The sequence below is a fragment of the Scylla paramamosain genome, chromosome 21 (genome assembly GCF_035594125.1).
Source record: "Scylla paramamosain isolate STU-SP2022 chromosome 21, ASM3559412v1, whole genome shotgun sequence".
In the NCBI taxonomy this organism is placed as follows: domain Eukaryota; kingdom Metazoa; phylum Arthropoda; class Malacostraca; order Decapoda; family Portunidae; genus Scylla; species Scylla paramamosain.
This window is the reverse complement of record NC_087171.1, coordinates 3,361,964-3,506,142: the sequence shown is the minus strand read 5'-3', so window position 1 is coordinate 3,506,142 and position 144,179 is coordinate 3,361,964. Positions and strand designations below refer to the sequence as shown.

Genomic DNA, 144,179 nt, shown 5'->3' with positions numbered 1-144,179 from the left:
GTCTGGCACAGGCGTATCAGTAGGTTGGTGTAGTCCAGTGATGGTGTTGTCTTATATGGAGATGAACCACCATCATCACACTTCATACATCCCAGAAAACGGACTACATGACCTTTGTAGGCGAGGTCGTGACCCTGGCCTTCTTTGTGGTGGGAGAGGAAGCATGCTTCCGCTGCTTAGAGTGCTGTTTAGTCCCAAGCTAGTAGTGATAGACCCAGGAATTGCCCATGGTGAGGCATGAAGCTATGAACTTTCCAGGATTAGCTTCAAAGAGTACCGAATTGTTGGTGGACAAGGTGTGCCTTGTGCGGTCCTGCTCTGAAATCAGGGGACATGGCTCCCAGCGAGCACGCACCCTCCACAGTATAAGATCGTTCTTCAGAATGTTTCTGGCTTGCTCCAGGAAAGTTCCCGAGTAGCGTGGTGTTTGATAAGATGGTGATCGTTGATACACCATATCCATCCTTATATATATATATATATATATATATATATATATATATATATATATATATATATATATATATATATATATATATATATATATATATATATATATATATATATATATATATATATATATATATATATATATATATATATATATATATATATATTTGCTTCTCTAGTGTGGCAACTAGAACATATGAACATAAGAACATAAGAAATAAGGGAAGCTGCAAAAAGCGACCAGGCTTACACGTGGCAGTCCCTGTATGAAATATACCTACCTGTTTCCATCTTTTATCCCCATCCATAAACCCGTCTAATCTTCTTTTAAAGCTCCCTAATGTTTAACACTAATAACATGATTCCTGAGTCCGTTCCACTCATCTACCCCTCTATTTGAGAACTAATTTCTTCCTATCTCCTTAAACTTAAATTTTTCAAGCTTGAACCCGTTATTTCTTGTTCTATCCTGGTTGCTGATCCTAAGAATTTTGCTTACATCCCCCTTGTTATAACCCTTATACCACTTAAAGACTTCTATCAGGTCCCCTCTTAAACTACATCTCTCTAAAGAATGTAAATTTAACAGTCTCAATCTCGCCTCGTAAGGAATACTCCTCATTCCCTGTATCGTTTTACTCATTCTCCTCTGTACTGATTCTAATAGACTTATATCTTTTCTATAATGTGGGGACCAGAACTGCACAGCGTAGTCTAGATGAGGTCTGACCAGCGCCAAGTATGACTTTAATATTACTTCCGGCATTCTACTTTTAACACTCCTGAAAATGAATCCTAGTACCCTATTTGCCCTGTTTCTGGCCTCTATGCGTTGTTTTCCTAGACGGAGTTCAGAGCTAACTATAACTCCTAAATCTTTCTCGTATCCTGTACCTACCAGAGTTTCGTTGTTTAATGTGTACCTACTGTGTGGGTTTCCTCTACCTACGCCAATTACTTTGCATTTGTTGATGTTAAACTGCATTTACCATCTATCTGTCCATTCATTCATCCTATCTAAATCTGCCTGCAAGACGATGGCATCCGATTCTGACCTAATTAATCTACCTATCTTTGTGTCATCCGCAAATTTACTAACATCACTACTAATTCCACTATCCAAGTCATTGATATATATTAGAAATAACAATGGCCCTAATACTGATCCTTGTGGCACCCCACTAATTACATGACCCCACTCGGCTTTAGAGATGTTTATTACAACTCTTTGTCGCCTGTCGCTAAGCCATGACCCTATCCAGCCTAACACCTTCCCATCTATCCCGTGTGCCCTAACCTTTCTAAGGAGCCTTTGATGGGGTACCTTGTCAAATGCTTTACTAAAGTCCAGATATAAGATATCATAACTATCACCATTATCTACTGCCTCTTACACTTTGCTGTAAAAGCTTAACAGGTTTGTCAGGCAAGACTTCCCCTTCGTGAAGCCATGCTGTGACTGATTTATCAAGTTATGTTTGTCTAAATCTTCCCTAATGTTCCTCGCTATTATTGACTCCAATATTTTACCTACAACTGAAGTTAAGCTGACAGGTCTGTAGTTAGACGCTAAAATTTTATTTCCTTTCTTAAAGATGGATACTACATTAGCCTGCTTCCACATTACTGGTACCTCACCTGACTCAAGTGATTTCCTAAAGACAGAAACTAACGGCTCACTAATAACCTCTTTGCATTCATTTAGTACTCTGGGATATATTTCATCTGGTCCTGGTGTCTTGAACTTTTTAGCCTATCTATCTCCTGTTCCACTATCTCCTTAGTTATGGAAATATCTGTCAGCTTCTCATTCTCATCTGATCTAAATATCTGTTCACTATTTGGCCTATCCTGCATGTTTTCCTGGGTGAAGACAGTTAAAAGATACCCATTCAGAATTTTACTAATCTCCTCCCCAGATCTAACCAGCTCTCCATCTGCTGTCTTAAATGGACATATAGTATCCTTATTTTTCGTTCTGTATACCTCATAAAACCTGTGGACGGGCTTCCTGACTTCGGATCATCTTCGAGGATTTCACTGCCACCCTTGAATTTTCTGACCTAACGTTTGACTGTAGCATACAAAGGAATATATTTCCCTAGTGTGTTCAGCATTGATCTCAGAGGGAGTCATGCCTTTCAGGTAAAGATACTAATCACAGACCGATATTCAAGTTCCATCCTTTCACGACACTTGTCACATGCGTTCACTTCCAAACGCTGCCAAGGGGAAACAAGAAGTATTATGGTCGACAAACTTCTTTAGCATGATATTTTATTATAAATTAGGTAGATTAAATTTATTTTGTTGTTATTGCTATTTACTTTGTTCTTTTTGAAGCTCAAAACTTGAAAGTCAACCTTCGCATACTCGTATATGTATATTTTGTCTGCTTTTCTTTTTTTTTTTCTGCAACAATAGTAACTTAATTTCACACACACACACACACACACACACTCTCTCTCTCTCTCTCTCTCTCTCTCTCTCTCTCTCTCTCTCTCTCTCTCTCTCTCTCTCTCTCTCTCTCTCTCTCTCTTTTAAAAGGAGATGATATGTTAAGTACAATTTCCTCACGCTTGCTCATCAAGAACGATACAAACGTCCTTGTCTTACTTCGTTAAAATGTGTTTTCAGGCGAGACTCGGCAGCTCTCTCTTTCCTCGGGTATATAAGGTCACCTGATTGTCGGCACTGCACACATTTGCTTCACTGGTCGGTGACCAACAAGCCTCTCCACGCTTCTTAGCCAGGTATGACGCAGCCGCGCCTTGCAGACTCTTGGTCGATGGTTCATAAAGCAGTGAAAAACAGACTAGATATCAGATTAACACCATTACCTTGCCTTGTCCTAAGATATGTATGGTCTTGTTTTGCAGCGAAACGCTCCCTCAAGCCGTTCAAGGATGAACTTCGTACGCTTGCTGTCAGTCCTCATGGTGGTGGTGGTCCTGATGTCCACCGTCTCTGAGGCGGGGCCTCTCCTTCGCAATAGAAGAAGAGGTAGATTTGGCAGAGGGCGCGGCGTGGCCAACGGCATCAGCCCCATATACGGGGACACGTACGCCAACTTCGCCACCGGTAACTCCCTCGTTCCCGGAGTCTTCAACCAGCTGGGCTTCGTCAACTTTTGAGGATGAAGTGCGGCCGTACGACAACATACAAAGTCAATCAGGGGCGCGTGCCGCCCCCGCCGAAATTGACGCTCGACGGCTGGAAAGCCTGACTTCTGGCCCAGCGGGACCCAACGTGCTCCGCGTCCAGTCGCGAACTACTACATACCTCGTCGCCGTGACGAGCGTCACGGGACCCAACGTGCTCCGCGTCCAGTCGCGAACTACTACATACCTCGTCGCCGTGACGAGCGTCAGTGGTGGCCACATCAACATGGTCTATAATAATTCGCAACACAGACAAGAAGTGTTACAGAGTCGGGAGAAAATTCCACAGGTTGTCTCCCGCCTGGTGACGTGACGAGGCCTAGAGTGTGAGGCTGTTTGTGTGTTTTATGGTAGAGTCAGAGAAGTCGCTCATAGCGAGTCTTGCTTCGCTCATCCAATTGTTTCCGGTGACAGTGTAGAGCTGTGGTCACATCAGCTGACATTGTGATGTACATACTGCATCAGTTAGTCCACGCCCACCAGTTGGGCTCCAGTCCATACGATCAACAGCTTATTTTGTCTTTAAATACACATGTACTTTTTTTGTTAATATTTATTTAACGCTCTGTCCAGTTTTATTGCAATAATATATATTGTCAAAGTTCCATATCTCAATAATATTTAACACTGTTACATTGTACTTATCATGTATTTTCTGTTTCATTAACATGTCTCCCTGATAATCAAAAGAACAACATGCAACAGTTCAACATTTCGGAATTTTTACTTTCCCTTTAAGTGTGAGGCATGCCACAAACTTTATTCCTGTGGTGCCTCATCTTGTTGCGATTAGCTGTTTATTGTCACCGTATTCCTGCACAGTCAAGATCGGAAGTCCTGTAACCTTCTACACTCACTCGCACTGTCTCGTGTCTATCATCAGTCTTTAGTCGTCTGATATGTTGAGAATCCATGAGTTATCAGCTTTTGTAAGGAAACTCAACAAGTCAAAGGACTTAAGTCCAAAAGGGAAAGACAAAGAACAGTGGAAGTGGGACGTAGTCATTATATTTCTGACCTCGAGTGTACACTCTTGTTTTATGTATCATTTGTAATGTAAGGAAGTAACTAGTGATTCCGGAAAATAAGAAAAAAAAAAAAAATGGCCACTACTTTTTTTCAGAAATATCGTATCGAAATTATAGATAAACAATGGTTTAGGGCAGATTCACACTGCTCCATCACGCCTCCGTTGTATCACGTCACGTCACCGTTCCGTCAACTGTGCCATATATTCACACTGTTCATCACGTTTCGTCAGTGTTCTGTCATCAGCCGCTCACTCTAGTTTCTGCTCACCACTCGAGTGGGTATGACGCACAGGTTTGGGTTGAAGTTTGCAATAACTGCATTTTTATTGGATGAAGAAGAAAAGTTGAACCCTAAAAAAGAAGCGATTGTAGGATACACAAATTTTGAGGAAGAGAAAAGTTGAAGGTGAATACTGAACTCTACGTATAAGGAATTGCAAGATGATGAAATTAACTTTTTTTTTCAGTACTTCACATGTCAAGATTCAAGTTCAACTATATGTTAAATAAGACAGAGATAGATCTTTTCAAGAAAAACACTACTTTTCGGAAGGCAATTGCCCCAAAGAAAGAATAACCATTGACGGGTGTCGTTCACACTATCAGTAGCGTCCCGGCAACGGTTCGCCACGGCACCGTCACGTCATGTCAAAATATTCTTGGAAAGAATCTGTGACGTGACGGTTCTGTGATGTGATGGTCACGTAACGGTGACGAACAGTTCAGTATGAACAGGTCCATTTCACAACACGGAAAAAATCCTGATGGAACGCCCACGTGACGGGATGAGACGGAGACGTGATGAATAGTGTGAATGGGCCTTTAGCTGGTATACACGTGACGGTACTATCAATTTATTTAGTAAAGATATAATAGACAAGTGATGGACTGGCCTTGGCCCTCGCGCGAGCTGCACGACCGATATTTTGAAACGTCGGACTGTTGTCAAAGGTTATAATGATGGAAGCATGGGTGCTTTCCCAGTGATAACCCAGAATTCTTGTTGAACTATCAGTACAACTATGAAAACACTCAAAAACGTCAATGACTTCCAGTAGAGTATAATGTCAGTAGTCGAGATAATACGCCGAGGTACTGAAGTGGTGTTGTCCCTTCGCCTCCCGAAGAAAAAATGTCCATACAGTGAATCCTATTACAGATTTTCGTCTCAGTTTTTAAGTATGAAAGGAGAACATGAAAAGATGGAAATGCAGGAAGCTTTGGGTAAGTACCGTAAATACTATCAGAAGAGCAGCACTTGATCTAACCTCGAGTCTTCATGATAGATTGAGCAGCGGACGTTTGATTCCCACTTTTTTTTTATGAATCTACTAAATTCTCAACTTTGACAGAGCAATATGCATAATAAATACAAGAGACATGCATCTTTTAAATGATCTCTTTTTCAACATATCCTGTCCTTAAGTCAACATAGTCCTTCAACCTGTGGTGGAGTGTCTGGATCCATTAGTTCGGGCCCTGAGGTAAGTGTCCACAGCCTTCGTGACTTCATCCATGATGTAGCTTTCCCGGCCAGATCGTTTTTCTATGTTCAGGAACAGGTGGACGTCAGAGGATGAAAGGTCTGATGAGCGTGGCAGGTGAGGGACGAGCTGGAAGCCACAATCACTGGTTCTTGCCTTCGCCACCAACGATGCGTGAGCCAGAGCATTGTCCTGATAGATCAAGCCTCCAGTGACCAGTATTCCTGGCCTCTTTTTGATTGTCTGGCACAGGCGTATCAGTAGGTTGGTGTAGTCCAGTGATGGTGTTGTCTTATATGGAGATAAACCACCATCATCACACTTCATACATCCCAGAAAACGGACTACATGACCTTTGTAGGCGAGGTCGTGACCCTGGCCTTCTTTGTGGTGGGAGAGGAAGCATGCTTCCGCTGCTTAGAGTGCTGTTTAGTCCCAAGCTAGTAGTGATAGACCCAGGAATTGCCCATGGTGAGGCATGAAGCTATGAACTTTCCAGGATTAGCTTCAAAGAGTACCGAATTGTTGGTGGACAAGGTGTGCCTTGTGTGGTCCTGCTCTGAAATCAGGGGACATGGCACCCAGCGAGCACGCACTCTCTACAGTATATGATCGTTCTTCAGAATGTTTCTGGCTTGCTCCAGGAAAGTTCTCGTGTAGTGTGCTGTTTGACGAGATGGTGATCGTTGATGCACCATAACCATCCTTATATCTATATCTATATCTATATCTATATCTATATATATATATATATATATATATATATATATATATATATATATATATATATATATATATATATATATATATATATATATATATATATATATATATATATATATATATATATATATATATATATATATATATATATATATATATATATATATATATATATATATATATATATATATATATATATATATATATATATATATATATATATATATATATATATATATATATATATATATATATATGGTTCTCTAGTGTAGCAACTGTGGATGGGCTTACTGACCTAGGATCATCTTCGAGGCTTTTCCTACCACTCTTGAATTTTCTGACATAACGTTTGACTGTAGCACACAAAGGAATATATTTCCCTAGTGTGTTCAGCATTGATCTCAGAGGGAGTCATGCCTTTCAGAAAGATACTAATCACGGACCGATATTCAAGTTCCATCGTTTTCACGACACTTGTCACGTGCGTTCACTTCCAAACACTGCCAGAAGGAAACAAGAAGTATTCAGGTTAACAAATTTCTTTAGCATGATGTTTTATTACAAATTACATTGATTAAATTTATTTTGTTGTTATTGCTATTTACTTTGTTCTTTTTGAAGCTTAACACTTGAAAGGCAACCTTCGCATACTCGTATATGTATACTTTGTCTGCTTTTCTTTTTCTTTTTTCTGCAACGATAGTAACTAAATTTCACACACACACACACACACACACACACACACACACACACACACACACACACACACACACACACACATTCTCTCTCTCTCTCTCTCTCTCTCTCTCTCTCTCTCTCTCTCTCTCTCTCTCTCTCTCTCTCTCTCTCTCTCTCTCTCTCTCTCTCTTAAAAGGAGATGATATGTTAAGTACAATTTCCTCACGCTTGCTCATCAGGAAGGATACAAACGTCCTTGTCTTACTTCGTTAAGATGTGTTTCAGGTGAGACTCGGCAGCTCTCTCTTTCCTCGGGTATATAAGGTCACCTGATTGTCGGCACTGCACACACATTCACTCCACTGGTCGGTGACCAACAAGCCTCTCCACGCTTCTTAGCCAAGTATGACGCAGCCGCGCCTTGCAGACTCTTGGTCGATGGTTCATAAACCAGTGAAAAACAGACTAGATATCAGATTAACACCATTACCTTGCCTTGTCCTAAGATTTGTATGGTCTTGTTTTGCAGCGAAACGCTCCCTCAAGCCGTTCAAGGATGAACTTCGTACGCGTGCTGTCAGTCCTGATGGTGGTGGTGGTCCTGATGTCCACCGTCTCTGAGGCGGGGCCTCTCCTCCGCAACAGAGGAAGAGGTAGCTTCGGCAGAGGACGCGGCGTGGCCAACGGCATCAGCCCCATATACGGGGACACGTACGCCAACTTCGCCACCGGTAACTCCCTCGTTCCCGGAGTCTTCAACCAGCTGGGCTTCGTCAACTTTTGAGGATGAAGTGCGGCCGTAAGACGACTTACAAAGTCAATCAGGGGCGCGTGCCGCCGCCGCCGAAGTTGACGCTCGGCGGCTGGAAAGCCTGACTTCTGGTCCAGCGGGACCCAACGTGCTCCGCGTCCAGTCGCGAACTACTACATACCTCGTCGCCGTGACGAGCGTCAGTGGTGGTCACATCAACAGGGCCTATAATAATTCGCAACACAGACAAGAAGTGTTACAGAGTCGGGAGAAAAGTCCACAGGTTGTCTCCCGCCTGGTGACGTGACGAGGCCTAGAGTGTGAGCCTGTTTGTGTGTTTTATGGTAGAGTCAGAGAAGTCGCTCATAGCGAGTCTTGCTTCGCTCATCCAATTGTTTCCGGTGACAGTGTAGAGCTGTGGTCACATCAGCTGACATTGTGATGTACATACTGCATCAGTTAGTCCACGCCCACCAGTTGGGCTCCAGTCCATACGATCAACAGCTTATTTTGTCTTTAAATACACATGTACTTTTTTTGTTAATATTTATTTAACGCTCTGTCCAGTTTTATTGCAATAATATATATTGTCAAAGCTCCATATCTCAATAATGTTTAACATTGTTATATTGTATTTATCATGTAATTTCTGTTTCATTAACATGTCTCCCTGATAATCAAAAGAACAACATGCAACAGTTCAACATTTCGGAATTTTTACTTTCCCTTTAAGTGTGAGGTATGCCACAAACTTTATTCCTGTGGTGCCTCATCTTGTCGCGATTAGCTGTTTATTGTCACCGTATTCCTGCACAGTCAAGATCGGAAGTCCTGTAACCTTCTACACTCACTCGCACTGTCTCGTGTCTCATCAGTCTTTAATCGTCTGATATGTTGAGAATCCATGAGTTATCAACTTTTGTAAGGAAACTCAACAAGTCAAAGGACTTAAGTCCAAAAGGAAAGACAAAGTACAGTGGAAGTGGGACGTAGTCATTATATTTCTGACCTCGAGCGTACAATCTTGTTTTATGTATCATTTGTAATGTAAGGAAGTAACTAGTGATTCCGGAAAATATGAAAAAAATACAAATAAAAATTACGTCGTTCTTAACTACAGAGGAAATGGCCACGACTTTTTTTTTTCAGAAATATCGTACCGAAATTATAGATAAACAATGGTTTAGGGCTCCATCACGCCTCCGTTGTATCACGTCACGTCACCGTTCCGTCAACTGTGCCATATATTCACACTGTTCATCACGTTTCGTCAGTATTCTGTCATCAGCCGCTCACTCTAGTTTCTGCTCACCACTCGAGTGGGTATGACGCACAGGTTTGGGTTGAAGTTTGCAATAACTGCATTTTTGTTGGATGAAGAAGAAAAGTTGAACCCTAAAAAAGAAGCGATTGTAGGATACACAAATTTTGAGGAAGAGAAAAGTTGAAGGTGAATACTGAACTCTACGTACAAGAAATTGCTAAATGATGAAATTAACTTTTTTTTTTCAGTACTTCACATGTCAAGATTCAAGTTCAACTATTTGTTAAATAAGACAGAGATAGGTTTTTTCAAGAAAAACACTACTTTTCGGAAGGCAATTGCCCCAAAGAAAGAATAACCATTGACGGGTGTCGTTCACCCTATCAGTAGCGTCCCTGCAACGGTTCGCCACGGCACCGTCATGTTACGTCAAAATATTCTTGGAAAGAATCTGTGACGTGACGGTTCCGTGATGTGATGGTCACGTGACGGTGACGAACCGTTCAGTATGAACAGGTCCATATCACCACACGGAAAAATTCCTGACGGAACGGTCACATGACGTAATGAGACGGAGATGTGATGAATAGTGTGAATGGGCCTTTAGCTGGCACACACGTGACGGCACTATTAATTTATTTAGTAAAGATATAATAGACAAGTGATGGACTGGCCGTTGCCCTCGCGCTAGCAGCACGACCGATATTTTGAAACGTCGGGCTGTTGGAAAACCTATAGTCAAAGGTTACAATGATAGGAGTATGGGTGCTTTCCCAGTGATAACGCAGAATTCTCGTTGGACTATCAGTATAACTATGAAAACACCCTCAAAAACTTCAATAAGTTCCAGCAGAGTATAATGTCAGTAGTCGGGATAATACGCCGAGATACTGAAGAACGCAGTTCCGGGAATAATGAAGTGGTGTTGTCCCTTCGCCTCCCCAAGAAAAAATGTCCATACAGTGAATCCTATTACAGATTTTCGTCTCAGTTTATAAGTATGAAAGGAGAACATGAAAAGATGGAAATGCCGGAAGCTTTGGGAAAGTACAGTAAATACTGTCAGAAGAGCAGCACTTGATCTAACCTGGAGTCTTCATGATAGATTGAATAGCGGGTGTTTGATTCCCACTGTTTTTTTTTTTTCTTTTTTTTATGAGTCTACTAAGCTGTCAACTTTGACGGAGCAAAATGCATAATAAATACAAGAGACATGCATCTTTTAAATGGTCTCTTTTTCAACATATCCTGTCCTTAAGTCAACATAATCCTTCAACCTGTGGTGTGTCTCGATCCCTTAGTTCGGGCCCTGAGGTAAGTGTCCACAGCCTTCGTGACTTCATCCATGGTGTAGCTTTGCTCGGCCAGATCATTTTTCCGTGTTCAGGAACAGGTGGACGTCATAGAATGAAATGTCTGAGGAGCGCGGCAGGTGAGTGACGAGCTGGAATCCACAGTCACTGGTTCTTGCCTTCACCACCGAGGCATGAGCCAGAGCATTGTCCTGATAGATCAAGCCTCCAGTGACCACTATTCCTGGCCTCTTCTTGATTGTCTGGCAAAAGCATATCAGCAGATTGGTGTAGTTGCGGAGCAAGGGAACTCATCTACCACCACCGTTGTGCCTACAGTTGCTGAGATAATCTCCATGGAACTACCAAACTCCAACCTATCATGTGAAATGTTATCTCTGATAAACATCATCAGCAAAGTTATTCAGACACAATTTGACATGCACTTCAGCAAACTTAACAGTCTTAATAATATAAAAGATCAACAAATTGCTAGCTTGAAATCAAAAGTAGCTTTCCTTTTAAGATAAAATTACAAATTTTGAGGATACCATTGATGACGTTGGCCAGTATGACCGGCGTGACACTGTGACAATTAGCGGCCCTTCTCTGCCAGATGAAGCAACTCATGAGAATGCCGCAAACATCATAGTTAACACCATCAAACACAACCTTCATGTCAACATGGTACATTCAGACATCAACATAGCACACTGTCTAGGCCAAAAAGCACAGGGTAAAAAAAAGACCAATAATTGTAAAACTACAAAACCGTGCAAAGAAGGCAGAACTAGTTCAAGCTTGCATCACAGTAAGACCACAACTCAGCATCAATGAATCTCTGACCCCTAAACAACGTGCATTATACTCAACCATTTGCAAAATTAGGTCACAACACACACATCTTTTCCAACAGTGTTGCACGGTTGATGGCAAAATCATAGTCAAACTGAAAAACTCCACAGTCAAATATACCATAACATCTGAACAAACCCTGGCAACCTTCCTAGATAAGCACCCATTGTTCAGAGATACAACACAGGCCACAAATAGGACATAGGTAAGCAGGAGGAGGCAGTAGACACCTGCCGAAACGATAATTACTCCCAGTGAGGTCTAAAGCACTGTTCAGGGAGTGCTGTGAACTTATCATTAAACCCAGCTGTGACCTCACTGAACGTTTCCCTTTGCGTCTCACAACACAGGGGGGCAGTCACAACCTGCCCTCTAAAGACAACTCTCTTCCTCCACACAAAACTACAAGCACCTAATAAAACACACACCCTTCACTCAAAAAGTTTAAAATCATCATGGCGACTCCTACACCAGCCTCGGAGTCCCCATCTGGGAAGGGGACCATAAATGTCCCCAGGTCGGACTGCCTTTCTGTCGACGACCCTAAGTGTCTTGACACCCCCCTCAACTTTTTCTTCATTAACTTCTGCAACATTCGCGGTCTAAGATCTAATTTTCAATCTGTAGAACACCACCTCTCCTCTTCTAAACCTCATCTTCTTTTCCTCACTGAAACTCAGGTGTCTGAGGCAACTGAAAGTAGCCCCTTTTCTGTTCCCTCCTACTTTCTCTATCCTCATTTTCGATCCAAAGCTGGATGTTGCGTTTATGTGCGCAATGACTTAACTTGCTCTCGTCCCCACGCTCTTGAATCTTCCGAGTTTTCCACCATCTGGCTATGACTACAGAGTCATTCTCATACTAAATTTATCTGTGCTGTATACCTCTCTCCTAACTCCTCTGACTATAAGAAATTCTTTTACTACCTAACTTCCAAAGTGGAGCACATTCTGACCCTCTTCCCTTTTGCAGAGATCTCCATTCTTGGAGATTTCAATGTTCACCACCAGCTTTGGCTTTCCTCTCCCTTCACTGACCATCCTGGTGAACTAGCCTACAACTTTGCTATCCTCCATGACCTAGAGCAATTGGTGCAACACCCTACTCGTATTCCTGACCGTCTTGGAGATATGCCCAACATTCTTGACCTTTTCCTGACCTCTAATCCTTCTGCTTATGCTGTCACCCCTTCTTCTCCGTTGGGCTCCTCCGATCACAATCTCATATCTTTATTTTGTCCTATCACTCCAATCCCTCCTCAGGATCCCCCTAAGCGAAGGTGCCTCTGGCGTTTTGCCTCTGCTAGTTGGGGGGACCTAAGGAGGTATTTTGCTGATTTTCCTTGGAATGACCACTGCTTCCGTGTCAGAGACCCATCTTTGTGTACTGAGCGCATAACAGAGGTGATAGTGTCTGGCATGGAGGCATACATTGCTCACTCTTTTTCTCGTCCTAAACCTTCTAAACCTTGATTTAACACAGCTTGTTCTCGTGCTATACATGATAGAGAGGTGGCCCACAAAAGGTACTTAAATACACCTTCCATCACCAGAATCTCATGCACTTTATATTTCTGCCCGGAATCATGCCAAGTCTGTTCTCCAACTAGCCAAAAACTCCTTCATTAATAGAAAATGTCAAAACCTTTCAAGATCTAACTCCCCTCATGATTTCTGGCATCTAGCCAAAAATATCTCCAATAACTTTGCTTTTTCTTCTTTCCCTCCTCTATTTCAACCAGATGGCACCATTGCTATCACATCTATTTCTAAAGCTGAACTCTTTGCTCAAACCTTTGCTAAAAACTCTACCTTGGACGATTCTGGGCTTGTTCCTCCCTCTCCTCCACCCTCTGACTACTTCATGCTACCTATTAAAATTCTTCGCAATGATGTTTTCCATGCCCTCGCTGGCCTAAACCCTCGGAAGGCTTATGGACCTGATGGGGTCCCTCCTATTGTTCTCCGAAACTGTGCCTCCGTGCTTGCACCTTGCCTAGTCAAACTCTTTCAGCTCTGTCTGTCAACATCTACCTTTCCTTCTTGCTGGAAGTTTGCCTACATTCAACCTGTTCCTAAAAAGGGTGATCATTCTAATCCCTCAAACTACCGTCCTATTGCTTTAATTTCCTGCCTATCTAAAGTTTTTGAATCTATCCTCAACAGGAAGATTCTTAAACATCTATCACTTCACAATCTTCTATCTGATCGCCAGTATGGGTTCCGTCAAGGCCGCTCTACTGGTGATCTTCTGGCTTTCCTTACTGAGTCTTGGTCATCCTCTTTTAGAGATTTTGGTGAAACTTTTGCTGTTGCCTTGGACATATCAAAAGCTTTTGATAGAGTCTGGCACAAAGCTTTGATTTCCAAACTACCCTCCTATGGTTTCTATCCTTCTCTCTGTAACTTCATCTCAAGTTTCCTTTCTGACCGTTCTATTGCTGCTGTGGTAGACGGTCACTGTTCTTCTCCTAAATCTATTAACAGTGGTGTTCCTCAGGGTTCTGTCCTGTCACCCACTCTCTTCTTATTATTCATTAATGATCTTCTAAACCAAACTTCTTGTCCTATCCACTCCTACGCTGATGATACCACCCTGCACTTTTCCACGTCTTTTCATAGACGTCCAACCCTTCAGGAGGTAAACATATCACGCAGGGAAGCCACAGAACGCCTGACTTCTGATCTTTCTAAAATTTCTGATTGGGGCAGAGCAAACTTGGTATTGTTCAGTGCCTCAAAAACTCAATTCCTCCATCTATCAATTCGACACAACTTTCCAGACAACTATCCCCTCTTCTTCAATGACACTCAACTGTCCCCCTCTTCTACACTGAACATCCTCAGTCTGTCCTTTACTTATAATCTGAACTGGAAACTTCACATCTCATCTCTAGCTAAAACAGCTTCTATGAAGTTAGGTGTTCTGAGACGTCTCCGCCAGTTTTTCTCACCCCCCCCAGCTGCTAACTCTGTACAAGGGCCTTATCTGTCCATGTATGGAGTATGCTTCACATGTCTGGGGGGGTTCCACTCATACTGCTCTTCTAGACAGGGTGGAATCAAAAGCTTTTCATCTCATCAACTCCTCTCCTCTAACTGACTGTCTTCAGCCTCTCTCTCACCGCCACAATGTTGCATATTTAGCTGTCTTCTACCGCTATTTTCATGCTAACTGCTCTTCTGATCTTGCTAACTGCATGCCTCCCTTCCTTCCGCGGCCTCGCTGCACAAGACTTACTTCTTTCTCTCACCCCTATTCTGTCCACCTCTCTAATGCAAGAGTTAACCAGTATTCTCAGTCATTCATCCCTTTCTCTGGTAAACTCTGAAACTCCCTGCCTGCTTCTGTATTTCCACCTTCCTATGACTTGAATTCCTTCAAGAGGGAGGTTTCAAGACACTTATCCACCAATTTTTTACCACTGCTTTGACCCTTTTGTGGGACTGGCATTTTAGTGGGCATTTTTTTTTTTATTGGATTTTTGTTGCCCTTGGCCGGTGTCCTTCCTGCATAAAAAAAAAAAAAAAGAACCACTCAACCTAATATACAAACACCACCATTTAATAATTAACCTATACTGTATACGTATTGTGTACTTTATGCCATATGTATTACAGTGCTAATTTATCTTTATTCACACATTCTGTACCTCACTTCACATTACACATCTCAAATAATATGAAATCTACATAAATCTACATAGATCTGAATTATAACGTATATATGCATTCCTGTAGCGGGCTATGAAACACTCACATTCTTTTTTTTTTTTGGCTTCACATACCCACGTATCTGTCCCTCATCCTCCTCGCTTCAACTCATTCTTCAACATACATACCCTTCATTCTCTTCAACACTCTTGACTTCTATCTCCATCTGCTCGCATACTCTCTAACACTTCAAAACAGCCCAAACTATGAATCTCCCAGACATAAATCTATATGATACATTCCTTGATAACAACATAGGAAGATATGATGCAAACAATGTAGTGCTGGAAATAATTAATTCTATGTATAATTCAACAAACAGTGATAATATTTGCAAATATCATAACATCACCTCATACAAATCATCACTTCCTATTAACTGGACTGATTATGTGAATATGTGAATACTCAATCTTTAGCCAAAAATTATGATAATCTAATTTCCTTTCTGAAATCCCTGCCAAAGCTGCCTGATATACTGTGTCTTAGTGAAACCTGGCTTAAACCAAACACTATATCACTAAATGAAATCAAAGGTTTTAAATCTTACCATACACTCAGACCACATGGTTATGGTGGTGTCGCAATATGTCAATAACACTTTCCCCAGTGTCCTCATTAGCGAATACCGTTTATGTGAGGAGTATATTGAACTCTGTACTGTTAAGGTTTCAGTTGGTAGCTCCAGTTATATTATTTTTTCCCTGTACTGCCCCCATACTAAGCACCACAGAGTAAATGAGTTCAACAAACTTATGGACAACCTTTTGTCACAAAGTATTTTTAGTGACAATAAAGCCATAATTTCCGGGGACTTCAACATAAACTTGCTAGAACATAATGATCACCCACCAACAAATAACTTCTTAAGCACAATGCAATCGCTCAACTATTTTCATCATATATCCCGCCCCACAAGATTCCCTGACAACAACTCTGCAGCTTCTTCCCTCCTAGACCATATCTGGACTAACTTCACAATTCCTTCCTCTCCTGGTATCCTCTCTCCCTTAAGTGATGACCTTCCAGTATTTCTAAACCTCCCAACCCTAGAAAAGCTTAACAAGAACCATAAAATATTCTTCAGGTTAAGAAAAAGAGAAAATTGTGAGAAATTTAAATCCAGACTATCAGAAACCCACTGGAATTCCTTATTAACACACCAAGATACAAACATAAACTGCAACATATTTCTGGACACAGTGTACAATATTTACTACTCTTCCTTCCCTAAGGTAACTAAACTCATATCAACAAAAAGATTACAGAAGCCATGGATCACCCAAGGGATCATCAAATCTCTCCAACATATATTCACCCTATATAAAAGCATATAAATTAGGAATTATTAACTTTTCTTATTATAAAAACTACAGAAACTACCTAACTAACATAATTAAACTCACTAAAGAAAACTACTACCTACAAAGATTCTCAGATTTTCGTTTAAGTACTAGGAAGTTATGGAATACAATAAATGAACTCTCAAACTCTAATACCAAAATCAACTCAACAGTCAACTCAGTTGTACATAACAATCAAATTAAGAACACCCCACATGAAATATCAGAAGCATTTAATGACTATTTTTCAAATATTGCCCCTGAGCTCGTGCACAAATTGCCACCCACAGAAACCCACTATAACTCTTTTCTCCATGGAAACTACCCACACTCCATGGTGATGCCCCCAATTACAAATCATGATACAACAAAAGTTATATGTTCTTCAAAATAAAAAAAGGACACTTAGATGAGATACCAGTTGATATCATTAAAGAAAACAAAGACATACTGGCCATACCTCTTACTATTCTTTTCAACCATTCAATCAATACAGGTGTCTTCCCTAATAGATTAAAACTTGGTAAAATAATCCCAATTCATAAAAAAGGTTGCAAGAAAGATGTATCAAATTACAAACCTATCTCCATATTACCAATCTTCTCAAAAATATTTGAATCATTAATGGAAAAAACAACTACTACTATTTTTAAACAAAATGGAAATTTTAGATAGTAGACAATTTGGTTTTAGACCAGGATTAAGCATTTTTGATGCATTAAACATCTTTACATCTGATCTTTACACAGCTCTTAATAATAACAAATCCATTGTTTCCATCTTCATCGACTTCCGCAAGGCCTTTGACACAGTCCAACACAAAATTCTCCAAAATGAAATGTATCACTACAGTATTTGTGGATGCTTCTATGACTGGTTTGTCTTATTTAAATAACAGAGAACAGTATACTGCTATCAACAGTACATCAATTAATTTACTCAATGAAAACTGTAAACCTAGGAGTACCACAAGGAAGTATACTGGGCCCTATACTCTTTCTCCTATACATTAATGATATCTCCAATGTATGTGATATACTTCATACTATATTATTTGCAGATGATTCAACACTTTATATGACAAGAGGAAAAGCAACTGAGCTAATTAATAAGGCAAATATAGAACTTTGAAAAATTTCAAACTGGTGCTTATCTAATAAACTTACTGTTAATACCTTTAAAACTTACTACATGCTATTTACCAAAAGTATTACCTACTATCAACCTTTACCCAATCTAACTATACTAAATGATGACATCTCACAAGTAGAGAAAATTAAATTCCTTGGAATAACTTGTGACAAAATCTAACTTTTAAGTACCACTTACCCAACCTATGTCTAAAATTATCAAGAATTTTTCCACTCCACAAAATAAAACATCTTGCCCCCAAATAATGTTCTTAAATGTTTGTATTACGCCCACATATATCCTCATCTCAATTATTGTAATCCTATTTGGTTCCAAACTCACCTTTGTCATCTGTACAGTCTTAATGTTCTACATGAAGAAATTATCAGAATAATAACAAACAGTGATTAGTGAACATACACCCCCACTATTTAAACAACTAAATACCTTAAACCTTGCTGACTTATCAAAACTCAGTATTGCATCTTACATGTACCAAAGAATAAATTCTAATAACTACAATGCACAACCTGTGCACAATTACCTAACCAGGAACCAGTACTCACTAAATATACCCAGACCCAATTTAACATTATACAAACATTCACTAATGTATCTAGGACCTATAAAATATGGAATAATATACTATGTCATACCAAACACTCACCCAGCCTATCGTCTTTTAAAGACAAATTTAAGAGACACATGTTGTCCTCTTACTAGTCACACGTTGCTATCTACAGATAATAAATACGGATACATTTCTACACTACTATCATAGATATTATAGTATTATTATATTACATTCCCAGAGTTACCATCATTGTACTGTATTATTAGTATGATTTATATTAATAAGTAGTTCCTATTAGCCTGTATTACCTCTTTTATTATTTATAAAATATGTTATTAGCTTGTATTACCTATTCTACTATTTTATAAAATATGTTATTCACAAAATCAAAATTTTTACTTGCTATTGCCAATAAAGCTCCCGCTTGTAAAAGGCTGTCTGACCTATTGAAAATTGTATGTAATGATATATTTATACCTGTCAAGCATAATAAAGTGTTTAAAGTCCAGTGACGGTGTGGTCTTAGATGGAGATAAACCACCATCATCACACTTCATACATCTCAGAAAACGACTCCATGACCTTTGTAGGCGAGGTCATGACCCTGGCCTTCTTTGTGGTGGGAGAGGAAGCATGCTTCCACTGCTTAAAGTGTTGTTTGGTCTCAAGCTGATAATGATACACCCAGGAATTGCCCATGGTGAGGCATGAAGCCATGAACTTTACAGGATTAGCTTCAATGGGTACCAAATTGTTGGTGCGCTACTGCTCTGAAATAAGAGGACGGCGAGAACGCACCCTCCACAGAATAAGTTCTTCAGAATGTTTCTGGCTTGCTTCAGGAACGTTCCCAAGTAGTGTGCTGTTTGACGAGATGGTGATCGTTGAACCAGCATAGCCATCCTTATATATATATATATATATATATATATATATATATATATATATATATATATATATATATATATATATATATATATATATATATATATATATATATATATATATATATATAAGGTTCTCTGGTGTGGCAACTGTGGATGACCTCGGATCATCTTCGAGGCTTTCCGTGTCACGCTTGAATTTTCTGACCTAATGTTTGTCTGTAGCATATGAAGGGATATATTTCCCTAATGTATTCAGAGGGAGTCATGCCTTTCAGATGAAGATACTAATCACGGACCGATACTCAAGTTCTACCGTTTTCACGACACTAGTCACGTGCGTTCACTTCCAAACGCTGCCAGAAGGAAAAAGGATTAGGGTCAACAAACTTCTTTAGCATGATGTTTTATTATAAATTACATGGATTAAATATAATTTGCTGTTATTGCTATTTACTTTGTTCTTTTTGAAGCTTAACACTTGAAAGTCAACCTTTGCATACTCGTGTATATATATATATATATATATATATATATATATATATATATATATATATATATATATATATATATATATATATATATATATATATATTTTTTTTTTTTTTGTCTTTTTTCTACAATGATAACAATTTCACAGACACACAGACTCTCTCTCTCTCTCTCTCTCTCTCTCTCTCTCTCTCTCTTTTAAATGGAGATGATATGTTAAGTACAATTTCCGTAATAGACTTAGGAAGTCAACCAGGGGCGCGCGCCGCCGCCGCCGAAGTTGACGCACTGCGGCTGGAAAGCCTGAGTTCTGACCCAGCGGGACCCTACGTGCTCCGCTTGAGTCTAGAGGACATCCAGTCGCGAGGTACTACAACCTCTTCGCCGTGACGAGTGTCAGTGGTGACCATACCATCAGGGCCTATAATAATTCGCAACAAAGGTATGAAGTGTTACAGAGTCGGGAGAAAAGTCAACTGGTTGTCCCCCGCCTGGTGACGTGACGAGGCCTAGAGTGTGAGGCTGTTTGTGTGTTTTATGGTAGAGTCAGAGAAGTGGTGCATAGCTCATCCCATTGTTTCCGGTGACAGTGTAGAGCTGTGGTCATATCACCTGACATTGTGATGTAAAGCATCAGTCTACGCCCTCCTGTCGGGCTCTAGTGGATAGTATTAGCTTCTTTTATCCTTGAATTCACATGTATGTACGTTTTTTACTACAATTGGCAAATGGCAATACTTCGTTAACTTTCACTGTAATATTAGCATTTTTCATTATTGCAATGTTACAACGCAATCATCGTGTATTCCCTGTTTACTTCTAGGTATTTGTATGACAGAAGGAAACTTACGTTTGTAATTAATTTGGTGTTATTTTTGCAATAAAGTTATATAAATCCTTTCCAAGTGTAAAATAACCTCTTTTGTATGTCTATCGCTTTTCCTAGGCCAGGGGTTCTCAAACAGAGGGAAATTCCCCCGAAGGAGGGAATTTCATGTTTCCAGGGGTGGAATTGAGACGAGAAGTTGGCAAACTCATATATATTGATTTTTTTTATTGCCTTTGAGCTTCCAAGAGCGGCATAAAATTCAGTATGCATCGGTTACCTGCTGCAAGCACCCTATCAAACCGTTCACCACAAGCTCCTGCACCGTAAGCATCAAAATAATTATCCATAGACTGGGCTAGTTCACTATGGGCATACTACCCCATAGTGGGCTGGCAATTGTTTTATAGTGGGATATATATATATATATATATATATATATATATATATATATATATATATATATATATATATATATATATATATATATATATATATATATATATATATATATATATATATATATATATATATTCAAATTAACAACAGCAGTAGAGAGAGAAAGAGAGAGAGAGGATAAACTATTGTTTAAAAAAAGTAATGCTTGAAAGGCGTATCACATTATCACAGTTTTCTAATCCCTAATCCCCACCTTTTTTTTCAAGTGCGCCGCCCCTAGACTGTCACTGTTTCAATAGAACACCATACAAAGTATCGGAACCCAAATAGATAACCGCATAGACTCCAATTCCCCCTGTGTTCAGGATCGTAAAACCGGGTGCCTAACCTCCATCTAAACTCCTTCTATTTGGTTCATGAACATATTGTCGGGGAAGTGTTTAGTTAACGGGGAGAGGAGGAAAATATTTTGCCGTCTAGCTGCGTTCCCATGGCGTCCAGAAGCTGCAGGCCACGGATCAAGTGTTTCTAGTAAGAATATCATGAAGCGGTATATGAAAATAAAACTTGTATATGTTTACCTTTATACTAGGTATGAGTGGACATCCATTTGCGTAATTTATTAGTATGAGAAAAATGGTAATCATGGAAAGATTTTTGTCTCTCGTCCCGTGGCTGGTATCAGATTTCGCAGTTCCTTAGGTTATTGATCTCTGTAACTCTGCCAGGTGTTTCGGCACTGACTCTGGTGTAGTGGTTAGCACGCTCGGCTCACAACTGAGAAGGCCCGGGTTTCGAACCCCGGGCGCGGCAAGGCAAATGGGCAAACCTCTTAATGTGTAGCCCCTGTCCACCTAGCAGCAAGTAGGTATGGGATGTAACCCGAGGGGTTGTTGCCTCGCTGTCCCTGTGTGTGGACGTGTGGTGTGTGAGTGGGCTCAGACCTAGCCGAAGATCGGTCAGTATGTCTTTCTGTAGGGCGTAGAGGAACAAATGGCCGGGTATTCATACCTGGTATTCTTACTTGGTGGGCATCCCCAAACACCAACCAATCCAAGAGGGGGTCCACGAAAGCCTCACACTACTGATGCGCCAGTCCAAATTATAGCCTCTAGTGTCGACATGGGGTCCCTGGCTGGAAGGGCCGCGTCCGGCAGATCTGAGTTGCCAGTTTTGTATTTTTCTTGTAGTATTCTCTCTCTCTCTCTCTCTCTCTCTCTCTCTCTCTCTCTCTCTCTCTCTCTCTCTCTCTCTCTCTCTCTCTCTCTCTCTCTCTCTCTCTCTCTCTCCAGACAAGATACTCCAAGTGAGTCTTTTACATTGCTAGACGTGCTTACTTTGTGTGTATTTACCTAGCTGTATTATACAGGGCTGGAGCCAAAGCTCATTTTGCCCTGTCTCCATAACCATATTTATCTAGTTTTTCTTTAAAAATGTGTACACTGTTTACTGCAACCACCTCTTCCTTCAAATCATTCCAGATTTCATTAGTTCTATATGGGAAGCTGTATTTCTTGATGACGCTTGAACATCCACTCTTCTTTATTATTTTCTTCCCATGCTCTCTTGTATGTCTCTCTCCCTCCTCCATCTGTGGTACCAAGTCATTTCTGTCTATTCTTTCTATATTGTTTACTAATTTGTACTTTGTTAACAGGTCTCTTTCTCTTCTCTCTTGTAGTGTTGGTAATCCCATCTTTTCAAGTCTCTTCATAGTTTAAGTCTTTCAATTCTGGTACCATCTTTGTTGCTCTCCTCTGTATTCTTTCCAGTTTTCGTATATCTTTTTTTCTATGTGGAGCCCAAACTATTGCTGTGAATTCCAATTTAGGTTGTATCATGCTTGTTATAATTTTCTTCATAATTTCTTATTCTAAATAGTTAAATGCCACCCTAATGGTTGTTAACAAGCTGTATGTAGACCCGAATATCATGTTTATGTGTCTTTCAGGTGATAGTGTGTTCTGAATCATTACTCCCAAATGTTTTTCTTCATTACTTTTGTTATTATTTCTCCTCCCAATTTGTTCTTCCATGAAGGTCTCTCTTTACTTTTTCCTATTTCCAACACAAGGCATTTTCTGGGGTTAAATTCTAGTTTCCATCTTTGGCTCCATGCACGTATCTTGTTAATATCCTTTTGTAACTCCTTGCAGTCATTTTCATTCTTTATTATTTTAATTATTTTTGCATCATCAGCAAACAGGTTTATATAGCTATTTAGATCCTCTGTCATATCATTCACATATATTTGAAACATAAAAGGTGCCAACACAGATCTTTGCAGTACCCCACTTGTCACTCTACACCAACTTGATTTAGTGTCTGATTGGTGTTCTCATTTCTCTCTCTTGTAAATAATCCTTCATTCATCTCAGTGTTGCTCCCTTTAATCCTCCTCCATTCTCTAGCTTCCACATAAAGCTTTTGTGGGGAACTTTATTGAATTTTTTTTGAGATCCAGGTATACCGCATCAACCCATCCGTCCCTCTCTTGCACTCCATCTATTACTCTAGTATAAAAACTCAGTAGATTTGTGACACAGGATCTCCCTTTCCTGAATCCAAATTGCTTTTCTGTAATTATCTTTTCATCTAGATATTCCACCCATATGTATTTAATTACTTACTATTTCACAGAGCTTGCTTACAATACTTGTTTGTGACACCAGTCTATAATTTAATGGTTCCATTTTATTTCCCTCTTTGTATATTGGCACTATGTTAGCTCTTTTCCATTCCCTTGGTACTTTAACTTCTCTCAATGAGCTGCTAATTACACTCCACATGGGTTCTTCCATTTGTTCTCTGCATTCTTTTAATATCCATCCATTTACTTGATCTGGTCCCATAGCTTTTCTAACACCCAGCTCTTCCAGCAGTTTCTTGATTTCTTGTCTCTTTACTTTTACCTCCTGTATTCCCTCATTCTGTGAAACCACTTTCGGTACCAGAAATTCGGTTTCCTTTGTAAACACAGATTGAAAACTCTCATTCATTAGTTCACTCATCTCCTCAGTAGTTTCGTAAATTTTTCCTTCCCTTTTTAATTTGTTTATGCCATCCTTATTTCTTGTTCATTTCTTGTTCATTTTCCCTTTTATGTATCTGTAGAAGAGTTTGGGTTCTTCCTTGCATTTTCTTACTAAGTCACTTTCAAAGTTTCTTCTCTTCTTATTTTACTATTTTCATTCCTTGCCTTTCTGTGTTCTCTAATATTTCTGTTCAGTTGTCTCATCATTTTCTTCTATCCCCTGTCCTTTCTCTTTTTTTGCTTCTACACACCTGGCATTATACCATTCATGCTTCCCAATTTTCACTTTTATAACTTGGCACATACTGTTGCATCCCCTCTCTATACTTGTTCAAAAATATCTCATATTTTTTTTGCACTACTTTACCTTCAAATAGCTCTTTCCAGTTAATTTTTCAATAAAACTTATTAAGCTCTGCAAAGTTTGCCTTAGCATAGTTCTGTCTCCCATTTCTGTATTGTTCTTTCATGTGCAACACTTTCCTCCTGTGGTACTGTTTCTATTATCACATGATCACTTCTTCCCAGTGGACTCTGACAATGTATACTTGATCCACTTTCTGGGGTGTTTGTAAACACTAAGTCCAACTGTTATGATTCTTCTTCTCCTCTGCATCTTGTAGGGTTATTCACCCATTGTTCATTGTATTTACCATCATGGTTTGCATAGGTTCTTCACTCGATGACCCGACATTTTCTTTCACTTCCATCTCCTCCCAGTTAATTCCTTTATTGTTGAAGTTGCATACTAAGAGCACTGTTACTTTTCCTTATCATTTTCTTTATACTAGTTCTTGTTTCTAGTTGCATGCTTTTAAATTTATTGGTCTCCCATGCATTAGTTTTTAGTGATATGTACATCAATTATTTTCCTTTTTTTCATTTCCTTTGATCTTAATCACAACACTCAATGTTTCTGCCATTCCATAACCACATTCCACTTCCTCAACAACAATATTCTGTTTTACCAGTATCATCACTCCTCCTCCTCCCTTTCCTTTTCTGTTTCTCCTCCATGTGCTATATCCTTCCTTTGCAAATCCCAACTTTATTTCCTCTTTTAGTTTGGTTTCTGTTGAACATACCACATCTGGCTTATTGTTCTTTAAGTTGTCTCTAAGTTCCAATAGGCTCGACACCAAACCATCTATATCAGTATACATAATCTTTAAACTTCTGCTTGGTGATCTTGCATGGCATCTTTGTGCCACCATTTCCTCACTTTCATGTCCACAACTTTCCAGGTGAATCTTCTCACTTGTTCCTGTGTTCTCTCCCCATTTTTTTTATTGGCCCTCTACTCTCAATTCTTTCAGTTTACTTCTCCCTTCTTCGTTCATGTCTCTTTTTATCCATATTTCCTTTATTCCTTATGCTTTTGCCAATTTTCCTGTTCTTTATGAGACATGTTCTGCTGCTGTGAATCTTATTTTCTCTGGTCTTGTTCCATTTTCTTCGTACTTTCCAATCCTGTAAACATCTTCAGTTTGTTTGATTATCCCCTCTCCTTGCTCTGCCACTTTTGCTATCATTTTCTTAGTCTTTTTCACTTTTTTCTTTCTCTCTATCTATTTTCATGGGTAGGTTCTTCTCCTTAACCCTAAATACCACCACACACATCTTTCTCTGTACTGTCTCTCACAAGATTACTTTTTTCCTTTATTTTTATCACTTTCTTTTCCATATCCTGTTCCTGTTGCTGTTGCCTTATTATCTCCTCCATGTCCACCTCTTGTTGTTCTCTCTCTTCTTTCCAGCTTTTGACTTCTTTTGTCACTATCTCTTTAATTTCTCCAACCCTAACCTCTCTCTCTTGCAAAGTTTTCTTTGTTCTCTTTCTTGAGTTTCTTAATTTCTTCACAGTACTTCTTGTTTAAGTTCACTATTTTTGCCACCTCTCCTCTCAGCTCTTTGTTTTCTTTTTCTTTTTCCATCTCCCTTTTTTCATCTCTAATATATCACTGGATATCTTTTTTACATTGTCACCACACACTTCTCTTTCTTCCTCCCATGCCTTTATCATTGCTTTTAAGCTACATATTTCTTCTCGTATTTTCACAATGTCTTCTTCAATGTGTGTGTGTGTGTGTGTGCGTGTTGGGGTATAGAAGGTCTGTCTCTCTGTCTATTTGCCTGGTTGTATTACTGCAGGCTGTGCTAATTGTGTGTGTGTGTCTCTCTCTCATACACACATACACACACACACACATTATAGCTGTCATGTTGATATGTGGTCTCTGATAAGAAAGAGAGAGAGAAACACAGACTATGCACATTTAGGAACATAATAGTGATATCTGTCTGGAGAGAGAGAGAGAGAGAGAGAGAGAGAGAGAGAGAGAGAGAGAGAGAGAGAGAGAGAGAGAGTAGTATCCTCGCCTGACCTGGTAACAAAGCAAGAAAAATACACAACTAGCAACTGCCAGACATAGCCCATCCAGCCTGGGACCCCACATCGACACTAGGACCCAAATTATTAAGAATATACAAAACAAATAAAGTACTAAGATGTAATGACTGGAAAGTGCATCATAGCAGCTAAAAGAGATAGGCACAAGAATATCCACTGTGGCATAGTGAGGGGGGGTGAGAACAGAGTTATAGATGCAAGTTGCTGGATTAGTAATAATCAAATAGCAGATCAAGACAAAGACAAGACAAGACAAAGCTCATTTAAAGGATGCCAAAGTCATGGCAGATACAACAGCATCAAGTAAGGTATTCCAAATTGATACACATCTTTAATTGAAAAATCGTTTGCGTATTTCAAGATAAGACTGTGTGCAGGCAATTTTTAGGTAGTTTCCTCTAATGCTTGGATAAGGTGGGCGAGGGAAAAGAATTTCAGGGGATAGGTGGCAAAGACCATGAAAAATTTTCCAATAATAAATTAGGTCATGTCTCAGTAATCTTCCTGGTATTATTTTAGATTTACACCATCATACTCTATAAAATTCATGTGAGTTTTGCATACCTTACTGGATTCTAAGAAACTATATCTCTCTGAGTTTCTGTGGAAAATCCATAGTTTTCAAAATAGACATGGGCACTTCCCCCAAAAAATTCCCTAGACCCAATCCTGTAGGATAGGTTAGGTTAGATTAGTATCACTGAGGAGGGGGGGGTCAAGGAAGGGGCAACCCCCCAGCTAGGTTAGGTTAGATTAGTATCCCTGGAGGGGGGCCAGGGCAGTGCAGCCCCCCAGCTAGGTTAGGGGGACTATGGTAGAAATCTAAAAATTTACTATCTTCCCTTAACAGAGAATTGTTTTAAAGTCTTGGTTCATAGTATAGTTTTGTTTTTAAAGTCCATAAATTTTCTTAGTCCATCTGTATTGAACTGATTCTGACAGATGTAAGTCCTTGATATAACCTGTGTTCCAGAAAGAAGATGCATATTCCAACAGTGGATGAATATGGGGTACATATAGGGGGATCATAAAGGAAGCCTCTCAATTGATTATAGCTTTGATGATACTACAAGATAGTTCCCTTGCATTGTTTACAGTATTGGCAATATGTTGGAATTTAAGAGAAGTGTCAATCAGTACTCCTAAATCAGATGCATTATCTTTAATAGGGATTGGAGAATTGTTTAGGTAGTAGGAAGGGTAAAAGAGCAGGAAGGTACAGTCAGGTACGTGTGACAGGAGATTTTAATTTTAGGAATATCGACTGGAGCCTGATTGTGGGTAACAAGGAAGCAGATGAATTTCTTAAGGTAATTCAAGATAATTTTTTAAAACAGGTAGTTGTAGAACCCACAAGGGAGAACAATATTCTAGATTTATTTCTTACTAGCAGTGAGGAAACAGTCACGCAGGTAGAGGTTGGAGGACAGCTAGATAATAGTGACCATTGGGAAATTAGGTACAAATTAAAATGGGAAGAAACTTTTAGAAGCAAAAACATTAGTAAAATACTTGACTTTAAGAGTGCAGATTTTGATGAATTAAAAAGGTACCTCCAAGGAGTTGACTGGCATGGATGCAGTTTGAGGTCAGGTCTGGGACGGAGTTGAGAGAGATAAGTCAGGATGAGAGAGGTGAGGTGAGGTGCAAGGGTGTAGGACAAGAGGAGGGAAGATGTAAGGGGCAGAGGAGAAAGAGAGGGGGAGATAGGTGTATGTTGGAGGGTCAGGTCATGCTGAGATGAGAGAGGTGAGGTCAAGACAAGTAGATGAGGGAGTGGAGAGGATGGAAGGGGGTGAGATGAGGGGATTAGGTGAAGTAAATGTAGATGAGTTGCATTTTTTGTTGTATTTTGTAGATAAATTGCATACAGGACAGTTAGCAAACATCCTGTATAGAGCTATAAGATCACAGAAAAATGACCCTAAATGGATTACTATTAGGTTAAAACACTATATAGGGCAGAAGAGAAGTATATATAAGAGATTAAGGGCAGGTGAAGAGGTTTCAAGGCCACAATATAATGAATTAGAACAGTCAGGGGGTTAATGAAGAAAGCTAAGGGCAATTATGAATTAAAGGTAGCCAGCCAGGTGAAGATGGACCCCAAGGGATTTTATCTGGTATACAGGATGAAGAATAAGGATACTATAGGTCCATTAAAGGCAGCAGATGGAGAGCTGGTTAGTTCTGGGGAGGAGATTAGTAAAATTCTGAATGAGTATTTTTAACTGTCTTCATCCAGGAAAACATGCAGGATATGCCAAATAGTGAACAGATTTTTAGAGTAGATGAGAATGAGAAGCTGACAGATATTTACATAACTAAGGAGATAATGGAACAGGAGATAGATAGGCTTAAAAAAATTCAAGACACCAGGACCAGATGAAATATATCCCAGAGTATTTAAGGAATGCAAAGAGGTTATTAGTGAGCTGTTAGTTTCTGTCTTTAGGAAATCACTTGAGTCAGGTGAGGTACCAGTAATGTGGAGGCAGGCTAATGTAGTACCCATCTTTAAGAAAGGAGATAAAACTTTAGTGTCTAATTATAGACCTGTCAGCTTAATTTCAGTTGTAGGTAAAATATTAGAGTCATTAATAGCAAGGAACATTAGTGAGCATTTAGACAAACATAACTTGATAAATCAGTCACAGCATGGCTTCACAAAGGGGAAGTCTTGCTTGACGAACTTGTTAAGTTTTTACAGTAATGTGTATGAGGCAGTAGATAATGGTGATAGTTATGACATCTTATATTTCGACTTCAGTAAAGGTTTTGGGATCCCATCAGAGGCTTCTGAGAAAGGTTAGGGCACATGGGATAGATGGGAAGGTGTTAGGCTGGATAAGGTCGTGGCTAAGTGACAGGCGACAAAGAGTTTTAATAGATGGCTCTAAATCCAAGTGGGGTCATGTAGTTAGTGGGGTGCCACAAGGATCAGTATTAGGGCCATTGTTGTTTTTAATATATATGACCTATGAGATGATTTGTGATTAATGCAGGAGAAAGCTAACATCAGAGAAATAAAGGAAATCATAGACAAGGACTGGAGAAAAGTTCAAGGTGATGTTTGAAAGCCTCTCATTCACCCACGGTCATCTGCAGTTCTCTTGTTTTTTAAGCATTGTTAATCCACTCATTAAGAGATACATCCCATCTAAATACATTTCCACTTCTTCAGATTCTCCTTGGCTGGTTAAGCCTCCTCTTGATTCAAAAAGCTCAAAGATCAGACTTGTGGAAAAAATATAAACTTGCACATTGTCAATATGGTAGAAATTCTCTCCAGGCATCTTTAGATCTATCACTTCAGCAATTATGCTGCTATTGCCCAATCCAATTATGAAACCTCTATTGCAGTTTTACTCATTACCAATTCCAAAGTATTTCATGCTTCCATCCAAAGGAAGAAGGTCAGTGCCCCTGCTGTTGGTCCACTCATGTCCCTCACTGAAGAACTAATATGTGATCCTAGAGCTATATCAGAATTGCTGGCTGCATTCTTTGCATCTGTTTATACCTCTGTTAATCCTGATCCTCCCTCTCCTTACCAGGTATCTGATACTATTATCTCTGATATTGACATTTCCATCAATGATGTTATTTCAGCTATTAACCAACTTGATGGTTCATACCCCATGGTACCTGATGAAATGCATCCCCTTTTTCTTAAATCCTGTGTATCCTTGCTGACTTATCCTCTTTTACAAATTTTTCATTCCTCTTATATTTTGGGTTCTTTTCCTGTAATCTGGAAAAAATCTTTAGTAACTCATATTTATAAAAAAAGATTCCCATTATGACCCACTTAATTACAGACCAATATCACTAACATCTGCTTGCTTAAAGCTAAATTTTTCAAGCTTGAACCCATTATTTCTTGTTCTATACTGGTTGCTGATCCTAAGAATTTTGCTTACATCCCCCCCTTGTTATAACCCTTATACAACTTAAAGATTTTTATCAGGTCCCCTCTTAACCTATGTCCCTCTAAAGAATGTAAATTTAACAGCTTCAGTCTCGCCTCGTAAGGAATACTCCTTATCCCTTGTATTCTTTTAGTCATTCTCCTTTGTAATGATTCTAATAGACCTATATCTTTCCTGTAATGTGGGGACCAGAACTGCACAGCATTGTCTAGATGAGGTCTGACCAGCGCCAAATATAACTTTAATATTACTTTGGGCCTTCTACTTTTAACACTCCTAAAAATGAATCCTAATACCCTATTTGCCCTGTTTCTGGCTTCTATGCATTGCTTTCCTACATGGAGTTCAGAGCTAACTATAACTCCTAAATCTTTTTCGTACCCTGAACCTACCAGAGTTTCATTGTTTATTGTCTACCTACTGTGTGGGTTTCCTCTACCTATGCTAACTTATTTGTTGATATTAAACTGCATTTACCATCTCTCTGTCCATTCATTCATCCTATCTAAATCTGCCTGCAAGGTGATGGCATCCAATTCTGACCTAATTAATCTACCTATCTTTGTGTCATACACAAATTTACTAACATCATTACTAATTCCACTATACAGGTCATATATATATATATATATATATATATATATATATATATATATATATATATATATATATATATATATATATATATATATATATATATATATATATATATATATATATATTCATGCCTTAAAGTTACTATTGATCAAGGAATTATATGAAAATTAAGTTGTGTTGCTGGGAAGAAGAGGGTTGAATGAGGTGAAAATAGTAGATTTTTATGTAAATCATGCAATGTAGACCTTCCCATATTTCCTCACCCTAAAAGAAATGAACAAATGTACACTTGAAGAAGCTAATATGACTTTACAGAATTTTACGACTACACAGTATACTATAGTTTTTCCAACTTTTATGTGATGTTTTCCTGTTGTTTCCAGATAGTAGTGGAGAATGGCTGGCTATGGAACGTCAGTAGGGGAGAGATGTCGTTTCTGTGGCTTGGATCTTCCTCCTGATGCTGTCACAGTCATGACGCACATCAACACACACTGGCGACAGTTCAACCTGGAGACATTCTCATTAAGTCCCTGTGCCTTTGAACCTCAGTTAGACATACGAGTGGGAAACACACCCATCAACCCTGAGGATCTGGAAGTCTCAACACACATGGAACAAGGCTTCCAGTATACTTACTCTCCACAAACTGAGCCTTCCAACTTGACAATTAATGGTGCAAGATGTTCGCCACTAAATCTGACTGGACGTCCAAAATCTACTTCACCACTTTCCTCGCCTTTACCTGCACCACCACCCCCACCGCCCCCCACCAGTCACCAGACACCAGTAGGGGTGCATTCAGGTCTGCTAACAAACAACTGTCACCATCCATATTCCTTGGGGATGTTGGGCACTCCTCAGGGACCTCCACAGATGCAGCCAACACCCATCCCTCAGAACATTAATATGATTTCACACATTGAGCCTCATGAGGAAGACTATGAACTGATGAAGAGAAAGCGACGACCTGAAAGAAATTTAGAAACCAGGTGTCATATCTGCTGCAGGACATTTTATACAAAGGCTTCCTATGATGAACACATGGACAGTCATATGAAAGATAACGAATATATTATGAATGCCCAGATGGATTCTGTTCATGTGATGCCAAATGTCATGTCCTGTGCAATGCCAGATAAACCCTACAAATGTGCCATGTGTGATAGGGAATTTGTATATAAAGAGGAACTCCTTGAACATAATGAAAGTCATGAAGCAGCAAAACCGTACAAGTGTGACCTCTGTGGGGCAGGACTGTCACACATCAGTGCCTTGCGCAGACACAGACTTGCACACACTGGTTACAAGCCCCACAGGTGTGAGATTTGTGGTCGTAGTTTCTTCCAGAAGTGTGATCTTCAGCGGCATTATTCAACTCACGGTAAATCCAAGCAGTTTGAGTGTGGTGTGTGTAAAAAGAAATATTCATCACTTCATTTTCTTGAGAACCATAAATGTAAGGCTCCTGAGGAACCCAAACCCTTTAAATGCAACATCTGTGGTGAGGGTTGTGCTAACAATATGGCTTGGAGCTACCACATGTGGAAACATACAAAGAACCCTGTGTTTGTTCCTTTTCAGGAAAAATTTAGTACACATGCTGAACACTGCTAATATCTGTGCTTAGTATTAATGGAAACAATTATTCAAATGCTTTCACCTACAGACAGGATCAAGTGGATGCCAAATGAAAAGGATTATGTAGATTAGAAAAATTGTGTTGTGTGTTGTCTAGATACTAAGATGAAGGTACTTTGTAATTTGATTTTTCATCCCTTGTAGAATTCATACATCCTATAATTTAAGTAAATTTTAAATAACTTTTAGCCATAATCAGCATTATCAGTACAATGTAGTGTAGGATAAAGACATCACTGATCCCATCAACATTTTCCTACTCTTATAATCTAAGGTGTATTTATTTTCTGGTTTCTCATTTTCTCTTACTTGACATATTTCTAGCTCATCTGATACCTTACTATTAGATAGGCTGCCTTCTGTTATGTCTTTTGTTACATATTTATTTTTTTCCCTATCAAGCCTTGTTTATTTGGCCTCTGTATGAGAAGTGCTGTGAATATTTCAGGAGCTTCTGGTTGGAACACAGAAAGGACCTGGAACTAGAGGCACCACCACATGGGGCTGAGCAGGTGTGCCAAGATGCAGTACATATATGCCTGATGACATGCACAACATTGTTCACACTTTATTGCATGTTTTGTGTATTATGTGACTTGCAGTCTTTTCAAGAAGGGCTGACTGCTGCTTGGTTTCTGGGTTTTGGCTTTATAGAATTAGACTTAATATTTTAACTATGCTATAATGTGTGTGAGTGAAGCTTAAAGTAATGGAGATGCTTGTGGCCAAACTATCTATGTAGAACTTGGTCTGCACATTGGTGATCTTGAATGAATGATCTATATTAGCTAATATATTTCCAATGGACAGTAGAACAAGCTTGGCAGCTTCACCTGATATGCAGTGCAGTTCACAATGGTGCTTTAAGTTTTGTGGCAGTTTGCTAATTAAACTGGTGCTGCAGCTGGCTGTGGCCATATTTTGTCTTATTTTTATGATCCTAATGTTTAATGGGATTTTCTTATTGTTTGGCAGCATTCCATAGTGGACTGGCTTATACAGTATTGGAGAAGTTTCTAATATTCAGTATGGCATACATAACTTGTGTAATGCTAAATTAAAGGAACAGTAACATGTATACCATCATTATCACCACCATTTCATTTAATGTCCATATTTTCCTTTATGGGAGCTAGGCAGCTTATGAGTCTCACCCAGTGTTTGTGGTTGTAGACTATCTGTTCTCTGGTGCTTATCCTTCTTTTATCTTCCTCCACATAGTCTGTCTCCAGGTCTTCAGTTTTCTTACTAATCTTCTTTCACCAACCTCCATCTCCAGTACTCCACAGAGTATAGCTCTCCTCCCTACTTCTGACATATCCGTATTTCTGTTCCATCTCATTCTGCAGCACATTCATGTATACTATTGAGGCAAAGTAATCCTCGGGATATATTCAGTTAATTTATACTTGAAGATCATAATGAAATAATTTACAGTATTGAGTCAGTCAGCTCTCACCAACACTCCAGGTGTCATGTTAGGTTTTTGTTTGTATATGTGCACATATTAATCAAAACAATGTTTTAGGTTAGATTGTCACGTGTATGATAGATGAATACTCACCATGAGCCCAAGGAATCATGGAATATTTTAATCTCACAATGCCTTTCCTTTACTATTGAAGAGAAACCTATATGTGTGTGTGTTATGAAAGATAACAATGGTAATGATCAGAGGAATGATTATTTGATTGCCAGATAAGAGTTCCTCCTTGAATTGCATCATCATCATCATTGTCTTCTTATTTTCCCTTTTTGGATAGTGTGGCTCCAGAGTTTGCCACTTTTTGTGAGTACACAATCTCTTCTCAGTGAATTACACTTTATCCTTACATTGAAGAACACTTGCCTCTTTGTGTTTTATCTGAGAAATGATGAGGTTATTAATTAAAATGTTGGTGAATGCAGAGGTGTAGCCATGTTTAATCTGAAAAATCAATGGCAACATATAATGACTAATAATACAACCTGCTATGTACTCCTTATTGGATATTACAATTCCAGGTAAGATTTAAGCAACAGAAAAGCCTCTTCTCCGTTTCTTTCTTCTACTGTGAAGGAAAAGTACCCAAGAGAGGGATTCTAAGCCCTCCATCCTTCTCCTTGTTGGCCACCACCTTTTAACATGCAGGCAATGTGGAGATGCATTCATTAAATCCCCTTGTCTCAGGGATACTAGGAGTATAGTTTACATACAAATACGAGTATATGTGTTTTATTCAAGTATTTTGTGAGAGTGAGAAATGTTTAAGATTTCTTAATTTCATGAAAATTAATGTAGAATGTAGTGAGCTAATTACTAATAGTGACAGGGCATGGGACAGCATCCTCAGAGTTTATATATATATATATATATATATATATATATATATATATATATATATATATATATATATATATATATATATATATATATATATATATACAGTGTATTTATAACTGTAGCATTCGATTATGTAAAAAAAATAAAGACTGTTCAGTATATTCTTTGAATTCAGTTGTTTATGTTTGCTACTGTATTATTTTAAGGTTCAGGTAAGATTGCCATGGATGTGTTAATGTTGAATTTATTTTAGTGCATGGAGTGGAGGCCCAGTGTATAAATTATTTATAATGAATGTACAGATTAAAATGACTAGTCATGAATTGTACCAAAGACGTTTAATTAATTTAAACATGACCTATGTAGTGTGTTTTAAGTTAAATCTCTCAAGTTTATAGAAAAGGAAATAAAAATTACTGAAGAAACTGTTTATTTATTTATTTATTTCTAGTAGGGAATGGCATATAAAAATAGACAAAATGGGTAAAACCCACATACTCCACATTACTGTAAGTGTTCGATATTGCCGGCATTTTTTTTTTCTCTCAAAATTATGCAATATAATTTAAACACACTGGCATTGTCTTGGTGTGAAACTACAAGTGACTGACAATCAGTTGATTTAATGCTAGTTTCGCTCCTCTCCGAGGATTCTACATTAGTTTTATACTTTGCTTCTCACCTACACCAGTGCCCTGTGCGCCAGATCTACCGAAATATCTGAAGATCCAAAGTTCTTGTGGATCTCAAGAAATCCCGAATTATTAAAGAAACCTGAATATAGAGAGGGCAGAAAATTTACAGAAATTATGCTTCCCGGCAGATGAAAATCCACATGAAACTAAATGAGAGAGAGAGAGAGAAGGGTGGTAAGGGAGGAGGGTCACCGATTGGTCTGTCTTGCGACACGTTCCATGTGCCACTGCCACCCAACCAGTGGCAGTTCGAAACTTTTCGCTATGAAATTTGCTTGACTAGGCTGCTGGTTGAAATGCCTGTATCGTCTGTCATGCTCACGAAGTGTTTGTCAGCAATCCGTTGTCCACCGTGAAACTCCATGCTTTATGTGAACTGTAGAAGTCTTCGGAATACATACCTCAGCGGCGTGTAGTATGGATTGTGTTGCGTTGCTAACCATGATTTCAGTGTCCTCGCCAGATATATCCACGTCTGCAACCCCATGGAAGGCTGCCCAGTCAGCTCTCTTGAAGTTAAAATTGGGAAGGCGAAGGGTGAGCTGGATGTCACGTGCATATTGGATGCAGATGGGCAAATAGTCATTTCCATGGGAGTCATCGATGACTTCCCAGGAGAAGTCAGGGAGTACTCCCTACCTGTTTCTGTATTTCCTCCTTCCTATGACTCGAATTCTTTCAAGAGGGAGGTTTCAAGACACTTATCCTGTAATTTTTGACTACCGCTTTTGACTGTTCGGGGACCGGCATCTCAGTGGGCCTTTTTTTTTTTATTACAGTTTTGTTGCCCTTGGACAGTGCCCCTACTACATGAATAAATAAATAAATAAATAAATATTTGGCGAGAGCAAACACTGATCAATTAGAGACGCGTTACCAGTCTGATCATCTACATGAGTCGCATTTCCATTGTTCAGAAGACAGGTTTATCTGTGATAGTTATGTTAACTATCTGCTCGCAACGTGCACTTGACCTATCACTTCCCCATTGTTGATGATGGGTATCGAAGTCACCAAGAACTAGTTTGTTGCTCGAAAGCTGGCTAATTAATTATGTTATGTCGTCATCAACAATGGGGGCATAAGCAGAGTGATAGGAGTAGAGGGCTTGGTAGAAGTAGATGTATATTGAAAAGAAGTAGAGGCAGGGATTGAAGGTGAAACTGTTTTGGTAGATGAAGTGGGCATCAGATCAGTCTGGATGGCTACAGTTTTTTTTTTTCTTTCTATACAAGAAGGCCACAGGCGAAGGATAGCAAAAATTGTATAAAAAAAAAAAAAACTCACTAATTACTCCCAGTGAGGTCTAAAGCACTGTTCAGGGGGTGTATGAACTTATAATTAAACCCAGCTGTGACACTGAACGTTTCCCTTTATGTCTCACAACACAAGGGGACAGTCACAGCCTGCCCTCTAAAGACAACTCTCTTCCTCCACACAAAACTACAAGCACCTAATAACATACACACCCTTCACTCAAAATTTCAAATTATCATGGCGACTCCTACACCAACTTCGGAATCCCCATCTGGGAAGGGGACCAGGTCGGACTGCCTTTCTGTCGATGATCCTAAGTGTCTTGACACCCCCCTCAACTTTTTCTTCACTAACTTCTGCAACATTCGCGGTCAAAGATCTAATTTTCAATCTGTAGAACTCCACTTCTCCTCTTCTAAACCTCACCTTCTTTTCCTCACTGAAACTCAGGTGTCTGAGGCAACTGACAGTAGCCCCTTTTCTGTTGACTCCTACTTTCTCTATCCTCATTTTCGATCCGAAGCTGGATGTTGCGTTTATGTGCGCAACGACTTAACCTGCTCTCGTGCCCACGCTCTTGAATCTTCCGAGTTTTCTACCATCTGGCTACGACTACAGAGTCACTCTCAAACTAAATTTATCTGTGCTGTATACCTCTCACCAAACTCCTCTGATTATAAGAAATTCTTTGATTATTTAACTTCCAAAGTGAGTACATTCTGACCCTCTTCCCTTTTGCAGAGATACTTGGAGACTTCAATGTTCACCACCAGCTTTGGCTTTCCTCTCCCTTCACTGACCATCCTGGTGAACTAGCCTTCAACTTTGCTATCCTCCACGACCTAGAGCAATTGGTGCAACACCCTATTCGTATTCCTGACCGTCTTGGAGATACGCCCAACATTCTTGACCTTTTCCTGACCTCTAATCCTTCTGCTTATGCTGTCACCATCTCTTCTCCGTTGGGCTCCTCCGATCACAATTTCATATCTGTATCTTGGCCTATCACTCCAATCCCTCCTCAGGATCCCCCTAAGCGAAGGTGCCTCTGGCGTTTTGCTTCTGCTAGTTGGGGGGACCTGAGGAGGTATTTTGCTGATTTTCTTTGGAATGACTACTACTTTCGTGTTAGATACCCGTCTTTGTGTGCTGAGCACAAAACAGAGGTGATAGTGTCTGGCATGGAGGCGTACATTCCTCACTCTTTTTCTCGACCTAAACCTTCCAAACCTTGGTTTAACACAGCTTGTTCTCGTGCTATATATACATGATAGAGAGTTGGTCCACAAAAGGTACATGAGCCTTCCATCACCAGAATCTCATGCACTTTATATTTCTGCCCGGAACCATGCCAAGTCTGTTCTCCACCTACCCAAAACTCCTTCTTTAACAGAAAGTGTCAAAATCTTTCAAGATCTAACTCCGGTCGTGACTTATGGCATCTAGCCAAAAATATCTCCAATAACTTTGCTTCTTCTTCTTTCTCTCCTTTATTTCAATCAGATGGCACCACTGCTATCACATCTATTTCTAAAGCTGAACTCTTCACTCAAACCTTTGCTAAAACTTGATTCAGGGCTTGTTCCTCCCTCTCCTCCACCCTCTGACTACTTCATGCTACGTCTTAAAATTCTTCGCAATGATGTTTTCCATGCCCTCACTAGCCTAAACCCTCGGAATGCTTATGGACCTGATGGGATCCATCCCATTGTTCTCCGAAATGCGCTTTCGTGCTTGCACCTTGCCTGATCAAACTCTTTCAGCTCTGTCTGTCAACATCTACCTTTCCTTCTTGCTGGAAGTTTGCCTACATTCAGCTTGTTCCTAAAAAGGGTGACCGTTCTAATCCTTCAAACTACCGTCCTATTGCTTTAATTTCCTGCCTATCTAAAGTTTTTGAATCTATCCTCAACAGGAAGATTCTTAAACATCTATCACTTCACAACCTTCAATCTGATCGCCAGTATGGGTTCCATCATGCCCGCTCTACTGCTGATCTGGCTTTCCTTACTGAGTCTTGGTCATCCTCTTTTAGAGATTTTGGTGAAACTTTTGCTGTTGCCTTGGACATATCAAAAGCTTTCGATAGAGTCTGGCACAACGGTTTGATTTCCAAACTACCTTCCTACGGCTTCTATCCTTCTCTCTATAACTTCATCTCACATTTCCTTTCTGACCGTTCTATTGCTGCTGTGGTAGATGGTCACTGTTCTTCTCCTAAATCTATTAACAGTAGTGTTCCTCAGGATTCTGTCCTGTCACCCACTCTCTTCTTATTATTCATTTATGATCTTCTAAACCAAACTTCATGTCCTATCCACTCCTACGCTGATGATACCACTCTGCAGTTTTCCACGTCTTTTCATAGACGTCCAACCCTTCAGGAAGTAAATATTTCACCCAGGGAAGACACAGAACGCCTGACTTCTGATCTTTCTAAGATTTCTGATTGGGGCAGAGCAAACTTGGTTTTGTTCAATGCCTCTAAAACTCAATTCCTCCATCTATCAACTCGACACAACCTTCCAGACAACTATTCCCTCTTCTTCAATGACACTCAACTGTCCCCCTCTTCTACACTGAACATCCTCGGTCTGTCCTTTACTTATAATCTGAACTGGAAACTTCACATCTCATCTCTAGCTAAAACAGCTTCTATGAAGTTAGGTGTTCTGAGACGTCTCTGCCAGTTTTTTTCTCACCCCCCAGCTGCTAACTCTGTACAATGGCCTTATCCGTCCATGTACGGAGTATGTTTCACATGTGTGGGGGATTCCACTCATACTGCTCTTCTAGACAGGTTGGAAACAAAAGCTTTTCGTCTCATCAACTCTAGACAGGGTGGAATGAAAAGCTTTTCGTCTCATCAACTCCTCTCCTCTAACTGACTGTATTCAGCCTCGCTCTCATCGCCGAAATGTTGCATCTTTTGCTATCTTCTACCGCTATTTTCATGCTAACTGCTCTTCTGATCTTGCTAACTGCATGCCTCCCCTCCTCCCGCGGCCTCGCTGCACAAAGCTTTCTTCTTTCTCTCACCCCTATTCTGTACACCTCTCTAATGCAAGAGTTAACCAGTATTCTCAATCATTCATTCCTTTCTCTGGTAAACTCTGGAACTCCCTGCCTGCTTCTGTATTTCCACCTTCCAATGACTAGAACTCCTTCAAAAGGGAGGTTTCAAGACAGTTATCCTTCACTTTTTGACTAACGCTTTGGACCCTTTCATGGGACTGGCATCTCAGTGGGCATTTTTTTTTTGGGGGGGGGATTTTTGTTGCACTTGGCCAGTGTCCCTCCATAAAAAAAAAGAAAAAAAAATGACACGTCCCATAGAAAATTCCAAATAAAAAAATAAAGTAATGGAGGATGTCTTGAAACCTCCCTCTTGAAAGAGTACAAGTCGTAGGAAGGTGGAAATACAGAATCAGGCAGGGAGTTCCTGAGTTTACCAGAGAAAGAGATTAATGACTGAGAATACTGGTTAACTCTTGCATTAGTGAGGTGGACAGAATAGGGATGTGAGAAAAAATAAAGTCTTGTGCAGCGAGGTCGCGGGAGGATGGGAAGCATGCAATTAGCAAAATCAGAAGAGTAGTTAGCATGAAAATAGCGGTAGAAGACAGCAAGAGATGCAACATTGCGGTGATGAGAAAGAGGTTGAAGATAGTCAATTAGAAGAGAGTAGTTAATAAGCTTTTGCTTCCACCCTGTCTAAAAGCACAGTATGAGTGGAACCTCCTCATACATGTGAAGCATACTCCATACATGGACAGATAAAGCCCCTGTAGAAAGTTAGCAGCTGGGAGGATGAGAAAAAACTGGCGGAGACGACTCACTATGCCTAACTTCATAGAAGTTGTTTTAGCAAGAAATGAGATGTGACGCTTCCAGTTTAGATTATAAGTAAGAGACAGACCGAGAATATTCAGTATTGAAGAAGGGGACAGTTGATTGGAGGAATTGAGTTTTTGAGGCATTGAACATTATCAAATTTGTTCTGCCCCAATCAGAAATTTTAGAGAGATCAGAAATCAGGCGTTCTATGGCTTCCCTGCGTAAGCTGTTTATTTCTTGAAGGGTTGGACGTCTAGGAAAAGATGTGGAAAAGTGTAGGATGGTATCATCAGCATAGGAGTGGATAGGACACGAAGTTTGGTTTAGAAGATCATTGATGAATAATAGTAAGAGAGTGGGTGACAGGACAGAACAGTGAAGAATATCACTGTTAATAGACTTAGGAGAAAAACAGTGACCGTCAACCACAACAGCAACAGAAAAATCACAGAAAACTTGAGATGAAGTTACAAAGAAAAGGATAGAAGCCGCAGGAAGGTAGTTTGGAAATTAAAGCTTTGTGCCAGACTCTATCAAAAGCTTTTGATATATCTAAGGCAACAGCGAAAGTTTCACTAAAATCCCTAAAAGAGGATGACCAAGACTCAGTAAGGAAAACCATATCATCAGTAAAGTGGCCTCAACGGAACCCATACTGGCGATCAGATAGAACATTGTGAAGTGGTAAATGTTTAAGAATCTTCCTGATGATGATAGATTCAAAAACTTGAGAGAAGCAGGAAGTTAAAACGATAGGATGGTAGCTTGAGGGATTAGAGCAGTCACCCTTTTAAGGAACAGGCTGAATGTAGGCAAACTTCCAGCAAGAAGGAAAGGTAGATGTTGACAGACCGTGTTGGAAGAGTTTGACTAGGCAAGATGCAAGCACAAAGGCACAGTTTCGGAGAACAATAGGAGGGACCCCATCAGGTCCATAAGCCTTCCGAGGGTTAAGACCAGCGACGGCATGGTAAACATCACTGCGAAGAATCTTAATGGGTAGCATGAAGTAGTCGGAGGGTGGAGGAGAGGGAAGAACAAGCCCTGAATCATCCAAGGTGGAGTTTTTAACAAAAGTTTGAGCGAGAGTTCAGCTTTAGAGATAGATGAGGTAGCAATGGTGCCATCAGGTTGAAATAAAGGAGGGAAAGACAAATATGTAAAGTTATTTGAAATGTTTTTGGCCTGGTGCTAGGCTAGGTGCTAGGCACCTCAGTGGGATTCTTTTTCCTTTTTTTTTTTTTTGTCAGTGATCCTCTTACATTAAAAAAAAAAAAATAAATAAATAAATAAAAATAAAAAAGGTGTCAGAAATCACGAGGGGAGTTAGATTTTGAAAGATTTTGATACTTTCTCTTAATGAAGAAGTTTTTGCCTAAGAGAACAGATTTGACATGATTCCGAGCAGAAATAAAAAGAGTATGAGATTCCGGTGATGGAAGGCTCAAGTACTTTTTGTAGGCCACCTCTCTATCATGTATAGCTAGAAAACAGGCTGCGTTAAACCAACGTTTAGAGTTAGAGGGTTTAGGACGAGAAAAAGAGTGAGGAATGTACGCCACCATGCCAGACAGTCACCTCTATTATGCGCTCTACACACAGAGGCGGACAGGTCTCTGACGCGGAGAGTGCACATCTTGGGCTGAGGTCTTACCGTTGAGGCATACGAGACGTTTGAAACAGGCGCATCTTGCGTCTGTTTCACTCGCTTCCTCGCCTCAAAGTAAAAGATTCCTTCAGTGACTTAACTGTGCAGGCCTCTTCGCAATTATGGCACTTCTCTACCAAAGATGTGCACTGCTCCACCATGGGAACCTCGCCAGCACATCTACTGCAGTAAGAGTGCGAAGACCGACAAGCGTTACCATGGTGACCGTAAATCTGGCACTGGCAACAGAGTGGATTCGGAATGAAAGGACGAACGGGAATCGATTCGTATCCTACATGAACCCTCTCTGGCAACTTAGCAGCACTGACAGTGAAAACTACTAAAGCCGTGATCCTTCTGGTACCGTCAGCCATTTCTGTAATCTTTCTAGCTTCAGTGACATCCTGATCAGCCATACAGAGCACAATCTCAGCCGGCTCCATGTCCACAAAATCTCCCAGGCACGAGTTCATGGAGATTGGAAATGAAGCCTCGATTTCGATGTCATGGATGAAACGGAGCTTCAAGAGGGACTTTACCTGTGTTACGTTTAGAGTCTTAACAAGCAGGGTTTCTTAACATCAACAACACTGCCAACATTACAATTAATTACTTTTTTTGATTGTGAACAAATGTACAGTAGAAAGTCGGATGTTAGTCTTTGAATGTAGGGTCATGTAGGTGGTGGCTTTATTGGGGTCAATCAAGAGTCGGGCAGTAAGGGGTCGTCGGTCAGTGTCCTCCTTCCCCCTTGATGGGCTCATGGTTGGGTACTTTCCCGTCCTACAGGAGGGGAATGGGACATAAGTGGAAGGAGGTCAGGGAGGAGTTTTCCTAGGGTCAGATTGCCCTGCCAAATCACTCAGGGGGGTCGCATGGTGTCAATTCTCACAAAAGGCATACTCACTGAGGTGGATCTTTCGTAGGCGAAAGAGGAAAGACAGTCTGACAATTGGACAACAGACACTTTCTGTTGTCTCTAAGGAGAGGACAGTAACAGAGCAAAATTCATTCAGGGACAGTGGGACACCTAACTTTATTTATCTAAACCTAAGCCTAAAGGGCTGCCAAAAAATCCACTCAGAGGTGGGGAAAGGCGACAAAAGCGTCAGAACACTTTTGCAAGGCACGGTGTGTGGGCTCTCGAAGCTACTTTATCCTTTTTTTTTTTTTTTTTTGTGAGCATTACCCTAGAGTAGTTATCATGCCAAGGTTCATTTATTGCATTTCATTTTTATTAATTTAATTTAATCATTTTTTTTTCTATTCCATTCTGTATCTTTTAACATTTTTATTTGTTTATTTATTTATTTATTTATTCATTTATTTCAAATATTATACAGTATATTTACACATTCATTCCTTCACACACGCTTAATTCATACGGGGTTCCTATTTCTTTTACAAAAATATTGTCCTTTGTCAGGGCAGGGAAGAGGGAGGGGCAACACATATGCACACAGGTAGGGAGGCTACGTAGAGTTACTTTTTTTTTTTATGTAGGAAGGACACTGGCCAAGGGCAACAAAAATCCAATAAAGAAAATGCCCACTGAAATGCCAGTCCCATAAAAGGGTCAAAACAGTAGTAAAAAATTGATGGATAACTGTCTTGAATCCTTCCTCTTGAAGGAATTCAAGTCATAGGAAGGTGGAAATACAGAAGCTGGCAGGGAGTTCCAGAGTTTACCAGAGAAAGGGATGAATGATTGAGAATACTGGTTAACTCTTGCGTTAGAGAGGTGGACAGAATAGGGGTGAGAGAAAGAAGAAAGTCTTGTGCAACAAGGCCGCGGGAGGAGGGGAGGCATGCAGTTAGCAAGATCAGAAGAGCAGTTAGCATGAAAATAGCAGTAGAAGACAGCTAGAGATGCAACAATTCGGCGGTGAGAGAGAGGCTGAAGACAGTCAGTTAGAGGAGAGGAGTTGATGAGACGAAAAGCTTTTGATTCCATCCTGTCTAGAAGAGCAGTATGAATGGAACACCCCCAGACATGTGAAGCATACTCCATACATGGACGGATAAGGCCCTTGTACAGAGTTAGCAGCTGGGGGGTGAGAAAAACTGGCGGAGACGTCTCAGAACACCTAACTTCATAGAAGCTGTTTTAGCTAGAGATGAGATGTGAAGTTTCCAGTTCAGATTATAAGTAAAGAACAGACCGAGGATGTTCAGTGTAAAAGAGGGGGACAGTTGAGTGTCATTGAAGAAGAGGGGATAGTTGTCTGGAAGGTTGTGTCGAGTTGATAGATGGAGGAATTGAGTTTTTGAGGCATTGAACAATACCAAGTTTGGTCTGCCCAATCAGAAATTTTAGAAAGATCAGAAGTCAAGCGTTCTGTGGCTTCCCTGCATGAAATTTTTACCTCTTGAAGGGTTGGACGTCTATGAAAAGACGTGGAAAAGTACAGGGTGGTATCATCAGCGTAGGAGTGGATAGGACAAGAAGTTTGGTTTAGAAGATCAATAATGAATAATAAGAAGAGAGTGGGTGACAGGACAGAGCCCTGAGGAACACTACTGTTAATAGATTTAGGAGAAGAACAGTGACCGTCTACCACATCAGCAAAGGAAAGAAAGGAAATTTGAGATGAAGTTACAGAGAGAAGGATAGAAGCCGTAGGTGGGTAGTTTGGAAATCAAAGCTTTGTGCCAAACTCTATCAAAAGCTTTTGATATGTCCAAGGCAACAGCAAAAGTTTCACCAAAATCTCTAAAGGAGGATGACCAAGACTCAATATGGAAACCCAGAAGATCACCAGTAGAGCAGCCTTGACGGAACCCATACTGGCGATCAGATAGAAGGTTGTGAAATGATAGCTGTTTAAGAATCTTTCTGTTGAGGATAGATTCAAAAACCTTAGATAGGCAGGAACTTAAAGCCATAGGACGGTAGTTTAAGGAATTAGAACGGTCACCCTTTTTAGGGACAGGCTAAATATAGGCAAACTTCCAGCAAGAACGAAAGGTAGATGTTGTCAGACAGAGCTGAAAGAGTTTGACTAGGCAAGGTGCAAGCATGGAGGCAGTTTCGGAGAACAATAGGAGGGACCCCATCAGGTCCATAAGTCTTCCGAGGGTTTAGGCCAGCAAGGGCATGGAAAACATTTTAATAGGTAGCATGAAGTAGTCAGAGGGTGGAGGAGAGGAAGGAACAAGCCCAGAATCGTCCAAGGTAAAGTTTTTAGCAAGGGTTTGAGTGAAGCTTTAGGAATAAATGTGATAGCAGTGGTGCCATCTGGTTGAAATAAAGGAGGGAAAGAAGAAGAAACAAAGTTATTGGAGATATTTTTTACTAGATGCCAGAAATCACGAGGGGTTAGATCTTGAAAGGTTTTGACACTTTCTGTTAATGAAGGAGTTTTTGGCTAGTTGGAGAACAGACTTGGCATGATTCCGGGCAGAAATATAAAGTGCATGAGATTCTGGTGATGGAAGGCTTAAGTACCTTTTGTGGGCCACCTCTCTATTATGTACGAGTATAGCACGAGAACAAGCTGTGTTTGTAGTGCCAGGAGGTAATATTAAGCTAATATAAGTAATATTAGGTTAATATAAGTAAAATTAACTTAGTATAAGAATTACTGGTAAAATTTAATCGTTATTACATCATGCATACATCCCCGAGACATACAGACAGCAACATGTTGGCGCCCGCGGGAAATTGGTGACCAATATTCTTTATGAATAAAGGTATTATTTTAACAAGGTATTAGCTTGTGGCTTGAATTTTTCACCTTGATACACCAGGTCATGATATGAGTAAAGTGATGTAAACGTTTATTATATGGTTGAAACAAATCATTTGCGGATTACCTTGAAGAAGAATCTGAAAACTACAGAAGTTCGTAGCGTGGGGACGCCAGCCTGATTTCCGGCTTAGAGAGATCTTGGCTTGCTTACGCTATAGGTACGTTGCTCTAAGTCTGTAGTAATATTATTCATATTTCCTTAACAATACATCACTTAGAGAGATCTTGGCTTAATTACGTTACAGGGAAGCTAGTGGAGATAAAGGAAAAGTCTGTGCGTCCCACTTGTGTGTGTTTGGTTAGGTATTCTTAATAATGTGAGAACGGTGTTTAGTTCACAGATTATTAAGGTTGTGCAGTATTTCTCGTTAGCATACGGGGACGTAACCACCTGGAATGCTGATTAGGTTGTGTTATATCAGGGTTACAGGAAAATGTAATAAGGAGATTATTTATTCCTATGTAAGCACCAGTGAATTATTTTTCAAGTCACGTGTGTGAATAATACCACCCTCGCCAGGTGAATGAGACTGTACACTCATGTAATATCCAAACACTAATGCCCATTATTGTTATTGGTGAATGTGTGAAGTATATCAAGTGATTAGTTCGGCCAGTATTTATACTATTGTAATGAAATCTTCAGCGCTACTAAAAAGATACTTTACGCTACCTGATGTGATATGAATGACGTGTGAATTAGTATTAACGCTACCACAAGTGAAGGAAAAATAAAGACTGTAAATCAGCGAGTGTAGATATTTCCTGACCAACTAGTTAGAAAAAAATAATAAATAAATAAAAAAAAATAAATAAATAACCCCTTTCTTTCGAGTGGCACACAAGGGGGATGGCATTACAATGGTGGCAAGAGCGGTGGGATATACAGTTGTTGTAATTCACCGGGAGTGTGTTATTTACGAATAATGTGGAAAATTTCTTTTGTGGGACACAGTCTAATTCCTAAAAAAAATTGAGTTCCCAAACACTGAAATTAGAATTTTCCTTGCACCTGGGGTTAAAGCCAGCGAATTTTTTCAAGACTCGCGTGTGAACAAAGTCTTGGAATGAGAACATGATCTAACGATCCTTTGGATCTGTAGTAATGACATAAATGTTGATGCTAACCCATTTGAAATTTTCAACCACATCAAAGAAATTTACCAAGAAATTGAAACAAACTGCCAGTCTGTAGTGTATATCTGCCAAGTTGAACCTAAAATTCGTGCTAGAAATATTCCTGCAGAAATTTACAAGAGAATTCAGCGTGGGATAAACAACAGAATCAAGAGATCACTTAAAACACCTAACATTCATTTTAACAATGTGAGCTTTGTAGAAGAGTTAAGTGGTGATGGAGTACATTGGAGTGGAGCTAGCAGAGTGAGAGTCGAGTCCAAGTTAAGAAGATAATTAAAGGATTCATTGGGGGAAGATGAGGTTGGTGAGTGAGGAGTGGTGGTCGATAAGTCTAGGGGAGCCTGAAGAATACTCTTGTGTCGGAGGTTTATGAGGATCGAACCTTTACCCAAGACTAACGTAATCTACATCTCACCACAACCAGTCGTGAAAAATGGATGATCAATCCATATTCTCACAGTGGGGGGCAAGTTCTAGGGAACAAATGGAGGAAACTAACTCTAACCCTCTCAAAACCAGTCCAGTAAAAACAGAAGAAAAAGAACATAACATCAGTACGTTGGAACAAGAAATAGACAGTCTTAAACAAACAGTGACGCAACAAAACCGAGTACTACAACGTTTAGATGCTAATTTACAAACTCCCCCGCGTCAGATAACGACAACTAAACCCCGTGACATTCCTGTATTAGAACTACATCAACTACAGGGACTCAATGCAACTACTCAGCTCCAGATCTTCTTTGAGCTAGTTGAACAATACAGTGAGGTTGATGTCAGGAGAGTACAAATAGCCAAAGGGAGAGTTAGTACCGAGATAGCAGCTCTCATTCATAACCATCAAACCTTACTCAACTGTAATACTTGGGACAGCCTCAAAGAGCTTCTTAACAACCAGTTCAATAAAGAAGTCAACTTTGATAGAGCATGGCAAGACACTGACTCTGAATGTTATGATTGGTCTGAATCACCGCAGGCTTTTATTAATAATTTCATCTGTCGCTATGCTATACTAGAAACATGATTTGCCAAAGAAAAGCTCCCTAATTGTGACAAAACTATGAAAAGAAAATTATGGCAAGGTCTTCCTCAAGAAGCTAAGGCCAGACTAGAAGGATTCCTGGATGAGGATTATCCACTAAATAAATTTGTCGACAGAGTAGAACATGAACGACAGTGGCTCGAGGCTACTCATACACCTACACTAGGTAGAGTTAAACCAGAAAAGAAAGACTATCCACTCAAACATGACATCCAACTCGAAACTCACACTGTAAGTCCGAATGATCGATCCCAATCAAATTCTACATCCAAAAAATCTTCAGAATTCGATGAAATAAAGAAACAGATCAAGGACTTAACAGAACAAATTGGGAAATTACAAACGTCTCCACGTCAACCCCAAAATGAGCGGTACTGCTCACACTGCCACTCTCATTCACATAGTCTGAGAGAAAGAATGTTGGAGGAAACCTACTAGAGGTTCCTGCTTTGATTGGCGACAATATGGTTGTTGGTAAGGAAACAAATATTGCCCAGGAAAACCAAAGACCACATGACTAGCTCAAGCTCACACCTCCCCAACTATCAGCATAGCTGTTAATAACAAAATCGTGAGAGCAGTAGTTGATACTGGTAGCTGTTACACCCTTATCAAGAAAGGAACAATAAATAAAATGGGGAGTGTAATAAATAAAAGACGTGCCCTTCCTAACTTGCAAGGAGTCACTGGATCACCATTAAGAATTCTTGGCATGGTTTGGTTAGAAATTGGAGTTGGAGAAGATCATGTACATAAACAATGGTTTCCAGTAGTTCCAAACAGTTACCTGGATGCAGATCTATTACTAGGTACTGACGTTCTATCAAGAGCCCCATTTACTTGGAACGGAAACAAAAACATCATAGTATGGGGAAATGCTCCCTATGTTATCAGTCACATCAATAGACAAAGGAGTAAAGTAGAAAGAGTGAGAGCAACCCCACTAACCCTAGATCAAAATGACCAATTAAAGGACATCAGACTTACCAAATCTGTAAGGATAGAACCTTACCAAACTCAATTCTATCCAAGTACCAAAGAAACCAGGAGAGACTTTGCTAGTTTATTCGCAACCCAAAATAAATCCTGACAGCTTGCCATTCCTCACTAAAGTAGATGAAAACAGTAATATTTATTTGCCTTTCATGAACAACACAAAAGGTGTCAAGGAAGTTAAATAAGGAACTTTATTAGGAACATTCGAAAGTCTTAATTTTGAAACAGTTAATGCCACCCAAACACCATCTGAACGTCCTCCATTAGAAATTCACAATGATTTACTACCCAAAAATGATTAAGTGCAACCTAAAGAAAATAGTAGTAGAACAGAACGTCTCACTAAATTAATAAGACAACAACAATGGAATCACCTGACTCGAGAGCAAAAGGCAGAACTGAAATCAACCATTCTGGACAACCATGAATTATTCATCCTAGACAAAAGTGAATTAGGCTTAATGAAAGGACCTCCAGCAAAAATTAACGTAGCTGATCCACAACCTAGCCGTGGTCCTAGGTATCGTTACCCTGAGGAGGCAAAAAGCTTAATAGCGGAAATGCTACAGGACATGGAGGACAGACAAATCATAGAAAAGTCAACATCTGCTTGGCTTTCGCCCATAGTTTTAGTCAATAAACCGGATGGGAGTAAAAGAATGTGTCTAGATTACCGTCATGTGAATAAACATCTTGCCACAGATATTTATCCTGTACCGAGGTTAGAGGAACTAGTAGACCAAGCAGCTGGTCATAATTTCTGTGCAACCCTTGACATGCGTGAAGCCTATTTTTAAATCCTCCTGGATGAGAATAGCAGAGACCTTACAGCCTTTAATGATGGAGTAACCTTATATAGATTTAGGAGACTTCCTTTTGGACTCGGTTGTTCCCCAGCCATCTTTACACATCACATGACTGCTCTTCTATCACCCTTGTTAAAGGAAGGTTGGATTAAGAATTACTTGGACGACCTCATAATTTGGGCTCCCGATCTTTCTTCACTTACTCAAAGACTGAGAAAGACCTTCACTTTACTTAAGGAAAGTGGTGTTAAACTAAATCTGAGTAAATGTGAAATAGCTAAAAATGAAGTTACTTTCCTTGGTTATAGAATATCTAAAGAGGGCAGTCAACCAGACCCAAAGAATGTAGAAGCATTTCTTGAAATGAAACCATCGACTAAAGTAAAAGAAGTCAGGAGATTCTTGGGTATGATAGGGTTTTACAGAAAACATATCCCTAACTATGCAAAGATTGCCACACCTCTAACTAATCTCACCAGAAAAACCCAAACTTTTAAATGGACTGAACAATGTCAAACTACTTTTGAATCACTGAAAGAATATCTCTCTAAGGCCCCTGTTCTTGTGAGAGCCCAACCTCACCAACCATTCATTGTCACAACTGATGCTAGCAATACCCACGTAGGAGGTGTCCTAAGTCAAACTCAAAATGATGGCGAGACTAAACCTCTTGGTTATTTCTCTAAGAAATTAAACTCAACTGAAAGCAGGTATTCCGCAACAGATAAAGAAGCTCTAGCAGTAGTATTAGCTTGCCGCCACTTCCATCATTACTTATGGGGTACTAAATTTACCATCCTAACTGATCACCAACCCCTCACTAATATATTCAAAAGGAAAACAAAATCAGCTAGAATGAATCACTGGATCATGGAAATGAGAGAATACCACTATGAAATAAAGTATGTTCAGGGAAAGTACAATTATGTGGCAGATCAACTCTCACGACCAGTCAGGATAGTCCAGCATTGTCCAACCACCACTATCCTAGGTCTCACTTCAGACGTATTTATAAAATGCCAGAGAGAAGAAGTAAAGAGGAGAGAAATGATTGAGTATTTAGAAGGAGGTTCAATCCCAACAAAGAAATATCACAAAACTATCTTGGAACAATTCACTCTAAAAGATAAGATTCTATACTATGTAAAGGAAGCAACTGATGGCAGTATACGATATACATTGGTAGTCCCTCATAGTCTAAAACAGAAAGCTTTATCACAAGCACATGAAAGGTTTGGTCATCTCAGACAAAAGAAAACCATAAAGAAGGCTGAAGAATTGTTCTACTGGTGCAATCTGAAGGTTGATGTTTCTAACTATGTAAAACAATGTGTAACTTGTCAGAGATTCAAAGGACAAACAGGATTACAACAACCTTTCCAAGAATTACCTTCAGTAGGAAAACCCCTAGAGAGAGTAGGAATTGACCTGACTGACATGATCGCAGGAAGTCAAGGTTACAGACATGTGCTTAGTGTTGTAGATCATTTCAGTAGGTATGTGAAATTTTATCTATTAAAATCCAAACACACACAAGTGGTCATTGAGGCACTAGCACAGTACGTAACAGACTTTGGAGCCCCACACAGCATCGTCCTTTACAACGGAGGCGAGTTCACATCCCAGGCCTTCCAGCAATTTTGTCAGCAACACCTCATCACGCTCTACTACACGACACCTTATCATCTCCAAGGGAACGTGATCACTGAAAGACTCCATTGTACCCTCAAGACCATCTTGGCCACACTATGCCAAGGTCATCCTCTTCAGTGGCCCAGGTTACTGCAAACGTGCCAAGCCATGATGAACGCTGCTGTTCATACCAGTACCGCTCAGCAACCCTACATTGCTTTCTTTTCGAGACCAGCCCCAAGAGTGGTGGGTACTAGATTACCCACTATAACCGGTGAAGAGGACGATATTGACATCGCTCGCCGTGTTATTAAGGAAACACAGGAGAAAATGACCAGAAAATATTGCAGAGTTGCTAATCAAAAACGCAAAGAACAAAAGGTAAACCCGGGTGTATTGGTATGGATAAAATGAGAAGTAAATGAGTCGGGAGTGTGTAAGAAACTATGTGTGAAGTAGAACGGTCCATACCAAGTAGTGGAAGTATTGAGAGATGGTGGAGGTTATATAGTGAAAGACCCATTTACAGGACAAATGTTATAAAGAGCGGCTGAGAAAGTGAAACCGTTCGGTGGAAGTGAAGAATATGTGATGGAAACCCAAGACAGTGTTTCAAGCCGACTTAGAAACGGAAGTACTACCTCCACGGGTTCGTAACCCGTGGAGGTAGTACCTCCAAGACGTCCAAGACGCTATATAGAAGAGTGATAGAGATTAGTGAAGGTTGTGGAATGAATAGAAATTTGTAAAGTGTATAACTATCTTAACATTATCACGCCCTGATCTAGATAATAGTAACAAAACCAGGCTCAAAGATAAGGTAAAGATAAGGTAAGCTCTCATAAATTACTTTAGTAATTCCTGACCACAATGAATGGTTGTGTGAATGAGAGTGTGGATGATGTGTGAAAGGAGTTAGGTTACTGGAAGTGCCGAATCTTGCCATAGAGAGCAGCGGAAGTCTTAAGACTAAGGCTTCATACTGACGGTGCACCAAGAGGTTGACTGGGGTGGTTAACTTCTTCAGAGTTAAGGGAATTTAGGGTCATGTCTCCAAAGGACATCGTGGAGTTATGGTTATATGAGGCCATTGTCAACTATATTGTTGTAACATATGAGAAAAGAATGCTGAATGTAATGTTTCCCAGAGACATTAGTGAAATTCGAAATCTGGCCAGTGGTTTGATAATAAAGGTTAGGGGATTATTGTCACTTAGAAAAGGAAAATTCAGAAAAGGATTCAGGATTGGGTGAAAAATTCTATTTGGGAAGGAAAATCTCGTGTAGTGCCAGGACGTAATATTTAGCTATTATTAGTAATATTAGGTTAATATAAGTAGAATTAAGTTAGTATAAGAATTATTGGTAAAATTTAATCGTTATTACATCATGCATACATCCCCGAGACATACAGACAGACAAACAACATGTTGGCGCCCGTGGGAAATGGGTGACCGATTTTCTTTATGAATAAAGGCATTATTTTCATACAAGGTATTAGCTTGTGGCTTGAATTTTTCACCTTCGTACTCAGAAGAACAAATACACCAGGTCATGACATGAGTAAAGTAATGTAAACGTTTATTATACGGTTGAAACAAATAATTTGCGAACTACCTTGAAGAGGAATCTGAAAACTATGGAGGTTCATAGCGTGGGGACGCCAGCCTGATTTCCGGCTTAAAGAGATCTTGGCTTGCTTACGCTACAGGTACGTTGCTCTAAGTTTGAAGTAATATTATTCATATTACTAATCTAATTTTCAATCTGTAGAACACCACCTCTCCTCTTCTAAACCTCATCTTCTTTTCCTCACTGAAACTCAGGTGTCTGAGACAACTGACAGTAGTCCCTTTTCTGTTCCCTCCTACCTTCTGTATCCTCATTTTCGATCCAAAGCTGGATGCTGCGTTTATGTGCACAATGACTTAACCTGCTCTCGTACCCACGCTCTTGAACCTTCCGAGTTTTCCACCATCTGGCTACGACTACAGAGTCATTCTCATACTAAATTTATCTGTGCTGTATACCTCTCTCCTAACTCCTCTGACTATAAGAAATTCTTTGACTACTTAACTTCCAAAGTGGAGCACATTCTGACCCTCTTCCCTTTTACAGAGATCTCCATTCTTGGAGACTTCAATGTTCACAACCAGCTTTGGCTTTCCTCTCCCTTCACTGACAATCCTGGTGAACTAGCCAACAACTTTGCTATCCTCCATGACCTAGAGCAATTGGTGCAACATCCTACTCGTATTCCTGACCGTCTTGGAGATACACCCAACATTCTTGACCTTTTCCTGACCTCTAATCCTTCTGCTTATGCTGTCACCCTTTCTTCTCCGTTGGGCTCCTCCGATCACAATCTCATATCTTTATCTTGTCCTATCACTCCAATCCCTCCTCAGGATCCCCCTAAGCGAAGGTGCCTCTGGCGTTTTGCCTCTGCTAATTGGGGGGACCTGAGGAGGTATTTTGCTGATTTTCCTTGGAATGACTACTGCTTCCGTGTCAGAGACCCGTCTTTGTGTGCTGAGCGCATAACAGAGGTGATAGTGTCTGGCATGGAGGCGTACATTCCTCACTCTTTTTCCCGTCCTAAACCTTCTAAACCTTGGTTTAACACAGCTTGTTCTCGTGCTATACATGATAGAGAGGTGGCCCACAAAAAGTACTTAAGCCTTCCATCACCAGAATCTCATGCACTTTATATTTCTGCCCGGAACCATGCCAAGTCTGTTCTCCAACTAGCCAAAAACTCCTTCATTAACAGAAAATGTCAAAACCTTTCAAGATCTAACTCCCCTCGTGATTTCTGGCATCTAGCCAAAAATATCTCCAATAACTTTGCTTCTTCTTCTTTCCCACCTCTACTTCAACCAGATGGCACCACTGCTATCACATGTATTTCTAAAGCTGAACTCTTTGCTCAAACCATTGCTAGAAACTCTACCTTGGACGATTCTGGGCTTGTTCCTCCCTCTCCTCCACCCTCTGACTACTTCATGCCACGTATTAAAATTCTTCGCAATGATATTTTCCATGCCCTCGCTGGCCTAAACCCTCGGAAGGCTTATGGACCTGATGGGGTCCCTCCTATTGTTCTCCGAAACTGTGCCTCCGTGCTTGCACCTTGCCTAGTCAAACTCTTTCAGCTCTGTCTGTCAACATCTACCTTTCCTTCTTGCTGGAAGTTTGCCTACATTCAACCTGTTCCTAAAAAGGGTGACCATTCTAATCCCTCAAACTACCGTCCTATTGCTTGAATTTCCTGCATATCTAAAGTTTTAGAATCTATCCTCAACAGGAAGATTTTTAAATATCTATCACTTCACAACCTTCTATCTGATCGCCAGTATGGGTTCCGTCAAGGCCGCTCTACTGGTGATCTGGCTTTCCTTACTGAGTCTTGTTCATCCCCTTGTAGAGATTTTGATGAAACTTTTGCTGTTGCCTTGGACATATCAAAAGCTTTTGATAGAGGCTGGCACAAAGCTTTGATTTCCAAACTACCCTCCGGCTTCTATCCTTCTCTCTGTAACTTCATCTGAAGTTTCCTTTCTGACTGTTGAATTGCTGCTGTGGTAGAGGGTCACTGTTCTTCTCCTAAATCTATTAACAGTGGTGTTCCTCAGGGTTCTGTCCTCTCACCCACTCTCTTCTTTTTATTCATTAATAATCTTCTAAACCAAACTTTTTGTCCTATCCACTCCTACGCTGATGATACCACCCTGCACTTTTCCACGTCTTTTCATAGACGTCCAGCCCTTCAGGAGGTAAATATTTCACGCAGGGAAGCCACAGAACGCTTGACTTCTGACCTTTCTAAAATTTCTCATTGGGGCATAGCAAACTTGGTATTGTTCAGTGCCTCAAAAACTCAATTCCTCCATCTATCAACTCGACACAATCTTCCAGACAACTATCCCCTCTTCACTGACACTCAACTGTCCCGCTCTTCTCCGCTGAACATCCTCGATCTGTCCTTTAATTATAATCTGAACTGAAAACTTCACATCTCATCTCTAGCTAAAACAGCTTCTATGAAGTTAGGTGTTCTGAGAAGTCTCCGCCAGTTTTTCTCACCCCCCAGCTGCTAACTCTGTACAAGGGCCTTATCCGTCCATGTATGGAGTATGCTTCACATGTCTGGGGGGTTCCACTCATACTGCTCTTCTTGACAGGGTGGAATGAAAAGCTTTTCGTCTCATCAACTCCTCTCCTCTAACTGTCTTCAGCCTCTCTCTCACCGCTGCAATGTTGCATCTCTAGCTGTCTTCTACCGTTATTTTCATGCTAACGGCTCTTCTGATCTTGCCAACTGCATGCCTCTCCTCCTCCCATGGCCTCACTGCACAAGAATTTCTTCTTTCTCTCACCCCTACTCTGTCCACCTCTCTAATGCAAGAGTTAACCAGTATTCTCAATCATTCGTTCCTTTCTCTGGTAAACTCTGGAACTTCCTGCCTGCTTCTGTATTTCCACCTTCCTATGACTTGAATTCCTTCAAGAGGGAGGTTTCAAGACACTTATTCATCAATTTTTGACTACTGCTTTGACCTGGCATTTCAGTGGGCATTTTTTTTTATTGGATTTTTGTTGCCCTTGTCCAGTGTCCTTCCTACATAAAAAACAAAAAAAAAAAAAAAAATGCCTCTATGCCAGACACTATCACCTCTGTTATGCGCCCAGCATACAAAGACGGGTCTCTGACACGGATGCAGTAGTCATGCCAAGGAAAATCGGCAAAATACCTCCTCAGGTCCCCCCAACTAGCAGAGGCAAAACGCCAGAGGCACCTTCGCTTAGGGGATCCTGAGGAGCGATTGGAGCGATAGGACAAGATACAGATATGAGATTGTGATCGGAGGAGCCCAACAGAGAAGAAAGGGTGACAGCATAAGCAGAAGGATTGGAGGTCAGGAAAAGGTCAAGAATGTTGGTCATATCTCCAAGACGGTCAGGAATACGAGTAGGATATTGCACCAATTGCTCTAGGTCGTGGAGGATAGCAAAGTTGAAGGCTAGTTCACCAGGATGGTCAGTGAAGGGAGATGAAAGCCAAAGCTGGTGATGAACATTGAAGTCTCCAAGAATGGAGATCTCTGCAAAAGGGAAGAGGGTCAGAATGTGCTCCACTTTGGAAGTTGAGTAGTCAAAGAATTTCTTCTAGTCAGACGAGTTAGGTGAGAGGTATACAGCACAGATAAATTTAGTTTGAGAGTGACTCTATATTCATAGCCAGATGGTGGAAAACTCGGAAGATTCAAGAGTGTGGGCACGAGAGCAGGTTAAGTCATTGCGCACATAAACGCAACATCCAGCTGTGGATAAAAAATGAGGATAGAGAAAGTAAGAGGGAACAGAAAAAGGGCTACTGTCAGTTGCCTCAGACACCTGAGTTTCAGTGAGGAAAAAAAGATGAGGTTTAGAAGAGGAGAGGTGGTGTTCTACAGATTGAAAATTAGATCTTTTACTGCGAATGTTGCAGAAGTTAATGAAGAAAAAGTTGAAGGGGGTGTCAAGACACTTAGGGTCGTTGACAGAAAGGCAGTCCGACCTGGGGACATTTATGGTCCCCTCCCCAGATGGGGACTCCGAGGCTGGTGTAGGAGTTGCCATGATAATTTTTAAATTTTTGAGTGAAGAGTGTGTGTGTTGATAGGTGCTTGTAGTTTTGTGTGGAGGAAGAGAGTTGTCTTTAGAGGGCAGGCTGTGACTGCCCCCCTTTTGTTGTGAGACACAAAGGGAAACGTTCAGTAAGGTCACAGCTGTGTTTAATGATAAGTTCACAGCACCCCCTGAACAGTGCTTTAGACCTCACTGGGAATAATTATCGTTTCGGCAGGTGTCTACTACGCATTATTTATGTAAAAAAATGGGGAACATGTTTACATATTAGTCACACAGGAAACATTGCATACACACTTTCATATTTTTATTTACACAGTTTTACCTAAACATCTGAGCAGTTTTATTTACTTAGTGACTTTACTTGATTTGTATGATAACACACACACACACACACACACAGATATATATATATATATATATATATATATATATATATATATATATATATATATATATATATATATATATATATATATATATATATATATATATATATATATAGAATGAGGCGGTAGACACCTGCTGAAACGATAATTACTCCCAGTGAGGTCTTAAGCACTGGATCAGGGGTGCTGTGAACCTGTAATTAAATCCAGGTGTGACCTCACTGAATGTTTCCCTTTGTGTCTCACAACACAAGGGGGCAGTCACAGACTGCTACGCACCATCGAGGGATTCATCGCGACTCCAAGGGCTCTGGCATGGACCCACACTCCACACCGCTGGACTTACGCTACCGATCCTGTGATCCTGAACTACCAACAGACGCTCGCTGCCTACCAGAGACGTTGGCAGCTTAACCCAGCAGACACAGAGTCACGGGATGCTATGGTTACTGTGGCTCGACACCTCATGGATCTGAGGCAGCAGGAAAGAAAGAAGTACTGGGTCTCCTTCCTGGACCGGGTGCGCAGGACCTGGTCCCTCTGGGAGGTGTGGCACTACGTTAACAGCGTCCGGGGCAAGCCCAGGCGGCAGTTGTGTGACCCTGATCCTGCCGGCAGGGCACGAGAGCTCGTCCTGCAGTGGAAGGAAGCCTTACCCTTCTTTGGCCTTCCTGTGGAACACCAGGAGGCGCTTGACCGGCAAAGACCACAAAGGATGGAGTTGATTCGCCACAGTGTTTCTCTGCCAGATGACACCTGTGTGCCCATCACACATGATGAACTTCTCTCAGCAGTTAAATTGGGCAAGTCAACAACTCCTGGCAAGGATGGCATCACCTATGACATCCTCAATGCCCTCCTGGAGGTAAAGGTAGACAACCCTGTCTTAGACCTATTTAACATGTCTCTCACTGCAGGCAAGCTTCCCCACTCCTGGAAAACAGACATTATCATCCCAATCCCCAAAGGTGACGGCACCTTTTACCCCATTTCTCTCACCAGCTCTCTGTGTAAGATGATGGAACGGGTAATATTGAACTGGCTTACATTATAAGGTGGGCCATGTATTCTCTGGCAATGTACATGCCTTCCTAAAAGGTTATTCTGCAAGTCATTGTTTTGTTGAGTGCCTTATAAATAAGGATGCTACCTGCAGAGCTTTCGTTGATCTCAAGGGTGCTTTCAACAGGGCCAACAAAGATGTTATTATGGAGGAACTCATTCTCAAAGATGTCAAAGGTAGATTATTAGGATGGATCAGGGACTATTTGTACAATAGAACAGCACAGGTTTGGTTTCAAGGTGCAGTTTCCTCTGAGGAAGTCTTTGAGCTTGGAACACCACAGAGTGGAGTCCTTAGTCCAATGCTTTTCAACGTTTTAATGGACAAAATTGCACGTTGTTCCTTCTTGCAGGGCACCCAGGTCCTCATCTATGCTGACGACATACTCCTCCAATACCCCACACCCAGGACTCTCCAGTTAGCTCTGTCACAACTAGCAGCATTGTGTGTTCAAATGGGACTTGTAATTAATGTAAAACCAAATTTCAAGCCAAAGGGAAGGTCTCTCGACCGCCCACTGTAAATAATGCTCCCATCCCTAGAGTTCATACACACAAGTACCTGGGTGTACAGCTGAGTTTCAGGAAGTCACTCCACGCTGTACACTATGTTCGAGACCTCTGCCTGCCACGGCTAGCGCCACTTCGGCTGCTAGCAAACAGGGGCCTGGGGGCTGGCATTCCAGTCCTAAGGATGTTGTATATATCTGTCGTACGGTCCCTCATTGACTATGCAGCCCCTATTTTAATACAGTTTAGTGCCACCCAGCTCTGTCCCCTGGAGCTTGCTCAGAATGAAGCCATGAGAATATTTTTGGGATGCCCAAGGACTGCTCGGATTGAGGTCCTCAGAGCTGAACTGCACCTGCCGAGTATTATGTGTAGGATACAGGAAATTACTTGTTGTACTATTGGTCGGATGCTATGCATGGGCTCCGACTCCCTGAAGGGATCACTGACCCCCCTGTATCGTGATCCTCGGACTCTTACAACTCCATACCTCAGGAAGATCTTGGGAGTTCTTACAAGTGTAGGTATACGAGTAGCTGAGGCCTGTATTAACGTTGTTATGTCACCGCTCCAACCCGTTTGGAACCCTCACCGTGTCAGTGTTGATATTCACTCACTGCATCAGCCCAAGAGGGACTGGCTTTCTCATGTGCTGCATGTTCATGACTAAATTGTCCAAGTACCTACACATTCAGGCTATTCATGTTTGTTGTGATGGTTCAGTCAATGGCAGCAGGTCCGGATGTGGGCTGTTCATTCGCGACTACATTTCTTCCAAATCACCACACTGACACTGAGGTTTCCAGGCGGTTCCCTGCACACATGTCCTCCACTAGGGCAGAACTGTATGCTGTTCTGGAGGCGCTCCATATTGTGGCGCCTCTCTGTAAGGATGTATTCTTTGTTGACAGTCAGGCTGCACTGTATGCTTTCCAATCTACCTCCCACATGGACTGTGATCTAGTTAATAGATGTCTTGATCTCATCCACGCCCTAGAAGTGCTGGTGCCACGGTTCACTTCACTTGGATACCCTCTCATGTGGGTATCCCGCTTAATGAAGAGGCCTTGCACAATGTGCCCTTCAGAACGGCACAGTGGACCCTGGCGCTGAGTACACTCTGGGCTATGTTAAGAGTAGCATTAAGGACTTTGTACATAGCAACATTAGTAATCAATTGGGGCTTTGTTGCCATAGGGGGAGTGGCAGTAGTCTTCACTATGTACGAGCTGTGCTTACACCCATGAGAGACACACTGGCAATGAGTCTCAGATTAGGCTATAAATATTTTTGGGAATTCAGTGCTTCTCCTGGTGTATGCTGTATGCTGCACCAAGGGGACACACTCTGCGTCATTATGTCACGGAATGTCCTCTCATTGCTAGATTTAGGCTGCAAGGTCAACATGACTTGTATACCCTCATTGACCATTTCTTAGATTCAGCCACTCTCAGGGATATACTCAAGGAATATATTACGTTTGCTCCCAGACTGTATGATATTTATGCAATAGGGTGTGCAATATCTGTATTTATTTATTTACTTATATTCTTGTAATGTATACTATATTTTTATATTTTTGATACTCCACCCTTAAGTCCTTGCTCAGGGGGTGGGTGTCAAGGTCCGTCCTCCTCCTTTGTTGTATTTCATTATTAATGCAACAATAAATGTATTAATCAATCAATCAGTCATTTACTATCTGACTGGCTCCTGCGTTTTCCACAGGATCAGAATCAAGGGATACCGTTGAAAAGGCTGCACTCCGCTGTACGTCGCTCCGCTGTCGACTCGCCACCTGACACTTGTAAACAATGGCGGTGACGGTGCGGAGGGTTCTCCTTCCCATATTTTTAATGAGCATTTTCGCCAGACTGTCTCCGGTTACCTGTACAAACAACCAGCTTGAAGTTATGCAAGAACAAGAACTAAGACAACTTATTATCGACGAGGACTACGTGGTGGTTCTGTTCAGTAAGTGTTCCAAGCCCGGCCGGTGAGTGACGGAACATATGACTCCCCGATAGCATAGTAATAACACTGAGTCGTGGTGTGCATTGTAGCACGGGCTTCCCAGTGATGTAAGGAACTCGGTTATTACATGTATGGGGGGTATTATTTTAGGAGAGGACCATAACGCTCTACACATTTAGGAGTATTGTTTTTTAGGTTTTATTATAGTTTAAGCCATTACACACTACGTGGTAATAACCTATCTCATTTTGTTCTTCTCACTATTCACATAATTTCTAATGATTACACTACTTGTCGGAAATTAATAATAATGCCACAATAGGCCTGGGAATGCACATCGCTCTCAACTTTTTCTAAGTCCACAGGTAAACATAAATGGTGTATTGTTGCCTGAACTTCAGTTGTTTAATGCTTTGAATTGTGGTTAGCTGCTGGATAGGATCATTGTGTCTATAATTCCTCGGGCCAATCTCGTGCTACCACCACTTAACACCACGAGTTGCACCAATAGGAAGTCTCTATAAGTACCCATAAGCTGCGCGGGCAGGTTAGGTTAGGTTAGGTTAGGTTAGGTTAGGTTAGGTTCCCCACAGGCCCCCAAGCTTGCTTGAGGGATTGGGGGGCCGTGGGTAGAGATTGGGGACATTGGCTTAAACTATAAATTTACCGTTTTTTATTACCTTTATGGATACTGAGAAACTTAATGAAATTTTGGATCACCAGAAGATCCACCACCCCAGCTGCACTCGGGGTGGCAGATCTTCAGGTGAGACAATCTGGGGTGGCGGATCTTCAGGTGATCCCATACTTTTAATGAAGTAAACTTTTTTCTGCATTTTTTATATCCACTCAGTTTTTTAATGCGTTCATGTTGTTAGGTTAGGTTAGGTTAGGTTAGGCTAACCTAACCTAACCTAACCTAACCTAACCAAGTGAGAGAGTCTGGGGTGGCAGATCTTCAGGTGAGACAATCTGGGGTGGTGGATCTTCAGGTGAGACAATCTGGGGTGGCGGATCTTCAGGTGATCCCTGTGGGGTGGCGGATCTTCAGGTGATCCGAAATTTTTGCTACAGATTATTAGTTTCTGTGATATAAGGAACTTTGGTATAATTGCAGTTTCCCCCCAATAAGTCTCTCGTAAATATGAAGTGTCTCACGGTCTAGATCACACTGCTAGGAGTATTTCTAACCCCATATTACCTTGTCACTAACGAATAATAAGGTCGGGACGGAATTTCAAAGATTTACCTAAGTTTTTAGCTGGGATCCTGTTTCCACAGTCATTGAAAGGATAGTGTGTGTTCGTGTGTTTGTTATCAATGCTGGAGTGTGTTAGGTTAGGTTAAGCTAGGATGGGTAAGGTTAGGTAAGGTTTGGTTAGGTTAGGATAGGTAAGGTTAGGTTAGGTAAGGTTAGGTTAGGTTGCCTTAGCTTTCTAGTTGTGTTCAAATATACTAATGGTGGGGGTTCAAGGGGGGCACAGCCCCCTGGTTATAATAGGTTTTTGGTTTGCTACATTTAGGAAATTTCCTTGACTTCTAGGGAAATTTCCCTACATTTTCAAAGTCTATATATCACTCATATGTGTCCCTCCCAAAAAAAAACCCCGGTTCCCCACAGGCCCCCAAGCTTGCTGGAGGGGTTGGGGGGGGTATGGGTAGAGATTGGGTATATTGGGTGTAATTGCAAATTTACCGGAACTTTAGTTAGGTGATGTGCATCTGCTGTGTTTACAAATGTGTCCATATTGCCACCCTCTTCTTGTCTCCCGTAATGGTAGCCACCATTGTGGTCCATTCAGGTTTAAGGTAAGCAGTGATATTTTTTAATGTTAAATATATGTAGGGTGCTAGGTTAGGTTTAGATCAGGTTAGGTTAGGTGGATGATGGCTGGAGTCAAACTGGCATGGTGCCATGGCACCCTTCCTCACAGAGCAGCGCAGAATAAAACACACGTAGTGTCCTTTATATATCTCGGAAATAAAATGTCCCTCGTAATAAAATGTTCAAGATAAAATGCTTATTGTTTAAGAGTTTTGGTACAAGGAACAAGCTGAGCTTATTTATAGACAAAAAACTTTATATATTTCACTCACACATGAACTACTTCTTGAGGCGGATAAGAAGTATTCCAGGGCTCAGTGTGTGAAAGAAGCCATACTGTGCACACAATTTGTGGACTTAGGCTCTGGGAGGCACCTCTGTTTTTTAGTGCTGATTTGTGAGTTAACTAGAGGAAGTTGCTGTCATGAACTTTTACAGGTGTACTCTACAATAAGTAAACTATATCATCATGTTGGTGTTAAGCCACAAAGTAAGAAGAACCTATTGTAAACATTAACAAAAAACTAATGAATATAGTTTTGTACTTGAAATGTAGTTTGGTCCTTTTGTAAAAATTTATCATGTAAAATGGAAGTAACCATATTCTAGTAGTTTTCCTTTTTTTTTTTTTTTTTTTTATGAGAAGGGCCCTGGCCAAGGGCAACAAAAGGTAAAAAAAAAAAAAAAAAAAAATAAAAAAAAAAGGTGCCAGGCAATTATGATACCTTTTGAAATCATAATCTACACAGTAAAGGAATCAGCAGTGAAATTAATGAACTGAATGAATCTAAATCTATCTTAACCTAACCCATAGATGAAAATGTCTTGCAAGAGAAAGTTGTCTTTTTTGTCAAAATAATTTAGGCATTTTGGTGCTCTCAGTATGACTGTGATATGGCATTAGCATGTATGTGAGATAGTGGAGGGGGGGAGAGTGTGCATGAGACATTGCATGCACCTCCACTTTCCTTAAAGTAAAAAGCTCACTGATACTGTCACTGCTTGCACACTGCTTCATAGGCTGACTGGGAACCTAAGTTGCTGAGTAGAGCAATGTCCAGAGAAAGACTAGTATTGGAATACCATCATGTTAACAGACTAGGCATCATATTTCAGGCTGCATTTTGACAAATATTGTAATTGTAGGCATAAAACTTTGTCATTGTTGCCAGATGGTGTAGCTGTGCCCCAGATTTTTCTTGGAAAAATTTGCATTTCCAGTCTCACCCCCATCTCTCAAAGATGTGTTGGATGTCAAGAGAGAGAGAGAGAGAGAGAGAGAGAGAGAGAGAGAGAGAGAGAGAGAGAGAGAGAGAGAGAGAGAGAGATATTGTTGTAATTAAGATGAATGATAGATGGGAGTATGGTAGGAATGATGGTGGAGGAAAGATGAGTACAGTGTTGGTTAGTGGAAGGTTGGACAGGAAGCAGGATTTGCATTGAAAAATATTATTAAAAATATTTTACATGTCAAAATTTATTCCTATATTGTATTGATAAATAAGGTCTATATATGTACATATACATAAAAATACATATACATATACATTGAAAAATATTATTAAAAATATTTTACATGTCAAAATTTATTCCTATATTGTATTGATAAATAAGGTCTATATATGTACATATACATGAAAAAAATGTAAAAGTAGTCAAGCCTGACCAATTCTTTTCCTGTAAAGTACCAGTTAACACAGGCTTTGTCCAACTGGACCAACCTGTATCAGCATGACCTAAACAAGTGTGTGTCAAAATCTTTGAAGATATAACTCCCCTTGTGACTTCTGGTACTTAGCCAAGAACATCTCCAATAACTTTGCTTCTTCATCTTTCCCTCATTTATTTCAACTTGATTTGCACAACTGTCATCTCATCTAAACCTGAATTCTTCACTCAGACCTTTGCTAAACACTCTACCTTGGAAGATTCAGGGCTTGTTCCTCTCTCTCCTTCATCCTCTGACTACTTCATGCTACTCATTGAAATTCTTCGCAGTGGTGTTTTCCATGCCCTTGCTGCCTTAAACCCTCAGAAGGCGTATGGACCTGATGGGATCCCTCCTATTGTTCTCCGAAACTGTGCCTCTGTACTTGCGCCTTGCCAAGTCAAACTCTTCCAACTCTGTCTATCAACATCTACCTTTCCTTCTTGCTAGAAGTTTGTCCCTCAGACTACTGTTCTATTGCTTTGATTTTGAATCTATCCTCAACAGGAAGATTCTTAAACATCTATCAATTCACAACCTTTTATCTGATGCCAGTATGGGTTCTATCAAGGCCGCTCTATTATTGATCTTCTGGCTTTCCTGAGTCTTGGTCATCCTCTTTTAGGGATTTTGGTGAGACTTTTGCTGTTACTTTAGATATATCAAAAGCTTTTGACAGTGGCACAAAGCTTTGATTTCTGAACTACCCTCCTACAGCTTCTATCCTTCTCTTTGTAATTCATCTCAGGTTTCCTTTCTGACTGTTCTATTGCTGCTGCAGTTGATGGTCATTTTTCTTCTCCTAAATCTATTAATAGTAGTGTTCCTCAGGGTTCTGTCCTGTCACCTACTCTCTTCCTATTATTCATCAATGATTTTCTAAACCAGACTTCTAGTCATATCCACTTCTATGCTAATGATGCCACCCTTCACTTTCCCACGCCTTTTCATAGATATCCAACTCTTCAGGAAGTAAACAGTTCTGACAGGGAAGCACAGAAGGCCTGACTTCTGATCTCTCTAAATTTTCTGATTGGGGCAGAGCAAATTTAATAATGTTCAATACCTCAAAAACTCAATTCCTCCATCTATCAACTTTACAATCTTCCAGACAACTGTTCCCTCTTCTTCAATTACAATTGTCCCCCTCTTCTACAGTAAACATCCTCGATCTGTCCTTTACTTATAATCTAAAGTGCAAACTTAACATTTCACCTCCAGCTAAAACAACTTCTGTTAAGTTTTCTGAGTCGTCTTTGGCAGTTTTTCTCATTCCCCTAGCTGCTAGTACAGGGGCTTTATCCGTCCATTTATGGTGTATTCTTCACATGTATAGGAGGTTGGTTCCACTCATACTGCTCTTTTAGGGTGTGTGTATGGAGAAAGCAGGTTTGCCTGCCCCAACAACCGGCGCCGACCCACACCAAGAATTAAACCATATAAACAAGTGTAGGCGTGCACAGAGGAAGCAGGTTCGAGCATGTCAGTGCCGGCAACTTGTTTCAACCCACTTTCCTGTTTGCTTGGATCATTCTTGCCTGCTCAACTCGCATGGGTGGACGCTACTAAATGGAGAGCAGGATGGAAGGTGAACTTCTGATAGCTAAAGTTTATGAGAGACAGCCATTGTGGAATAAATGAAATAAGCAGCACACCAACAGGAACGTGGTGATATTCTCCAAACTCTTCTCTCTTGTAGTTTATTTCATGTGCTGCTCTTCTTTTTCTCTTGACTTTTGTATGAACTCTATCGAGCAGCATGAAGTCATCATCAGACGACGAGCTCGACATTTTGTATACCCGGCAGATTGCTACTGATGACAGATACTGCCCTCTGTGTCGCTCACTGACCGGGTCGGAACTGGTTACCCGTGTCCTTTGTGAACACCTTATCGCGCTGGTTTCCGGCACTGAACCGCAACGGTAACTTGCTTTCTCTGTGCACACATCCTTAGACAGGATGGAATCAAAAGCTTTTTGTCTTATCAACTTCTCTCCTCTAACTGACTGTCTTCGGCCCTTCTTTTATTGTCTCAATTTTGCATCTTTTACTATCTTCTACCACTACTTTTATGCCAAGCTCTTGTGATCATGCTAACTGCATGCCTCCCCTCCTCCTGTGGCCTCACTGCACATGACTTTCTTCTTTCTCTCAACCCGATTCTGTCCACTTCTCTAATGCAAGAGTTAACTAGTATTCTCAATCATTTGTCCCTTTTTCTGGTAAATTGCGGAACTCCCTGCCTGCTTCTGTATTTCCACCTTCCTATAACTTGAACTCTTTCAAGAAGGAGATTTCAAGACCTGTTTGGGGACCAGCACCTCAGTGAGCCTTTTGTTTTCTTGGCTGGTGCCACTTCTAAATGAAAAAAAAAAAAAACACTTCAAACCTTTTTTCCACTCTAGATTACTTTTTAATTGCTTGTTTAAACTGATTTGTATATAAATAAGAGGAATAAAAAAAAAAAATAAATAAATAAAACCCCCCAAAAACAATAAACCCTCCCCCCCAATTTTTTATTTTTTTTTTAAGCTCGGTTTTTTCAACCCTGACAGGAAGGCCTATAGAAAGGAATGTGAGAGGAAGCTAATGTGAAAGTGAGAGAAGCTAGAATGAGAAGAATCATGTTAAGGCATAGCTTTAAATGTTTTAGTTTTAGCAGTTTTAATTTTTTTGGACTACAATAGACCATTTTGTTGTAATTATGTACTCAATATTATGCATTTTGCTCTTTTTACATTTATGAACTCTATAATGAAATTGTGGTCAATAAACAATCTAATCTAATCTAATCTATCCAAGGGTATAATGATTGAAGTAGGTGCAGAAGTTTGTGGAGAGAGGCATGGTAGTTGAATCAAATACACAGTAGTTTGTAGCTTGATGTACTATGTATTGTAAAGTCACAACCAGAACTGGGCTGTGGACAGCAGTGAGCAACAGTAATTGTAACAGGCACAAAAGCAGTAGTATGGATGCCAAAACCACTGGGGAGGGCTGTGTTAGGATGTATTGTGTTGGCAGGAAGGTAGCCAGCCAGGAGAGGGCCATGTGAGGATGTATTGTGTTGGCAGGAAGGTGTCCTGTTAAGCAAGTATAAGAATCTTGAATGCCTTGGAAGTTGACATGGTTTCTACATGTGAAGGAATTGTTATGTAGCAATGGCTGATTAAAACAGGTGATGAACAAAAGACAGTGCAAAACATAAATATGTAGTAGTGCATAAAAAAAATATTTATGTAAATACAAAATATAAATGAAAATAGAAAACAAATGTGAATGCTAAAATATAAGGAAAGTATTTATTACTTACAAAACATCCTTAATGCTACAATTGGTATGATATAGAATAATTGGAGGAAGTGTATGGTGGATGGCTGAGATTAAGGAAACTACAAGAGAAGAGGAGAACTTGTGAGAAAGTATTACAAAAGAATGTACCAAAAGAGAAAAAGTTAAAAACTGAGCACATGACCTGGAATTGGAAAGTGAAGGAACTGATAAGAGAGAGTTAAAGCATAGTATGTACATGAAGAATTTGGTACAAAGCTGAGTGAAGAGTTCAGTGAGGGTAAGATGTTTTGGAAGAGAGAGGAGAGGAGGGCACATGAAAATGTACAATGGATGAAAAGTACAAAAATGGAAAGAGGATGAAATTCTTGTAGAAAACAAAGAAAAGAAAGTTGTATAGAAAAGGCATTTTGATAATTTAATGAATGAGGAAATAGTAGGGAAAATAGTTGTGTATAAGAAAGGTATGGAAGCAGAGGGAGAGCAAGTGTTTGTGCAGAGAAGAGTTGGTAAGGAGGAGGTAAGGAAGGTAATAGCCAGATCATTATGTGGCAAATTTGCAGGCAGAGAGATGGAATACTGTAAGTGCACAGAACTGTTCAAGGATGGAGTAGAGACAGCTTTAGCATGGATGTTCCTGGCTTGGAGGCAACAAATACTAAATGAGTGAAAGGCAAACATTGCAGGGGTGATGAGTCCAGTAATTGTACGTTTACTTAGTGTGCTACCAAAAATCCGAATTTGAAAGGATGAAAAATTGTAAGCAACCTTCATGGATTTAGAGAAAGTGTACTGTGATATGAATGATAAGGAAGCAGGAATGCTTGTAAAATTATGGTGCAGGAGGAAGGGCACTTGCTGATGAGGAATTTAGACTTCTTATGGGAAGGCAAGTGTTTGTGTATAGTTGTAGAGAGAGCTTGGTGAGAATGATGCTGTAGGTGCAGGGATGTGTGATGTTCCTTTGTTTGTTTAATGCTTTTATGGAGAGGTTGTATGTGGGGGGATGAAAGGTAAAGTAAAAAATGTTGGCATAGGGTTGAAACTGAAACAGAGTGAGGTGGGCTGTCATAGCAGAGAGTGAAAGGGAGTTTCAGAGAGTGATGGGTTCATTCTGTAGTAAAAGTGAATGCAGACAAAAGTGAGATAATGGTTTCTAAGAAAAAGGAAGTGGAGCTGTGGGACTTTAGTAAACCTTATTGGGTGAGTATGTCCACTTAAGAAAGGTGTAAGGTGATTATGGGAGAGTAGAGAAAGTGGGAGACAAAACAGCTTAAGTACATGTCTGTTATAATTATAAAAAGTGCGATAGAGAAATAAGAGAGTGGGCTGTGAAAGGCAGTCATGTCATAAGATCACTGCAAATGTTATAAAAGGGAGAGAAATAAATCTATGGATGTAAAAAGGGGTTGAAAGAATGGTATTTTCCTCCCTATATGATGTATGGATAAGAGAATTTGAGATGGAAAAGGGCATTCAAGAGTGCAGGCTGTGAAAGTGAGTTAAATTACATGGACATGTGGAATGACTAAATTTGAGGAACTGTATGTTACCTGAGTGCCTTTGCTGATGGAGTGAAATGTGGAATGGTGGAATGGATGAAAAGAAATGCAATGAGGTGATTTGGTTACAGTGAGAGAATGAATATTGAGGAGTTTGTAAAAAAAATATGCTAATTGGGAAAAAAAAGCCACTTAAAAGGCACAGTGATTAAACAGTGGGATATAAGTGTGAAAGAGATGCTGGTAGAGATAAAGTGCTTGAACAAGAAAGAAGGGAATGTCTGGGTAAGGAGAGGTGCAGTCTCCTCTGCTGTACCCACTCCTTGGGATGCTCTCAGTCAAAATAGTCCTGATGGAGAGAGGATACTGTTTATTTCTATGGAGGTTCCTGTTTCAGTGGTATTTTTACTATTGGTGATATTTCTTGAATGGGATGAGTACTATATTCATCACAAACATTGTGATTTTGGAAAAAAATATATAGAAGCTTTCATTCCTCTTCATTTACAAAAAAAATGTTTGTTTTATTCTGTAGCATGCATTGAAGTGCAGTATTGCAGGATGGCTGCTGTCTCCTCTTGTCTTTTCTCTTACATTACAGGTGACCTTGTTAGCATATTCACCACCTCAACACTATGATGTGTACACAAGCAGTACAGCGTCAAGACTGATAAAAAAAGAAAGCTAAATAAAGTTCCATCTATGTTTCAGGTAATGCTGGCGACTGCACAGGAAGATGTGAGGAGTTGGAAGATACCCTTGCCTCCATCAGGGAAGATGTAGTGGAGGCACTTAATGCTTGGGTGGTACGCACTCACTCCCTGACCCTCTCCACTGAATATGGCCTCAACACAAAGGTTTGTTTTAGGTTTCATGCTTTCCAATGAGAAAACGTGCATATATCTATTAAAGGGATAAATAAAGTTAAATATTTGAATATATGAATACATTAATGCCAAAATAAGTAATTTTTTTAAAGATTTCTAAGTATTGCATTTAGTTTGCTGTTGAGATATTAAAAGGAGCAGCCTGCAAATTAAAACCACTGTCTATGAACTGCTGAGGAGCCTCTAGCCATCCATCCAGTCATGTCTTGCCAGATTAGTATTGACATTACATCATTAGCAGTCTTGTCACGTATTGACACAATATCATTAGGAAACAGTTGCAATCCTGTCTTGTATTGACACTACATCATTTGAAAATGGTTGCAGTCTTGTCTTGTATTGACACTACATCATTAGGAAATGGTAGCAGTGTTGTCTTGTATTGACACTTCATCATTAGGAAATAGTAGCAGTGTTGTAAGTAATAATGTGGTGGCTCATGACTGTCAAGGTAAGCAGTGTGCTAATCTTGTGGCCCTCTTAGTGAAAAGGACAGGATGGCTACAGGTGCAGAGGGGGCTCCTCCCTTGCACTACTCATCTCATGGTGGACATTTGACTTCAGGAAAGTTTCTGTTGTTGTAAATGGAATTAATATGATGGGAAAGAGAAGGGAAGTAGTGGAGAGGTTTGATCAAAGATAATGGAATGCATTTTGTGAAACAGAAAACACACATCAAAATTTATGGGATGATGGAGTGCTAAACTTGAGTAGAAGTGAGTGAGTTGTAGGAGGAATTCACTGTTTTTTTTTTTTTTTTTTTTTTTTTTTTCATGTTAAGAGGGGCACTGGCCAAGGACAACAAAAATTTTGAAAAATAAAAAAGGTCCACTTGAATGCCAGTTCCAAAAGCTATGTCAAATGGAAAAATCAAACAACAGAAGATAAGTGTCTTGAAACCTCCCTCTTGAAAGAGTTCAAGGCATAGGAAGGAGGAAATACAGAAGCAGGTAGGGAGCTCCAGAGTTTAACAGAGAATGGAATGAGTGATTGAAAATACTGGTTAACTCTTGCATTAGAGAGATGGACATAATAAGTTGAGAGTAAATAGAAGGTCTTGTGCAGTGAGGCCATGGGAGGAGGGGAGGCATGCAGTTAGGAAGATCAGAAGAGCAGTTAACATGAAAATAGCGGTAGAAGATAGCAAGAGATGCAACATTGTGATGATGAGAAAGAGGCTGAAGACAGTCAGTTAGAGGAGAGGAGTTGATGAGACGAAGATCAGCTGTAGCAGGCAAGATGCATCTGTGACAGCTTGAAGAGTCCAGTCTTGAAAGGACAGGAACAGCAGGTATAGCAGGCGAGATGCATCTGTGATAGCTTGAAGAGCCCAGTCTTAAAACGACAGAAACAGCAGCTATAGCAGTCAAGATGTGTCTGTGACGGCTTGAAGAGTCTAGTCTTGAAACAACAGGAACAGCAGCTATAGCAGGCGAGATGCATCTGTGATGGCTTGAAGAGTTGTATAGGACCACAGGCAGTTAGGCAGAAGAAATCTTGACTGAGGCCCTGAAGCAGCTGAAGAAGACACTGTAGACATGGTAGCATAGCAATAACAGGTGGCCCAGGCTTCCAGGATAGCAACAGAGGCTGGAGTAGCTACTGAGTAGGCAGGGCATGAGGGTTGGAGGACTTGAGTAGCTGGGCAGGAGAAGTAAGACAGGGAATGCTTGCATGAAGCCAAGTCAACACCATACCATTGCGGCCACCATATGTACTAGATTTAACTTCTCTGTCTTCTTGTTTGTTGATGTAGAGTTGTGCATGGTGTGCTCAGGGTGCCACAGAGGGTGCAAGGGAAACAAATGTACAAAGACTGCTATGTATTAATATAAACTGTAGTGTACAGTGAGTGCCAGCCTGCTGAGTCTAGGCCCGAGGTTACTCAAGATTCGACTGGGACTGAGGAGGAAGCAAGGTGTGTGGGATATGCCACAGAGATCCTGCCAAAATGACTGAATGGTGAGAAGCCTAGGAGGGTGGCAGACACAGTGCAGGGCTGTGTCTGAACACAATGATACTTGGACAACAGGCTGAATGTTGACAAACTTCCAGCAAGTAGGAAAGGTAGATGTTGATAGACAGAATTGGAAGAGTTTGACTAGGCAAGTGCAAGCACAGAGGCATAGTTTTAGAGAATAGTAGGAGGGGCCCTATCAGGTCTATAAACCTTCTGAGGGTTAAGGCTAGTGAGGGCATGGAAAACATCACTGCAGAGGATTTTAATGGGTAGCATGAAGTAATCATAGGATGGAAGAGAGGGAGGGTGGAACAAGTCCCAAATCATCCAAGGTAGAGTTGTTAGCAAAGGTTTGAGTTAAGAGTTTAGCTTTTAGAGATAGATGAGATGGGATTGGTGCCATCAGATTGAAATAAAGGAGGGAAAAGTGAAAAAGTAAAGTTATTGGATATATTTTTGGTTAGGTGAGTTGGATCTAGAAAGATTTTGACATTTTCTATTGATAAAGTTTCTGGCTAGTTGGAGAACAGACTTGGCATGATTCCAGTCAGAAATATAAAGTGCATGAGATTCAGGTGATGGAAGGCTCAAGTACCTTTTGTGGTAGGATTGGATGGGAAAAACAGAGTATGCATTCCAGTGTCCTTTAAAGTGTGGAGTGGCATAGAGACACAAGAATGGAAAAAGTCCAGGAAAAATATGGCCACTTAGGATGGTAGGAATATTGAAATATAAATATCCATTTGTCTGTGTGTATGTGCTAGTTACTTTGAGAAAAGAGAATGTTAGAAGGGAGATAAGGAAGCTGTGAAATAAGAGACTGGGAATTGCAATGTGGTGCAGCAATCATGAGTAAATTTTGTGGAAATAAGGTATGTGAAAGACATGTTGAGTAACAATAGAGGAGGATAAGAACTATTAATTTGTGCATTGAAATGAAATGCACAAAGTGAATGGATGAAAAGAGATGCATAGTTTGATGACTTGAGTGGGTGAGGTTTGAAGAGTTTCAAAGGTGTACACAAGTGAAATGTGGAAGGATAGTATAAAGGAATACGTACATGAAAGAAGTGCTAATAGAAGGGAAAGGCTTGAACAAGCAAGAAGTAATCTTATAGGGAGAGATAGAAGATCTGCCCTGGTTTGACCACTCCTGTGGTGGGCAATGTGGAAATAGCAAGGAGTGAGAGATGCATGTATTCAACCTATTATTGGGTTCATTGGCTGTGTTACATTGTTTTTTGAGAATATCTTTCTAACAAACTGATGAATTGAAATCATACTTTGAAAAAGCTTGTTTCAGACACTGTTAATTTTTGTCACTATGGTCAAGTAACAAAAGCCACTTGCTTCAGTAAATTTACCACATGTAAGACCCAACCAGCTGCCAGACACATGAAGGCATCAAGTCAATGTTGTGACATCACCATATGTCTTTAGGCTCCGCCCCACTGTTGTGCTTTCCACCACCAGCCACCACTAGCATTACTATGAATCTGCCTACTTACTTTTATCCAGTATTAACCAACTACTGTATTGATGCTTGGGGAGCTTGTTGTTGCTTTCTATGTGACATTGTAGTACATTGTGAATTTATGATATTTACATTATTCTGAATTTCCTGACCTTCCTATGCTTTGATTAAAACTCCCTTCCACTCTTATAATTTACTTGAGAATATTATGCATTTTTATGTTGCTTTCATCTTATTGTAGGTATAGTTTGCAGTACCTGCTGCTTTGATGTCTAGAATGTTCTACTTGTGAAGCAGTGCATCATTTCCAAACATGCATTGTAGATGAAAGAAAAGCAGAGATGATGGGTGTACATATTATGCAGACACAATACTCAGCATAATGTGCATACTCTATTTGTCATCTCTATTAAGAAACATTTCCTCCTCCTCCTCTTCATTGCCATCATTGTTGTAGACGTTGATGGTGAGGGCAATGACTTTCATGAGGCAGCTGTAGTACAGTGCATCACCTTGCACCTGATGGTAGCAGCTGTCTCAAAAAGGGATAGCTAATAGGATCAGTTTTCCTAAATATCATTGTGGTAGTCTGATGACATTGTGAATTCATGGCAGCTGTGTGGGGGTGGAGCCAAGGGAGTGATGTCACAATGTCAGGCAGCTGGCTGGGTCTTACAGGCAGTAAATTTACTAAGGCAGTACCTTTATTATCTATGTTTATTACTTGGACATAGTGGTGAAAGTTAGTGGAGTGTTTGAAACAAACTCTTTCAAAGTATGATCCCAATTCATCAGTTTGTTAGAGAATTATTCATGAAAATTGACAAAATATACCCACCAAAACCCACAGTAGACACCAATGCCTGCAACAGGCATCACGGCTTAAAAAATAGAAAAATAAATAAATGATTAAATAAAATTATATATATATATATATATATATATATATATATATATATATATATATATATATATATATATATATATATATATATATATATATATATATATATATATATATATATATATATATATATATATATATATATATATATATATATATATATATATATATATATATATATATATATATATATATATATATATATATATATAAAACCCATTGGTGTTCCTTTCATCTTTCCTATGACTTTTTTATGATTGCAGAAAACAGGTGACATAATATTTGTAAGGAAAGGTGTTCCACTCCTGTACAGCGGCCCTGCAGATGATGATGAGTACTTGCTGCACTATCTCATCACCAACCCAGAGTCCTCCATTCACACCCTGACTGATGTCAATTTTGAGGTGAGACAAATCTTGTTTTTAGTCATATATTCATCATTACCATCAACATCAACATCACCATCTCTGTCATCATCATCATCATCATCATCATCATTATCATCATCATCATCATCATCATCATCATCATCATCATCATCATCATCATTCTACCTAAAACACATCAGATTTTTCTTTAATATCTTGTGGTTGGACAGTATGTGGCATGCCTACAACCATCTCCCTCCAGTGCCTCAGCCTTGTCAGTGCGAAGTTCTAACAGACCTTCTTGAATGCATGGCATCCATCTCTTCCTTGGCCTGCCTGCTGGATGGCTACCTAGCACTTCTACTCCAATCACTCCCAAATGCCCCCACCACTTTCCTCTCATTTTTTTCTCCTTGTAAGAGGTGCTCTAGCCAAGGGCAACAGAATGGAAGTAAAAGAAAAAGGCCTGCTGAGGTGCCTGTCTTTAAAGAGAACAGACAAATAGATCATCAAAAGTTAAGAGGATAAATGTCTTGAAACCTCCCTCTTGAAAGAGTTTAGTCATAGGTTATGTGCACTGAGAATGCTGGTTTTCTCACACAAGCAGCCCTGGTGCTGACCTGCATTGGCTTTCAATGCTGGTAGGTGATTGCAAAGGATACCAGTAATCTGCTCCTACCAGCATAGGGATGGACACAGTTACTGGTTTATTTATCAGCTGTGATTTACCAGCTGTGTAGTAAGCATGTTAAGCTCATCGTCTGATGATGAGCTAATATTGGTTGAGAGTACTCATACAAAACTTAAAAGGAGAAAATAATAAATACATGAAATAAATTGAAAAAGAAAACAGTGTAGAGAATATCACGCTTTTTAGTGACCTCAAAAGAGACTTGAGAAGATTTTTGGGTATACACTGATGAGCCAAGATAGTTTTGACTACATTCTCAAGATAATTGAGCATTGCCTGGTAAAAAGACATGATATAGTTGACATAGACAGCTTATTCTACCATAAGAAAGACTAGTCATTACTCTCAGGTGAGCTGAAATCAAATTCCTGAATAAATTTAATGTGGTGTTAAATTAATATAATACAGTGGAACCTTGGTTCTTGAACTTAATTAATTCCTGAATGCCATTTGAAATCCAGAGTGTTTGGAAACCGAAGCTATTTCTCCATAGGAATCAATGTAAAATGGATTAATCTGTTCCTGGACACCCATCCACCCTGTCTGAGTGCCTTATGATAGACACTCCCACTGCCAAGATGGCCACTTCACAACATCTCTAGCTCAGAAATTATTTACTCAGATAGGACATATTGAAATAACTTAGTGACATGGAACTCCTCAGAAGATATTGTTTAGGCCGTGCAGGTATTCCCTTTGTCGTCAATATAGTGAGGAAAGCCTTACAGAGTGACGGAGAAGAACAACCCACTTACTGCCAAAATGAAGATGATCATAACACTTAGGCTGCATTTGCACTGGGAGCGAGAAAGCTGGTGAGAGCGAGAGTGTGAAACTTTATATATGACAACCAATGTGGGTAGCTGCACTGGCAGTAGCCAGAGGATGGCATCCCCATGGCTTGAAAGGTGAGAAAGTGAGAAAAGTCAACAGTTTACTTCTCTCACGTGAGTTTGTCAGGTTGGAATGAGCGACATCACAGAGATCATTCTATATTATCTGCTGTCAGATAACAGAGAGCCACAGGTGGCTTAGGATTACTCCTGAGCTGCTGAAAACTGTTTGTTTACATTGAGGCTCTTCAGTGGGATCACAGTTACCATATTTCAAAGGTTGAATTACTGTTTTACACTGTGTCTCTCCTCCAAATACATAAAAATGATGGAAATACTCATAGAAACTAAAATTAGTAACAAACAGCAACTTTTGCTTTGTCTTGTAATATATGAAATCAGGTAATTTTGTTTGAGAACCATAGTATGGTACAGCAACCGAAGCTGTTTGAAAACTGATTTGTTTGAAAAGGGAGGCGTTCGGTAACCGAGGTTCCACTGTATAATGAAATGTACATCTTGCCAAATGCCCACTTGTGTGTGGTGAACAGGCAAGAATGGTCTGGGGAAATGATGATGGCTGGTAGAAGCAGGCTACTTGTGCCAACATGCACAAGCCAGCTTCCTCTGTGCATACTGAAAATAGTTAGTTATAGGAGAGGAGTTGATGAGATGAAATGCTTTTGATTCCACCCTGTCCAAAAGAGCATTGCCTTAAACCACCTCAACCTCTTGACTCTCAGTGCTATATTCTGCTCCTTCGCTCCACATCTTTTTACCTATTCACTGGAGGCCCTCTCTTTCTTCATAGGATCTCAACCATATACTTCATCATTCTCTGATTGCAGTCAACAAACACATCCTCCATCTTCTTTGTTACAGCCCATGTCTCAGAACAAAGGGGCTTTAATATACAGGAGACAGCCTCTCACTCCTTTCTCATCAAGACAAGTAAAGCCAGTGGGCAGAGCTTATTGAGTCTGTGGGTGGAGCTTATGATCAGCAGATACACCCAAAACATTGCAGTCTCCTTTGTTGAGCTATAGGAATTTACCATTTTCTTTTTTGCATACTAGACAAAAAATAAGAAGGAATTGATGGTTTGAGCTATGAAAAGTATATTATAGTTTCCTAAATATGTTATGTAGAGCTATTATCTTTTGCTGCCACAATGCGACAAGTGGATAGGAACTAGACCTGTTTCATTGACTCGTTAGTTTATTCAGTTACGGTCAAACCTGACAAGAATGATTTGGGGATCATAAGTACATATATTGGTCAATACACAGATTATAATTATACCAACAATTACATTCCTTATGGTTCACAACATATATAGTGTCTCAACATCGAAGCCTATAGAACAGTGTTGTGTCTTCAACTTACGTATTTGGAGTCTATTGAACAATCCTGGGTACTTTGCTGTCTGTTTTTTACACCGCTCTACCAGTGACGAGAGTACAGGTCTTCTCACAACAGCAGGTTTCCCTCTGCCTCTCAGCCTAACCAGAGGGATAAAGTGCCCCTCTACTCTGCCAGGTCATAGGGACAGAGGTCAACCTCGGAGGCCCCTTGAGTCAGCACAATTATTCATCTCCCCTTTGTCTTATCTTCCCGTTAATGCTGTCTTGACACCTTGGGATGTAAATATCGGGCCTCAGTACCATCGTACACCATCGCCTTGCTTTACTTCCCATCTTCACTACTACAATTATCTATTTCCTTCCTTTATATGACCTTACGCCTTCTGCGATTATGCCTTCTGGTGGTAACACTCCCCCTGTTGGGCGTTCACGCCCAAATCTTACACGAAAATGTAACTAATTCAATAATTGAAGAATAATGACAATATCATCAAGCTATTGGGCTGAAGTAATCCTTACTTTCTATATTACAACTGTATATGTATGTTAGGCCTACATTAGGTCTCACCAAGCATTGACTTAATTCTCGCTCAGGCCTTCCAAGAAACAGAGTTTGTTTACTGGTTGCATAAACACCTTGTGTGCAGTTCTTACTTTTACTTGACATACAAGACCATCCTCTCCAGGCTCTGTTTGCACCACTGTGCTGAGCTTTCATTGGTTGCGGGGAAGAACTTCATTTGTTATAATAATCAAGTCTCCTTTCCTGAAGTTTCTCAGGCTTGTGTAACCATCGCGAATGTTGTTGGGTACAGCCATCTATGCCGCATACCTTATACGGTGACTTGCATTCCTTGACAGTATGATTGCGACCCAGACATGTATAACAAACTTGTGCCCTTTTAACTGCCGTCCAGTGTTCTGCTGTATTCATGGCGCAGAACTCCCGGCAGGTATACAGTGGGTGTGTATTTTTACAAAGGACACATGGATTCTATCTTTTATTCCTTGTGTCTTGACCTCCATGTGACTCCCTTTCAGCTGTTGCAAGCCCAATAGCTCTTCTCTTCCAGGGTGTCTCATTTCCTCTATTAATATCAGAGGCTTGCTTATCAGTACCCTTTATGTGTTTTCTCCCTCCTTCACAGTTCACTTGACTGCGTCCTGCATTTCTATTAATTCTCGTTTCATAATCATCCAGTAGATTTAGAAGCCATTTAATGCTGGTCCTCAATCTTTTGTTCCGCTCTCTTATGTATTTATGGAACTCATCATCATAAAAACTCAAGGAGTTTCCCAGTGAAGCGATCTGGTATCATTAACATGCTCTCATAATTGTCTAAGTCTGATAGACTTCCAGCAATTTCCAGGTCAGTGGTGCAGTTCCATAATTGTTGTACAAGTTTCTGTATCATCTGGATGTTGTTATCTTTTATTTGGGGTCCCTTCAGAATCTCCCTCACTGCTTCGTCATTGTGTTCCTCGCTGTTTCCTAGTCTGCGTGTCAGCATGTTCATGGCTTCCTGATAGCCTTCCTCAGGACCCATGTTGACATAACCCATCAAGGAATCTTTCAATGAGCCTGTACATGCACTTATTAGCATGTTTAGTTTAGTTGAGGGATCCACTGTGGCTTTATTCACATACTGGTGAAATTGCTTCATGAACAGACTAAATTCTCTCTGATTCATCCGTAAATGTGGGTAAGGGTAGTTTGGGTCTTTCAGTGGTAGTTATTATTTCTTGCAGGCTCTTTGTCCACATGTTTGCGAGCTAACCAGACGTCAGTGTCTTATGCACAGAATTGGATGTCCCTGGCAATTTTGCCCTCGTATCATTCGTGGGAGGTTTGGATGAGTCTTCCTCCCCCTGGTGAAGGCATGTCGTGTGGTCATGTGATCTCATGTATTGCGGATGAGCTAAGCGTTTTGCAGATCACTCTCTGCTGGTGTCTCTGTCATTTACATCTGTATTTGTGGCATCACTATCTGACCTTGATTCCTTTGTTATATATAAGTTGTCAACAGCAAGATATGTAACGAGTGTTCTGTTTGCGTACCACTCATGCACCAAGACTGAGGGTATCTTACTATATAGCATGTGTGCTGTTCAGAGTGTTTTAGCAGTATTTTATTGTGCAACATATGCACCAGCATTCAGGTTGTTTTAACTGTGTAACATATGCACCAGCATTCAGGGTGTTTTACTGTGAAACATATGCACCAGCATTCATGGTGTTTTACTGTGCAATATGTGCACCAGCATTTATGGTGTTTTGTTGTGCAATATGTTCACCAGCATTCATGGTGTTTTATTGTGCAATATATGCACCAGCATTCATGGTGTTTATTGTGCAATATGTTCACCAGCATTCATTGTGTTTTATTGTGCAACATATGCACCAGCATTCATGGTGTTTTATTGTGCAATATGTGCACCAGCATTCAAGGTGTTTTATTGTGCAATATGTGCACCACCATTCATGGTGTTTTATTTATTTTATTTTATTTTATTTTATTTTATTTTATTTTATTTATTTACTTATTTATTTACCTATTTATTTATTTATTTATTTATTTATTTATATTTATTTATTTATTTATTTATTTATTTATTTATTTATTTGTTTTATTATTTTTTTTATTAAGTCTCAAATGGTGATTCATTAACTCACCAATCAAATAGTCTCGTCAGCTCATCAACTCTGTTTCTTAGTAAACCTTTACAATAATCTTGTTCAACAATCATGTGTCACTTTGCCCAAATAATTATAAGTGCATGTAACTAAATCTCGTTCTTATATGAAAACATTGTACACGTGGCGTACTAGTTTTTTCTTGTAGCTGTGTCCAGAATGTTTATACCGCACTCATTGCACTCGTTTTTTCTTGTAGCTATGTCCAGAATGTGTACACCGCACTCAGCGCACTCGTTTTTTCTTGTAGCTGTGTCCAGAATGTTTACATCACACTCATCACTGATTGCTGTTCTCAGTCATGCAAAGTCACTCTCTTTTTCTTTTTTTTATGTAGGAAGGACACTGGCCAAGGGCAACAAAAATCCAATAAAAAAAAAAAAAGCCCACTGAAATGCCAGTCCCATAAAAGGGTCAAAGCAGTAGTCAAAAATTGATGAATAAGTGTCTTGAAACCTCCCTCTTGAAGGAATTCAAGTCATAGGAAGGTGGAAATACAGAAGCAGGCAGGGAGTTCCAGAGTTTACCAGAGAAAGGGATGAATGATTGAGAATACTGGTTAACTCTCGCGTTAGAGAGGTGGACAGAATAGGGGTGAGAGAAAGAAGAAAGTCTTGTGCAGCAAGGCCACGGGAGGAGGGGAGGCATGCAGTTAGCAAGATCAGAAGAGCAGTTAGCATGAAAATAGTGGTAGATGACAGCTAGAGATGCAACATTGCGGCGGTGAGAGAGAGGCTGAAGACAGTCAATTAGAGGAGAGGAGCTGATGAGACGAAAAGCTTTTGATACCACCCTGTCTAGAAGAGCAATGTAAGTGGAACCCCCCAGACATGTGAAGCATATTCCATACATGGACGGATAAGGCCCTTGTACAGAGTTAGCAGCTGGTGGGGTGAGAAAAACTGGCGGAGACATCTCAGAACGTCTAACTTCATAGAAGCTGTTTTAGCTAGAGATGAGATGTGAAGTTTCCAGTTCAAATTATAAGTAAACGACAGACCGAGGATGTTCACTGTAGAAGAGGGGGACAGTTGAGTGTCATTGAAGAAGAGGGGATAGTTGTCTGGAAGGTTGTGTCGAGTTGATAGATGGAGGAATTGAGTTTTGGAGGCATTGAACAATACCAAGTTTGCTCTGCCCCAATCAGAGATTTTAGAAAGATCAGAAGTCGAGCGTTCTGTGGCTTCCCTGCGTGAAATGTTTACCTCCTGAAGGGTTGGATGTCTATGAAAAGACGTGGAAAAGTGCAGGTTGGTATCATCAGCGTAGGAGTGGATAGGACAAGAAGTTTGATTTAGAAGATCATTAATCAATAATAAGAAGAGAGTGGGTGACAGGACAGAACCCTGAGGAACACCACTTTTAATAGATTTAGGAGAAGAACAGTGACCATCTACCACAGCAGCAATAGAACGGTCGGAAAGGAAACTTGAGATGAAGTTACAGAGAGAAGGATAGAAACTGTAGGAGGGTAGTTTAAAAATCAAAGCTTTGTGCCAGACTCTGTCAAAAGCTTTTGATATGTCTAAGGCAACAGGAAAAGTTTCACCAAAATCTCTAAAAGAGGATGACCAAAACTCAGTAAGGAAAGCCAGAAGATCACCAGTAGAGCGGCCTTGACAGAACCCATACTGGCAATCAGATAGAAGGTTGTGAAGTGATAGATGTTTAAGAATCTTCCTGTTGAGGATAGATTCAAAAACTTTAGATAGACAGTAAATTAAAGCAATAGGATGGTAGTTTGAGAGATTAGAACGGTCAACCTTTTTAGGAACAGGCTGAATATAGGCAAACTTCCAGCAAGAAGGAAAGGTAGATGTTGACAGACAGAGCTGAAAGAGTTTGACTAGGCAAGGTGCAAGCATGGAGGCACAGTTTCAGAGAACAATAGGAGGGACCCCATCAGGTCCATAAGCCTTCTGAGGGTTTAGGCTGGTAAGAGCATGGAAATTATCATTGCGAAGAATTTTAATAGGTAGCATGAAGTAGTCAGAGGGTGGAGGAGAGGGAGAAACAAGCCCAGAATCGTCCAAAGTAGAGTTTTTAGCAAAGGTTTGAGCGAAGAGTTCAGCTTTAGAAATAGATGTGATAGCAGTGGTGCCATCTGGTTGAAATAAAGGAGGGAAAGAAGAAGCAAAGTTTTTGGAAATATTTTTGGCTAGATGCCAGAAGTCACGAGGGAGGTTAGATCTTGAAAGGTTTTGACACTTTTTATTAATGAAGAAGTTTTTGGCTAGTTGGAGAACAGACTTGGCATGGTTCCGGGCAGAAATATAAAGTGCATGAGATTCTGGTGATGGAAGGCTTAAGTACCTTTTGTGGGCCACCTCTCTATCATGTATAGCACGATACCAAGGTTTGGAAGGTTTAGGTCGAGAAAAAGAGTGAGGAATGTATGCCTCCATACCAGACACTATCACCTCTGTTATGTGCTCAGCACACAAAGACGGGTCTCTGACATGGAAGCAGTAGTCATTCCAAAGAAAATCAGCAAAATACCTTCTCAGGTCCCCCCAACTAGCAGAGGCAAAATGCCAGAGGCACCTCCACTTAAGGGGATCCTCAGGAGGGAATGGAGCAATAGGACAAGATACAGATATGAGATTGTGATCGGAGGAGCCCAACAGAGAAGAAAGGGTGACAGCATAAACAGAAGGATTAGAGGTCAGGAAAAGGTGTAGAATGTTGGTCGTATCTCCAAGACGGTCAGGAATATGAGTAAGGTGTTTCAGCAATTGCTCTAGGTCGTGGAGGATAGCAAAGTTGAAGGCTAGTTCACCAGGATGGTCAGTGAAGGGAGAGGAAAGCCAAAGCTGGTGGTGAACATTGAAGTCTCCAAGAATGGAGATCTCTGCCAAAGGGAAGAGGGTCAGAATGTGCTCCACTTTTGGAAGTTAAGTAGTCAAAGAATTTCTTATAGTCAGAGGAGTTAGGTGAAAGGTATACAGATAAAGGTATGCACAGATATACACAGATACTATCTATACAGCACAGATAAATTTAGTTTGAGAGTGACTCTGTAGTCATAGCCAGATGGTGGAAAACTTTGAAGATTCAAGAGTGTTGGCATGAGGGCAGGTTAAGTCATTGCACACATAAACGCAACATCCAGCTTTGGATCGAAAATGAGGATAGAGAAAGTAGGAGGGAACAGAAAAGGAGCTACTGTCAGTTGCCTCAGACACGTGAGTTTCAGCGAGGAAAAGAAGATGAGGTTTAGAAGAGGAGATGTGGTGTTCTACAGATTGAAACTTAGATCTTAGACCACGAATGTTGCAGAAGTTAATGAAGAAATAGTTGAGGGGGGTGTCAAGACACTTAGGGTCGTCGACAGAAAGGCAGTCCGATCTGGGGACATTTATGGTCCCCTCCACAGATGGGGACTCCGAGGCTGGTGTAGGAGTCGCCATGATGATTTTGAAATTTTTGAGTGAAGGGTGTGTGTGTTATTAGGTGCTTGTAGTTTTGTGTGGAGGAAGAGAGTTGTCTTTAGAGGGCAGGCTGTGACTGCCCCCTTGTGTTGTGAGACGCAAAGGGAAACGTTCAGTGAGGTCACAGCTGGGTTTAATGATAAGTTCACAGCACCCCCTGAACAGTGCTTTAGACCTCACTGGGAGTAATTATCGTTTTGGCAGGTGTCTACTGCCTCCTCCGCATACCTTGATCAGCAGTGTGACAGAGGTCAGTGATGCAACCACAAGATGGTACATATGCTTTTCTGTAGACTTTATGCAGCCTCGATGTTATTCAAGGTTCTGGCGGGCTGCAGGGTTGATGGGTAGCAGCGCACCTCCTTCACTGTTGCGGGACACCCAACGTCTGACCAATAATCCACTCCCGTCTTCTTTGGCATGCACGGTGTGCACACAGAGTGTTTACATTTGACTTTTGCCGCCACAATGCAACAAGAGGATAGGAACTGGACCCATTTCGTTGACTCCTTAGTTTATTCAGTTATGGTCAAACCTGACAAGAAAGATTTCAGGATCGTAAGTACATATATTGGTCAGTACACAGATTATAATTATAGCAACAATTACATTCCTTATGGTTCACAATGGTCAGTACACAGATTATAATTATAGCAACAATTACATTCCTTACAGTTCACAATGTATATAGTGTCTCAACATCAAAGTCTATGGAACAATGCTGTGTCTTCAACTTACGTATTCGGGGTCTATTGAACAATTCTGGGTACTTTGCCATCCGTTTCCTACACCGCTCTACCAGTGACGAGAGTACAGGTCTTCTCCTCACAACAGCAGGCTTCCCTCTGCCTCTCAGCCTAACCAGAGGGATAAAGTGCCCCTCTACTCTGCCAGGTCATAGGGACAGAGGTCAACCTCAGAGGCCCCTTGAGGCAGCACAATTATTCATCTTCCCTTTGTCTTATCTCCCTGTTAATGCTGTCTTGACACCTTCGGATGTAAACATTGGACCTCAGTACCAGCCTGCACCATCGCCTCGCTCTACTTCCCATCTTCACTACTACAACTAACTATTTCCTTCCTTTATATGATCTTATGCCTTCTGCGACTACGCCTTCTGGCAGTAACATTATCAATGGTATCTATTCCAAACAACCACAATATTGAAAGAAATACATCTGATGTTTCCAGGAGGAATGGTAGTAAAAAGTTTGTTTTTTGTTGTATATTGCATGACAAGGCAGAAACAGTAAAACAAAAATTCAATAATTAGATGCCTTTTAAGTATGCAGTGACATGATATCACACATAATTGTAAATAAGTGCTCTAAAGCCTAATATCACATGGCAGAGAGAGAGAGAGAGAGAGAGAGAGAGAGAGAGAGAAAGTGAATATATATATATATATATATATATATATATATATATATATATATATATATATATATATATATATATATATATATATATATATATATATATATATATATTTTTTTTCTTTTTTTTTTCTTTTTATTTATTTATTTATTGATTGATTGATTTGTAAGTAAGAAAAAGCAGTGTCAATTCCATTAGTAATTATAACTTACAGTATATGTTATTCATATAAATTACAAATGTACATTATTGTCTAATATCACATGGGAGAGAGAGAGAGAGAGAGAGAGAGAGAGAGAGTTCAATTTTATATATTTTCATATAAGGTCAATAAGCAATATGCAAATATATATTCTATTTGAGATTAATCTTGGTTAAGGATAGTATCCCAAGAAAAATCAGCCTACAAGCCATCTTTCACCTGATATACAGTTTACCTGAAGCTTCTCCTTCATCTGTATGCACATGTATATATATGTACATGTATATGCGGACATAATCTTGTCTACCCATATATCCGCCCCAAAGACAGCTTCCCACCTCTCACCCAAGTCCACCTAAGTTGAAAAATACTGTATTATCTGATTTGTATGTATGATTTGTGGTCTAAATCCTGGTGGCATGGCTCAACACCACTACTACTGTCTCTTGTGGTCACAGATGTGGTGGGAGGCCTGGAAGCAACAGCAAAAAACAGGAAGTGAGTAGCAGTACACTGGCATTTCCCTATACTTTCAATGCCCAGCTGGTAATGTTTTGGGTGTAAGGGGGCTAGGGACGATAGTGGACCAATTGTGCATTGGCTTTACATTTGTGACGTCATGTCGACTTCTCCCATTATACCTCCATGCTCAGAACCAAACAGCATTACTGATTTTATGTATGTTTTGAATTCTTTTCCTGTTTTTTCAATGGAGTATTCTTTTTTGGCAGTCTTGCTATCTCTCTCCAATTCCATGTTGTTGGTACCCATGCTCTCACTGTTCTCTCCATTCCAATGTTTCACTTTTTCTATTGCATCACTGTACACTTATATATTCTCTGCTTCTTTCTTTACTGGCAAGTCCCCTCCTTGTTACACATGCTGGATGGCAGAAGCCTAGCACCTTAAATTTTTTAATCCTGAACATCTTTTATGTCACCAATAATTGCTACATGACATGCAAATAATAGAGTTTACTCGGATTCCGCTGCCACACACTCCACAGGGAAATCTTCCCACTCGTATGTTTTGCCATACTTTTGCCTGTTGCCTCATCCACATCTTGACCATATTCACCTTCAGACAGCTTTTTCCATTGTTTGCTTCCAGTCTTTAAATAATTTTTTTACTTCTCCTTTGTCTCAACTGTTAAGACTGAATCATCCACAAACGGCATCTCCCATGAATCCTGTGTTCTTCACTCCTATGTGGCTTCTTTTTAATTACAAATTCATTCAGCAGTCCTACACAGTTCACTAGTGCACTGACATGCAGACAGTATTTTACAATGACCACAAGCAAATCCTATTAGAAATCATTATGGAAAGACTCCAAGATTATAAATAAAAAAAATTGTATCCGTAGATAACCATCAAATAGATCTCTGTATATAATCAAAACTTTTATCTTTACATACATGCACCTTTCTTTTTTCATAAAGCTTTGTTATTATCAATTAATTAATTAGTTTATTTATTATTATTATTATTATTATTATTATTATTATTATTATTATCATTATTATTATTATTATTATTATTATTATTATTATTATTATGTTTACTTTAACATATAAAGGAGGTTAGCACAAAAGTTGAAAAATAAAAGCCTGCTGATTCACTACCAAAAAAGAGAGTTTCAGATGGTTGGCTAGTCTATTTATTCCAGAGAGATTGTAGTATTGTCCTCTGGAATCAGGTAAGAGTCTAAGGAAAGAGGAAAAACATAATTGAAAAGTGGAAGCTCTACTTGATTTTTGGATCAGTAATATGAACAGAATAAGGATGAGAATGGACTCAAAGTTATGTGTAGCAAGGAAGGAGGCATGTACTACAGAAATCCAGTAATCTTGAAAATTACAGTATTAGATAGCATAAGATGCAACATTACAGTGATAACTGAGACATTTTGGACACTCAGTTAAAGGAGATTTGACTAGTCAAAAATCTTTTGACTTCACCATGCTTAGTAAGATGTGTGTGGAGTTGTATTCCACACAAGAATGGATATGGCTCCTGTATAGAGTCAGCAATTAAGACAAGGGAAAAAAAATTGGCTGGTATAATATGGAACACTGAACTTTATAGAATTATTTTAATCAGAGATGAAATCTCCCATCCAAACTTTTTAGAAAAGGATGCATCAAGAGCAGGTAGTATTCTGGAAGCTCATGTTAAGGCCACACTCAGCATTTTCACACACAAAAATAAAATTTTTCAGAACATATTTAGAATTATTCCTTATGTTCTGATTGACTTGTTATAAGTGTACTGGTTACTCCAGTCACATATTTAAAAATAAAAACAAAAGTAAATAAATGAATGCTGAATAAAAAATAAATAAATAACTATCTTCTATTGCAAACTTATTAGGTACAACATTCAGCTGATTTCCATGAAAGGGGAGGGAGTATGATAGATAAAGAATGGCAGATTAATTACTAGGGTTTATACTCTCATGAAAAAATAACTTCCACTCTTACAGACAGAAATGGAAACCTTAACATATTGCAGGCTGAGGAGGGTTCCTATCTACTGACACTTTCCTCTCCTCTGTTTGATAATGGTCAGGGCTGGCTATCTAGCCTACTAGAAACTAAGTTGTGCTTATCTGTGTTGTGTGGTGCTGGGTGGAGGAGTGGGTCATCTTCTGGGAAGTAGCCAGATGGTGTTCTCCTTAGGCAGATAGATGTCAAAGGAAATGGCTGTGTCCATGGGCAAGCTGGTCTCATAGGTTGGGGTGAGGAGGGGCAGCTAATGCCTTTGGAGGGGTGATGCTACCGCCAATCTCTTAGTCCCTTTGCCACTGCTGATCCCCGACTCTTGTCACCACCATTCTTGATGCACCTATAAGTGGGTATTAGATTGTCACTCATTGCTGGGTGCCAGCTGGTCTGGTGTTGTGTTGCCACCCAGTTTGGTGTTTTCCTACTCGCCATGTCCCTGGTGGGGAATCACTAGGAGTTGGCTCACACAGGAGTTTGCAGATTTGCCTGGTTAGGGAGTTGTACCCAGAAAGGGTCAGGAAAGGCTCTGTTGCTGAAGAGTCAGGTTCCTGTATCATTCTGCCAGTGTCTGGCAGCCTGAGATCGGTTGGCATTCCCACCTACACTACTTAACATTACTGGATCCACTTTATTGTCTCCTATCTCATCCCTTACTAAGACTGAAAATCCCTCTCCTTCTCATTCGCCTTCACATTTCTTTGGTTCTTGGGAGGGGGGAATGTCTGTCGGTCCTCCAGGCTGGGTCCAGTGTCCACAGCTCCTCATCTCAGCTGTAACAAAGGGAATGTTGGAGTCAGCCTGTCCTACACTCCCAGGGGCCTTTCATTTCCATTTTACCAAAAGAGGAGTTTCCTAACATTCCTCAATATATCTCTTTGCAGGCCATCTAGTCCTAGTGGATTGCTGCTCTACTTCTTCCTCTCCTTCATCCTTGCGGGGAAATATGAGCTCCTCGGGTTCCACTATTAAAGGGTCTTCCTCATAGTACAGTTTCACTTTGTCTGCAGCTTGTTGCACACATGTACCATCCCACAGTTTCTCCAGGATATACGCACTCCTGTCCTGTAAAACTTCTTTCACTTTGTAGGGCCCTAACCACTTAGGTATCAGTTTCCGTTCCACCACTGATGACGCAACCTCTCTCTTAACCCACACTAACTGGTCCTTTTTTTTTTTTTTTTTCTGATCCTTCATGCTCCCGTATGCCTTATCTCTCCATTTCTGAGACATTTGCCTGATAATATGCCGGATTGCTGCTTGCGCTGATTGCAGATCAGGGTCCTCGTTCACTTTGGGTAGGTGGATGTCTATATTTTAAGGTGGATGTCGAGAGAACATCAGATAGTATGGCTGTTTACCAGTGGTGAATCATGGACTGCATTATTCAACACCTGTTGGCACTTCATAAGACACTCTAGGTGGGTTGGCTTTTACACAAAATGGTAAGCACAGTTTTCATTGTGCAGTGCATATGCTCTGACACTGAGTTTTCCTGGGGATGGTATGGCATAGAGTGCACTAGTTTAGTATCATACTCTTGGCATGGTTCCCACAAAACCTCTGAGGTAAACTCTCTGGTGCAGTCCATCATGAGCCGTCCAGGGATCCCAAATTCTCTGAGATACATCTCTAAATTCCTAAATACCTCCTTGGCTGCCCTAGTTCTTAATGTAAGGGGGACATCCAGTTGGGATACCCCCAAAAAAAAAAAATGAAAAATGAAAAATATGACCCATTGTAAAAAAAAAATATATCGTAGGCATACTTATTCCCTATTATTTCACAAAGATTTATTGCAGAACATGCAATACTTTCCATTTAAAATCCATTTAAAGGTCCCATTCTTAGCCACATGCTATTGTTTACATCAGTAGCATGTTTTTTCTCTCAAAACAACATAAAATTGGTGAAATCTAAAATTTTTGGGGATGAACATGATATGGTAACTCTTAGAGGAGGAGTGAGTGGTGCTCTCAGCTCAGTGTCTCACTCTCAGTCTCAGTGGCTTGCTAGCCTTAGTTGAGAGATGACATGTGTCACTTGCTTGGAGGTACCAGGGACCATACCTATGAAGAATAATTAGCATTGTTAAATACACTTAGCAGACAAAATTTTCAAATCATACACTTAAGTATTGGCAGTATGCTTAAGTCCTACCTTCCAAAACACTGCCTAAGTACACTTAGCGGACAATGAAGTTAAGTGTTGTGGATGAGGCGTCTCAACTCGCTTTTCCAACACTTAAGTATTCACAGTCAAGATGGACGCACCACAACAAGGAGAGAGGAGATGGAGGCCAAGGATTCATAGGCCTAGAAAAAACATTTTAAATGTGTATGAAGACGCTTAACTCATAACTGGACCATGAGGGGATATTGCTGGTGTGTGATATGGTGAGAGATACCATTGCACTCAAGACCAACAAGAGCAAGAAAGTAAGTGTGGAAATGAAAGTGGCCACAACACTGTGGTATTTGGCTACTGGGAAAATGCAGCTCTGCAGTGGTGATGACCTTGGTTTATCCCAGCAAGCCATTAGTCAAGTGATTTGGATATCCTTGTAACTCAAGCCTTCATGAGAAGATTTATGAAATTACCAACTAGTCTAGGTGACATTCAGTGAAAACAAGCTGACTTCATGCCAAATGGTGGCTTCCCTGGAGTGGTAAAAAAGGGGTGTTAAATGTTACAATGAATGAGAAAAATCAATCTTATCTGTCTGGCATTGGTTTCTTTTCCTTGTTGCAAGGCCTTGTTTGCCCTTACAAAGAAGATTCTGCCATTTCTTTTCTGTTTGATCCTGTGTCTTTCAAACCAGGGGGAAGGATGAGTTGAGGACAGTGGCTATCTCAGCTTATGCCCCTCTCTTGTCTCGCACTGTTAAGTGGTTGGCCAAAATTTTCCTTCAGTTATGTCCTTTTGTTCCTTAACCAAATCGAGAAGCAAGGCAACTTTGACTTTGGACCAATTAGAAGTTGGTTTGGGAGTACTGCTGAGTGGTGCTTCCATGCTGCCTGCTGAGATAGCTGACGAATGTAAACAAAAATGGTCAAGGTACAAGCCAGAAAGAAATTATCATCTCAAATTGCACATTTTGGTCTATTTCTTATCTCAAAAATTCATATTTCCTTCCAATTGCATTGTTAATACATTAAATTAAACTTTCTATGTCCTTTCAGTGCTATTTCTTTCATTTTAATAGCTATATGTTTTGCTCTTTCCCTCTTTTCATATCGGTATCTGGCACTAAAATTCTCCCAAGAATACTTTGCTGAGTGAGCAATCAGCATTTCTGAAAGTAGTACTTAAGTACCCTGCTCAGCTAAGTGGTCCCGGACGATACTTAACTGTAAGTGGATTGAAATACTAAGTGTTCTTCATAGGTACGGCCCCAGGTGACTGTCTTGTCCTATTTCCTGCATTTCTGAGGCATACAAAGTTGAATATGAGAGTGGTGCCTCTTGAGGAAAACCTGCCAATAACGAGGAGCGTGGCAGCTCTGAAACATGTAAGCTATGATAAGGTAATACTACACCACAGAAGGGCGTGGGGTGGGAAACAAGAGCCGCTCAAACAAAAAATGTCACTTCCCAAAATATTTTTCTAACATACAAATATGAAGGAATGCTGTAGCAACACAGACAGTGTAGGGATGACTAATAAAACAGGTAATGTAGGGATGACTAATAAAAGAATGATAATTAGCACAAATGTTTAGGAGCCTGTATCTTGAAACAACATTTTTGTTAATATAAGGTGTCTTCTTCAGTTCTCTTAAGGGCTGAGATTTTTTAGCTCCTCAGAGCTCTGCCCACTTGACCACTGAAGAACAGACCAACAGAGTTGCCTGATGTGTTGCCCAAGGAAAAAGTGTCCTGCAGTTCATTATTGATGTGTCCCTCATAGAGACTGCAGCAGCCTTAACCCCTCACTCCTTGAAGTTTAAGGTATTTAGAAGTGAAAAGCTGGTTTTCCAGGCCTTGTGATATTGTCAGTTCAATAAAAGTAATCATATAGGCCAATTTTTTTTTTTCTGATCAAAGGAAAGAGACAGGCAGACACATTGGTTATTGTTGTTTACTGGTTGTTACATTTAAAGAAGAGGCATATAGTAATATGCTGTAGTCTGATTAAGACATTCCGGGTCAAATGATGCCTGATGTTGGCCAGATATGACTAGTAAAACATTCTGCTTGGTACTGTACATACAACAGTCATGAAATGAAATGCCAAAGCGTCTCGGCTGGTAGTTTTACATTATTTCCACGTTTTGGGTGCGTATCCCTATTTATTATCCTATTCTGTTTAGACACTGCAAGTATTATAATATAACAAAATATGGTCTATTATTACTGATTATGGAGCAAAGGGAAACTGTGACATAGGGAGCACTTGTAGCAGCTGTTCAGGTCACACGTCACTTACAGGGGCAAGAGTGAGGTCCCTTGCCCGTCATCAGATTCCACCATGTTAAGGGAACTGTTCCATCCTAAGTATCACTTCTTCATCACCTACTTCATCACCTTTGCAAATACAACCCACTCTGCAGAGTATTTTAGTGTGAATTGGTTGTATCAGTTATGACCTCACACTGCATTATGGCATTGTACCTGAACACAGTGGTATGCTGGAAGTCATGGCCCAAGACAGGAAGGCCATTCAGACACCTTTACCTGCCCTGCCAGATTGCTGCACAACTCTGGAAGGCTTGACTGTTCCATACTCTTTGTAAACAAATGTTACTATTCACTTAATTTGAAACAATTCATGCTACACAGTTTTAATAACGATTTTCACTCATGACTGACTTGTATGCAGATAATTCTGTGTGTTTGAGATTTTATTGAATACAATACATGCACATTGGCTTGTTTTCACCTAACATGCTTGCATCGCTGCCCGTGAGTGGCTGTCTTTTGCTCTGCCTTGCTGCCCAAACACAATTCTTGCAAGCCCTTAGAAACCTTGTGGCCTGGGGTAGTTGTAAGGTTCTGAAGCTCCCAGGAGACCTGCTTGGAAAGAATGTGTCGGAAAATGCCTGTTTCTGAGACGCTTGTGAAGAACTGAAGATGTCTATAAATGCCTAAAACTCAACCATTGCTTCATAGGTTCCCATCAGACCTTCAGGATTATTAGAATGGACTAAAATCTACAAATGTATGTGTTTATAATTTTAAATTAACTATTATATACATATGAAATAAATCTTCATGAAGAGTCAAAATTTGCCAAAAGTTGGAAGTTGACAAAAGTTTTTCCTCAAATACATTGATATGAATAAAAATTTCAAACATGCTCAGCTAAAGATATATAGTGTACCTACATGTGTGGAACAATATCATATGAAAAAAAAAAAATTTATTTCTAGGATTTTGAAGAGGTGTCTTGATAAAAAAAATAAAAAAATTTGAAAAAAAAAAAGGTATAAGTGATATAAATGCTATGTTCTACCACTGTGCAAAATTTTGTGTAAAATAAATAAATAGAATGGTGAAAACCCATTATACTGGACAGCTCTCTTACAGCCAGATTATCAATCTACCCTTCCCTTGAAGAGTCTTCTAGAGAAGACACTTCTTGTCAAGGTATTAGGAGACACTTTCCTGTTTCTCCATGCAAGAGGGTGTTTATTATTGTGTTGTACTCATGCAAATCACACAGACTTTGAAAAGTAGAGAATTAATGCATTTTACATATATTGAAATGGTGGAAAATATTCTTTGATTCATATTTATTTAAACAGTATGGGATATGGTGGTATACACTAAATTTAGCAGAAAATATATGGCAAATCCTTCTGTTAGCAGCCATGGGGACATTTTCAAATGAAGCCCGCCAACCTCCACTTTCACCACAGCCTTATCAGTATGAAGCAGTATATTCACTTTACTTATGGTCTGACCATTTTATCCTGAGCGTTTGGGCGTTGTCCTTTTCCAGGAATTTCTCGGCCAGCAGCTCTGCCAAACTTGTACCAACACACACACCATGTCAGGTACTTACTACTTCAAAATAAAATGGAGTTGTAGTATATATACACTGTAATCCTCTAAAACACTAAGTTAATGTAGTATATGTTTATTTTCTTAGTGATAATTGCATTGTTTTTTACAAATACCACAATATTTGGCAGTATTTCCTCCTGGCATTGTCACCTTTCTTTGAGTGACTTGGTTAGGTCACACTGTTAGGGTGACCATGTCAATCCATTGGTCACTTCCTCTTGTGCTGTGCGTGAGGGGAGAGAGAGAGAGAGAGAGAGAGAGAGAGAGAGAGAGAGAGAGAGAGAGAGAGAGAGAGAGAGAGAGAGAGAGAGAGAGAGAGAGAGAGAGAGGTGGTGTGTAAGGAATAAGGTTATCACTGACCTCAGGCTCTAATCCGATAATTTGCATAGTACAGAGTTTGGCAATGCTGCAGGCTGGGAAATCCCCGAAAAGGACAATGCCTAAACACTCAAGATAAAATGGTCAGACCATAGGTGGAGTTGGCCATGAACATGAGTAAGAAAGAGCTGCAGTACACTGCTCCCTAGCTATAAGATTGGGATATGTTCTCAGAAACACAATAGTAAATCCAATCTATCATAATGGGGTTGGTGGGGAAAGCATTCCTGTCAGCCACCACTACCCTGGGATTTTCTGGCCATTATTTCAAAACAATCAAAGAAGTAAACATATATACAATGGAAATATATATTATAAAAAATGAAACAGAAAGCCATTAAATAATGGGTGTGTGAAAAGAAACTCAGATAGCTCTACAATTAACAGCTGAGTTGAAGGATGATGAGGACCCTCTTCCTGTGGCTGGTGGAGGAAGGAAGGCAGGGGGCCCAGAGCTGGCTGGTGACAGCCTTGCCTGGGACAAGTGAGAATTGCTTTGCGCTTCTTTAACACAGTGTAAAGTAACATTTCCTGCAATGTATGATTTTTCATATTATGCCTAGAAAGTTTTATTTGATCCTAGAACCACTTACTAATACAATAACATGGAAAAATGATATAATTAAGCATGAAATAAGTGAGGAAGTTGGTGAAGAGGCAATACTGGGCTGCTCTTTGTAAAGGAACACCATTAGTTTATTTTTATGCCGCTCAACCTCTTCATGTGTTGCTCAAGGAGCCTCCTTGTGACTGATAATAAACGAAGAGTGGTTTCCAGGCATGAAGAGGAAAGAGGTTATTTGATAATCTGGCTGTTATGCTTTCATCCTTCCATCTTGTTAGACAAGAGTTACAAATAGAAAAGTTTGAATACTAGGCTGAGAAATTATTTATGAAAAAACTTTTTTTTTTTATATGTAGGAGGGACACTGGCCAATGGCAACAAAAATCCAATAAAAAAAACCCCACTGAGATGCCAGTCCCAGAAAAGGGTCCAAAGTGGCAGTCGAAAATTGAAGGATAAGTGTTTTGAAACCTCCCTCTTGAAAGAAGTCAAGTCATAGGAAGGTGAAAATACAGAAGCAGGCAGGGAGTTCCAGAGTTTACCAGAGAAAGGGATGAATGATTGAGAATACTGGTTAACTCTTGCATTAAAGAGGTGGACAGAGTAGGGGTGAGAGAAAGAAGAAAGTCTTGTGCAGTGAGGCCATGGGAGGAGGGGAGGCGTGCAGTTAGCAAGATCAGAAGAGCAGTTAGCATGAAAATAGTGGTAGAAGACAGCTAGAGATGCAACATTGCGGCGGTGAGAGAGAGGCTGAAGACAGTCAGTTAGAGGAGAGGAGTTGATGAGACGAAAAGCTTTTGATTCTACCGTGTCTAGAAGAGCAGTATGAGTGGAACCCCCTCAGACATGTGAAGCATATTCCATACATGGATGGATAAGGCCCTTGTACAGAGTTAGCAACTGGGGGGGATGAGAAAAACTGGCGGAGACGTCTCAGAACGCCTGACTTCATAGAAGCTGTTTTAGCTAGAGGTGAGATGTGAAGTTTCCAGTTCAGATTATAAGTAAAGGACATACCTAGGATGTTCAGTGTAGAAGAGGAGGACAGTTGAATGTCATTGAAGAAGGGGGGATAGTTGTCTGGAAGATGTGTCAAATTGATAGATAGAGGAATTGAGTTTTTGAGGCATTGAACTATACCAAGTTTGCTCTGCCCCAATCAGAAATTTTAGAAAGATCAGAAATCAGGCGTTCTGTGGCTTCTCTGCATGAAATGTTTACTTCCTGAATGGTTGGATGTCTATGAAAAGACATGGAAAAGTGCAGGGTGGTATCATCAGCAAAGAAGTGGATGGGACAAGAAGTTTGGTTTAGAAGGTCATTGATGAATAATAAGAAGAGAGTGGGTGACAGGACAGAACCCTGAAGAACACCAAAATTTCACCAAAATCTCTAAAAGAGTATGACCAAGACTCAGTAAGGAAAGCCAGATCACCAGTAGAGCAGCCTTGATGGAACCCATACTGGTGAACAGATAGAAGGTTGTGAAGCGGTAGATGTTTAAGAATCTTCCTGTTGAGGAGAAATTCAAAAACTTTAGATAGACAGGAAATTAAAGCAATAGGATGGTAGTTTGAAGGATTAGAATGGTCACCCTTTTTAGGAACAGGCTGAATGTAGTCAAACTTCCAGCAAGAAGGAAAGGTAGGTGTTGACAGACAGAGCTGAAAGAGTTTGATGAGCCAAGGTGCAAGCACGGAGGCACAGTTTTAGAGAACAATAGGTGGGACCCCATCAGATCCATAAGCCTTCCGAGGGTTTAGGCCACCGAGGGCATGGAAAACATCATTACAAAAAATTTTAATAGGTAGCATGAAGTAGTCAGAGGGTGGAGTAGAGGGAGGAACAAGCCCAGAATTGTCCAAGGTAGAGTTTTTAGCAAAGGTTTGAGCAAAGAGTTCAGCTTTAGAAATAGATGTGATAGCAGTGTTGCCATCTGGTTGAAGAAGAAGCAAAGTTATTGGAGATATTTTTGGCTAGATGCCAGAAGTTATGATGGGAGTTAGATCTTGAAAGATTGTGACACTTTCTGTTAATGAAGTTTTTGGCTAGTTGGAGAACAGACTTGGCATGGTTCTGGGCAGAAATATAAAGTGAATGAGATTCTGGTGATGGAAGGCTTAAGTACTTTTTGTGGGCCACCTCTCTATCATGTATAGCATGAGAACAAGCTGTGTTAAACCAAGGTTTGGAAGGTTTAGGTTGAGAAAAAGAGTGAGGAATGTACGCCTCCATGCCAGACACTATAACCTCTGTTATGCACTCGGCACACAAAGACAGGTCTCTGACATGGAAGCAGTAGTCATTCCAAGGAAAATCAGCAAAATACCTCCTCAGGTCCTCCCAACTAGCAGAGGCAAATGCCAGAGGCACCTTCACTTAGGGGGGATCCTGAGGAGGGATTGGAGCGATATGACAAGATACAGATATGAGATTGTGATCGGAGGAGCCCAACAGAAAAGAGAGGGTAACAGCATAAGCAGGAAAGTCAGGAAAAGGTCAAGAATGTTGGGCGTATCTCCAAGACGGTCAGGAATACGAGTAGGGTATTGCACCAATTGCTCTAGGTCGTGGAGGATAGGAAAGTTGAAGACTAGTTCACCAGGATGGTCAGTGAAGGGAGAGGAAAGCCAAAGTTGGTGTTGAACATTGAAATCTCCAAGAATGGAGATCTCTGTAAAAGGGAAGAGAGTGTGGAATGTGCTCCACTTTGGAAGTTAAGTAGTCAAAGAATTTCTCATAGTCAGAGGAGGTAAGTGAGAGGTATACAGCACAGATAAATTTAGTTTGAGAGTGACTCTGTAGTCGTAGCCAGATGGTGGGAAACTCAGAAGATTCAAGAGCGTTGGCACGAGAGCAGGTTAAGTGCACATAAATACAACATCCAGCTTTGGATCGAAAATGAGGATAGAGAAAGTAGGAGGGAACAGAAAAGGAGCTACTGTCAGTTGCCTCAGACACCTGAATTTCAGTAAGGAAAAGAAGATGAGGTTTAAAAGAGGAGAGGTAGTGTTCTACAGATTGAAAATTAGATCTTAGACCGCGAATGTTGCAGAAATTAATGAAAAAAAGTTGAGGGGGTGTGTCGAGACACTTCAGGTTGTTGTCAGAAGGGCAGTCCGTCCTGGGATTATTTTATGGTCCCCTTCCCAGATGGGGACTCTGAGGTTGGTGTAGGAGTTGCCATGATAATTTTGAAATTTTGGTTGAAGGGTGTGTGTTATTAGGTGCTTGTAGTTTTGTGTGGAGGAAGAGAGTTGTCTTTAGAGGGCAGGCTGTGACTGCCCCATGTGTTGTGAGACCCAAAGGGAAACGTTCATTGAGGTCACAGCTGGGTTTAATGATAAGTTCACAGCACCCCTTGATCCAGTGCTTTAAACCTCACTGGGAGTAATTATCGTTTTGGCAGGTCCCTTCAGGATTTATGCATGCCTGAAAGCAAGAGCTTACTCTGTTGAGGGAGAAAAGTTGAAGCAGTAAGCTTGGCCTATTGAAGATGCTAATTTCTGGATACTAGAACTGAGCTTATGAGAGTATAAGCGTTTTCAGTAGTGGTCTGGTGTAGTAGGTCCAAGTGACCAGCTAGTTTCAAGTGACTAAGTGCACATGCAGCCCCATTTTTACTGCCAGACATACTATGCATTCACTCCCAGCCATGGCAATGCACAGACATCTTCAGCTGACACCATTCAACAGCAGCAGTAGTAGGCATGCCCTGTAGATTAGGCTAGATATTGCTACATATCATTTAGGTTAGGTTAGATAATGCTAGGTTAGATTAGTGTCCTATTATCTTAAAACCCAAACCATTTGTAGTACTGAATGGTTTGATAAGCTAAATAATCCATACCTAATACTTGAATTCCAATAAAAAGTAAAAAGAACTGATATATTTAAAAGAAATTGTGTGATGTGGCATAATAGCTAACTGATCTCGGCCAACGCCTAAATGTTCTTCCGAGAATAAAATGAATGTCCTGGATTTTCACTCTTCCCATCCAGGGGATTGAGTATTAAGTATGAGAAAACATCACCGGACAAACAATATTCTATGGATCGCCTCACAGCAAAAGGCCCCAACATATCATACGCTGCCATTCTGTCTGATTACCTATAGTGAAGTACATATTATTACATGCAATGTTGGCCATGATTTTTCCTAACACTATTGCTCATATCTGCTTTCCCCACATCACTATCGGTGTTTCATATCAGATGCATATATTCTGCACATACACACATGCCCGCACATGCACACACACTGGTGACAGCCGTGGCAGCCATCCTTGAATGATATTATGCAGAGAAAGAGAGGAAGCTGGACATCACACGGTTATGTCTGGTTTCATCAAGCTACCAGATGATGATTAGGAAAACTAAACCTAACATCAGGTTAAAAAAAACACTGTTGCATCTTTAACGCATAAATTGATTACAGTAGACTGCATAAAATGTGAAAAATAAATAAATAAGTAAAAGGGAGTAAACATTTTCTTTCCATTTCTTCAACTCATTATTGTTCCTGTAATGTTGCTGGCATTGAATTATCATTCACTGTCTCAGAATCAGCACATTTTGTTATTTTATTGGTATATGACATGTAACAATATAAAAAAATATGCAGGTGCTGATGATTGACAATAATGTAAAGCTTGCCCACATAACAATGGAATGCAGGGAGACAAGGAGAACAATTATTTCCTTTGAACTGGTAATTCAGTCGTGTTCTTGATTAGCTGCAATATCTTGTGAACACCACGGTAGGCTTAGATTTCCTACATGTAATTATGGAAACTTGATAATATCTACTGACAGGAGCAGTGGCTTCACCTTTCATCAAGGTGGAAGCCTGGGGTTGCACCTTGTATTTTTATAGTATGTAACACACACACACACAAAAATCTATAGAATGATAAATGGTATGGAAAATGTAGACAAAAAATGTTTTATAAATTTAGCTACACACAGTACAAGGGGACACAGTAAGAAGCTGAAGTAAGTTAACTGTAGAAGAGACATCAAGAAGTATATTTTTCCTCATAGAAGTGTGAACAAATGGAATGAACTTAGTGGAGATGTTGTCAATGCCGTAACTGTCCATGCTTTTAAGACCAAACTGGATTGATATAGAGATGGCATACTATGAGATCACTCCCCTCCCGTAAACCACAACTAGGTAAATACAACTAGGTAAATACACACACACATATTATTATTATTATTGCTGCTATTATTATTATTATTATTATTATTATTATTATTATTATTATTATTATTATTATTATTATTATTATTTCAATAAAAATAGAGAGTGAGAGAGAGAGAGAGAGAGAGAGAGAGAGAGAGAGAGAGAGAGAGAGAGAGAGAGAGAGAGAGAGAGAGCATTATGAACCTGCAGGTAGATGTTATGAATATTACTTTGGGGTTTGCAGTGGATGAACACCTGCTTACTTACCTACATGAGTTTTAGTCACACTGAAAAAGTGTTACGAGGATCTGGGCCAGGGACCCAACTCACATGTATCACACCAAACACTTTCTTCAAATTCTGCCCTTTTGAAACTGGTTTCATTTAGTAGTCGAATTTTAATGCAAAACAGGCAACAGCAAAATTATAGTTCAAAAGTAATTATTCATAATTGTAAGGAAAACAACTGAAATTCATATGAGATGATGAGAGCCAATGATTGCTTCTACAGCTTTGCAGAATCCATGTGATTTGAAGCCACTTAGATATCAAAATAAATTTTGAAATTGATGTTTGTTGTACGTCAGATGTTTTTATTTATTTTTTATTCTCTCTCTCTCTCTCTCTCTCTCTCTCTCTCTCTCTCTCTCTCTCTCTCTCTCTCTCTCTCTCTCTCTCTCTCTCTCTCTCTCTCTCTCTCTCTCTCTCTCTCTCTCTCTCTCTCTCTGTCAGACTTTATCCATTAACTTATAACTTTATCAAGAAAGCAAACTTTAGTTTTACAGATAAGCTGAACAACGACATTTCTGAGCTGCTCTGGTTCAAGCTGCCATTATCACAATGAGGAGAATAGCTACTCTTTGCAGATGGACGTAGGGATGGGAGGCTCAGTTCCTCATCCAATGTAGAATCCAGTGATCTCATGAGCTTCTCTAGGTGTAATCACTGAGGGCACGAACATTAGTTCTGCTTGCAAAACAAATGGATAACAAACACATTTACAGTATTTTTTCTAACTAAGAATTCCATCCCCTGATTAGCAAAGAGGAAAGGTCAGTGAATAAGACTTGATTCACCATTTACTTAAAGTATATCACAGAAATTTCCTATTTGAGTAGCCTTCTCAATGTAAACTGAACATCAAGACAAGGTTACTAGCAGTGTTAGATTGAATTCAGAAGTTCTGCTGTATGGGGGACAAGTTCACCCTACATAACACATGCTCTTCTCAGTAAATAAAACTATAATAAAACTTTTATAATCATTACCTATATAATATATCCATATAGATTTGCTGGCTAATAGCCTTTTGTCAGCAGATAAATCTATAAGTATACTTTTACTTATGTATACCTATATAACATTGCAGGCTAACAGCCTCTGTCAGGAAATAAGTCTGTATAATATATCCATATAACATTGCAGGCTAATAACCTGTGTCAGCAAAGAAGAGTATAATAGATATTCATTTACATAAACTATATATACATTATATGCATAAAGCATTGCAGGCTAATAGCCTGTCAACAAATAGGAGTGTAATAAATATTCATTTTACACTGGCTACATTATATATATCCATATAACAATGCAAGTTAACAAGCTATGTCTGCAAATAATGTGAGGGCATTCACTATTCATATGCAAGATTTAGTGTGCACTTTTAAAAATTTATTCTCTGATCTATTATGTCAGTTCCTCCCATAGCAAAATCATACAGTTTATATATGGCTGGCTTTCTTGCACCATCATCCTTGGTAATTCCTAATATTATAGGGGGTACTGAACTGAGAAGCAATACTGTTTTTTTACCATTACTTTTGGTGGGTACTACATGATAATTCAGTCATTTTCTCATTATCTTTTAGTCCTGTACATCTGGTATGACTTCTTTTCCAGTGACTGCCTTTACCTCCAGTGGTATGCCTTTTCTCATGCAATCTACAGTACCTACACCAGCAATACCTTGTGTTTGAAGGCATTCAAACAACTCTAGGCTGGTACACAGTCTGTCTAGACTACCACTAAGGTCTTCAAATTCTTGTATCTGACTTACAAGAACCTTCACTGTTGGAAGTGACCCATGGATGTAGTAGGGTCCAGGCTCTCTGGAAGGTTTACCTGAGTATACTGTCATCCTGAAGGTGAATAGAAATCTTACCACGTTCACAACAACAACAGACCATATCATTTAGGTTTGTTCATATTGTACTGCCTGAATCCTATTTGATTTTTACAAGAATATAAAGTTTCATCAATGGTCACTTGGCTCCAACAATGAATAGGTATGGTCATTAACATTTTTTATAAAGATCCTTGACTGCAGCAAACTGGTCATGTAGCCATATCTGATGTCTGGTATCAGCATTGTCAAAAGTTAGGTTTGCATGGTAAAATCCAGATCTATTCATGGACATTACTGCTCCAAATACAGGGTGACCAAACCCTTTCCTGAAAAGTGTTTTATATTTGTTTTGGAATAAACCATGTGCATACAGCAAACAAACAAAAAGAAAAAAAATACAATCTGTTACCCTGATGTGTGATGGGAGTTTATCATTATTTGAAGGTCTCTGAGAAATTTCTCCAATTATACTTTTAATTTTCTGATTAGTATGGTGCACAATATTGGAAATCATATCAGATATTATGAACAAAAAAAGATTACTGACCTTGCATCTCTGAACAATTGGTCAATGAATTAACTAGCCTGTTTCTTACTAATGTCTTGCTCTTCCTCCATAGGAGCCGTTCTCAATAATTTTGAAGAGTGGCTCCTACAAAGAAATAGCAAGTTACTAGTAAGAAACAATTCATTGACAAGTTGTTTAGATGAAAGTATATATGATAATTATGTATTACTAGGTGAGCTATGGGAATATAAATCATAGTAGAAAAACCACTGAGAAACTCAGATGTAGAGAAGCCCATAACATGGGCCAATAGTATGGAAGGTAGACCAACCATGAACATATCCAGTGTTGTAGAATGTTTGATAGGAGATGCGAGGTCAGTAAATTCAGAAGAAATGGCATGGGACTTGTTCATAACATCTGATATAATTTCCAATATTAAGCACCATACTAATCTGAAAATTGAAGGTATAATTACTAATGTCTTGCAAATAGCAAGACATTAGTAATTATATCACTCTTGATAATCTATGTCATCGTGTTAAATTTACATTCTTTAGAAAGGTGTAGGTTAAGAGAGGACCTGATAGAAGTCTTTATGTGGTATAAGGGTTATAACAAGGGGGATGTAAGCAAAATTCTTAGGATCGGCAACCAGGGTAGAACAAGAAATAACAGGTTCAAGCTTGAAAAATTTAGGTTTAGGAAGGAGGTAGGAAAAAATTGGTTCTCAAATAGAGTGGTAGATGAGTGGAATGGACTCAGTAATCATGTTGTTAGTGCTAGGACATTAGAGAGCTTTAAGAGAAGATTAGACAGGTTTATGGATGGGGGTAATAGATGGAAATAGGTAGGTATATTTCATACAGGGACTGCCATGTGTAAGCCTGGTCGCTTCTTGCAGCTTCCCTTATTTCTTATGTTCTTATCTCTCTCTCTCTCTCTCTCTCTCTCTCTCTCTCTCTCTCTCTCTCTCTCTCTCTCTCTCTCTCTCTCTCTCTCTCTCTCTCTCTCTCTCTCTCTCTCTCTCTCTCTCTCTCTCTCTCTCTCTCTCTCTCTCTCTCTCTCTCTGAGTCGTAATCCTACTATTGTCTGTTAACAATGATCCTCCTTCCTTCGTTCCTCTCTCTTTCTCCCTCTCTCCCCTTTATCTTCTATTTTCATAGGTGACATGTATATAGAGCTTTTATGATGAACTTGTCAATCATGACCTTGAACTGAATGTCTGTAAAACAATTGATGTGGGAGGGGGTGTCTGGGTAGGTTGTGTAGTTGAGGATAGAAGTCATTTACATTGACAACTCCCACCTGAAATTGCTTTCACTGTAGCCACTCACTCATCCAACCTCTCAGATCATAGTAACAGGCAATATTGGGATTACCATGTCTCAGAGAGAGAGAGAGAGAGAGAGAGAGAGAGAGAGAGAGAGAGAGAGAGAGAGAGAGAGAGAGAGAGAAACCTTGCCATCTTTTGAAAATATTATGCCTCCTGTCACTGAAATGCTCCATATAATTGCTTTGCATATCAGTTGAAATTAGCATGATTTTTGGTAGAGTTTTCAATTTCACATAATGTATCATCATGAGATTGAACTGAGCTACTGGACTTATATTCACATTGTCTTTATAGTTTTATTGGGAGATTGTGTGGGAGAGAAAGTAGAACACACACACAAATACTGATCACACTGCCTGATTGTGTGACATGCACCCTGTTATTCCTCACGAGTCATACATTCTTATATTTTTATGTGAAATACTGCAGGATAGAGAATAATAAACTACACTAAAATTATATACCAAAACACACACACACACACACACACACACACACACACACACACACACACACACACACACACACACACACACACACACACACACACACACACACACACACACACACACACACACACACAAATATTAGGGTGGCATTTCATTACATGGATAAGACTATGATGAAAAAAATTATAGCCTATATACTATGTCCCAGAATGGAATATGCAGTAATTGTGTGGTCTCCGTATATGAAGAAAGATATAAAGAAATTGGAAAGAGTTTAGAGGGCAGCTACAAGGATGGTACTGGAGCTGAAAGGCCTAATATACAAAGAGAGGTTGAAGGAAATGGGACTGCCAACTTTTCAAGTTAGAAGAGAAAGAGACCTAATAACGATGTATAAAATAGTTAACTGCATTGAGAAGATAGACAAGCAGGTGTTGCTGGAAGAAGATAAAGCTGGACAGACAAGAGAGCACTCAAAGAAGATCAGGAAGAGTCAGTGTTTGAGGGACATCAAGAAGTACAGTTTTTCACATAGAACTGTGGATATCTTGAACGGCCTAAATGAAGAGGTTATTACAGCACCAAACGTGCATAAATTTAGGAAAATGCTGGATAAATCTAGATATGGAGACAGGACACTATGAGTCCTGCTCAAAACCTGTATTACACAACTAGGTAAATACACACAAAAATTACACTGGGAAATTTATCATATGGCCACCCCATCAACAGTGAACTCTTTGATCACAGGTTTTCGTTTGTTGTCATATTGCTTCACAAGCAATTGAAAGAAGAGTATAAAATATTATAGATTAGACCAATTTTTTTTGCAGATTTTTTTACATGGTCATTCCTTATCAAATTTTGAATGACATAGTAAGAATAATTTCCTAAAACTCTCTTGTTTAGAATTTTGTTTTATTTGGGAAAAATCAGCTAGGGTGGGTCATTTTCAATCCATGCTGCAAAGTATAACATTAAGAGGGGTCCAGGAAGATCAGTGCATTGCTGTGGCTGGGAGTAAATGAGCCATATGTCCGGCAGTGAAAATAGGGCAATGCGCACACCTGGCCACTTGAAACTAGCTGGTCACTAAAACCTACGATACTGGCACAGCATACAGTGTTTGATTTTCTACTGAACACGATTCACAGCCCCACTGTCAGATGACAGGCACCACCACCCTTGTGAAAAACTGTCATGTACATCACTCAGTTGACTTTAGTTAGTAATTCTGTAGATACAGGAAGAAATATTAATAGACGCTTCCATTAGTTAAGGTTCTTGGTCTATTTTCCTGAGAAGAGGAGCTTTTCAGGGCAGCAGTGGACAGAGCAGAGGAGAGGCATGTGAGGTGTGTGGCGGCAGCATGTGTTCATATTTAGAGTTTGCATGTATGAGTTCTTAGCCAACTGTAATTTTCTCCCTGCTTTAACTTCATGTAAACTGTAATATTTTCTCGCCCACACATGATTATGTGAAGAGATGATGCAAGAAATGCACTAACACAAAAAAAAAAAAAAAAAAAAGCACTGATCTGGAGTTAAAGTCACAGCCACGAAATGGAGTCGGATAAAATGCCTATTGGTTAACAAGATGCAAAATAAAACCAGAAAATGCAGCATCTTCCCTTCTTTCCCTTGCTTTATGTCACTTTCAGGTTCTTTTTAATGTGAAATGACAAGAAAAGAAATATTTCTTTATACAACACCAATTTTCTTGGTCTCAAAAAGCATTATATTCTATATTTTATTCTTCAAAATACATTCCTAATGGGAACTTAAATGATATTCTAATGCTCTACTACTCACTGATTGGTTGTTTGCCTTTTAGGCCTGGAAAGGCATTGGTTGTTTGCCTTTTAGGCCTGGAAAGGCAAAAGCTCTGCTGGGCACATATGCTTTCATTTGCCTTGCAAGCAAAGTGTTTTACTTGTCGGTGACACCACTGAAAATGCCTTATAGTAAGGTGAATGTGCAGTGTAGTTGTAATATGATGGCCTTGAGAGTGAAATGAGAAACATATATGAGACTGATCACATCAAGGAAGTATTTCACTGACATACATTTGGTTATACAATGATGAAGATTGAAAAAGAACAAAGTGTAGCTTGCTCTATATTGCAAAATGGAAGGAAAAATAGCAGTAGACATGACAAAGAAAATGAGGTGAGACCCTTCACACAACAAGCATATGCAAATTAGTGAGCTGTTATCAGATGGCAAAGTAGACTCATGTATGTAGACATGAAACATGCCATTCTGTACAGTAATGAATTGCTAATTTATTACATGAATTGCTAATTTATTTCTTTTATTTCATATGAAAAAAAAAAGTATTGTAGCTCAATAGAAGAAAAGCTCTGGCTGTGTTTTTCACCATATGTAAGTGTTCAGTATTTTGCAGCATCTGACTCAGGCTGCAACTGGAGCCACAACAGGAGACTGGCTGGTTATGTTTGCCCGGGCAGACTGTGATTCATGTGTCCAGCTGCAGTCTACTGTTGAAGCCGTCGCTGCTGTGCTGAAGAACAAGAAAAACGTGGCAGTGGTTGACCGTGATGACCAAGGAGGCCAAACCACCCGCAGGTTTGGAGTGAAGACATTCCCCTCATTCATACTGTGAGTAAAATGATCTTCATTCCTTATTACCAGTAGCTGCTTCACAAACAAGGAAGTGGGTTACTTTAGTTAGGATTAAGACAGGTGGTGAAGATCACAGAGAGTAGGAATAGTAAAGAACCAAGAGGGTTTACAAAGGGTAAAAATGTATGGATTTAATTTTTTTTTTCTACTCAGGATGACACTTAAAAACATTGATAAAAAAGAAAAAATTTTGTGTTGCACTCACAGACCATAAGAAAAGGTGTATGATAGAGTGAATTAGATAGCAACATTGGATTAATAATGATGTATGGTGTGGATAGAAATTTATTGAAGGAATTTAAAGCTTTTTTAATAAGGATGTAATGGCATATATGAGAGTAGAGTATGAGAGTTTTGGAGTACAGTGGGGTCTCATGACTAGCAATCTTCAGAGGAAGGAATAAATATCCAAAGCTCCCAAATTCAGGTCTCCTAGTATTAAATTTATGCATCCATACTTTTGTTTGACAACCATGACTGTGCCGCCTTGGCCACAGCAGCACCACTATTTCAACGAGACAGTTCTACATCCATACTCATCAAAGGCATCCTACACACTACTGCCTATTGATTCTGACAATTTGACTCAGAAAGTGGGAATGGTGCCGACTCAAAATGATGAGTCAAATGATTCCTTATGAATTGAATCGGTTTAATTCAGGAAGAATCAACATGATTCATGATTAGTGTTGATTTGCCACACTAATTTCAATATAATTGTTTACACCAAGCTAATTGAGTTGATTCAAATCATGACAATTCATGGTGATTCAGAGTCATTGATTCACATGGGCCCATTTCTTCATCAGTCACAGCCATTCCACCAAGGAGTGAGCATCATGTTTTCGGACAACCTGATCAATTTAGTACCAGAGAGATGTCTTACATATGATCCTTGTGATCCTGTGCACCAAGAGTGGGATGCAGTTTTAAATTGTTCCGTGTTAATTTTTAAAGAAATAAAAAAAATAAAAAATCCTCTGGATTGTTTACCAGATCTGGGAATTCACCTGAAGGTGGGACAGATCTTGAGTTATGCAAGGCCTTTGATGAGACATGACACAAATGCCTTAAATGTCAGAACCATAACCATTGTCAGATCCCAAAGTCATTTTTGGGCCCTTTATACTCCTAACCACTAAACATTTATGCCAGTGGATTCAGTAGCTGATTTCATATCATGAATTCCTTACACTGGAGGCTATTACAACAAACTTTCAGCAACCAGCTGCTCTAAAAAAAAATTCCTTTTCTTGATCCTTATATCAACAAACTTCGATTTTCATCAATAGATTGTGCAACTTTGTATATGTCAATACTTTTAAAATTGGACTTTTTTATTCACGTTAAAGAATCTCCAACAACCTTATGAGTGTTGCTTGCCTGTAAATACACTTGTTCCAGTTCCTGCTTGACAGCTGCCTTGAAAGATGCTGGAAGCTCTCTCAGAGATATTGTAAGTGCATGCAACTTTTAAAATTGTGTATTAACACTCAAACTAAAACCAGTAGTTATCTGTCTTCTGTGTGTTGGATTACTGAAAAAAAAAAAAAAACTATTCATGAAAGATGAAATGAAAGAAGAGCTGTACTAAAGAGAAAACCAGTCAGCCATTATATAACAAAAACAAGATTTGTAAACAAGTAAAAAAAACCCAAAGGAATAATTGGCATATGTATGCTGGTTGTGGAATGACAAAACAAAGATCTAAGCAGTTGAGCTACTTGATTAATGTCTGTGATGTGTGGAGAATCCACCTTTTTTGTATACAGGGTGTCCCATAAGTTTCCATGCATATGGTATCACGAACGCCATTACAGGCATAAATCCATGTGTTTGAACATTTTCTTCAGCAGTGGAGGACACACAATGAAATGTGTTTTCAACATAAAGGCAGTCATGTAGAGCATATTATATATAACCCTGTTGGTCCTTGGTGAGAAATATCATCTTGTGGACATTTCGTCTACTGTGGGCCAAGGATTGGAGTAGGTGCAGAGTAGGGAATGGTCTCATTATGAAGTGGCACGAGTAAACTAAAGAAGAGGATGATATTGGAAGTTTGTCTGATAATTGTTTTGTTAAGTAAGGGTAAAGAAATGACATGTGTAGGTTCAGAGAATCAAATGTAGTGTAACTTAGTGATCAACTGCACCATACTGAGGTGGTCTGACACTTAGAAAGAACAACAGAAAGGGAGATGAATAAGAATGTATATGAGTCTGGTAGATGAGGTGAATGCATTAAGACAATTTCCAAGGAAATGAAAAGATAGAGTACCACAGTAAGTGAGAGAAAAAAAGTGAGAGGAGCATGAGAGAATTGGAGCATGCAAAGAGAGACTGTACGAACAGGAATAAATGGGGATTTTTCTGTCATGACTACCCTCTTTAGAAACAGGCATCAGATATAGATACAGAGGTGGGTAGAGGCATATATTTAAGAAGTATTCATAATATTCTACTTAAAGAGTGTACCAACTTATTTTTTATCCTTTTCTGGGTCCATATCTCTAAACAGGTTCCGGCAAGGTCGCCTGTACCGCTACATGCTGCCAGCAGTGGATGCCACCACTCTGGAACACTTTGCCTCTGATGGCTTCAGAAATGCTCGGGCAGAGAGTGTTCCTCATCCCAAGACACCTTTGTGAGTAGGCCATGCCACTAAAGTTTCAGTGCAAATCAGTTGCAACACTTAACTTTTATGTCTGAAAGAACATATACAATCATCTCTTCTATGTTGTGTATAATTGTGACCCCCTAAAGTGCATGATATGGAAATACTAGAGCATATAGATCTGATTTGAATTGGTTCCCACGACACAAGACCCCACATGCAGTTTTCCCACATTTCACGTAATTTAGACCCACTCCATAAAGCACCGGACAAATATTAATGCTAATGTAACCAACTGAAATACACGTCAAACTTTTATTTTTATTAGTGAAAGGAGGATAAGAAATGCTACAATACAGTTGTGCCCTGAGAGTGCTGTATTTGACCGTACCCTTCTCATCTTCTTTACATCTCATTCATTCACATTTATTTGATGTACCTAATTTGTTATTCACATTTTCATTCCTTTCATCATCATTTGGCACATCATGGTAGAGATGTATTGATACTGTTCCCATAAAATTCAGTACCTTTTTATATCCTAGTTTGCACAACCAAGTATCACCTTCAAATCCCTCAAGTTTGCAACTGAAACCACTATCCACCCGAGCAAATGGATGAGGCTGTTGGCTGATACATTGATGGGAGAATTGTTGTTGACTTGTAAAGTGTGTTGAGGTGAGGGTTGAGTTAGTCTGCAAATCCCCTTGGGGACTACTCATGATAATAACTTGATTATTATTAGGTGTGGGATTGCCACAACTTCTCCAGGCTCACTGTGTTTGTTAAAATACTGAGAGATAACTGTTTGTCTTCTGTCATTAACTTTATTTTCATAGTTTTCACTCAACTGGTGGTTTAGGTGGTAGTGGTGAGTGGAGAGAGGATGACAGCACACACTCACTCAGCTGGTGGTGTAGGTGGTAGTGGTGTGAGTGGAGGGAGAGTGACAGCACACACTCACTCAGCTGGTGGTGTAGGTGCTAGTGGTGTGAGTAGAGGGAGGGTGATGGCACACACACTGCTTGTGGTGTGGGTGGTGGTAGTGTGAGTGGAGGGAGGATGGACACTAGTGACAGCACACACTCAGCTAAGTGGCATCTTATTTCAGCTGCACACCTAGAACTATTTTGTTTGATTTCATACTCCCATGTTGTGGGGAGAGGGTGTGAGATCCCATTTTAAGCTCTCTCTCTCTCTCTCTCTCTCTCTCTCTCTCTCTCTCTCTCTCTCTCTCTCTCTCTCTCTCTCTCTCTCTCTCTCTCTCTCTCTCTCTCTCTCTCTCTCTCTCTCTCTCTCTCTCTCTCTCTCTCTCTCTCTCTCTCTCTCTCTCTCTCTCTTTTTTTTTTTTTAAACAAATATTTACAGAAAGGCTTAAAATTCCACGTTGAGTATGGAATTATTTAAGAAGCCTATGATAGTATTATTAACAGGAATAACACTATACATATTTAACATAAAGATGATAATGCTAATACAATAATACAATAAAATAATAAAAATTTAAAGCACCAGTGGGGACAGGTGCGTGCTACGCCAGCTGTGGGCTGCCAGCTTCACCTGGTGCGTGGACATGTCCTGCACTTGGGGCGTGGCCGCCGTGAACATGTTCCACAGCCGCGAAGTCCTGGCTGTGTAGGTACGCTGGTATTGGCTAGAGCGAGATCGAGGCACCTTCACTAGCTCGTCGCTACTGGCCGCAGCTCTGGTGCACCTCTGCACTGTGTGTGGCAGCAACCTCAGGGAGTCAAGGTGAGGGACCCTCTGCACCTGAGTTTTGTGGCACACCACTAGCGCCGACACGTCCCGGCGATGCTCCAGTGACGTTACTGGTGGTTGGTGCTGTTGGTCCTCATGGGTGGCCACCAGACGCAGAGCTCGCCGCTGCACAGCATCCAGTCTCTGCATGTGGGTGGGGGCACTCGACATCCAGGACAGGGCACCGTACTCCATACATGGGCGTATCTGTGCCCTGTATAGCGTGAGGATGCCCCGTGGGTCGAGGGTGTTCGCCATCCTGCGCAGGGCAGAGACTCGGAGAGAGGTCTGGCGGGCGACGACACCGATGTGGTGATCGAAGCGTAGGCCGCGGTCCACAGACACGCCCAGGATCTTGATATAATCCTGAAGTGGCAGGCTCTTGCCTCCAAAACGCAGCTGTCCTGAGACTGCGTGTGAGGCACCTGGGGACCGCGAGATGACCATCGCCTGCGTCTTCTCAGGAGCGAAGTTTACCTGCCACATCTTTCCCCACTGCTCCACCAGTCCGAGCTGCCTGTTCAGCTCAGTGACGGCACGCTGACTGTCGAGGCGGCAGTAGGAGCGGGAGAGTGTGCAGTCGTCGGCGTATGCTGCCACAGATGACAGCTGCCGGAGGAGGTCGTCGATGTATATGTTCCATAGGACTGGGCCCAAGACAGAGCCTTGTGGAACTGAGGCCCGGACAGGTGAAGGCCTTGATGACTGCCCGTTGACTACTACCTGAAGGGTCCTACCCTGGAGGTAATCTTCGAGCAGCATTAGCAGGTCACCTTGGACACCCTTGGCGCGAAGCTTTTCAATGAGCCCCGCGTGCCAGACCCTGTCAAAAGCCCCAGCAATGTCCAGGGCCACCACAAGGGTGTCCAGGCCTTCTTCCAGGGCGTCTTGCCAGTCCTTGGAGATAATGAGGAGGAGGTCTGCGGTGGATCTGCCAGGCCTGAAGCCAAACTGCCTGTCTGAGAGGAGGTGGTTCTCGCTCAGGTGTTGGTAGATGGCAGCAGCCACTATTTTCTCCAGCAACTTGCCCATCACTGAGAGCAGGGAGATGGGTCTGTAGTTGTTGGGCTCAGACCTTGAGTTTTTTTTTATGGACCGGTACCACACGCGCTTCCTTCCATACTGAGGGCCACTTCTTCTCCCTCAGGCAAGATGTGAAGACGGTGGTGAGAGGAGCTGACAGCTCTCTAGCGCAGTGCTTGAGGAGCCGTGGGCTGACGTCATCCGGGCCTGTGGCTTTACCCACATCCACCGCACCAAGTAGCCGCTCAACCTGCTCTGCCGTCACCAAGACAGAGGTGACAGTGCAGTCAGTTTCCGGGGCCAGCTGTGGTACAGGTCGTGCCGAGTCGTCAGCCTTCATCTTGTTGGCGAAAAGCTCGGCGAGGAGTCTGGCCTTGTCTGCACTGCTCGTGGCGGTGGATCCGTCAGGTCTGGTGAGTGGAGGAAGAGTCTCGCGGTGACATGCTCCTTGCTGCTCCTTCACCAGATTCCACCAGGTCTTGTTGCCAACACCTGGGCCACTGAGCTTTCGCCTTCTGTCCTCCCTTAGCTGATTCCTCGCCCATCTGCAGATAGACGTCATCCTCTTACCCGCCTCCCGGTGCAGCGTCTTGTTCCTGCGTGACGGGTGTCGCTTGTACCTCACCCAGGCAGCATGCTTGGCCTCGGCAGATGCTCTGCAGCGAAAACCAAACCAGGCGGGATCACCAGGCCTGGAGAGATATACTCGGCAGGGCACATGCTGCTGTTGGAGGGCAAGGAGCCTGGTGGTGAGGGTGCGTGCCTTGGTCTCAGCATCTCCCATTAGGAGGGACTCCCAGTCCGTGTTCTCCATGTCCTGCTTCATGGATGGCCAGTCCGCCCTGTTCCAAAGCCAGACGGTACGCGGGATAGCGTCTTCCCTCGCCGTTTGCAGCTCGACCTGAGACAGCACAGCAAAGTGGTCTGAGCTGCCCACTGGTCCTAGCTGCTGGCAGCTGATGCTGGCTTCGGGTAGGTCTGTCACCACAGGATCCAGCAGCCCTCCCCGCTCGTGTGTAGGGAAGGTGACATGGTTGGTTAGGGCCTGAACAGTCAGGAGATTACTGAAGGCATCCTGCTCCATGTGGAAGTTCAGGTCCCCCACTATCATCACATGGGAACACTTGTGACGCTGGAGCAGGGTGTCGAGTTCCTCCGTCAGGAAGTCTAGCGGGGCTCGTCCTTGTCTCGGGGGGCGGTACATGACACAGAGGAGAAGCCCACTGTTATCTGCAAGTACCACCCTGAAGAACAGTGCCTCCATCAGGTGTGGCACGGCTACCTCAAGTTCCTGTGTTTGGAGGCCGTCCTTAAAACAGGCAGCGACACCTCCGCCTGCTCTATTTTTTCGGTCCTTCCTCACCCACAGGGAATAGCCTGATATTTTGCCGAACGTCGGCTCCACCTCATCACTCAGCCACGTTTCTGTTACTGCGACAATGTCAGCACTATGTCTCAGCACGAAATTGTGGCTAAGGTCACCTACATTGGTGCGGAGTCCTCTCACGTTGGCGGAGACCACGGTCAGGTGACAGCTGGGGGGTCTGTTCCCTTGCCTCCTCGCGTTGGCTCTCTCTCTCTCTCTCTCTCTCTCTCTCTCTCTCTCTCTCTCTCTCTCTCTCTCTCTCTCTCTCTCTCTCTCTCTCTCTCTCTCTCTCTCTCTCTCTCTCTCTCTCTCTCTCTCTCTCTCTCTCTCTCTCTCTCTCTCTCTCTCTCTCTCTCTCTCTCTCTCTCTCTCTCTCTCTCTCTCTCTCTCTCTCTCTCTCTCTCTCTCTCTCTCTCTCTCTCTCTCTCTCTCTCTCTCTCTCTCTCTCTCTCTCTCTCTCTCTCTCTCTCTCTCTCTCTCTCTCTCTCTCTCTCTCTCTCTCTCTCTCTCTCTCTCTCTCTCTCTCTCTCTCTCTCTCTCTCTCTCTCTCTCTCTCTCTCTCTCTCTCTCTCTCTCTCTCTCTCTCTCTCTCTCTCTCTCTCTCTCTCTCTCTCTCTCTCTCTCTCTCTCTCTCTCTCTCTCTCTCTCTCTCTCTCTCTCTCTCTCTCTCTCTCTCTCTCTCTCTCTCTCTCTCTCTCTCTCTCTCTCTCTCTCTCTCTCTCTCTCTCTCTCTCTCTCTCTCTCTCTCTCTCTCTCTCTCTCTCTCTCTCTCTCTCTCTCTCTCTCTCTCTCTCTCTCTCTCTCTCTCTCTCTCTCTCTCTCTCTCTCTCTCTCTCTCTCTCTCTCTCTCTCTCTCTCTCTCTCTCTCTCTCTCTCTCTCTCTCTCTCTCTCTCTCTCTCTCTCTCTCTCTCTCTCTCTCTCTCTCTCTCTCTCTCTCTCTCTCTCTCTCTCTCTCTCTCTCTCTCTCTCTCTCTCTCTCTCTCTCTCTCTCTCTCTCTCTCTCTCTCTCTCTCTCTCTCTCTCTCTCTCTCTCTCTCTCTCTCTCTCTCTCTCTCTCTCTCTCTCTCTCTCTCTCTCTCTCTCTCTCTCTCTCTCTCTCTCTCTCTCTCTCTCTCTCTCTCTCTCTCTCTCTCTGAGAAGGCTGGTTTGGCAGCTGCTGTTGTAGCTGCCACTGACACTTATCAGGGTAAGAAGGGTCACCTGGCAGACCTGCACCAATTCCTTCCTCTGGTTGTAATTTTTGTCCAGTAGTGCAAGGAGTAAGTTGGCTTTGGCAGTAGTTGCGGACCTTCCCCAGTGTGACCCTGTCACTTGCACTGAGGGTACCAGGCCTGCTACTGCTTTGTGCTGGTTGCCTCCTGGTGTGTCTGCTGTCTTGGCTTAGTCATTGCTTCCACTCCTGAGATTGAGTTTCCTCTTGAGTCCAATTTTCTTTTTCTGTGACATTGTACCTGTTGCCTTCCTTCCTCACTCTCATTTCTTGGGCTGGTGCTGGCACTTTCTTCATGTGTGGGTGGCACCTGCTCCTGAGTTGAGGTTGAGGTGTCTTGGGAAAGGCTGGGAAATACACTTGTTCACTGGTCCTGTTGTTTTGGTGGAATGTCTTGTCTCAGCCCAGGACCAAGGACTTTGAGATACACATTATCCTTATTTTCCATTATTCTCAACCAAACTGACTAAGCTTGTGTATTTTAATAGTTAATATTAGGTTTTGATAAATATTACAAGGGTTTTGCATCACTGGATGTATTATAATGATAAATCTGGAAAAATGATCATACAGTAAATCCCCGATATGACGAACACATATGGGGAAAGGTGGGTTGATGGAGCCAAAAATTTGCTATATCTGAAGTTTGTTAATTGTGATACATCTAACGAATGCAGTTTATTATTTATGGATGGAGTCGTTTGGTCATAGATATCCTCTCATCTCTCTTGATTCCCCATTCCACATTATATTCACAGCAGTTAATAACAGCTGTTTGTCTTGTATTGTTCAATAAAATACTGTCCTCATTTAAATGTAAAGAAAAAGGATGTGTACACTTCAAATTTCCCTTCTCTGTGTGTGTGTGTGTGTGTATGTGTGAAAGAGTGAACGTGTTTATGCAAAAGTGGGTGTGTTTGTGTGTGTGTGTATAGTACAGTATTCAATCATTACAGTTCAACAAGACAATATTCAGTCAATGGATCAAAAGCAATGAAGACAATTAAGCCTTTTCATTTGAATGACAAATGTGGTAGATAAGGGGAATGTGTACTATGTCCACACACACACACACACACACACACACACACACACACACACACACACACACACACACACACACACACACACACACACACACACACACACACACACACACACACACACACACACACACACACACACACACACACACACACACACACACACACACACACACACACACACACACACACACACACACACACACTCTCTCTCTCTCTCTCTCTCTCTCTCTCTCTCTCTCTCTCTCTCTCTCTCTCTCTCTCTCTCTCTCTCTCTCTCTCTCTCTCTCTCTCTCTCTCTCTCTCTCTCTCTCTCTCTCTCTCTCTCTCTCTCTCTCTCTCTCTCTCTCTCTCTCTCTCTCTCTCTCTCTCTCTCTCTCTCTCTCTCTCTCTCTCAGTATAGTATTAGTGTATTGATTTCTTACTGTCCCTTTCTATTACTATACTTTAAGTAATACTGTAGGACATAATAAGATTAGAGTACAGTGCAGTAATGAAATTTTGTTCTTACCTTGGAAGAAAACAATGTTTTAGTAGTGCACTGTACAAAGTAGAAGGAAGGGAGATAATGCAACCACAATACACTGTACAGAGCACACTGAACACATCCTTATTGCCACACGATATATGATGCTCTGAAGCCATTCTTACAAGCCATGTCTTGATGTGTGAACATGTGACAAAACATGATGTGCTGCACACCAAGGAAACTGTAACTATTAGACTCCTTCCTATGCCATTGAAGCATTAGATTACTACCACTTCACCTCCACAATGATCCTTTTTATTTATTTATTTAGGTCATCTGTTCATGGTGTTTTTCTTATGGATTGAGGATTTCACAAAATGTAACATATATCTTAATGTATTCTAGAAATATTTGATGCATATCAGCATAATTCAAAGATATGGTGGAAAAACTGTGCCTTGCTGTAGCTTTTCCCAGACATTATCTTTTTGAAGTACATGGAGATCCTGATGATACAGGTAGTTAGGTTTCATATGAGTTGCTCATATGGTGAATTCTTGTATAATGAAACACATAATTAATTAATAATGTTTGACCCTTATCAAAGGTAAGTTTTCAAGCTAAAATGTACACCTACCAAACACAACAAACACCTGTTTTACAGAATTGTCAGTAAAGCAGCCTGAAAGAGAAAATAGCAAACAAAGAACATGATTTCATATTAAATGTAAAATGCACATAACTCACCAAGGTTTAGTTAATGCATCAGAGAGGCTAACTCACTCACCACTCGTGCCCCTTAACAATTTCTACCTTCTTTGTAAGTGTTATTGGTACTCTAGCTCACTTAGCCTTACTGCTAGGGCTCACACTGGAACTCATTGACTGTTTGGGAGGCATAGTTAGCCCTTGAGGCAAAATAAGGCACATTTGATACACCATATGGTCAGTCACACACACACAACACCACACCAAAGACAACAAATGAAAGAACATGCCAACATTCTTGACCTTTTCCTAACTTCTAATCCTTCTGCTTATGCTGTCACCCTGTCTTCTCCATTGGGCTCCTCCAATCACAATCTCATATCTGTATCTAGTCCTATTGCTCCAGTCCTTCCTCAGGATCCTGCAAAGCAGAGGTGCTTCTGCTATTTTGCCTCTGCTAATTGGGGGGACCTGAGGAGGTATTATGCTAATTTTCCTTGGAATAACTACTGCTTCCATGTCAGAGACCCATCTCTGTGTGCGAAGCTCATAACAGAGGTGATTGTGTCTAACATGGAGATATACATTCCTCACTCTTTCTCTCGACCTAAACCTTCTAAACCTTAGTTTAATACAACCTGTTCTCATGCTATATATCAGGGGTTGGCAACCTTTTGAACATAGTGTGCCAGTTTATAATTCATGCCACTTTTTTACTACCTTGCGTGCCAAATGTTATTTTTTCAGCCCTATATGTAGCCTACGAAAATGAAAATCATAATTATACACTATGACTGAGTATGTAGTGACCATTGTAATTAAAGTAAAATGTATTTTTCTCCATATACATAACATAAATGTGACATTTTTTGTAGCATTTATTATTCTTAGTAACTAAAAATATACTTCTTTATTTTAAAATTGTACTCACATTATTAATGCGATCCTTGCCCTTGCTTCCCTTTGGCCAAAGTTGAAATTTCAGGTGAATATCTGGACACCTTGAGCTTTACACAACCCTCAGAATGATCCGTTGTAAGGTTGCTGCGATGGGGATTGAGGATGTGCTTCATGTGTGAAAATATCTGCTCGCACTGATATGTAGATCCAAATGCTGATAGCAATGCAAAAGCTACTTTCTTCATGCAACTGAATTTATCAGGCAGTGATGTCCAGGAACTTAATATGGAGGCTGCATGATCAGTCGTACTAGTTTCCAATATTTCTCGAAGATCCTTAAATTTAGCTGACCACAATGATGATGCCTGAAAGTCAATTAACTGCATTTGCAACTCCTCAGTTTCCATCCACTCAAAAAGAGATGCGTCCAACTCACTGTATCTAAACGTGTCTGGTCTGATTAAAAAGGAAAACACTGGGCCGATGTTTTGGAAATCTTTAAATCTGATTGAGAACTCAGATTTCAATTCTTGCATGTACACCTGAAGATCAGTAGTGTTGATAGGATGAGTTGCAGATAAGTTTTTCAAGTTTTTGAAGTAACGGAAAGAACCATTTTTAATATCTGATGAGTAAACTGCAAGCTTTGCAACAAATGCCTTCCAAGTATCATACAAGTCCATCACTGTTTTTCCTGCACCTTGCAAGAGAAGACTGAGGTCATTTAGATGTTTGGTGATGTCTGAGAGAAACATAAGTTTCACAATCCAGTCTCTGTCCTCCAGCTCAGGGTAGCCTTGGCCTTTTTCTGTTAAGAAAAGCTTGACTTCATCAAAGCATTCCACAAATCTCTCCAATACCTTCCCACAGCTTAGCCACCTAACACTGCTGTGCAAGGGTATATCTTTGTAAGCACTGTCCACCTCTTCAAGGAAAGCTTGAAACTGCCTGTGCGTAAGAGAAGAGTGTGCAACAACAAAATTCACTACTTTTGTTACAGTAGCCATCACCTTGTTGAGATCAGAGTTCGAGATTTTGGCACATAAATTTTCTTGATGAATTATGCTGTGCAATTTCAAAATGGGGTGTCCAATTTTATCCTCAACAAGCTTGGTAAAACCCTTGTTTTTTCCTACCATAGCAGGGGCACCATCTGTTGTAACTGCAAAAATCTTTCTTATGTCAACCCCTCTCTCCTCAAAATGGTCAGTGAATGTCTTCAGTATGTCCTCCCCCTTGGTAGTGCCATACATAGGTTGAAGACAGCACAGCTCCTCGTGTATCTCTGTGTCACTGTACCTGGCAAAAACAGCCAGGCGGGGAATGTCATTTATATCCACGCTTTCATCCAGGGCCACACTGAACACAGGTGTAGTTGTTAAAGCAACAGTTTGTTGCTCACCTACATTAGCAGCCATTTCAGAAATACGTCTCTCCACGGTCCTAGCTGAGGCAGGAATATCTTTTATCCTTGAGATGATCATGTGTTTGTTTGATATGCCATCAAAAAGCACCTCAGAGCACTCTAGGAAAGCTGCTTTTATGAAATCTCCATCAGTAAAAGGCTTTCCATGCTTGGCAATACACAGAGCTAGTTTGTAACTGGCCTCAGTTGCATTGATTTTGCTAGCACTCAGATTCTTAAACACATTACTTTGTTTCTCATAGCGGGATACTGCTTTCTTAATCGCTTCAGTCTTGTCTGCACTGTCCTTGAAAGTCTTCTCGTGTTTTGTTTCAAAGTGTCTTTTAACACTAGATGTGCGGCACACGACATTTTCGCAGCAGAGAGCACACACAGCACGATCATTCTGTTGAATAAATCCAAAGTCATTTGTCCATGATGACTGAAATGATCGGACATCAAGTTTGACTTTTTTCGCAGTAGCCATGATGAGAGTAACTAGCAAGAGCGTCACTCAGGGCAGCTAAATAGTCACTGAAATAGCAGCGCTGCTTGACTGATGCGTCACCAGCGGCGGGGGCCAACGTGTCTCATACTCGTCTACATCTCGCTGTGCTCACGTACACCTCATCGCGGGTACAAAACATTTTCGTTTTAATTTAATCATTTTAATATATCAAAAGAAAGAATTATTTAGAATCATACGAAAATTTAAATCATAATTGTAAGGATGTACAATACACATTCTCTCTCTCTCTCTCTCTCTCTCTCTCTCTCTCTCTCTCTCTCTCTCTCTCTCTCTCTCTCTCTCTCTCTCTCTCTCTCTCTCTCTCTCTCTCTCTCTCTCTCTCTCTCTCTCTCTCTCTCTCTCTCTCTCTCATTATTTCGTTGCTTTACTTTTTTTTTTTTGCTCCATATCACGTGGCGTGCCATAGGCAAGCACTCTGCGTGCCAAGTCTGGCACGCGTGCCATAGGTTGCCGACCCCTGCTATATATGATAGAGAGGTGGCCCATAGAAAGTAGTTGAGCCTTCCATCACCTGAATCTTATGTGGTTTATATTTCTGCCTGGAATCATGCCAAGTCTCTTCTCCAACTATCCAAAACTCCTTCATTAGTAGAAAATGTCAAAATCTTTCAAGATCTAACTCCCTTCATGACTTCTGGCACCTAGCCAAAAACATCTCCAATAACTTTGCTTCTTCATATTTTTCTCCTTTACAGTATTTCAACCTGATGGCACTACTGCCATCTCATCTATCTCTAGAGCCAAACTCTTCACTCAAACCTTTGCTAAAAACTCAACCTTTGATGATTCAGGACTTGTTCCTTCCTCTTCTCCACCATCTGACTACTTCATGCTACCCATTAAAATCCTTTGCAATGATGTTTTCCTTGCCCTTACTGGCCTAAACCCTCGGAAGGCTTATGGATCTGATGGGGTCCCTTCTATTATTCTCCGAAACTGTGCCTCTGTGCTTGCACCTTGCTTAATCAAATTCTTTCAACTCTATCTGTTATTATCTACCTTTCCTTCTTGCTGGAAGTTTACCTACATTCAGCCTGTTCCCAAAAAGGGTGACTGTTCTAATCCCTTAAAGTGCTGTCCTATTGCTTTAATTTCCTGCCTACCTAAAGTTTTTACTCCATCTTTAGCAGGAAGATTCTTAAACACCTATCACTTCACAACCTTCTATCTGATCGCCAGTATGGGTTCTGTCAAGGCCATCCTACTGGTGATCTGGCTTTCCTTACTGACTCTTGGTCATCCTCTTTTAGAGATTTTGGTGAAACTTTTTCTGATGCCTCAGATAATATCAAAAGCTTTTGATAGAGTCAGGCACAAAGCTTTGATTTCCAAACTACCCTCCTATGGCTTCTATCCTTCTCTCTGTAACTTCATCTCAAGTTTCCTTTCTGACCGTTCTATTGCTGCTATGGTAGACAGTCACTGTTCTGTCACTCAGGGTTCTGTCCTGTCACCCACTCTCTTCCTATTATTTATTCATCAGTGATCTTCTAAACCAAACTCCTTGTCCTATCCACTTTGCTGATGATACTACCCTGCACTTTTCCACATCTTTTTGACAACATCCAAACCTTCAGCAAGTAAACAGTTCATGCAAAGAAGCCACAGAATGCTTGACCTCTCTAATCTCTATAAAATGTTTGATTGGGGCAGAGCAAACTTAGTATTATTCGGTGCCTCAAAACTCAATTCCTCCTCCTATCAACTCGACACAACCTTTCAGACAACTATCCCCTCTTCTTTAGCGACACTTAACTGTCCCCCTCTTCTACACTGAATATCCTCGGTCTGTCCTTTACCTATGATCTAAATTGGAAATTTATGTCTCATCTCTGGCTAAAACAGCTTCTATGAAGTTAGGAGTTGTCTCTGCCAGTTTTTCTCATCCCCCTTGCTGCTAACTCTGTACAGGGCCCTTATCCATCCATGTATGGAGTATGGTTCACATGGAGTTCCACTCATATTGCTCTTTTAGATAGGGTGGAATGAAAAGCTTTTCGTCTCATCAACTCCTCTCCTCTAACTGACTATCTTCAGCCTCTTTCTCATTATCACAATGTTGCATCTCTTGCTATCTTTACCACTATTTTCATTCTAACTGCTCTTCTGATTTTGCTAACTGCATGCCTTTCCTTCTCCCATGGCCTTGCTGCATCCTTATTCTGTCCCTCTCTTTCTAATGCAAGAGTTAACCAATATTCTCAATCATTCATTCCTTTTTCTGGTAAACTCTGGAACCCTCTGCCTGCTTCTGTATTTCCACCTGTTTATGACTTGAACTCTTTCAAGAGGGAGGTTTCAAGACACATTGAGTAATTTTTGACTAACGCTTTTGACTCAGTACGGGGACCAGCACCTCAGTGGGGCTTTTTGTTGCTCTTGGCTGGTGCCCCTTCTACATTAAAAAAGTAACACTAACAGATCCAAGCACCGATCAGTGACAGGTATTGTAAACATGCTTCTAAGCAAAATGATATAGTGAGAGTATGATAACCTGTAAGGGTTGGAGTAGTGAGAAACATTGAGTTCAGTTTAAAAGGGAACTGGCAGGGAGAATAATTGTTAGGTAGGAGATAAGGAGGGGGTGGCCAGTTGTCTTCTGGGGCCCACAAACTTTGTCTCTGTACATCTGAATCATCATACATCACCATGCAGCCTGGATGTGTTAGCGGGAGGGTGCAGGAAGGCACACGTTTTATTTAAACTTAAGCTCGAATCATCAGATTTTTGCACTCATACAAAGAAAGTAGTCCCTAATGTACACGTCTTCTATCATTGGTTTATCATATAATGGAACCTCCCCATGCACAGCTAAAGTCATAAGTGGTGATGGATTATTTTTTATGTCTCTGTTTATCAAAATTTATTATCTCAAGATGGCTATATTCATTAAATGTTCTTTTTTACAGTGATGATTTCACTGAATGGTGTGCTGATTGGCTGCGAGAAAACCCAGAGAAAGCCTGTCTGGGACTAGGGATTCTGGCCGTGGTGGTTGCAGGAGCAGTGTTCTTCTGTGTGCAGTCCTCAAGACAAGCTGCTGCCACTGCAAACAAAAAGGCAAACAAGAAGAAAAAATAATTGAGAGAAATATGTGTTTGGCAGGCCAGGGATAAGTAGCACTAAGATGTTATTTATTGTGATAAGAAGTGAGTGATGTTGCTGGATGTCCATGGTGTCAATCTGTGAATACATAGCAGATTGTTGTATGAAAAGGAGTCCTTTGTACTTTTTTACAAACAGGTTGATTGTGATCACGTCAGATTTTAGACAAACATGGAAGTCATCATAATGCACGTTTTGATACACAAACATTTGTTTCATTTGTGATGCGTCAACGTACAGTTTTTGCGTGTGTCATCTGTATAAAGAAAGGAAGCCACATATTGGTATTCTGATCGATGTATTCAAGAGATATTTTTTATCTCTTTTCATTTCAAAGCATTTAATTTCAATGAAGCCTTGATGTGAAGAAAATGCATGGTGTAATATAACATGCTGTACAAATAGTGTTGGCTTTCTTGTTGTGATTTCATTTATATGCTTGAGAATGATTAATACTTTCATCAAATTCACAATATTAAACAGACAGGTTTTCTTACCAAATTAGCCTTTTATTCAGCATCCAAATATCTAAGTAACAGTCAGTAGTTCTCTCAATGTGTAATTAGTTGCCAGGCACTTGAACAGTATTGGTCTCTGGCAACAAAACTCAGTATTAATTTTTGTCTGGTACTGAGCAGCAAATTGACTGATGGATCTTGCACCACTAATATATATATATGAAGTCTGTGTATAAGCTTTGTTAAAATTGTGGATTATTACCTACAACTCAGTATATCAAATGGAATGGATATAATTTAAGAAAAAAATCTTTCACCTCCATTCCAGAACTGAATGGATTTAAGACACATGGCTTGTGGCATCTGATCTGTTTTAGCCTCAAAACAATTCCCACTATTACTTGCAGACTTATCATCACTGAGTACTCAGACAGGCTTGCCAATCAGTCAGTCTCTCTCTCTCTCTCTCTCTCTCTCTCTCTCTCTCTCTCTCTCTCTCTCTCTCTCTCTCTCTCTCTCTCTCTCTCTCTCTCTCTCTCTCTCTCTCTCTCTCTCTCTCTCTCTCTCTCTCTCTCTCTCTCTCTCTCTCTCTCTCTCTCTCTCTCTCTCTCTCTCTCTCTCTCTCTCTCTCTCTCTCTCTCTCTCTCTCTCTCTCTCTCTCTCTCTCTCTCTCTCTCTCTCTCTGCAGGACTTGGAAGAATTATTAAAATTACTCACAAATATTCAGCCAAATTGGATGTCTACAAGGCCCAAATATAGTAACTTGCAACTTGCACTTCTGATAAAGCAAAATGTAGTAATTTTCAGCTTGCTGATCTAGGTCTAGATTCAGTAGTAGCTGGGGAAGTAACATGCTCAACATTGATACAAGATACACAGGTATATTGTGTGTGTGTGTGTGTGTTGAGCTCCATTCCATTATGTAATAATCTGCACAAGTTACATTGCTACAAACAAATTTGATTTTAAACTGACCAGTTTGCAAAATAGAGTCCCATTTTCCCATTATTTCTTATGGACTAAATGCACACTTTTTCTTGTGGAGGTGCCACAGGGTCGGCAGACACTGACCTCAATCTTCGGGAAACCACTGCTTGTAGGATTAAAGTTTCCCAGCTAAATGTCACCACAGAATATGAATTTCATAAGAAATGTGCATGCTAGACTAGGTGATGCAATGCTTCTTTGGGTTTGGAGAAGAGTGCTACTAGCCTCCATAGCTCTATCACTAGCAGAAGCTCTTGTTGTAATGGTACATATCACTGGCCTATATCACCTGCAGCACCATGTTAATGTGGATCAACAATTCAGTGTCAATAAAATGGCTGTACCATCTATACTTGTATAAAGATTGAGCACTGAAGGCCAAGTAAGCAACATATGACAAAACAACGTAAGCTTGAATAATTTTTCGTCTGCAAGATTGTTTTCAGTTGACTCTTTAGTCTTTTCTCATGTATCTCATGTTAATTTTAGTACAAATCTATTAACACTCTTAAGTGTTGTGTTATAATGTTTAGTAAATATATCTACAGTGCAATCCCAAAACTCTTAAAACAAGTGATAACAAATGTTCACAATCAATGCATCAATGATGCACTGAGCCACATAAATATACATGCTTACATACATACATTCCACTGTGCTACATAGAGTAAATGAGTATGAAATAATCATGGTGGCTCACTACATTAAAGAAAATAAAAATCTTCATTGTTCATGAGAGAAAGAAACTGCAAGGATGCTTTACATAATATACTCACATGAAAATGTACATGTATAGGCTCAGAAGAACAAATGGTGGTTTCTGTGATGACTCTTTGGCAAAGTACATTGCATCATAATTTACTGCTCCATTACCAGCAACTCAAAAGCGGGAATCATCCTGTACCCAAAGCACATCACCAATTGTTGAATTCTTGTCCAAATATCAAAGGTCAACTTTAACACAGGATAAAATTTTACATGACCATGCAAAGCATTCTGTCCATGAGAAAACAGTTTGGGAGTATTCACTTCTGCAGTTGAATAAAGGCAAACTAGGTGTTATAATTATAACATACTGTTTGACGTAAAGACTGCTCTACCATTTTGGTAATTTGTGATAGTATTTCTCCTATTCTCCTTATTAAATGAGACACAACTCGCAAGTGACATTAATTCCTATGACCCTTGTTCACACAATATCAGAGTATTCACACAACTTCTTGAAAAAGGTACCTTTAGGTTGAGATGTTTTATGACACTTCACTTTTAACTGAGAGAAGGGGAAGGAGTCAGATCCAGAAAGTGGTTTGGGCATAGTCAGGTCAAGATGTTCTAGAAAAGACCTAGCTGTGATGCAGTGATCTCAGTACCAGATTCACAAAGACTTTGAAATTTAAAGCTCCTGCTGGTGCTTTAAAAGTTCCTCTTATGCATCAGCTGTATTAAGTGTTACCATATGATGATCTTATGTTTTAATGGTAACATTGTTTTGTTATAAAAATGTGTCCTGTATAATTTCATGGCATCAAGCAAGGAATGCTTGAGCTTCATGCTGGTTAACAGCTTCTTCAGCCTCATTCTTACTGATGGGAGGATATGTATTGTGCCTCTTTGCTTACATTTTCTCACAAGATAGACTTTTATTTCATTCACTTGTTGCATGTTTATGTGATCACTATGTGGTTATGAACTCCTTTTTCTCTACATTTCCATGGTAGCAAACATGAGGCACCCAAGCTAGAGAAAGACAAGGCAAGGAGAATGTTTTAGGGTATGCCTTCATTTCACACAGACTGCCCTTCTATCAAAAGTAAAACACACAATGCAAACTAATTCTTCATAGTAAGGTGTGGAAAAAAAAAAAATTCAAACACTAGATTTTATGGTGCACCAGTTTGCATTTTACATTATTGTCTTGGAACAAGTGTGTACAAAGTTCATAACCACAGCACAGTTTGAGGAATGCCAGGATATGGGAGATGAGTCAAAATACATGAAAAGAAAAGTGTATGGACACTCCCTATCCAAGGAAAGAGAGAGAGAGAGAGAGAGAGAGAGAGAGAGAGAGAGATAAAAGACATCATCAGGAGAGAAAAGTACAGGATATGGACCAGGAGTATTTGAGGTACTCCTATCATGAAAAAAAGTTTGTTTCCATAGCTTTACACTCATTTATTTCTTATATATATATATATATATATATATATATATATATATATATATATATATATATATATATATATATATATATATATATATATATATATATATATATATATATATATATATATATATATATATATATATATATATATATATATATATATATATACACATACGTACGTACACAGTGGAACCTCGGGTTTTGAACTTAATTCATTCCAGAATGCTGTTTGAAATCTGAAATGTTAAAAAACTTAAATTATTTTCCCCATGGGAATCAATGTAAAATAGATTAATCCACTCTCAGACGGCCATCCACCATGTCTTAGCAGGTAATGACTGATGCTCTCACTGCTAAGATGGCTGGTCCACAACATCTCCAGCTTAGAAATTTTTTATCCAGAAAGGATATAATGAATGAACTTAGTGACACAGAACTCATGAAAAGATATTGCTTAGACCATGCAGGCATTCTCTTTGTTATCATTCAAGTGAGGAAAGCCTTACAGAGGGACACCACAGAGAGGAGCAACCCACTCACTGCCTGAATGAAGGTGACATCTTAAACATTTTGCTGCTGGGAAAAGCTACAGGGAAAATGCAGTTATGCAGTAGTGATAGCATTGTGGGTCATAGGGAGACCCACAGGAGGCTAGGGATTACCGCTGAACATTGAACCTTGTTTGGTTACATCAAGATTCTTCAGAGTATCACATTTCACTTATTTCATAGATTCATTTACTGTTTTATCCTCTGTATCTCTCCTCCAAATATATGAAAATGAAGGAAATATTTATAGAAACTATAAATTAGTATTAAATGGCAGCTTTTTGCTATGTCTTGTAGTATTTGAAATCAATTAACTTCGTTCGAATACTGAATTATGATACAACAACTGAAGCAATTATGAGTTGAAATTTTTATTAAAAAACCGAGGTGTTTGGAAAGGGAAATGTTCAGTAACCAAGGTTCCAATATATATATATATATATATATATATATATATATATATATATATATATATATATATATATATATATATATATATATATATATATATATAATTTTTTAATGGATTTTGAGTTGAAATTTAGGAAAAAGGTATTCATAAGAAAATTTTATAACTATAATTATAAAAAAAAAAAAAAAATAAGGCATATCATCTTGAAATGCATTTTTCAAACATGTCACTGTTTGAGAGGATGTGGCTCATCATTACCTTCTTTAATTTCAAATATAATTCATGCTTTCTAATGTGCAGTGTCTGCAGAAGGATTTGATTAACCAATTTTTGTAATACCACTTTTCTTGTTTTAGTGTGATATTGAACAAGTTACCTGAAAAAAAAATATATAAATATATTTATCCATAACTTCCAGCTATCAGGAACTTTCAATTTCAAGACAATCAATTTTATTTTATTTTTTTTACTTTAAAATGAACATATTAAGAAAAATGATCGATAAACATGTGACATGATAGTTTTTCTTTTCATTTTTATTATTTTTTCATAAACATTACATAGGTTTTGGATTTTTCTTTTTCTGCTAACAATTCATAGCATTATCTGTTAAATAAAACCAATAGTACATCAACCATACCAATATATTTTAATTTTGTTTTAAATGTATTTGAATACTGAATATCCATAATATAAGAAAAGTATGGAATCATCAGAAGCACAGTATTTGAGTGATTGGGGTACTACACAGTGAAATGTTGTTTCAATAATACTGCATTAAATTTACATCACTGAAGACCATTTCATTATACAGATATTCCAGTATTACACTCAGATGAAATACCTCACTGGGCCATAACACATAGTTGGAACATGAATACAATATCAAAAGTTATATGATGTACTTTGATAGAAAATAAAGAAAATTAAAAACAACCTTTAGTGAATCGTGCTTATCTTGTGATATCTGTATAGCTGTGGTATATACCCATCTCAGGCAAATGTGTAACATTTTGTTTAGTGCTGCATATCTTTACCATTTCAGCTGCAAATGTACCCTGGTTGAGCTTGAGTAAATTATGCACATCCCTTTCTTGGAAATGTTATTTGTAAATATGTGGTATGATTCATGTATACTGCACTCATCTATCACTAGTACCATGTGTATCTGACTGACTGTCATGAATACGTTATGTGTGTGATTATAACTAACATCCTGGTAAAAGCCTTACTTTATACACATTTTTCAATATGAGAAAAAATCAAAATTATTTTAGCAAAGTTTGTATGTATATTTCCATGCAACCATAGCTGATATATATATATATATATATATATATATATATATATATATATATATATATATATATATATATATATATATATATATATATATATATATATATAGTAGACACCTGTCAAAATGGTGATTACTCACAGGGAGGGCTCATACAGACTGGCAAAGGTGGGTGCTGTAAACTTGCTTCCAACCCAGCTGTGATCTTCCTGAACATTTCCATTTGTATTGTGAGACACATAGGGACTGTCTTCACCTGTCCTCAAAAGATAACTCTAACTTTTCACACAACTCTACATGCATCTAATACACATATACCCTTCATTCAAAATTAAAGATTATAAATGACAACTCCTATACTAGTCTCAGTCCCCATCAGGGGGAGGGGACTACAAATGACCCCAGGCTAGACTGCTCTTTTTTACAAAAACCTCTACAACATTCATGACCTTTGATATAGTTTTCAATCTGTGGAACACCACCTCTCCTCTGCTAATTCTTATCTTCTTTTCCTCACTGAATTGCAGGTGTCTGAGGCAACTCAGTTGCCCCTTCTGTGTTCCCTTCTCTATCCTGGATGTCGAGTCTATGTGTGCAATGACTAAACTTGCTTATGTCCATGCTCTTGAACCTTCTGAAACTTCCACCATTTGGCTTTTACTTCAGAGTCATTCTCAGACTAAATTTATCTGTGCTGTACACCTCTCACCTAACTCCTCTGACTGCAGAAAATTATTTGACTACTTAATTAACAAAGTGGAGCATATCCTCTCTTTCCTTATGCAGAGATCTCCATTCTTGCAGACTTCTGTGTTCACCATCAACTTTGGTTTTCCCCTCCCTTCACTGACCATCCTGGTGAATTAGGTTTTAATTTTACTATTCTCCACAACCCAGAGGAACTTGTGCAGCAACACCATACTTGTATTCCTTGGATAGCTCAACATTCTTTACCTTTCTTTAACCTCTAATTCTTCTTTTTCTCCATTGGGCTCTTATCACAACCTAATCTTATCCTATCCCTCCAATTTGCTCCTCAGGATTCCCTAGAGCAGAGTTGCTTCTGGCATTTTGCTCTGCTAATGGAAGATCAGAATAATACCTCCTCAAGTGGAGGACCTGAGGAGGTATTCCGATTTTGCATGGAATGACTATTGCTTCCATGCAAGTGACCTGTCTCTGCGTGAGCATGTAACAGAGGTAATGGTGTCTGGCATGGAGGCATACATTTCTCACTCTTTCTTTCTCCCTAAACCTTCCAAACCTTGGTTTAACTCTACTTTTTCTTGTGTTATACTTGATAGAGAAGTGGCTCACAAACAGTACTTGAGCCTTCCACAACCTTAACCACATGCACTTTATATTTCTGCCCAGAATCATGCCAAGACTGTTCTTCATCAAGCCAAAACTCCATCATTAGAAGATGCTAAAATCTTTATAGATCTAACTCCCCTCATAACTTCTTTCCCTCCTTTATTTCAACCCAATGGCACCACTGCCATCTCATCTATCTCTAAAACTGAAATCTTCACTCAGACCTTTGCTAAAACTCTACCGTGAATAATTCAGGGCTTGTTCCTCCCTCTCTTCCATCTTCTGACTACTTCATGCTACCCATTATGATCCTTCACAATGATGTTTTCCATGCCCTTGCTGGCCTTAACTCTCAGAAGGGTTATGGACCTCATTGGGTCCCTCCTATTGTTCTCTGAAACTGTGCCTCTGTGCTTGCACCTTGCTTAGTCAAACTCTACCAACTCTGTCAATCAACACCTACCTTTTCCTTCTGCTGGAAGATTGCCTATATTCGGCCTGTTGCTAAAAAGGGTGACTGCTCTAATTCTTCAAACTACCATCCTATTGGTTTAATTTGCTTTTGTCTAGTAAAATTTTTTTTTAATCTATTCTCAAGAGAAAAATGCTATAATTTCATAATCTTATGTATATCTAACAACCAGTATAGATTTCATTGTTGCTGTTCTGGTGATCTTCTGATCTTCCTTACTGAATTTGGAATTTAGATAATTTGACAGAATCTTGCACAAAGCTTTCGTATTCAAACTACCTTCCCATAACTTCTATCCTTTTCTCTGTAACTTCATCTTAAGTTTCTGCTCTGACTATTTTATTGCTGCTTTGGTCACTGTTCTCCAGTCTATTAACAGTGGTGTTCCTCAGGGTTCTGTCCTGTCACCCACTCTCTTATTACTCATCAATGATCTAAACCAAACTTCTTGTCCTATCCACTCCTACACTGATGATACCACTTTCAATTTTTTCCATGTCTTTTAGACATCTAAACATTCAGGAATTAAACAGCTCATACAGAGGAGCCACAGAATGTCTTACTTCTGATCTTTGAAAAATTTTTGACTAGGGTAAAGCAAGCAAAGTTTGTGTTATTCAATGCCTTAAAAACCCAATTCATCCATTTATGAACTTGGTACAACCCTCAAGATAACTATCACTTCTATAACACTCTGCTGTTGCCCTCTTCCACACTCGCACTGGTCTTTTGAACAGGGTGAATTCAGATTTCAAAAGCATTTCATCATATATGAACTCCTCTTCTCTAACTGACTGCCTTCAGCCTCACTCTGTAGCAATGTTACATCTCTTGCTTCCTTCTACCATTATTTTCATACTATCTGCTCTTCTGATATTGCTAACTTCATGCCTTGTGACTTTTAATATTCCTTTAAATTGTTGTCTTTGGGAGCTGACGTTTTCAGTGAGGATTTTTTTTTACCACCTTTTTTTCCTTTATGCCAGTGTCCCTACTCTGAAAAAAAATAAATAAATAAAATAAATAAATAAATAAATAAATAAATAAATAAATATATATATATATATATATATATATATATATATATATATATATATATATATATATATATATATATATATATATATATATATATATATATATATATATATATATATACCTCTTGGGTTACATGATACTACCGTGTATCATGTAAACAGAAATCATGTAAAAAAAAGGGAGGGAAAGGAGCACTAGCGGATTTGAACTGTTAAATTGGACTATTTTGTCCTTAAATCTATTTATATATGTGGTCAGTTAATAATACTAATATTACAGTTTATCCTTGCTTGTCAATCCTAACTTTAAATATAAAAGCAAAAACAACATGTAAAAAAAATAACTGGAGAAAATGTTCTTACTACATATTTAGGTATGTACAGCACTAAAGCAATGCCACCTGGCAGTGGGTGGGTTGCATATATATATATATATATATATATATATATATATATATATATATATATATATATATATATATATATATATATATATATATATATATATATATATATATATATGGTGTTTGTGTGTGTATTTACCTAGCTGTATAATACAGGATTCAAGCAGGGCTCATAGTGTCCTGTCTCTATATCTATATTTATCCAGAATTTCTTAAAATTATGGATGTTTAGTGCTGTAACAACCTCCTCATTTAGACTATTCCAGATATCCACAGTTCTCTGTGGAAAACTGTACTTCTTGATGTCCCTCAAACACTGACTTTTCCTGATCTTCTTTGAGTGCCCTCTCATCCATCCAGCTTCATCTTCTTTCAGCAACACCAGATCCTCCTTGTCTATCTTCTCAATGTGGTTAACTATTTTATACATCGTTATTAGATCTCCTCTTTCTTTTCTAGCTTGCAAAGTTGGCAGTCCCATTTCCTTCAACCTCTCTTTGTATGTTAGTTCTTTCAGCTCCGGTACCATCCTTGTAGCTGCCCTCTGAATTTTTTCCAACTTCTTTATGTCTTTCTTCATATGAGGAGACCACACCACTGCTGCATATTCCAATCTGGGATGTAGCATAATGGCTATAATTTTTTTCATCATAGTCTTTTCCATGTAATGAAATGCCACCCTAATATTTGTTAACATCCTGTATGTCAAGCCAAATATCTCATTTATATACCATTCTGGGATCAGGATATCCTGATCCCAGGTCTTTTTCCTCCTTGCTCCTCATTATTACTTCCTCTCCCATTTTATAGTCCCATGCAGGTCTTCTTTTACTCTCCCAATTTCATCACATGACATTTCTTAGCATTGAATTCCAATTTCCACTTCTTGCTCCACCCATAAATCTTGTCAGTATCTCTTTGCAACTCTGTACAAACAATATGGCTCTTTATTACTCTTAATAATTTTGCATCATCAGCAAACAGATTAATATAACTGGTCAAACCCTCCTGCATATCATTGATGTATATTTGGAACATTATGGGTGCTAACACTGACCCCTGTGGTACTCCGCTTGTTACATTGCTCCAACCTGAACAGGTGTCCCTGATCACAGTTCTCCTTTCTCTATCCTTTAAGTAGTCTCTCATCCATTGTCCCTCTCAGTCCTCCTATATGTTCCGTCTTCCACAATAGTTTTTTATGTGGACTTCATTGAAAGCTTTCTTGATGTCTAAATACACTGCATCTACCCAACCATCTCTGTTTTGTACTTTATCTATTGCTCTTGTATAGAAACTTAGTAAATTTGTCACACATGACCTTCCTTTTCTGAAACCAAATTGAATATTTGTTATAACTTCGTTGTCTTCCAAATATTTCACCCACTTTGCCTTGATCACTATTTCACAGATCTTGCCCACAACACTAGTTAGCGACACTGGTCTATAATTTAGTGGCTCAGTCCTCTTTCCTCCTTTGTGTATTGGCACTATATTTGCTCTCTTCTACTCTCTTGGTACTCTTCTTTCTATCAGTGAGCTGTTAATCACATCCCTAATTGGCTCAACCAGTTGTTCTCTACATTCCTTTAGTGTCCAACCTGACACTCCATCAGGCTCCATTGCTTTCCTGACATCCAACTTCTCAACAATTTGCCAATTTCATGTTTTTGCACCAAGACTTCCCGTAAGCCCCCCTGCCTCACCTCCTTGTTTGGTTCTGTAAAACCCACTTCCACATTGAATACAGACCTGAAACTCTCATTCATAATTTCGCTCATCTTTTCTGCTGTTTGATATATCCTTCCTTCCTTTACTATCTTGTTAATGGTCTCTCTCTGCATGTCATCTTTCCATTGATATATCTGTAAAGAGCTTGGGCTCTTCTTCACATTTCTTTACCACATCCTTTTCAAACTGTTTCTCCTCCTTCTTATTCTAACATATTCATTCCTTGCCTCCTTATACTGCTTTCTATTATTTTCATTTCTTTGTTTCTTCAGTTTCTTCCAAGCTATATCCTTTCTCTTCTTAGCTTCTGCACATCTGGCATTATACCAAATATGTTTGCTCCTCTTTACCTTATATACAGGTACATATTTCTGCACACCCTCATTATACTTTCTCAGGAATGTTTTGTATTTCTCTTGCATTGTCTTACCTTTCATAAGTCCTTTCCAATCAATACTCCCAAAGAATTTTCTTAATTATGTAAAATTTGTCTTTGCATGATTAAGTCTCCTATTTTTATAATCCTCCTTACATGATAAAACCTCCCAATCTTGCAGTACCACTTCTAACACCAAGTGGTCACTTTTTCCCATTGGGTTTAAGTATTTGATGGTTGGACTGGGCTCCAGATTTTTTGTGAATACCAGGTCTACCATAGATGGTTCCTCTTCCCTTCTGTGTCTTGTAAATTTCTCCACCCATTGGTCCATTGTATTCACCATTGTTAACTGTAGCATTTCTTCATTCCACAGTCCAGTATTTCCATTAACTTCCATCTCTTAGCTTACATTTTTGCAGTTAAAGTCTCCCACTAGTAGTATTTTACTGTCCTTCGTTATCATGTTGTCTAGGCACTTCAACACTTCCTTTTGCATTTCCTTGTGATCCTCCAGTCTCCATGTATTAGTCCTCGGTGGCACTTACGTTAATATGATCCTCCTCCATATTGCACTTCTTCCACATATATATCGTCTCGAACCATTATCAGTACTCCTCCTTTTCCCTTTCTGTCTTTCCTCCAATAATTATATCCCTCTTCCTTAAAGCTTAAGTAGATTTCCTTTTTTAACCTTGTCTCGGTTAGGCACCACACATCTAGTTTATTTTCCTTTAAGTAATCTCTCACTTCCAGTACACCTGAAAGTAACCCGTCTATGTTTGTATACATTACTCTTAATGTACTAATGTACTAATGTGTGTGTGTGTGTGTGTGTGTGTATATATATATATATATATATATATATATATATATATATATATATATATATATATATATATATATATATATATATATATATATATATATATATATATATAATTTTTTTATTTTTTTATTTATTCATTTATTTATTGTTGTGCATGCCCCTTCCCGCCTTCAGGGACCTTCAGGCACGCACAAACCACTGCAACAGTCCTACTTGACCCATCGTTTTTCACTCATATTTCCGAAATAATCATTCACATCAGCATATATTAGCACGGCCTAATTCACATCCTGCCCTAGTTTTCGACGTTGTAGTGCTTTCATAGGTGTATTTAATTACAGTGTTTAATCTTAAGTTCAAATGTGTCGTAGCCGACACCCGTGAAGCAATTCGAACAAGTGTACTCGTAGTTGTGACGTCCTCACAAACTACCTCGTCTACCCCATACTCCTCCCTCCTTTTCTCTCTCTCTGAACAACATATAATAATTATTGAATACCATACACCCGGAGAGGGGATTCGATAACAAGTTTATATATATGATAGGTAGGGAAATTATGACAATAACTGGACATGTAAAGGGTGCTTGAGAAACACAGGGACCGTCTTTGTCTTTTTTTTTTTTTTTTTCCCGCGTAGGTTCGTATCCTACTCACTGCGCCATAAAGGGTGCTTGAGAAACACAGGGATCGTCTTTATGTCTTTACTGGTGAGTCAACTAAGGTACATGTCCGACATGTCCTCACAGCTAGGCGACTACCCAGAAGACTGATTGGCGCCGCGCTGCTCCCAAGATGCCAGAGGTCGGCATCCTTCAACATGCATTTTATTTCATTCCATATCACTAAACAGTTCATCCTCGTCATCGCTGTCAGTGGTGATGGTGACGCGTTCCACATCTTCATGTATATTGTCCGATGACCAGTGCTCTTCCTCGAACGATCTGGACCTTCTCACAGCACACGCCCACACCTTGGGTGCGATAAGCTTTGCCTCCTGGAGCCGCGCTTGCAGGTCTGCCCGAGTGAACCGCTGCAACGTTGAACGCACATGTCGCTTAATACAGCCCCACACTTGTTCGATGGCGTTTAACACTGGATGAGCAGGTGGCAACCGGATGACCTCATGACCCCATGATCGGATAATTTCGTCAGCCGTGTAGCGTGATTCGGGCCGGTTCTCCTTGCAGATCAGCAGCAGCTCAGGGCGCGTAGCATGTGGCGGAAATGGTAGGTTGCGGCACTCCAGCCATTTCACGATCTCCGCTTTTCTTGTGCCAGTGGTGGGGCAACGGGTCTCCTCGGTCAGCTGACTGAGGTAGGGTGCGTTGTCCAGCACCAGCACCGATGGCTCATCGAGCGCCGGCAGAAGCTGTGATGTCAGCCAGTGAATGAATAGGGTGCTGTTCATTTCGCCATGGTAGTCTCCGGTTTTGTTCTTGGCAGGGTAGCACAGAAATTATTCGTCAATGAATCCCTCATCTGTGCCACCTGCTACTACCACAAAGCACTCACCCTCCCCAGGAGGCATTTGACGGCTGAAGGTGGCACTGGTGTTAGGCTGTGTTGTGCCCACCCACTCTTTACTGTAGTGCATCCGGGTAGTAAGCCACGTCTCGTCGACGTAAACCACCTGTCTCCTCTCCTCCCGATGCTTCCTGAGTGATCGAAGAGCGTTAACACGACGGCACACAACATCTAAAGTTTCCTTCTTCACGTACATTTTCCTTTTGTCATGTCTTATATACCTGAACCCCATGATGTGAAGTAATCGCCACACAGTCGTCTGTGAGGTTTCCTCCGGGATGATATCCGCCCTCTTTAACTCTTCACTCAACATACCAATAGTGACGGGTTGTTTGGCAGCAAATTTGCTTTGAACATGGCGGCGAATGGCATCAACGGCGAAATTGTCAAAGACGGCCGTAGTGGCGATGGACGTCGGTTTTCCAGGCGGCATTGTCGGGGGAGTGGCTGTCACGGGCGGTGTTGGTGATCCAGAACGGGCTCGTGCTGTGCTTCACCATCATCCGCACAGCATTCATTATCATCCCCATGGCCTCTGAAACACAATCATAAGGCCTGTGTGGTGAAGGCAAACCTTTACATTATATTATTGCATGCCTATAATATTTCATATATAATCATCAAATTATCGTTTCCAATGCAGACATTACAGGGATGCCATTGAACTTTCATTGACGATAATAGGAAATAAATGTGTGTGTCGTACCTTTCCAAACTAATGCGTATTTTCTTGGCTGCTTTCTCTCGATTGAAATAGTGTAAAAGTCGCAATGTGCCACTCTCCTCATACAATGGGGGAATGAGACCAATATTGCCTGCTGCCCCTGGCTCACCAGGATAACGTAAACCATACGTGGGGGTTGGGGGGGGGTGGAAGGAAACGAAAGTGATAGTGGGAGGGAAGGGGAGGAGTATGGGGTAGACGAGGTAGTTTGTGATGACGTCACAACTTCACCTGTTCGAATTGCTTCACGGGTGTCGGCTACGACACATTTGAACTCAAGAACAAACACCGTAATTAAATACACCTGTGAATGCACTATAACGTCAAAAACTAGGGCAGGGTGTGATTTAGGCCGTGCTGATATATCATGATGTGAATAATTATTTCGGAAATATGAACGAAAAACGATGGGTCAAGCCGGCAGGAATACATAGTAAGCGGTCAGCACACACTACAGGAATCCACCGCTGCTGTCGTGGTCGGGTTCGTTTGGCCAGTGGGAGCGAGGCACACACACACAGCACCTGTCTGGACTCGACAAACTACTGAGAGGAGGGAAGGGCAACAAAACAGTCTCACTAACACTCCTGTCTTTATTACCCACACAGAGCAGTACCACAGGACATAAGGCACACTCCATGTATGGAGTATGCTTCACATGTCGGGGAGGTTCCACTCACACTGCTCTTCTAGACAGGGTGGAATCAAAAGCTTTTCGTCTCATCAACTCCTCTCCTCTAACTGTCTTCAGCCTCTCTCGCACCGCCGCAGTGTTGCATATCTAGCTGTCTTCTACCGCTATTTTCATGCTAACTGCTCTTCTGATCTTGCTAACTGCACGCCTCCCCTCCTTCCGCGGCCTCGCTGCACAAGACTTTCTTCTTTCTCTCACCCGTATTCTGTCCACCTCTCTAACGCAAGAGTTAACCAGTATTCTCAATCATTCATCCCTTTCTCTGGTAAACTCTGGAACTCCCTGCCTGCTTCTGTATTTCCACCTTCCTGTGACTTGAATTCCTTCAAGAGGGAGGTTTCAAGACACTTATCCATCAATTTTTGACCACTGCTTTGACTCTTTTATGGGACTGGCATTTCAGTGGGCATTTTTTTTTATTAGATTTTTGTTGCCCTTGGCCTGTGTCCTTCCTAAATAAAAAAAAAAAATGCTACAGTACAAGTAAGGGTCGAACCACCGGTTCTCACTCAGCAAAACGTCTCAACTGCTGGGTAGTGCGTCCCCCCCTCACAGAACAGCAGTAAGCGCACAGTACACTACGGGGCCATAGCCCGTACACAGCGTCGCACAGCTGTCTCCTCCGATGGCCCACGCCATAACAGACCACGCAGGTGTGACACACCTCAATGTCAAGTACTCACCGTCTGTTGGGACACAAACCTCACACCATGCCCCAGGGTGCAGTCATGTTGTGGCAGTGGCAGGCAACTAGTGGGGAGCACGCTGCAGAATGTCGGCACAGGTGTTGTGTAGGCAGGGAACGGGCGCTCTCTCCCCTTCTCTTGGCTTTACTTCCATCTGATGTGGTGTCACAGTATGGTGTAAGTGGGGAATGGTTGCTCTCTCTCTCCTTCTCTTGGCTTCACCTTTATTTCGCGTCACAGTGTGGCGTGGGTGGGGGGAACGAATGCTCTCTCTCTCTCCCTCTCTCTCGTGGGTTGCCACAGCTCCTTATATAATATAATGTCGACCCCTCCGTGATTGGCCAGCATGTTGCTGCTCTCCCGACCAATCACCGTCCATGCCACTTCTGGCCTCGTCTCCACTGTACCTCTTACCACCTAAGCTGGCGATACCCCCAAAAATTGGTCCCACCCATTCCTTTCTGTGATTGGCAGGTGAGGTAGTAGGAAAGGTCTAACCAGTGGTTAGACCCCCCTCCTCTCTCTCTCTCTCTCTCTCTCTCTCTCTCTCTCTCTCACACACACACACACAACTACTGGTCCTAACAGAGCTGTTTGTGACAATTCACACTATGTAATCTAATGTATAAAATGTAACGTGTGTGTGTGTGTGTGTGTCCCTTTCTTTCTATAAGCCAACTCGTGTAACCGAAAAAAAAAAAAAAAAAAAAAAAAAAATATATATATATATATATATATATATATATATATATATATATATATATATATATATATATATATATATATATATATATATATATATATATATATATATATATATATATATATATGATGGAGGGAAGTGGTGACCTGAAGACCTAAAAGAGCTTTATGAGAGTGAAACCCTTCCCCCCTATACAGTTAAAGAACACTCCATGCATGGATGGATAATGCCCCTGTACAGAGTTAGCAGCTGGGGAGGGGTGAGAAATACTGGTAGAGACGACTCTAAGTGCCTAGCTTCATTAGAAGCTAGAAGCTAGAAATGAGATGTGAAGTTTCCCATTTAGATTATAAGTTAAGGGCAGACCAAGGATATTCAATGTAGAAGAGGGGGACAGTTGAGTGTCAATGAAGAAGAGGGAATAGTTATCTGGAAGGTTGTGTTGAATTGATAGATGGAGGAGTTGAGCTTCTGAGGCATTGAACAATACTAAATTTGCTCTGTCCCAATCAGAAATTTTAGAGAAATCAGAAGTCAGGCATTCTGTGGCTTCCCTGCAGGAGCTGTTTACTTCCTGAAGGGTTGGACATCTATAAAAATACATAGAAAAGTGCAGGGTGGTATCATTAACGTAGGAGTGGATAGAACAAGAAGTTTGGTTTAGAAGATCATTGATGAATAATAGCAAGAGATTGGGTGACAGAACAGAACCATGAGGAACACCACCGTTAATAGTGTTAGGAGAAAACAATGACCATCTTCCACAGCAGCAACAGAATGGTCAGAAAGGAAACTTGAGATGAAATTACAAAGAGAAGGATAGAAGCCATAGGACTGTAGTTTGGATATGAAAGCTTTGTGCCAGAATCTATCAAAAGCTTTTGATATGTCTAAGGCAACAGCAAAGGTTTCACCAAAATCCCTAAAAGAGGATGACTAAGACTCAGTAAGAAAAGTCGGATCACCAGTAGAGCAGCCTCAATGAAGCCCATACTGGCAATCAGATAGAAGGTTGTGAAGTAATACAGAGGGTGTCCGAGTGACGAGGTAACGAGTAATGAATGTTCTGAGATGTGAGCAGTCTACTTGCAAAATTAAATTGTGTTCTTGATATTGTTCCCTTTGCTAACCAAAAGTTCAAATTTGGCGCTACATGCCATATTTACCTATGGTCTGACCATGTTGAATTGAACGTTTAGCCATTGTCCTTCCTGGGGGATTCCCTGGCTTGCGGCACTACCAAACTGCTCGCAGTTATCAGTTATCAGATTAGAGACTGTGTCGCTGATAACTTTGCTTCCCACACACACCTCTCTCTCTCTCTCTCTCTCTCTCTCTCTCTCTCTCTCTCTCTCTCTCTCTCTCTCTCTGTTTTTGCATATACAATCTATATTTCATGCAAATATATTTCTATCAGAGATCTACACTTGCCAATGAATCATTAGAATTTGAGAAAAATCTGTCTGTCAGTCAGTCAAGCTGCCCCCCCCCCTCTCTCTCTCTCTCCATTGTGAATTTCGTTTAAATGTGATAGGTTTCTTTTTAGATATGATATTTCCCTTAAACTATGATGTTATATTTTTATTCTTTAGTTATGACGTTTTCCTACATCATCATCGAGATGAAAGTCAAGGCACATTGTTGGCTTTCGGTGTTTGGGCAACAACTCTTGAGGGGTCAAGTAATGATCCCCTATTATCCTTTTCTTCCAAACTTATTTACTGAGTAAATAAGTTCTTTTCTCGGCTGTGGAGGTGAGCTTCTATCCTGGCTGGTGGCGTGAGAGGAAGTGACCACAGTCACTCTGACCGTGTGACCTCACTCGGTCACCCATTGAGACGTGACAACGCCTGGAGGAAACGTTGCCAAGTATTGTGGTGTTTGCAAAAAAGAGAGAGAAAAAAAAAATGCAAGTATGAAGAAAAAAAAAAACATTACACTAACTTGCCTTTTTTTTTTTTAGCATCACAGTATATATATTCAACAACACCATTTAATTTTGAGGTAGGAAGTATCTGACATGAGGTGTATCTTGGTATAAGTGTGGTAGGCCGCAGGCTGGGGAATCCCCAGAAAGGACAACGCCTACTCTCAATTCAAAATGGTCAGACCAAAGTGCGCTGCTTTGCCACTACCCACGCAGCGCAGCGCAGCAACATTGCGAAGGACCGCCCAGCGCCCCAGGACACAGGCCCTGTAGCAGTTTATTTTGGGACGCTTGTCAAAAATTAAAATTTAATTTAAAAACTTATCGTACAGTATCGCAGTCAGTCTGGCTTGAGATTCAACGGCGTACAGTCAACCTCCGACAGTCAACCTCTGAAAGGCATGGAGAAGGGGGGGTTGTGCTGTATGGTGCAGAAAGCCTGTTCCATTACATTAAGTCCACGAATAGGCAAACATACCTGTCTTATGCTTTCAATTAGCCATTTTAATAAATTATATGAATAAAGTCGTGTATAACCCGAGGAGAGAGGGAGAAAGGAAAAAAAAGTGTGCATGAGAGAGAGAGAGAGAGAGAGAGAGAGAGAGAGAGAGAGAGAGAGAGAGAGAGAGAGAGAGAGAGAGAGAGAGAGAATCATAACTCTGAGCTGCTTTCCAAAAGTCATCTTAATTAATTATATGAATAAAGGCGTGTGTAACCTGAAAAGGAGAGAGAGAGAGAGAGAGAGAGAGAGAGAGAGAGAGAGAGAGAGAGAGAGAGAGAGAGAGGCGTTTCATTTTAAGCTGGGTCGTACGCCTGGCATACTTGAGTCTTGTGTTTGGCAGAAAACGCAAGCCTAGTACTTAGTAGTATCACATCACTTATTAGGTAAGGTGTTCTCTCTCTCTCTCTCTCTCTCTCTCTCTCTCTCTCTCTCTCTCTCTCTCTCATGGTATCAAGTATCAAGTAAGCATTACATTGCGGAACGTATGATACTTTTTTTTTTTTTTTTTTTTGGTAGCGAAAAATTACGATGATGATGAATTTCGAGCAAAAAGCAAAACGACTTCCGAACAGCCTTAAAGGAACGTATCTCGCTTGTAACTCGAACACCCTCTGTAGATGTTTAAGAATCTTACAGTTAAGGATAGATAAAAAAAAAAAAAACTTTGGAAAGGCAGAAATTTAAAACAATAGGACGGTAGTTTGAGGGGTAAGAGCGGTCACTCTTTTTAGATGGCTGAATGTAGGCTAAGTTCCAGCAGGAAGGAAAGGTAGGTGCTGATAGACAGAGTTGGAAGAGTCTGACTAGGCAAGGTGCAAGCACGGAGGCACAGTTTTGGAGAACAATGGGAGGGACCCCATAAAGTCCATAAACCTTCCAAGGGTTAAGACCAGCAAGGGCATGGAAAATAACACTGCGAAGGATCTTAATGGATAACATGAAATAGTCGGAGGATGGAGGAGAGGGAGGAATGAGCTCTGAATCATTCAAGGTTTGAACAGAGTTCAGCTTTCGAAATAGATGGGATGGCAGTGATGTCATCAAGATGAAATAGAGGAAGGAAAGATGAAGGAGCAAAGTTATTGGGTATGTTTTAGACTAGGTTCCAGAAATCATGAGGGGAGTTAGATCTGGAAAAATTTTGATACTTTCTATTAATGAAGGAGCTTTTTGGCTAATTAGAGAACAGACTTGGCATGATTCCGGGGAGAAATATAAAATGCATGAGATTCTGGTGATGAAAGGCTCAAGTAGCTTCTGTGGGCCATCTCTCAATCATGTATAGCACAAGATCAGGCTATTTTAAACCAGGATGAGGAAGGTTCAGGTCGAGAGAAAGTGAGAAATGTACACCTTGATGCCAGACACTATCACCTCTGTTATGAGCTCGGCACACAGAAACGGGTCTCTGACATGGAAGCAATAGTCATTCCAAGGAAAATCAGAGTAATACATCCTTAAGTTCCCCACAATTAACAGAGGCAAAACGCCAGAGGCGTGTCTGCTGTTGGGGGATCCTGAGGAGGGAATGGAGCGATAAGACAAGATACAAATATAAAGTTGTGACTGGAGGAGCCAACGGAGAAGATAGGGTGACAACATAAGCAGAAAGATTAGAGGTTAGAAAAACGTCAAGAATGTTGGGCGTATCTTCAAGACTGTCAAGAATACGAGTAGG

The 144,179-nt window shown here is 40.2% G+C and overlaps 2 protein-coding genes and 2 long non-coding RNA genes across 9 annotated transcripts; all 4 read left to right on the top strand.

The window, feature by feature from the left end:
• Positions 1-3,140: 3,140 nt before the first annotated feature.
• Positions 3,141-4,323, top strand: LOC135110869 (uncharacterized). Its single transcript, XR_010273470.1, has 2 exons — positions 3,141-3,203; positions 3,330-4,323. It is a non-coding gene; the product is annotated as an uncharacterized LOC135110869 (long non-coding RNA).
• A 3,541-nt stretch (positions 4,324-7,864) lies between these two features.
• On the top strand, positions 7,865-8,984 carry LOC135110867 (uncharacterized). Its single transcript, XR_010273469.1, has 2 exons — positions 7,865-7,930; positions 8,057-8,984. It is a non-coding gene; the product is annotated as an uncharacterized LOC135110867 (long non-coding RNA).
• An 11,067-nt stretch (positions 8,985-20,051) lies between these two features.
• On the top strand, positions 20,052-35,414 carry LOC135110866 (zinc finger protein 227-like). 5 transcript variants are annotated; one of them, XM_064023489.1, is made up of 3 exons: positions 21,426-21,582; positions 31,408-32,408; positions 33,114-35,414. In XM_064023489.1, the coding sequence occupies exons 2-3, from the start codon at positions 31,421-31,423 to the stop codon at positions 33,149-33,151; spliced, it is 1,026 nt and encodes a 341-aa protein (XP_063879559.1). In that variant the 5' UTR covers positions 21,426-21,582; positions 31,408-31,420; the 3' UTR covers positions 33,152-35,414. The 5 variants fall into 5 exon arrangements, with proteins under 5 accessions (XP_063879557.1, XP_063879559.1, XP_063879555.1 ...); XM_064023487.1 differs by lacking the exon at positions 21,426-21,582 and adding an exon at positions 20,052-20,268 and having other exon boundaries at positions 31,408-35,414; XM_064023485.1 differs by having other exon boundaries at positions 31,408-35,414.
• Positions 35,415-61,154: 25,740 nt separating this feature from the next.
• LOC135110865 (uncharacterized) lies at positions 61,155-126,786 on the top strand. Of its 2 annotated transcripts, XM_064023483.1 has the most exons (7): positions 61,155-61,359; positions 70,398-70,543; positions 75,175-75,315; positions 107,339-107,553; positions 110,098-110,223; positions 113,099-113,387; positions 123,515-123,755. In XM_064023483.1, the coding sequence occupies exons 1-7, from the start codon at positions 61,200-61,202 to the stop codon at positions 123,515-123,517; spliced, it is 1,080 nt and encodes a 359-aa protein (XP_063879553.1). In that variant the 5' UTR covers positions 61,155-61,199; the 3' UTR covers positions 123,518-123,755. The 2 variants fall into 2 exon arrangements, with proteins under 2 accessions (XP_063879553.1, XP_063879554.1); XM_064023484.1 differs by lacking the exon at positions 113,099-113,387 and having other exon boundaries at positions 61,162-61,359; positions 123,515-126,786.
• The last annotated feature ends 17,393 nt before the right edge of the window (positions 126,787-144,179 follow it).

Bases quoted from the DNA above. Each gene is read 5' to 3' on its own strand.
- LOC135110865 (XM_064023483.1), top strand. From the start codon at position 61,200: ATGGCGGTGACGGTGCGGAGGGTTCTCCTTCCCATATTTTTAATGAGC. The intron at 75,316-107,338 runs GTGAGACAAATC...AGTATTTTGCAG, and splicing joins TGACTGATGTCAATTTTGAG to CATCTGACTCAGGCTGCAAC. The intron at 107,554-110,097 runs GTGAGTAAAATG...ATCTCTAAACAG, and splicing joins ACATTCCCCTCATTCATACT to GTTCCGGCAAGGTCGCCTGT.
- LOC135110866 (XM_064023487.1), top strand. From the start codon at position 31,421: ATGGCTGGCTATGGAACGTCAGTAGGGGAGAGATGTCGTTTCTGTGGC.